General features: G+C 42.7%; 3 protein-coding genes across 10 annotated transcripts in view; 1 reads left to right on the forward strand and 2 right to left on the reverse strand.

Moving 5' to 3' along the window:
* Positions 1-23469: 23469 nt before the first annotated feature.
* Positions 23470-65186, forward strand: ZNF217 (zinc finger protein 217). Of its 7 annotated transcripts, none has more exons than XM_074317171.2 (8): positions 23470-23671; positions 28853-28942; positions 38737-38811; positions 52854-54600; positions 57310-57426; positions 58175-59719; positions 61218-61349; positions 62975-65186. In XM_074317171.2, the coding sequence occupies exons 4-7, from the start codon at positions 53214-53216 to the stop codon at positions 61325-61327; spliced, it is 3159 nt and encodes a 1052-aa protein (XP_074173272.2). In that variant the 5' UTR covers positions 23470-23671; positions 28853-28942; positions 38737-38811; positions 52854-53213; the 3' UTR covers positions 61328-61349; positions 62975-65186. The 7 variants fall into 7 exon arrangements, with proteins under 7 accessions (XP_074173272.2, XP_074173273.2, XP_019581624.3 ...); XM_088789071.1 differs by lacking the exon at positions 23470-23671 and adding an exon at positions 27444-27458; XM_074317172.2 differs by lacking the exon at positions 38737-38811.
* A 40467-nt stretch (positions 65187-105653) lies between these two features.
* The window catches only part of TSHZ2 (teashirt zinc finger homeobox 2), a 420481-nt gene continuing 381955 nt past the window's right edge, over positions 105654-144179 (reverse strand). For both annotated transcript variants that reach the window (XM_019726070.3, XM_019726068.3), the window contains exon 3: positions 105654-113429. In XM_019726070.3, coding sequence (XP_019581629.3) covers positions 113428-113429 — 2 coding nt within the window. In that variant the 3' untranslated portion in view covers positions 105654-113427. The remainder of the gene's footprint in view (positions 113430-144179) is intronic.
* On the reverse strand, positions 131421-131932 carry LOC141570816 (small ribosomal subunit protein eS25). Its single transcript, XM_088789479.1, has one exon. The coding sequence runs from the start codon at positions 131874-131876 to the stop codon at positions 131499-131501; it is 378 nt and encodes a 125-aa protein (XP_088645605.1). The 5' UTR covers positions 131877-131932; the 3' UTR covers positions 131421-131498.

Consider the following 144179-nt stretch of genomic DNA (forward strand, 5'->3'; position numbering starts at 1 on the left):
GTTCTTGGAAGGTGACCATAGTGATATTCAGCAACAAGGTATGTAGCACTTTTTCTAGGATGAGTTCGCGAACTGAATTGTCTGACCTTGTATATGGAGGCATTAGGGGGTGTGGGTGTGGTGGCCTCCCACGCAGAGGCCAGTATAAGAGAGCAGAGAAATGTCAGTGGGGCTGGTGCTGCAGGGAGGGGAGCACTTGTTCCCCATCCCTGAGGAGCCTCCATGGAGGAGGGCACCCGGAGCCTGACATCCTGGCCTCTCTCCACCCTCACATCTCCTGGCCCGGGCAGGAGGAGTGGTTTCATCTGATGGCTGAGTTTGCAAGGAGAGTCCGGCGGAGTTAGCTCAGCCCTTTATGCTTTTGACTGAGATGCTTCAAGTCAATATGCCGCCCTTGAGCTGATGTCCTGCACCGTCCTGGTCTACCTGTCACTGGCGGGAGGGGGGGGGGGGGGGCGTGAGACTGGCTCTCCCTGGAGTCAGTACCAAGAGCCTCACCACTTCACGAGCGCTGGCTTTCTTGGCCTCCGTTTGTTTGCACCCCTCTTTTTTAAATTCTTCTTCTATTTATTTGTCATTTGGGTCAAGACACAGGCAGAAAGTACTGTTCCTAGGTACTTCTGACCTCTCTGGGACACTGCATTCCCTGCCCATGTGACCTCACCCAGCGCCTTGGCTTTACTACCATCCACCTGCTGCTGACGCCTCTCCCATTTCCCCTGAGGCTCAGTCCTACCAGCCTGAATCTCAGTCTTGTTTATTCATCTACCCACGTAGACAAAACCATTCCCCTCACCAGTCTCTGCATCTCTTCAGTAATGTGTGTTAAATAACCATTTGCCTGATGGTTATTTGCTCACCCTCATGAGACTCTAAGTTACATGAAGGCAGAGAGTTAGTTCTATTCATTGTGTCCAGAACAGTGGAGGGACGCAGGGGAACGCCTCAAAAAATATCTGTTGAATGAATGAATGAGTGAATGAATGAATAGAACAAGCAAGCAGGCCAGATAGGGTGGTTCTGAACTAGAGTCCATACCCCATTCAAATGGCCCACCTCACCCTATGCTCCCCCTGATTGAGCTCAAAGGGAATCTAGGAACTTCCTGCAATTTTTCAAGTTAAGCCAAAAATCTGGGTTTTATAATGTAAACTCTCCAGGTTATTTTATTTTAATTAAAATAACCTTTTGTTATCTCAAGTGCAGTCTACGCGTACTTTGTAGAAAGTTAGAAAATACAGGTAAACTATAATGAAGAAGTAAAAGCATCAGACTACGACCGCTGTTAACACGTTATCCACCCGCATCTTTTTCTCTGTGCGTTACATAAATGTCCATGTATTTTTTCCAAAAGGAGATCATGCCTGATTTATTGAGTTAATGATCTCTACCTTTCCATTTCAAAAATGTTTTTTCTTATCTAGTACCACTCTGTATTCAAATTTCCCCACTGACCCCAAAAAATGTCTTTTACAGCTGGTTTATCCAAACCAAGACACAATTCAGGCCCAGGCATGGAATTGGGTTGTCTGTCACTCAAGTCTTTTCTAATCTAGCACAGTCCCTTTTTTCTTTCTCCCTGGTTAAACAGGCCAGGCCAGCGGTCCTACAGAATGTCCCTTTTTGGAGATCCGTGCGGCTATTTCCTCATTCGCCAGGATTTTAGATGCTAAAAAGTAATTTTTAAGAAATGAAGTCATTGTGCAAGACAAACTGCACTTGTCTGCAGGTCGACTCAGCCACCAGTGCCCAAGCTCTGATGTGACAACTGGTGGGGGACACGCCTTGTGGTGCTCTGTGGTCCTCAGGCCTAAAAGTCTGGTTCCCTCCAGCATGAACAAGAAACCAATGAGCGATTCCAAGAAGGTGATTGACAGGAATTGTGCTTTAGGAAAAGGACTCTTGTGGCAAGAAGGGGATGGGACCGATTGATTGGTGGGGATGAAGACACTGGGCAGGTGACGAATTAGGAGGCCAGTATAGAAGCCTGGCAAACCTGATGATATAGTGACACATAGCATGAATTCTGGCCCCAGAACGCCTGGGGTCAAATTCCCAAGTTGCCACTTAGCGCTGTGACAATGGGAGAGGTGCCAGGGCTGTGTGTGCCCCTCTGTGAGGTGGGGATAATAGTAGCACCTGCCTGTTAAAGTAGCTGTTGAGGACTGAGGGAGCTGATGGCTGTAAAGGACATAGAACCGTGTTCAGCACACAGTAGGTTCTTTATAGGTGTTTGCTATTGTTATCCCCCCCCCAGCTTAATTGAGGTATAATTGACAAAATTACAATGTATTTAAAGTATACAAAGTGACGATTTGATATTGCATACATTGTCAAATGATTACCATAATCAACTTTGTCGACACACCTATCACCTCACAGGTCCCTTATTTTGCGTCTATGAAAACGCTTAAAATCTACTCTCTTAGGAAATTTCAAGCACGTAATACACAGTATTATTAACCAGAGTCACCATGCTATACATTAGAACTTCAGAACTTACTCATCTTATAACTGAAAGGTTGTACCCTTTGACCGATATCTCCCCATTTCCCCCAGCCCCCAACTCCTGGCAACCACCATTTTACTTTCTGTTTCCATAAGTTCACTTTTAAAAAGAATAAGTCCTACATATAAGTGATACAGTATTTGTGTTTCTCTGTCTGGCTTATTTCACTTAGCATAATGTCCTCCACGTTCATTAGCCACGTTGTTGCCAATGGCAGGATTTCCTTCTTTTTTATGGCTGAATAATATTCCATTATATATATCACATCTATCTATCTATCTATCTATCTATCTATCTATCTATCTATCTATCTATCTATGTATTTCCATTATATATAGAGATGTCTATATCTATATCTATATCTGTATCTATATCTATACTCTTTATCCATTTATTCCTTGATGGCTCAGGTTGTTTCTATGTCTTGGCTATAATGCTGCAAGGAACCTGGGAATACAGATATCTCTTCGAGACAGTGATTTCATTTCATTTGGGTGTTATTGTTATTGTGATAGATGAACAACCTGCTCAGTTTCTCATGCCCAACAAACTATTCTAGAAGCCAGGCTTTCTAACTCCCATTTCAATCCTCTTTCCATTCAATGCTATGTATGGAAAATAAGATCACGCAAAGCAAATAAATAAATAACTTGAATAGTTGTATATCAACTTAACTCAGTGTCATCTATAATCTGGTATATCAAACTTTTGTCAGAAAATATCAGATTTATTCAGGTTTCACAGACATACTCACTCTAATTTTGAAATTTCATCCATCAACTTTAGAAAACAGCTGCATAGTGAGAAAATAACTCAAAAACTATATTCTTGCCAGGTTTATACCTAAATTTTACTGAAATATATTTATAAGTTTTTTGTGATAGTAAAAGTAAGATGTGATCATTACAGAAAAATTTTAAAATATGAAGCAGTGCGAAAAAGAAAATAAAAATCACCCGAAATTTACTCCCCTCCAGCTAATAAGTTTGGTGCATATCCTTTTAATCTTTTACATACACATGAATGTTTTTTCTGTTTTTGTACTGTTGTCTCTGTTTTCTATGTAGATTCTATTTGCTATGTACGTGGCAGACAGTGTCGGCTGCTTACACAACATAACAACCATTCAATTTTTCCTTGTCCACAGAAGCCTGACTCTTTTCAGATATTATACTGGACCCTCCCTTGTTAGAAATCAATTCTTTAACAGAAAAAAATCTGTATGTTCCATTCTCCTTGTCAGTGATTACTTTAGAACAGAATTTCTGAACCTCCGAACTTTTGCCATTTGGGGCCGGATTAATTCTTTGCTGGGGTGGGGGGATGTCCTATGCATTGTAGGATGTTTAACAGTATTTCTGGCTTCTACCCGCTACATGCCAGTAACAACATTCCCCCTTCCACCTTAGCTGTGAGAACCAAAAGATCTCCAAACATTGCCACATGTCCTGAGAGCAAAAATGCACCTGGTTTAGAAATAAGCAGGTAACACAATTCTGGCCAATGAGTCATGTTATTACATGTCTATGTTACCCTTCTTAATACTATTATACTTAATACTGCATATTCCATAGTGGAAATAGATCATCATTTCTATAACCAGTTCACTAATGAATATTAATTTCTTTTTCAATTTTCTCCAGTTACAATGTTACCATGAATATCTACACCTTTTTATATCTGCACACTTGTGGGAATAAATTTATAGGATAAATGCCTAGAAGTAAAATTTGGGAATTAAAGAATATGCACAGTTTACATTTTAATAGGTATCATCCAAATGCCTTCCAAAAATTTCCAAAAAGTCAATGTTAGTTTACTCACTAAATGTATGAGTAACTATCTCCACAGACCTTCAGTTACTCTAGGGAGAAAATCCATTTCAAAATACTTTTTGCATTTCAAACATAAAAAACGGTTATGCGTTTGTTGAAAACTCTGATTTTCTTAGTGATGGAATACTGTTCTATTGAATAGAAGTACCACAATTTATTTATATTCCCCTGATTTGAACACTCAGCTGATTTTTTACTTTGTATTGAAGTGTTTTTCTAAATGAGTACAAATATTTTTCATAACTGTGACAGTTTACTGACAGAATTTTTTAATATTAAAAAATTTCTGTCTTCCGTCATTAAGTTTTATGATTATTTAATCCGTGTTTCAGGGACATGACTTTCTCCCGGGCAGACCTCTCCATTAGACACAGTGGGCCCATGAAAAAGTTTTAATGTCTTTTAACATCAGAAGAAAAAAGTGATTAGGATGAAGAAAATGTTTTAATATTAATATATTCATTTTTATGCCAATGCAATTATAAAATATCATTTATTTTATTTTACGTTTTATGGAAGAAGGGACCCATTAAAGTCATATTGCAGCCCTGCCTAGTTTTAGCATATTTGTTCAAAACACATGGATCAAATCTGGTAGCTTCCATGCAGAATCAGTGGAATAAAATTAGCAACTTGAATCTCAATGTGTAAAATAATCATAATTTTCTATCAATAGTGATCAATTTTCACTGTTGCAATGTAACTAAATAAAGGAAGATGAAAAATATTTCACATAATTTTTCAAAAAGAATGACGAACCTCTGGGTATGTCTGTGATCTGCCTTCACCAAAACATTGAGAAGGAAATTAAAATACACATTTTTCATTTTTTAATGTCCCTGTTGGTTTGTGTTATTGTTTGACACCTTTTTATTAGTAAAAGGTGTGCCCAGTGTTCACCTCTCCCACTCATTGCTTTAGAGTACATTTTTTTTTTTGGTTTAAATTAAAATTAATTTTATCTTTTTTAAAAAGATATTTTATTTCGACAATTTTGGATCTATTCTGAACATTTTTGGTTTTATTCATTCATTAATCCAACAAATGAGAAGTGCAAAATTTTTTTAAGTGCAGAAAAATTCAAGTGCAAAATTAGAAGTGGCCCAGGAAGGACCGTTCGGAAGCAGACTGGATGATTAAAAACCACAAATTCACAGGATTCTGTTAAAAATTAAAGATGGAGGATGAGTTCCCAGCATCAATTATTTGTATTTGGACAAAGGAAACAGAACCAGAACAAAGCTGATGGTAGCAGGGTAAGTTGGGCATAGGGAACCTCTGAAGGTGAAGGCTAAGCTGAGGAGGTATCGAGGTTAATGACCTGCCTTGTCCCCTGGTGTTAGAACACTTTCGGTTACAGTATTGTGGTGAGTCATTTCCTTGCAAGGCTTAGGGTGATCTGATCTAGATTGTATCACACGGGCGCCTGATCTAGATTGTAACAACAAATGAGCAGAAAAGTTTCCTCGTTCCAGAAATGCAAAGCAAATTACAAAATTACATAAGAAATATGTTATTTGAAGAAATCTACATATAGGTGTAATGACGGGGAGGAAAAATGTGCACAGGAAAACAAATCTCAAAAAAAAAAAAAAAAAAGCTTGTCACAGAAAAGAGGAGGTTTCTCTTCCCTCGTCTAATTTATAACAGTGAAATTCCTTTCTGAAGGCAGGAACTAAGCTGGGGGGCTGGGTGTATTTGCCTTTTCTTTTCTAGCCTTGCAGGATTTCACTAGGGACAGAGTGAGTAAGGAATAGGGATGGTGTGGAAACACTGGCCCTTGTATATTACTACTACTTGCACCGCAGGAGTGGTTGGTTGCCAAATCAATACCTCGGTTGTCCTTGAAAAACCCTGTAGGTCTGTTTTTAATGGCTTGCTACACGGGTGAAATTACACTGATTACTTAGCAAAGCCTCACCTTTGATCTACTGATCTAGTTAGGGAAGAGAGAGAGAGAGGGAGAGAGAGAGAGAGCCTGTAGCCCAGGGATCATTAACAAATAAAAAGAAGAAGGAAGGGAAAACTACAAGTTACAGAAACACAGGAAGTCTGAGGTTTGTCAGTTGTTGAAACATTTGATATTGTCTTTTAAGAGCCACAGCTCTCTGAGAGCTGTCTGTGGATGACAAAATGCTCACATTTAAAAGCAACAACAACAACAAAAGCAAAGCCACACATTGTTCAAACTCAAGAACAATGGATCAATTCCAAATTAATGAATGGTGGCTGGCATTGTTTCCCACCATCAAGGGATACATATGCTTAAAAAATGTTTCTATTTCCCACTTCCACAATTCAGAAATGAAGGGTTGTCTTCACAAGGTTTACACTCATTAAAAAGCACGACTTTTAAGCTATTTTTTAAAAATTCATAGACTATATTTTAGAGTGGTTGTGGGTATATGGAAAACTTGAACACAGCACAGGAAGTTGCCATGTACCCTCCTCCCCCCACCCATAGAGTTTCCCTATTATTAGCATCTTTCATTATGTGGTATAGTTGATACAATTGATGAACCAATATTGATGCATTATTATTAACTAAAGACCGTTATTGTTCTTTATGTTGTACATTCCATGGGTTTTTTAAAAAATGCATAATATGTATCCACCATTACAGTATCATACAGAACAGTTTCACTGCCCTAAAAAAACCCCTTTTTGTCCCAGCAAGAACCATTCTAAATTTTGTACTTTCAACATAACCGCTGTTTTCCCCTCTTTTGTCTTTCAAGGGGCTTTTATTTTAGCCCCTTAGAGGAGAGCTGATTCCTCTTTTTGGCAGAGACCCACAGAAAGTCACTTTATTTGGCTGCAACTTGCAGGTCTCCTGGTGTTTGCATTCCTGCCCATGCAGAAAAATACCCAAAGTTGCTTGGCCAAACATCCAAGAGGAAGCCCCTGTCCCTGAAACGACAGAGCAAAGGAGGAACTGGAAAGGTTTCTGTATTTATTTGCCTCTCCTGACAAACCCTAGCGATCCCCTGCCCGCCCCTTGACCCACCTTGTTTGATAGTTGCATGTCCTTATCATCTTATTTAGCTGCTCAAACACGGGATTATTTCCTGCCCTCCTCTTGAAGACCCGACGTCTTGCTCAGACAGAGTCCCCTTCTTTACGCACGTCTGGTGTTCAGCTCTGCAGTTTACGATTGGGACCCACGACTTCTACACTGGTAGATTGCTAGGCTTTTGGCTAGAGAATGTGGACTATAAAAAGTAGAAAATCGTCATGCCTTATCCATCCTTTTATTAAATCGGTCAACAAATACTTGAGTGCCTACTATGTGTCAGGCTCTACTCAGGAATAGGACCAAGTCCTTGCCCTCAAAGAGCTTGCCGTCTCGAGGGAGAAGGCAAATACAGACAGAAAGAAAATAAAACAGGGTCTTGGGCTCGAGATGGTTTGGGGCTATTTGGGGGAGGTTCAGGAATGCAGAGCTGGTACTCAAACGGAAGTGAGCCCTCCAGCCATGCAGAAGTTGACAGATGGAGCGTTCCAGGCAGAAGCGGGAGCGCACGAAGGGCCTAGGACTCCATCCATGGTCGGGACCAGTTGGAAAAAAGGCAAGAGCAGTGCAATCAGAGCTGATAGGATGAAGAGACAGTTGGTAGGAGGCAAGGTCAGAAAGGGGTGACATGAGACAGGAATTTAGGATTTTATTATGAAAAAGATGGCGTCCACTGGAGAGGTCTGTGGGATGGAGAAGGGGAGCGTTTGGTGAGTTGTAGTTCATCCTTTCTGTCTTTACTCGTTGCTTCAGTGATCTCATCCAGGTCTCATGGGGCCATACAATGACACCTAAATATATATCTCAGACTTGAGCCGTTCCCCAGGCACCCTCCTCCCACACTCAGCTACTTACTCGACGTCTCCTCTTGGATGTCTAAAACCATCTCAAGTTTAGCATCACCCAGACTGAGCACCTCATCCTCCCCCATCCAACCGACTTCTCCCACTCTGCTAAAGAAAATTCTCCAGCTCTGCTGAAGAGCATCTCGGTCTTCTGTTGGCTCAGGCCCCAAACCGTAGACTCATCCCTGACAGCTCGTTTCACTCAGCTACCGTTTCTAAGCCAGAGCAAATCCTGTGACTCTGCCTTCAAAATGTATGAAGAATCCCACTGGAGAAATCCTAGCAATTCCCTCACTTCCCCGGTTCAACCCTGCATCACTGCTTGTGTAGATTATTAGAATGCTTTCATAGCTGGTTCCACGGTTTCCATCCTTGCCCCCAGCCCACCTTTAGTCTATTCTTAAAAAAGGAAAATATGTTCAAATGAGCCAGACCACATCAACCCTCCCCACAAAACTGCCATGACTCTCATCTCGTTCAGGCTAAAAGCCAAAGTCCTTACAATGGACTGGACATGATCTGGTCCCCTATGCTTTCTGAACTCACCCGCCCTGCTCCAGTCACAGTGAGTTTCTTGTTTGCCAAGAACATACTAGCTATGATCCTACCTCAGGGCCTTTGCATGTACTGTGGCATCTGTTTGGATCTTCCCTCCGATAAATGCATGACTTGCTCCCTCACTTATTTCAGGTCTTTGTCTTCAAATGACACTTAGGGTTCACATTGCCAAACTATTTCTGGAAAAGGCCAGGGAGTAAATATTTTTGCCATAGTGGGCCACGGGGTCTCTTTGGCCTGCCATTGTCATGCAAAAGCACCACAGACAATAAACAAATGAGCAGAGCTGTGTTCCAATAAAACTTTATCTATGGACACGGAAATGGAATTTCCTACCATTTTCATGTGTTACAAAGTGTTCTTCTGATTTTCAGTCCAACAAGTTAAAAATGGAAAAACCATTCCTTAGCTCAGTTGTACAAAAACAAGCAGTGGGCTGGGTTTGGCCCAGTCCCCAGTGTGTCCACCCCTGCATTACAGAGTACTTTCTTGGCCATCCTCTCAAAAATTATATGTACACACATACACCCTGTGGCACACACACACCAGCAAAACACTGATGTCCATATTCTTTCTCCATAGCTTATTAACATCTGGCTTTTTCTACATTGAACTTACTATCTTGTTTATTTATTTGCTTTTTTCTCCTCCCAAACCTCCAATTCTGAGGTCTACACAGCAGGAATTTTTGTTTGTTTTGGGGCACTAATGTGTCGTGGTGTCCCTAAGGTACCTGGCATCTGGTGCGAGCTTTGCACGAAGTGGTGAGAGAATGGCACCTGTGAGAAGACACTGCTGGGACAGACAGTCGGGGTGTGGTGACCCCCACACCAAGAAGCAGGGGGAGGGAGGGAGGCACATTTGTGGAGCACACATTCTGTGCAGGCATCCGGCTTGAGGCTTCGTATGTGTCAGACCGAGAATATTCTTCAGCTGAGAGTGGATTTGGCACAGTGAGATGAGATATTTGTGGAGGAAGGTGCAGTGTGCTGGGCAGAGATGGACTTCGGGTCCCAGACCCAGGTCTACCTCAGAATAACCTGAAAGTATTTTCCAGAAATTAAGTCTCTCAGACCACATGCCACACTTACCAAAATCAGAATCCCTTGAGAGTCAGGCAGTTGAGAGATTAAATCCAGACTTCATGAAATACTGACCATATGACCTTGGACAAGTTACTTAATTTTCCTGAGTGTTTACTGCAAAATAGAGATAATAATTACCTCATCGAAGGCCACGAGGATTCAATGAGCTAATGTAAATGAGTCTCCCAGCACAGCGCTTGGCACATTGTTTGCAATAAATACCAGCTATTATTTCATTAGAAAGGCATGCTTACTGTGGAGTAAGGAATGAAACATAGATCAACAAAAATAAGGCAAAAACTAAGGTCGTTCTGCTTCCCCCAAATAACTACTGATAATGTTCTGGGGTGCATCCCTCCAGATTTTGATCTCTCTGTGTGCTTTTTCACATAATACCAAGAACTGGGTTGCCTGTCATCTTAAATGGCACCAAGGAATCAACCCTGAATTTGATCAAGGCTATAGTCGAATCCTGTTTTTTTGTTTATTTGTTTTTTAATTTTTAAAAAATATTTTTCACTTACAATTGACAGTCAATATTAGTTTCAGGTGTGCATCAGAGTGGTCAGACCACTTTATATACCTTACAAAGCAATCCCCCCAATAGGTCTAGTACCCACCTGACGCCATATGTAGTTATTACCATATTATTGACTATAATCCCTGTGCTGTACTTTACATCCCCGTGACTATTTTGTTCTAATTCCCGGTTTATAGGAGTACAGAGAAAGGAGAAACATGCTAAATGACATGGGGGTTTGGAATCAGCAGAGTTTAAAATGTGGGCACCTTGACAGGACAAACACCCCAATTGTGTGGGTTTTTTTTTTAAAGAACTATTAGGTTGGTGCAAAAGTATTTGCAGTTGTTGCAATTATTATTAACCTTTTAAATCACAATTACTTTTGCACCAACCTAATCAATTACAAGGGGAAAAAAGGGTCTGGAGCATCCTCCAGAGAGCTGTTGTCCGCTAGGACTTCCTGCGATGATGAAAATGTTCTCTATTTGCTATACATGACTATGGAACACTTGAAATGTGGCTTGTGTGGCTCAAGGACTGACTTTTTCATTTAATAACTGTTCATTTATTTATATAGTTACATGCGGCGGGTGGCTACTGTGTTGCACTGTGCAGCTATAGATTAAAAGGGACTTAGAGATGTGTCAACTGACTGCACTGAAATGACCTTGTTTGGATTCTTAGTCAAACAAACTTTAAAAAAAAAAATCTATGAGACAGGGAAACGGAAACACTGGCAAAAACCTGGGATGACATTAAAGAACATATTAAGTAGAAAATTCCAGAAATAACCAATTTATGAGTTTTAAATGGCGCACCCTTCCGAGGAGCATGATGAAATCTCGCGTGTCCCCATCCGTCCCGCCCAGGACATGAGTCATCCGTCTGTCCAGGGTCTCCACGCTGTATGTGGTCCCCATCTGTTAGTCACTTAGTAGCCATCTCTGTTATCAGATTGACGGGTGGTGGCATTGAAATGCTTACGTTCACGTCACACTAATCGTAGCCAAACGCTACATCAGATGCCTACATCATTCATCTCACTTTGTCTCATCATGTAGGCATTGCATCATCTCACATCATCACAAGAAGAAGGGTGAGTACAGGACAATACAGTATTTTGAGAGAGAGAGAGAACACAGTCACGTAACTTTTATTACAGTATATTGTTATAATTTCTCTAATGTCAGTCATCATTGGTAGTCTCTTACTGTGCCTAATTTATAAATTAAGCTTTATCATGGGTGTGTATGTACACGAAAAGACACAATATACATGGGATTTGGTACTATCCGCAGTTTTGGGTATCCACTGGGTCTTGGAACATATCCAAGATGGGGGGGGGCTACTGTATATAAAATTATATGGCGTCTAGGTTTTGTATCAAAATAACACAGTGGAGCGAGTGGGGGCACAGACGGTACCAGAGGTTCGTGAGCTGACAGTAGTTGAAGCTGCATAATGGGTACATGGAGGTTCATTGTGCTCTTCTCTCTACTTTGGTGTTTGCTTGAAACTGTCCGTGTATAATAGAAACTTCTTAATCAACTGGTTTTATGGAGATGTCTTTCTTCCTGAGGGAGTTCCATTATAAGTGAACATCGACAATTGTAAATGAAAAGCCATCAATCCTAAAAGTATTATTAGAATTTTAAGTGGTAGATAAAGCAGTGCTTTTACCAAAATCTCAGCCAGGCCCATGTCAACGGCTTCCTTTATTAGGGCTGGAATCATTCCCTCTCTCTGTTGTCCTCCCATAGCAAACTCAACTGCCAGGAAGAGACCACTAGTTGCCCCAATGTCTGTCTCCCCTTCTCCTCCAGCAACAAAATCCCCAACTTTCAGTGGTACATGGCCACCCAGATAAAAGAGTATGTTTCTTAGCCTCCTTTGCCCCTGAGGGGAGGTAGTTATGTGACTACATTCTGACCAATGGTTTATAAGGGGAAGTGATATATAAATATGTGTGTGTGTGTGTGTGTGTGTGTGTGTGTATACATACATATATATATGACTTCCTGGATATATATATATATATATATATGACTTCCTGGAAGTGTCTTTAGAGAGGCATGTCTCCTTTTGTGACCTTCCCCCATTCTTCCTGCTTGCTGGAATGTGGTGTGATGGCTGGAGCTTGAGCAGCTATGTTGGATCATGTGGCTGCCACATGAAAGGATGGGGGGACAGTAAGATCAAAAGAGCCCAGTTCTTGACGTGATGGAGTGCCACACCGTCCTAAACTGGCTTCCTCCAAATCTATTTTTCATGAGGGAGAAATCAACTCTTATCTTGTTTTAGTTGTTGTTGTTCACAACTGATTCTTATTCTAAGTAATAGAGTGGCTAAAATTTATCTTTATCAATTCCCTAATATTTATTGAGTATTTACTCTGTAGTTGTTGCCATGGTAATTGCTGTGAGAGAAACCAAGACAAAAGTCATAGAATCAGCACCTATAAGATTATTTAAGTGCAATTGAGAGAAAGATACAAAAAATACAAGATGATCAATTAAGATACAATTTAATAATAATCACCAGCTAGCATGTATTGAGTACTTATTATGTGCCAGACCTTGTCTAGGCACTTTACACACAGTAACTAATTGGTTCTCATAAGATTAAGGGCAATTATTGTCATTTACAGGTGAGACAACAGAAACACAGAAAGGTCAAGTAACCTGTCCAAGGTCAGACAGCTTATCAGCTGTGGAGATAGGACGGATAGATGGTATTGATTAGGAAGATTTCGGAAGGAGAGAAACAGTGAGGGTCAGATGGCAAATCTTTGTACAAAAGGCAAGATCTTGGTTCATTCAACAAATATTTATTGAGTGCTTAGTGTGGGTCGGCCACTGTTCAGGCTGAGACTGAAACAAGCATGAGCGTAAATTCTAGCGGTAAGAATGAGAAGGTTGAGATGGGAAGGTGAGGTTTCCATGTTGCCCCGCTCCAAGGCACTGTGCTATGAGTGGCGCCCCCTGGAGTTGTAGAAAGCCACAGCAGTGACCCCAAACTTGAGGTTCACAGGCAGAAGGTTGTCACAGGTGCATTTTGGTTGGTCTGTGGTGTTTAGAAAGTTGAGAGACTTCACATAAAAACCCAGGTTTCTGGTTTCTTTTGAAAAAGTGGACTATTCATCAGTATTAGATCGGCATTTTCACACTTCAATATCTGGCTAACGCTAAATATAGCTGCCCATTCAGACTGCGTGTTTCCTCTGTTTGTCACCATTCCCAGCCCTTCCTAATGTGCTAAAGGGGTGTGGTTACAGGAGGCCCCTGTGTGACACGATGAGGCAATTTCGTGTGCCTTGTACTGCAAACGTGGAGTGTGATGATAAATGAAAATCATAGTCTTCACGGTTTCATTTCTCCCCTCCCCTCCCAGAACAGAATTAGTATTTTGCAACTAAAGTCTTCACAAATATTCTTACAATCAGACATAAAGCTTTTGAGATACTTCCAAACTGTGGCCCGAGTGATGACAACGCGATTATGTCACCTAACTATCAAATCTCCGTTTCAAAGAAACCAAGCAAACTTCTGGAAGACAAAGAAGTTTGTTCATGCTGAACTTTTTCTTCCTTCTTTTTTTAAAAGGTACCCCCAAACCCTAAGAAACAAAAATCTAGATGGTTAGTAGCATTAAAAAGATAACAACAGCAAAAGCTAAAAGTAGATGCTCATGCACACTTGGCAAATCAATGAGACAAAAATCAATATATCTGAAAGATTCATCCCGTCTTGGAAGCAAATAGGAATAAGGCAAAGGAGGGGAGAAAAAACAGACCCGTAGTTTTCATTGTCTGTAAGGCTGGCATTTACTGGCCCCTGCCCCAGTTCACACTATTCCTTCCCAGGCTGTGGTTTCTCTAACCTTATTGTTGTCTTTTAGTTCCCCACTTGGTCATGCTCTTTCCTACCCCAGGGACTTTGCATATCCTGCTCCCTCTACTTAGAAATCCCTTCCATTTTCTAACTTCTCCCTGCTTATTTCTTCCTTCCCTGACTTTAGCATAGTTGATTTCTATTCTCTCTGCAGGTCTTCTCAGTTCAACTGTCCCTTCTACCTGGAAGCCTTATCCAACTCTCACCACTTCCAGGGCCAGGTCCCTTATACATATGTATACGTTTCCCATAGCAGCAGGAGTATCGTGAGCCTAGGGTGTTTTCGCCTTCTTTTCGCCTTTGTGGGCCTCTCCCTCCACAAAAGGATATTCAAAATTACATTTTGCAATGGCCTGGGCCTAAAGACAAATAAAATCCAGGCTGGATTTATTATTATATACTCATTATTGTTACATTCATTTTTATCTTCTGGCTTTAAAAGACATTAAAATAAAAACATTTTTCTGGGCCCCTAAAAGCGTCATGGATGGGCCCTCTTGTTTCTCATGAAGGCGGCCCTCTCAGCGCTGGGTACATTTTCTACTGAGCACTGACTCCAATTGTCGTTAAGTACTTTCTGCAAGATGCAGGCTAAGAACACCTGCATCTAAATCCCCTGGGGTGACACTCAGAGGGTGAGAGACCTCTAGGCTTCCAGGAAGGCCCCACCAATATGCATTTTAATCAAGCCAGTTGTTAATTCTAGCTCTTACAGATAGATGGTTGAGATCCACTAGAATGAGCTGTCTGTTTACTTGGCTAAAACTCTGACTCCAGTGAGGGCAATGATTTTGTGTGTGTGTGCAATTCTGCATTTTTGCGCCAGCACAGGTTCTGGCACATAGTAGGTGCTCAATACATTTTCAGCGAATAAGCCAAAGAAAAGGAATGTGCCTAGTCATGTTTTGTAAGGCTCCAATCTCGTCATGGCTGCAGGAAAGTTAACTATATTTTCAAGGACCTTGTGAGTATATTATATATTATTACATTGACATTATATATTATATATAGCATATTGACATTACGTATCAATGTACCCCTGTCCCCTAAAATATTGCCTGGAAGAGCAGGTCTGCCATCGATGTATGTTGTTGAATGGTTCTCCATGGGTGTAAGATTCTCATGTATATTGCACTCTATCATGACTTTACTCAGATTGCAGATTAATCATTTCATAAATCTCTTCTTGTATCTATTTAAATCCAAGATTTGTAATGCTAAAGGCACGAGAAATCCAAGGGTTGTACATAGACGGTACATTTGGCTGCATTTAGTTACCATGTTTCCCTTTCATTAAGGTTTGGGTGAATGGAGACCTTAATGAAAGGAGGGTTGGGAAGGAGGTTGCTTCTCCTCCTTTGGCACTTGTGGTGTTTGGTTTTATCAATATAAATCTATTTTGCTTAATAAGAACTAAAATTCCATCGATCTCTTTCATACAATGAAATCATTTTGACTTTTTCTGAGGAGATTTATCCTGAGTTCACTTTAAGATGAGAACCTTCAGTTCAACTTTAAGATGAGAACAGAATGGAAAGCTTAATGAAATTATACTTGTCATAGCATTTGCATGCATTCTTTAGTGTCCAGCAACTTGAGATAAAGTTTTAATGACCCACATAAGTTCTTTTTTTTTTTTTTTTAAATTGGGGAATATTGGAGAACAGTGTGTTTTTCCAGGACCCATCAGCTCCAAGTCAAGTTGTTGTTTTCAATCTAGTTGTGGAGGGCGCAGCTCACTGGCCCATGTGGGAATCGAACTGGCAACGTTTGTTTGTGTTATGAGCACCGTGCTCTAACCACTGAGCCAACCGGCCGCCCTGACCCACATAAGTTCTGCACAGTTCAGTTGTGTCCCAGAGATAGCTTTACTTTCTCTTATTAAAATTGCACTGCAATATCCACACAGCATGTGCTGCATTTAAAAATGTATGTGTGTGTGTGTGTGTGTGTGTGTGTGTGTGTGTATAAAAACTGAGCCCTTTTATTTTTTCACTTCCCTTTAGAAGGAGGAAGAGATAAACCATGAGAACAGAACTGATATTAGGAATTCGGTCCAAAAAAAAAAAAAGAAGCTTCCAGGGAATGTTATGAAGTCCATGTAGGTGAAACTTAATGTTCTCTTCATCATAAAGGATTATTCATTTGGTTCACAATGAGAACACTGAAGAATTGTGAATTATCTGAGAAAAATGATACTTTTTTCTACTCTAGGTTTAGTTTATTGATATCTAACCTTGTTTCATAAAAGGTGACATGTTTACCATCCTGCACATGTTTAAAGATTGAAAAATATTTCTTGTACATTGAAAAATGTACAAGAAAGACTTACATAGACACATAAACACTTTAAAATACGCACTTACATATATAAAAGATGAAAGCAAACTTTTGTTCGTGGAAATCTGAGTAAGCAGAAAATATAATTAGGCAGAATATATGTTTTCTCAAGCGTTATGACTAAGTTTAATTTGTTGTGGGTTTGCTTGGTTGTGTTTGTTTTTTTCATTTTTCTCTTTTGTGTTTGTTTCTAGTTTGCTTGTTGCTTGCTGTTTTTTTAGATAGTAACTACGAGTCCTTCAGCTAGTGAATAAAATCCTCCAAGTTTTAACATTGTGTGATTAAAGTTTCATAAGCATTTAAAATGACCTGAATGTGCTTGTTCAAAGCTAAAGCATGTAGCACTTACTTTTAAGCATACGTCATATTTTCTAGTTGACCTGACCTAGCGAGGGTATCACTACGTGTTTGTGTCGCAACAACCCAGTTGGCTCAAAGATTTATAGGAAACATTAATGGGTAGAAGTAAAGTGTTGACCCAGACCAATGTCACACATCTTCTCTTTCTCCATGGCTTTCCTGCTCTCTATTCAATGCAAGTCTCCTTACAGACACTCTCCTACTTTCACCTACACTCCTGTGACATTCGGAAAAAAGGATGCCTCTGGGACAGAGGTCAGTGAGCTACCTTCGTGGAAAGTTTGCAGCCTGCATTAATGCCTGTAGGGAACAAAGAATAATAATGAGGCCCCTGAGTTGTATGATCTTGGGCAGGTTAGTTAACATTTCTGTGCCTCAGTTTACTCCTCTGTAAAATGGGACCTGCCCCATGGGGCAGTAGTAAGGATTCACTGAGCTAATGCATATAACATGTTTAGAATAGCACTTGTTACGTGGTGAGCAAGATAGAAAAATGTTTGCCATTATTGCAGTGTGAGTTGGGGACAACTACCCCTCCCCCAATGGTGACTGCTCAGCAAATAAGTCTTCAATGAGAGGGAAGGATCTGTAACCATTGGGGGTGGGAAATCATTCACTAAAAGAACAACGTTTTTCTTTTTCACATATTTTGAAAATGGAATTGTTTACAGAAGACAGCTCTTCTGTATAGTAAAAATGCCAGCGAGAGAGAGAAAATGCTTACTTCTCCTAGCCTGCAACACCAAGGAGAAGGGACTTTCGGTGCCAAAGGGACTTTTAGCTGAGTAATAAAGCAATATTCCTCATGAACACCACCCTCTGCCCTTCTCCCCGTGATTGTAAACGCTAACAGAATGTTCAAGCGTCTCCTAGGTATTTTACAAAAATCACTTGAGAAAGACTGCGCCGGAATCATCAATTTTTAACCAGTGCTCACTGGGTGTATTCTAAATAAGTGAGACCTGAATGACTGTCTAATGGTGTGTCATGAAACTCCGCAGTATTTCTTTCTAGTGGTGTTAGGGATAACAACCCATTGTGTGAATTACACAATGTGAGGTCCACAAAAATAAGATAGCTTTAAAAAATAACTTTTGTCCTAAATGACTGAGGAAAAAAAAAAAGATCACTGTAAAAAAAATGTGAAAAATATACACACAGGAAATTAATTAAAAATCACTGGGGACTATTAGTAACACCTCAGTGGATGAGACATGGTGTTTCTAAAAATGTCCCTCATATGTAGTACAGAATCTGGGATTTTTTTTATTTTTTTAGGTGTTGGGATAAAGTAATACCAAAATAAATTCAAGGAGAAAAAGAGGAAGTCATTCTACACTAATACCAGACCCTACTTCCTTCTCAAATAGGTACATCCCCCATTGTGAAAAAGGAGCAGGCTCTTCACGGTAGGGAGTGAAAACAAGACTTGAATGCTCCTTGGGAATTCTGGGAGTTGAGAAGCACTGGCTGCACGTAACAGCTGACTTAGGAGCTCACGGAGTCTGGATATAAGGTAGGGGACATACAGATCACAGGAAAGTACAGTGGGAGAACCAGTGAGTCCTCTTTCCCAGGAGTCCTGGAAGGAAGTTTGGGCTCTGCAAGTGATTAACTTTGTGACCTTGGAAAGCTGAGGGTCTCTCTGAGCCACCCCTTTCCTAATCTGTGAAACGGGACAGTATGCGGGTCCCCTCTCTACCTGGCAGAGTGACATTAAGATAACGTATCTGTAAATTCCTTTTAAGAGTACAATGCAAACGCAAGGCGTTTGTTAAGGAGGCACGATTCCAAGCTTTTCTGTATTGTTTGGATCAAAACATTGTTTCCTTGTCTACATTATTTGTCTACATGGATTTACAGTTATTTGTAAAGATGAAATAAGTTGCTTCCACTCGGCCCATTCAGAAACGTTGACGGTTTAACTCTTAGTGAATTTCTCCAAAGTCATGTTTGGAAAAATAGGTACCTAGAAATACTCTTCCTTGGCAAGGGACAGGGTGACGCTCTCTTGGGGTTAAAACCACCTCACTCACAAAGTTTATTCCTGACCCAAGCGTTTATTGACTGTCTCTGGACAAGGTTTAATGACACGAGCTTAAGCTCTCTCCATAAATGGACCAAGAAGTCGGTATTTCCTCGCCAAACGCATGCTCATCGGTACCCCACCTCCAGCCAAATTCTGTAGGGCTCTGCCATAAATATGTAATGCCTCCTGAAAACACGGGCCTGCCTATCTGTGGGCCCACGCCCATCTGCTGTTCCACATGAAACTTGGAGGCAGGCCAAGGGTAAGGCCAAATAATGGCTGTGCCAGAACTAGTTAATCGCCCCCCCACACCCCCCAGGGACTTCTGTCCCCTCCCCTCCGGACCCAGGCAGTGGTGGAGGCATCCTGCTGAGACAGTCTCCCTTTAGGACTTTAGGAATCTTGGTTAAATTACTCCAGTCTCAGGGCTAATTTGCTGCCGGCTCCCTGGATTTAGGCCATGGTTACTGGTTGGCTTTTCTGAGCCTGCTTTTGGCACAGGTAGGGAAGGAGGAGGGAAAAAAAAAATGGTGTAAGCAAGTTTCGAAATCTTAGATCATTTCATGAATGACTCAGTGTTTCCTTTTGGAAAAGTGCAATAATTGGCTTTCATTAATAACTTAACTTTGAAAAAAGGTTCTAAATATTGCGGAGCCTTTGTGCTATCTGAACATAGCCACCCTCCGATCTTCATTTTTAGAGCTTCCAGAGGAATTTCATTCACTTGATAACATGGACTTGTTGAAAAATAAACCGTCACATACTTCCTCCTTCAGGCTTCCTGTTCTTTCTGAGAAAAAGCATTGAGGTCGTTTCTCTCTCTTTTTTTCCCTTTTTTTCTTTACATTTAAAAACAATCAAAATATAATCAACACATTGTATATCTTCAACGTACACAATGTTACGAGTCAATTATATCTCACTAAAGCTATTAAAAATATTAAAAAATATAAAGCTGTTACTCCCCTTTAAGAGACTATAGTTAGATTCAGCACAAGAAGAGCATAGCCTGTCATTTACCCCTTTATAGAATGAGAAGGTCATATAGTATATTTCTTTAGTGTGTGAAATACATAACTAAATATATTTCAAATATTATCTTGAAGTCATTCAGGCACAGTTCAACTTCAGAATTAAACAAACAAAAAACAAACAAACAAACAAAAAAACCCTCTATCTCTGTCTCTCTCTGCACATAAAGAGTCCTGAGTTTTAATATAGAAGGCATCCATTCTTCTGGCGTTTGTACTGTTGAATCCAGCTGGGTTGAGAGCTGTAAACCCAGAACATGTCTCAAATGACTCATTACTGGAATAAATGTTGCTAATGTTAAAGGTATGCAAATAGAGCTTAAGCGGGCGAAGGAAGACTCTGCAATTCAATAAATAAAGTTGAGAATGTTACTGTGGTTACTGGGGACTCTATTTGCATACAGGCTTATCTTGTTTTTAAAGCAGGAGGGACAAAAAAGAGGAGGAAGAGAAAAATCCCAACTTTCACCGCCGGTTCTCAAAATACAATCTCAGAATAAGGCACAACCGTTCCAGCCGTGTTAACAAGCAAAAAGTGCTTGGTGTGGAAGAATCCAAAATGTCGTAAACACATTGTCTAGTATATAGAAAGCAAACACGGGACTAGCCTCAGGTCAGCTTACTGAGAAAATTGCACAATCAAACTTTTTGTCAGTCAAGTCTGGTGTGTTAGGTCAGGGCAGATTCTGTTACAAGGGTGGCCCTGCCTGGGTTGTTGGGCTAATTACTAGTGTGTCCCTGGCTCGTTCTCCAATGGCAATAGAATAAAGTCCCATTGAAATAGAATAAAGACAAAAAAAGAGAGGCGTCCCATAGTAGATTCTCATGCTGTATATCAAATTACAGATCTTGCGATGTTTAATACTGTGAATTATAGCCAGATTCACTCGTCGTTTTGGAAGGAAAACTCACATTGTCCATCTTTTTACATCTGTGTAAGCACAAATTATCCATTTTGTACTCCGGAAGAAACTGCTTCATTGCAATTGCTCATCCGTGTCAGGTGGAAATAGTTCAAGGAAATAAGATGAGCAAAGTCCATACTGACTCAGAAAGAGAATGGATTTAAACAGACGCTTCAGAAAATGAATTAATCACACCCGCAGGGGAGTGGGAGGGAGGGGAAGCCGGTCTGAGGCTGGTGCCCGGAAGCAGCCCTCACATGGCATCTCCCACTTTGGATTCCAAACCAGACACCAGTAAAACTTCCAGTCCCTGATTTACCATCTTCAGGTGGGACGAGTCAGGAGAATGCGTGAAAAAAAAAAAAAAAGTGAAAAAAACCCAAAAACACTTGGAATAGAAACCATACAAAATGCTGCCAAGATTCATTTTATAAATATCTTCAGGTGTTTCTATTTTATATGGGCAGATAAATTAGTTTTGGGGGCGTTGTCAAGGCTTTTCTGACAATTGACTCAGGGACAAAATGGAACAGGTGTCCTATTTTTAGTTGCAGTGCACCGCCCTCCCCAAATAAAGTTTGATTCTGAAATGGAAAGTGAGACAAGGGAGGCGTTCTAAGAACCTTCTGGACTAAGAGACAGAGAGAGACGGTTTGTTTCTTATTGAGTGAGCTTGGTCCCTTAAGATTGTAATACAGACACATATATTATTGTACTTAAAAATCTACATATGTATTTTTAAAAAGAAGTTAATACCTGCTTCTGATATCCAGTTCAAGAGGTACAAAGAGGGCACAGGGAAAAGCCAGTCCCCCTCCCACGGTGGTCCCCAGTCTCCCTGGTCCCCTCCCTAGAGGTCACTACTATGACCAGAGTGAAGATTTTTTAAAAGGAGATAATTACTCTGTCAACTTGGTTTTACTTTACAATGTGAATATCCCCTTTGTAGTCTTTATTCCTGGATAATTCACTCTGAAATATCTTAAGATACTAGGGGAGGGGAAAGAGAATTTCAGTGGTATCATAGTCTTTACTTATTAGGGTTTTGATTCAACTGTCAGTGAAATGAGTTTTTTGTTTGTTTGTTTGTTTCTGTTTCACTTTCACAGATATTCTGCACCATTCTGCTCGAACAAAGGGAGTTGTGGGGGAATGGTGGTGAGGGGAGGTGGGGGAGCTTGTACAGCATTTCTATTTTACACATTTTTACAAGAGAAAGAAAAGATGTGACTTAAGAAGCTAACATTTTTAATACTGAGGAAAATCATCATTGTAACAATCAGGTGAAGAAGGGCAGAATGTTACTAAGTACTGTTCCATTTTTAAAAAGCTGCAAGGATGTAACAGCTATATACATATCAGAGGGGTAGTCGATTGGGGAAGGGGGGTGACCACTTTGTGAGGGGTGTAATCGAACTATTACATTGTTTTTTGTACAGCTGAAAAAAAAAAAAAAGCTGCAAGGAAACATACCAGTATAGGACCCATGGTTGTTTCTGAGTGTTATATGTGTTGGATTTATGGGTGTTTTCTGCAATTTTCAAACTTTATGAGGAACAGTAAGCCTTTCTAATCATAAAAATCAAAAAATATTTTTTAAGGTGGTCCATTGCATACTAGAATATATCCTCTGGTTTTTTTGAAGGATATTGCAAAATTTGAGAATACTTGTATTTAAAATATGGCGGTTACATAGGCTTAATAACAGTCTTCTAGGTCATTGTGGAGTTACCACAAATAAGTGTGATTCGTCTACTGGGCCTCTATTATATTCTATTTGCATTAGTTCAACACACATTTATATATAGTTTAACCATAGAGGTCTCATTTCCATGCCTAGGTCCACAATTTGGAAGATAGTATTTTTTTGACATTATGCAGGAATTCTGTATCAGGTCAATACATATAAATTAAAATTGAATATTGAGGATCTGGTCAACTTTTCTTAAAGGATATATCTTGACACCTACAATAAGCTTGAGAATGGATTAGAAACTCCATCAATATGTTATAAAATTCCCTGGTAGTCTCTTCTTGGCTTGATCAGCTTAATGATTCATTTATACTTGTATTGTTAGTTTTCAGTTGTATGCCTGTGTGTGCTTAAAGTAAAAAGGACAAAAATAAGTTTGAGGGGGAAAAAAAAATTTTAATTGCTTTCAAATGTTCCAATAAACTCAAACCCATATACTCTTGCTCAAGAATTTTCCTTGCCAGATCATTACCTACTTGCTTGCCAAATCTCTCTAGCTTTCTCCTATTTTCTTAATCTTAGGAACTATAGAAGACATTCAGGGTTGCTGGCTGGTCAGAACACGTAAATGTTTTCAAAAGACTTAAACATTCAAAAGTCATACTAGGAAAGAAGAAGAATCATACTAAAAAAATCAGATCTCCACTCAAAAACAGCTACAAGTTTAAGAGTCAGAAAATAGCAAAATAATCTTAAACACCAGGAAAAATTTTTTTCTTTCATATTCATGTTTAAATAACCATTTTGTTATCTTCAACTGTAGTTCCTACGGAGAACGTCCCAATAAACGGCCGGTCTCTATGACTAAGGAAATACTCCAACTTACGATCCACTGATAAGTAAAGAAATATCAACAAGGCCAGGAGGCCTCTCAGATCACTCTATCTAGCACGGGGTTCACCAGAAGCAGGCCCAGCTATGTGACAAAGAAGCAGTGGTTGTGCGCAAACCATCACAGTCTGCTAAGATTACTTCAGTCCATCGACCGACTCCAGGTGGGCACCATTCACATGGATCTATATAAACAGAATAGAATAGAATATACTGCGGAGGGTGGGTGTCCTGTGTCCAAAGCAGAAGCTTTGAATTATTACAGGTTAAAGTTCCAGTGTTTCTCTGGTGGATTTAAATGTTGCACTGCCTGCTTGAAAACTCAGAAAGATAAAATCGTTAATAACTTGGAAAAGTAAAGAGAAGGGCAGAAATTGTTTTCTAATATACAGACACGGAAGGAGACCAGACTATAGAGTGAATTCAGGGATCATCTTTTTGCCACAAGAAAAACTCTCTTAGGTATGAATAATATCCCCAAAATATGAATAACAACAATTTTACTTCAGTCTTGATTTCTTCGAAGGGTGAGAGAAGACTCAGCTTCTTGGATTTCTGGTCCATGTCTTACAATGTACTGTTTTTATAAACATTATTTTCGAGGAAAAACAAAACAAAACTATGACATCTTAATGTTTCTTCACAAAGACAATACAATGGCCACAGGGTACTTTTCATTCACCCTCATAGTATCTTGTGATATAAGGAGGAAATAGGCAAACTGAGTCAGGGGTAATGTCAAACTGTTGTTTTTTTTTCTTTTTTCTTTTTTTTAAATTTATTGGGGTGACAATTCAAACTGTTGTTCTTATATAACCCAAGAACACCAGAAGCCCAAGTTCTATTTAATTTAAGCCACTGTCCATTAGCTCTGGACTCAACTGGACATAATTGTTATTTAAAGTAAATGAATTTTAAAATACACTTTTCATTGTAATGATCACGTTGTTATCGTGTAGTGTTAAGAAGTAATTATTTTCTGGCATCAGAAGGAAAGGTTTTCATTCATTTTTTTTTTTTTTTAATTTATTGGGGTGACAATTGTTAGTAAAATTACATAGATTTCAGGTGTACAATTCTGTATTACATCATCTATAAATCCCATTGTGTGTTCACCACCCAGAGGCAGTTCTCCTTCCATCACCATATATTTGGAAAAGGTTTTCATTCTTAAGAGATCCCATCAAGAGTTGGTCTACCCCACTAAACAGCTTCAGACATTTTCCAATGTCAGAAGACGTCATCAGAAGAAATAAAATTCCTAAGTACACCTTCTTAGCTCTGTCTTAGACACCTGAGAAGACAGGTTTGCCACTAAGACAAACACATGGCTTTCTCTTGGGGTTTAAGACTATGAGCTTTTCTTGTCTACCCTCATATTTACAGCTCAAGTACTTAATTAAAAAGTAAATATAAATTTATCAATCTGGTGGTCAAAGAGGAGAATTCTTTGATAAGACACAGTGTAAGGAAGACAGGATTAAAAGCGGAAAATAGAATAATACGTCATGTAGCACAGATATAGGTAGGGTCCCTCCATGTGCAAAAACAATGTTTTCCAGATAGTTTTTTTAAAGTGTCTGTCCATCACCTGCTTAGCATTATTTTACATTTCTTTAAAACCTCTGTAGTTCAAAGTGAATAACTGTTAATAAGGGTTAAATCCAATATTGACAAGGAGAATGTTTCCTGAGAATTTGACGTTTTGGTGAAGGCTGCAATACGGCTGGGGGCCCTTGTCTTTTCAAAAAGAATGAAATATATCACATTGGAAAACGGTGTAATCTTCCTTGGAAATCCTCCTCACGTTCTTGCACCCTGTATGACTTCTGCCAGAGAACTTTAATACAGATCAGGAGCTTCATTTAAGTAATTGGTGCTAAAAAAAACAAAAACAAAAACAAACTTTTGGCCCAGCACCTTACTTTGAATCTTTTGATTAATCATGAAGGGAACTGTATTTTCAGGTTGGTGAAGTGTTCATTCTGCTCTCAACTGTGATCTCAATAGAGACAGGGTGTCCATAAAGTCTAGAAACAAAGAAGAATATGCATAATGTCACCCTGGACATCTTCCATCTGCAAAAAATTAGAATACAATGGAATAGCATATAATGAATAAAACAAAAACAAAGTAAACTAATAAAACAAATTGCACAACACTGTCTCCCTTTCCAAAATTATGGAAATCTTCTCCATGACCTCGTGCGATGTGTTGGGCCAACTGAGTAGCTGGATGAAATGAGAAACTCCACTTGCAGGAAGGGGTGCTTTTCTGATACTGCTAATTAAGGAATGTGGAACCCTTGCTTCTGAGTCAGCTTGGTGGTATGTAGGATTCCACGCTGCTTGCCTGATCTTTGCATGAAACTTTAGAAATAAAACCAGAGTATCTTGCCACGTAACATTTAAGAGGCAGGACGTGGTGTGTGTTTTTAAATGGTCCCTAATCTTTAAAATGGCTCGTTGCAGCTGGCCTTTTTATCTGCCGATTATATTTACAGCATAGGCTCAGATGGCACAGTGCTATCCCACAGACAGGATTTGGACCATGTACGAGCTCACATTTTTCAGGTACACAGGCTTATCACAGCATTCTGAGAAGTCACGACTATTACACAGCAATAAAAACATCTCTGTGGGACTCTCAACTCTTATTTTTAATCTCTTTTTGGTAAAATCAATGTTAATTTGTTTTTGTCAAAGGTATATTATAGAAAATAATTCAAGAAAAATAGGAGGTAGCAAAAGGCCATGCCAATCCCATGATCAAAAAACAACCATTTAGGATTTTTAACAAAAAAAATTTATTAAACATTTTTTGAATAGCCATATATGGCTATTTAAAAAATACATATATATAAATTTTGAAATGTACACAGAAGTAGAGAATATTAAAATGAACCCCTCCCATCCAACACCCAGTTCTGCAGTTTCAATATGTTAACCACATTTGCTTCAGTTCTCCCATTTTTAAAAATGTGCTAAAACATATTATAAATTCCACCATAGGATTCTCCTCCTAAATGCTTAAGTATATGTCTCTAAAAAAATATGTCTACCTATTTTTTTCTAATAACCCATAATGCCATTATCACAGATAATGGATTAACAATAAATTCTTGGTATCACATAATGCCCTGTCCGTACTAAAATTTCCCTGATAAGAAAACCAATTAAAAATTTTTATGTATACCTATAGCCTCCCTTTTTGCTCACTAATAAAGAGCTTTATAGTTTGTTAAAAATATGATTTTGCATCTCGATTTTTCAGTTTGCTATTATAATAACTATTTCCCAATGGCATACTTTTCAAAACTTTCTAATTTCGAAATGGCTGTGTGCAAGAGTTGGGAGGGGGTAACTTGGATGATTAATCATTCCTCTATTTGTTTCCACGTATATGGAGAGAGAGGGTGTGTGTGTGTGTTTCTTCCCCTTATAGTAAACTTGTTGCCATGAATATCTTTGTTCATAACACTTTTCCCTTGATTGGGGCTATTTCCTTAGGATCCATTCCAGGAGTGTTATTGCTGCACCCAAATGTATGAACATTGTAAGGCCCTTGACTTGTGTCCCTGAGTTGTTTACAAAAGGACTGTACCAATTTACACTTCCACTTACAAAGGATGAGAGCGCTTCTATTAAAATGTTTAAAGGCAGTGCTTTTCAGAGCTCTTATAAATCATTGGCTAAGACTGGCTTATGTTTGTCATATGGTCATAGCCATCTCAAAATAAATAAATACACATTTTCTATAGCTATGAAAACATGGCATGTGCAGACTGCCAAACAACCACAAAGTAACTTTGATTAAAAGAGAAACCGGTCTATTTGAAAATGTGGTAATGAGATAGTTCCCACCCACCGGGAAGCCCAGTCCTGGAGGGGGAGGGGAGCCTGCATTTCTTCTTGCCTCTCTTCCCATCCTGAAGAAGGTAGAAATGAACAGGTCAGCGTTCTCTTCGTTTACTTTACGTTTTTGTTTTTTTTTAAGCTGGGTATTTTATTTGTTTCCATCTGGCTGAGTTGATGATACAAAAATACGGTTGAAAACTAGCAGAAAACTTCTGGTGGCAGGCGTTTCCTGTAAACGCAGCCCCACGGTACTGGGTAACAGAGGATTAAGGCAGAGCCATTTTAGCTTCGAGTCCAAATTCTACTTTGTTTCCTTGGGGACACGTTGTTCTTATTTGTTGACTTCAACTAAAACTGCTTCAGAAACTGTTTATTTCTGTATATAGCATGCTTATTTTCTTTAAAAGAATATAGCCTATCAGTTACAAATCCTTGTAGAAAATTCAATTGTATTGATTTGGAGAAATTTATGTGACAGATTTTATTTATTTATTTATTTATTTTGAGGCAAGGAGAAAGGAAAACTATCTCATTACTGTCGTGTTTATGGGGGAGAAAAAAAAAAAGAGGAACTTGAAAATACTTAGCAAGATGGTCTTTAAAAGCCCAGCATCTGAATCTTTATTTTTTGTTTCCTTTTTTTTTTTTTTTTTAAAGTTCAAGGATGGTCCTATTATCCTCATTTGCTTTTCACTGTTTTCATCCCACTCAACGACGCTGAAGTCGTTCCTCAAAACAAATGGAAACAAAACATAACCTCTTAAAATAATTTTAAGAGGACACGCAGGCTTGGTGTTTGTACAAATAATAATAATATGTGAACAAAATATGCTAACTACATTTTTAAAAACAAAGTTGTTAAAGGAACTAAAGGGATTTAGTTAATTGAAGGGCTGCTTTAGAACAAGGAGCCATCCAGAGAAAATAATGGCTAATACCATTTTGGCTGACATATTTTAAGTGCTCGCCATGGGCCAGGCATTTTTAAGGTTTCATTGACATTAGCTTATTTAATGCTCAAAAGCGCCCGTTGCGCTGGGCGACATTCTTCTTCCCATTTTACAGGTGAGGCTGAAAGGTTAGGTCTGAGGTCTCCCAGCCGCTGAGCAAGAGAGTCAGGGTTTGGATCCAGGCAGGCTCTGCAGGCTGTGTTTTATTCAGTTCTGGTTTTGGGGAAACCTTCTGTGTTCCCGTTGGGAGCTACTGAGCAAAACCCCATCAGCTCAAAGTGGTGAAGGAGCGTGGCTTTGGATCAAGTCCACCACTGACGTTTAGGGCAGTTGTCTGAGCTTGAGTCTAGACTCATGATTTTTTGGTCACTTCCATCAAGGGTGTGGCTCTGACCTTAATCTCTTCTCCAGCATTTCCCCCAAATCCTGGGACTCTGCTTGAGGGCGTGGTTTGAGGGCGCACCTTCCGGTCTGGAGACTTGGAGCTCATTAATTCCACATCCTTCCCTGCCTCCACTCACTCCTGACTCCTCCTCAGGTATCGCTTGACCTCCCGTTTGGAGAAGATCCCCAAGGAACACGGAAAGGGAAGACGTCTCCCAACTTCCTGAGGATCACCCAGATCCAGGTATCTTTCCTGTTATGTGCAGCGTGGTCTAGCGGATGACTGATTGCTACTCAGCTTCTGGAGCGGACAAATCCGGGTCCAAATCCGTCTGTCTCCCTCGCCTGCCATAAACATACTCGCTTCTCTTTCCCAGCCCAGGAGGAGTAAGGACCCTGGCTGGGCCCTGCAGTGGTTAAGAACAAAACTGGCTTTGCATGCCTGCGAGCTTTTGTGCCCTGGGCAATCGTCTTTATGATAATAGGTGCCTTAATTGAGTGCTTACTATGTGCCAAATTCTCCCTGAAGCATTTTACAAGTGAGGACTCATTTATTCCTCCCCAAAACACTTGTTAGTGAGTACTCTTACCTCCATCTATAAAATAGGGAAACAGGCAGAGGGAGCTCAAGTGTGGTGGCACAGCTGGTAGCCCAGGGTCTTAGGTTGAACCCAGAAAGCGGGATTCAAGAGCTCACTAGCCAGATCACTGCTCAGAGGCACAGCTTTCTAATCTGGGTGACGGGTGCTGACTCTGCCTGGGTGTCCAGAAATGGTGCACGTAATGTGCTTGGCCTATAATAAGTACTTAATCAATGATCGCTGTTATTCTCTATTTTCCTAAGGCCAAGGTTAACCACTTAGTACAAAAGAGAATGGCATGAGTCAGCATGGGCTATTAGATCGGGCTAGAATTCCACTTTATTCTTGTTGTAGGACCTCAAGTAAGTTAGAGAAGTTAGTAAGTCAGAAAGCGAGTTAACCGCAGATGGCTACAGTTTCATCTACCAAATGAATTAAATATACAGGGGTTATCAGGAGAACTAAACACCATGATTGAATAAATTGGATGTGTTCTTAAGACTGGCACATAGCAGGGGCTCAATAAATTGTAGTATTTTTTGCTTTTCTTATCCTTATTATCTCTTCTTACTGTTACTATTATTGTTATTGTTGTAAAAGTAACCTGACGTTGTGGACACACTTAAATATCTGAGTGGTTTCAGCAAAGGGGACTATTGTCCTTATTATTTTAGGAGTCTTCTTGGTTTTATCAGTCTGTTTAATAAGCCTCTTAATATCCGAGCCAGGTCATACTCCTCTGCTCAGACCATTCAGGGGTTCTCGGGTTCATTCAGAGTAAAATAAAAATCCAGTCTTTACAACGCTCCAACAACCCCAAGCAATCAATACGTACGTCCGCCATCTTTATTTTCTGACTTGTTTCCACTTCTTACTCCGAACCAACCACAGTGCATGCTGGCTTCCTTGAGGCACCGGGTACACTGCTTTGAGGGCTTTGCATGCCAGGTCCTTAGCATGGCCTGCTCTTTCCCCAGAACTTTGTGTGGCTCACACTGTCACCCCTTCAGATCTTCTCTCAGTTGTCTTCAGCTGTGCAGTCTTCCTGGACCAGCCTATTTAACATCACCCTTACCTACTCCCTCCACTCTCTGGCTCCTTTGCCCCCTCTTATTTTTTTTTTTTTCTGTAGCATTTATCACTTAATACACTATCATATTAAATGTTAAATCCACAAAGACAGGCATTTTGATAGGTTTGCTTTCCTGCTGCATCCCCAGCACCTAGTACAGTGGCTGGTAAAAAGTACGTGCTCAATAAATATTTATTGAGTGAGAAAGTGTATGAATGAGTGAATAAAATAATCTAGGGGGCATATTTACCTAATTAAATGGAACAGCTAAATACTGGGACACTTCCTGTCTGCCCTCCATGTTCCACGACAGGGAGGAAATTGACCCTTCCCTTTTGAGGGGCCTGCCATCTAGTCAGGTGGTAAGACAAACACACAGCAAATGTCATAATGGAGCCACTGAATAAAGGGTGACTGAACAAAGAGAGTGGTGGCATTTCGAGTGGACCTTGGGGGATGGGTGGGATGGATGCAGAGTAATTTTTGCATATACTTGGCACATGCTTTGGGAAGATTCAAAGTCAGGCTGGGTCAGACAGCAGACACACAGCAAGGAGATGGGTAAGCAGACCACGGTTTATCAAATGTTTATCAAAAAGCAGTATATGGAAATCCTAAACATTTTATTCCCCATGTTTTATTCCTCAGGGCATTGAACACAGTTTGGACTTCTTTGCTAATAGGCAACTCAGTTTTAGCTATACTGATGCAATATGAATATGTTTTAATATTTTTGAAAAGATCAAAATATTTAGCCACCACCAAACTGTCCTGGGTCCTTGCCCACACTTGAGAATTAACCACTTTTGGTATGGGCCTTCCTAACTTTCACGTATTTGCATATATATGTTTCTTTCTTATTTATTTATTTAGATATAATCAACATAGAACATTATATTAGATTCAGGTATTTGTATATATTGGGAAACGATCAGCATACATATTTCTTATGACCTATGTGTGTGTAAATCCAGACATAGGTATATATAACATGCATAATATATGTATATACACATACATACAGAAGATGCCAAAAAAAAATGTACACACATTTTAAGAAAGGAAAAATACTGTATTAAAATTTCACCGATAACAAAAGATGAATACAAGTCATGTGTATACATTTTCGTGGCATCCCTGGTATTTTACACATATACATAAATTTCCTTTAGAAAATATATCATAGTGTGAGTGTGTAAACAAAAACAGCATACCTTTTTGCAGCTTGATTCTTTTATTTTTTACTCCACAATGTGTTGGTGATTTAGCCACCCAAATATATGTGACACTACTTCATTCTTTCCAGCTGCTGCCTATATTCTTAAATTTGGATATAGCATAGTTTATGTGGCCATTTTCCTTCTGATGGACATGCAGGTTCTAATTTTTCACTATTATGGACAATGCTGCAGTGAATATCCTTGTGTGTGCTTCTTTATTTACCTGAGTATTACTGTAGGGTAGGCACTATATGTTTATCTATTTACTTATGTTTTAATTTGTTTAATGTCTGTGTCTCCTATTAACATGTAAGCTCCACGAGGGCAAAAATACAATTTGTTTTGTACCTCACTCTTTAATTACTACCTAGCCGAGTGCCTGGGACAAAGGAGTCATCCATAAATATTTATGGAATGAATCCGGCTAAAAGGTTGGCTGGGGCCATGGTGCGGTTTTGCATCCTTAGAGAAAGAACGATGACTTATTTTGGTAAAATCTGAGATTTTTGCACAGGGCAGTATAGCAGGATGGTTATTAGTGGGGTTTAGGAAAAAGTGTTCTGGGCTAGGAAGGGGCCAGTTTCAGGAGCAGAGGTTATGAGATCATTACACAGATCAGAAGGCAACAAGAAACAAGGACAGTGAGAATAGAAAGGAAAGGGTGTGTTTGAGAGATATTGGGATGATAGGATCTGTAAGATTTACTAACTGATTAGCTCTGAGGGGCCATGTAAAGGCAGGTATGACTTGGTCTTGGACATTTTCATTTTATAAACATTTATTGCTTCCCAGCTCCATGCAAAAAGCACTCTGGTAATTGCTGTTGGAACATGAATTTGCATGACCTTTCTTCCCTGCTTTCAAAGGAGAGTTGCAGTCTATTGGGGAAGATGGACAAGTACACAGGGACACCAGGAATGCAAGGGAATGACTGAGGTGGGAGGGGACTAGCCCTGGGGCAGCCAAGTGAACTCTTGCTATTCCAGAAATGGGGAGGAGGGGAGGAAGGTTAGGGTGAGGATGTTTCACCCTTGCCCTGAAGCCACACACAGCTGACTGGTGAATATTTAGGAAATAGGGTGTCTAGAAATGTGCATCAGTATAGATTTTTAGAAGTGAGGAAACAGGTTGGTGACAGAACTGAGGTTTGACCTCAGATTCAAATGGCCCATTGGCCTCAGTGTAGTCTGGAAGGTAGGGACAGGAAAGGGTTACCCCTGTGATCTCAGGCAGGCCACTTAACCATCCTGAGCCTTAGTTTCTTCTTTTTAAAGAAAAGGCAGTAACAACTAACTAACCGGGTGAAGACTGATAAGATTACAAAGGCAGGGCCAGCCCGGTGGCACAGGTGGTTGGAGCACCGTGCTCCTAATGCTGAGGTCGCTGGTTCGATTCCCACATGGACCAGCGAGCTGCACCCTCTACAGCTAAGATTGAGAAGAACAGCTCTCCCTGGAGCTGGGCTGCCGTGAGCGGTCATGAGCTGCTGAGTGCTGCCGTGGGCTACCGTGTGCCACCATGAGCAGCCAATGGCCAGTGTGAGCGGCCGGCAGCCAGCGTGAGCAGCTGTGGGGTGCTGTGTGCTGCCGTATGATGCCATGAGCGGCCGGCAGCCAGCGTGAGTGGCCGGCAGCCAGCGTGAGTGGCCGGCAGACAGTGTGAGTGGCCGGCAGCTGGCGAGAGCTGCTGTGAGTGGTTGACCTATGACTGGTGACCGACTGCCTCAGCCGGGGGGAGTACAAGGCTCATAATACCAGCGTGGGCCAGGGAGCTGTGTCCTGCACAACTAGACGGAGAAACAACGGCTAGAACCGGAGTGGGGTGGGAGGGAGGCGGAGGAAGGGGGAAAGAAAAAAAAAGAAAGATTACAAGGGCAACTTCAAGTCTGCCATGTCTTTGTTTAGCTGGGATGAGACCTTTGTGGAGATACTCTTGAAGTTCAATAGTTCTTTTGGTTTTACTTCCATTTCCTTTCAGTGGCTTCCCAGTGTCCTTGGAGTAAAATCCTTCGCTGGGTCCACCAGATCCTCCCAGCCATGTTATCAGAAATTCTGTTTTTATCCTACGAGACACTGGGAGTTTCAGGTAGGGCCATGATGTAATCAGATAGGACTTTTGAAAAGATCAATGTGACAGATATGTGATTGTCTGCATTTCTGCTGGCATGGTAGAGCTGTAAATATGGAATGCATGTTCCTTACAGTTATATCCCTGGCATGCGGGAAAAAATGTCGGTATACAACATAGTAGGTGTGTGTGCTAATGGTTGAATGTATACTTAATGTCTTCGCATTTAAAGCAAGACTAAAAATAGCCATTTGGTTGTGTTACTAGGAGAACGTAAAGAGATAATGGATGTAAAGTGCCTGGCACATAGTATCCATTTACTCATTTTTCATCTGGTGTGAATGAGCACCTACTATGTGCTAGACATGGTTCAAGGCCCTGGGGATGCACCAAGTGTGGGGGTGAGGTTGGCCAGTGTCTGCACCGGAAAGGAGCCCATTGTGCTGAGGATAGGGAGGGGAAAAGAGGGAGACAGGAGCTGAGGTTGGAGACCTAGGCAGGGGAATGGGCTCTGAGGGAGGCCGTATACCTGTGGAGAAGGCTATGGGCCCTAGAGGCAGGTGCTGGATTTAGTTTCCTAACTCAGCTGCTTATTACCAGCGGGCCTTGGGAAAGTCCCTTAATCTCTGCCAGGTTCTTCATCTGTAAAAATGGAAAACTATAGACCCTACCTCACGGGGTCGTTAAAAGGATTAAATGAGTTACAGAGTAAAAAGCATACACTGAGAATGCAATGAATGCTAGAGCTTATCAGCTAGCCTTTCAGGTTGCTGGTCCTGCTTTTGGTATAGAATTGTTTTGAAACATCAGTGCTACAGTCCACGCAACCCTTCCCAAGACAGAGCAATACAGCAGAAGGCACTGCAGGGTGTGAGTTTGGACAAGTTCCTGCTCTTGGTGGAGCTAACCAGTCTGATTCAGACCAGAACATAAAATTCTAAACCAACCAACTATACAGACAACAGGCCATTTATATCACCCAAAAGGGAGAGCCAGAAGGAAAAGGAGAAAAGTGAGGTCAGAGATTCTGAAAGTTCTTCCTAGCAAATGCGGTATCGCTGGGGTTCCAGGTCTAATGTAAATGTCATCGGAGAGCTGAGACAAGAGATCCAGGTATATTCAGAATGGGTCCTACACAGAGCCCTTTGTGGAATTGATAACTCAGTTCAGTTGACCCTCGAACAACCCAGGGCTTGGGTCACCCACTCCTGTGCAGTTGAAATTGTGCAGGTAACTATTGATTCTCCCAATACTTAACTACTAATCGCTTACTATTGACCAGGAGCCTTACTGATAACATGTACAGTTGATTAACATGTATTTTGTGAGTTATAAGTATAATATTATATACTATATACTTACAAAGCGAGAGAAAAATGTTATTAAGAAAATCATAAAATAGATTTTACAGTACTGTACATATTTGAAAAAAAATTCCTGTACAGATAGACATGTGCAGCACAAACCTGTGTTGTTCAAGGGTCAGCTGTATTCCCAGCAAGAGTCATCATAAAAACAACCCTTTGGGGTGGCCGCTTAGCTCAGTTGGTTAGAGCATGGTGCTGATAACACCAACGTTGCCTGTTCAATCCCCGCATGGGCTACTGTGAGCTGCGCCCTGCTTAAAAAATAAAAAATAAAAGACCGAGTAGAGGTTATAATCCCCATGAGGAAACTGAGCCAAGACCCCAGTGACGGGCCTTGAAGACCCACATTTCAATTCCCTTCCCACTGGAACGCACTGCGGCTGAGTTCTATGTATTATTATTCATTTCTGTATTCATTTGTTTTGAACACATTTATAGATCACTGCTCTAGGCAGATACCATGCTAAGACTTGGAGATACCACGGAGAAAAGACAGTGTCATCTATCTTTACGGAGTTGAGAGTCTAATAGGAGGAAGACAGGAGGAACAAATAATTATTACAGTATAATGTGTAGTGAGTATAACTGCATGGGTTTGAGCTCTAGGGGTACCTGGCAGAGGTGCATGATCTAATGTCAGTGGCTCACGCATCTCTCCACCCACTCTTTCTTCTTAATCAACATTCACTTCCTGTGTCGCGTACAATTCCATGATATTGCATATCCATTAGTGGTGAAGAATTGCAGGAGAAGGTCAGAGTGAAATCTAGAATTCGTTACTGGCTCTCTAAACAGAGATGAAGTAGACAGTTGGAAATACTCATATGTTTTGGGAGTCGAGGGGAAAGCTCTGGGTGAGAAATATATGAATTTAGGAGCCTTACAGATGGTGTTTTGAGCTACTGAATTGGATGAAATCTCCTAGGGAATAAATAAGAAACAGAAGGTACCAGCACTGGGCCCTGGGGCACTTTAAAGTCTGGAAATCAGGGAGAGGAGGACCAGCCAAGGGGACCAAGAAGGAGCAGCCAGTGAGGACTCAGGGAAATGAGCAGAACCTGATGTCCCAAATCAAGGGAAAAGGAAGAGGAAGGGATTGAGTTTTCAAGAGCTGTTGACGTGGTAAATAAAATGGGGACGGAGAACTGTCCATCTGACCTCCTCCTGCAATTAGAGTCAACCACCAGTTCTTGCACTGTCTTTCCAAGGTCTGGCCTTACTTCCCTGCGTTCCCGTCTTCACCTGCTGGGCCCCAGGTGCGATGGCCTCCTTGTACTTGTCGTGCTATCTCCAAGCCAGCCTCCCTTCAGCCCTGAGCCCTCCCACCTTCCTCCCCCAACCTGCCACCTGACTTCCTGGAGGTCACGGCACCTCAGGGATCCCCCATCTAAAACAGCAAGCACCTGCCCCTCCCAGTGATCTCATATTGCAAATATAACTATCTCTGTGTTGTCTGTCTCCCTCTAGAAGGTAAGTTCCAAAGAAGGCAAGGATTTCACCTGTTGCTTACTGTAAGCTCTATCGCCTGTATCAAGAACCCCCTCCCCAGCCTGACTCTGGGATGACAACTTTACACCTCATTTCATTCTCCAAAGGGTCTTACATGAAAACAAATATTATTTACATAATTGTGTATATTTCCTTTTCCAGTTTTATTGAGATGTCATTGACGTATGATGCTGTATCAAAGGTGTGCAACATAATTTGATGTATGTATACATTGCATACTGATCACAATAAGTTTAACACCCGCCATGTCATAGTTACAATTTTTTTCTGTATGATGAGAACTTTTAAGTAGTTCTTCTTCTTTCTCCCCCTCCTCTTTTTCATCATCATCATCATCATCATCATCACTCCAGTTTTGTGGATGAGGAAACAAATCCAGAGAGATTAAATCATATTCTAGAATTAACCTAGCTTTCAGGAGGTGGAACTGGAGTATTTGAGCCCAAGTGATTGGAGAGAAGACAGTCTGACACCTTGTCAGAGAGCACCCCCCCAACCCTGGGTACCCTCTCTACCCCCACCCCCCCAGAACACGGGGTTTAAACCATTTTCAGGAGAAACTGAATCTGATTTCCTGAAAGAATGGGAAGGGAGCGCTAGGCAAAGGGAACCCCAAGTCTGACGGCTCTGAGTCAGAGAGGTCTAATGGCTGAAGCTTAGAACCTTAAGAGAAGGAAGGGTTGGCCAAGACTTGAGGCTGGAGAGTTGGGCAGGGGCCAGATGTACAGGGCTGGTGAGGCAAGCTCGGGAGTTTTGTTCTTTTTTCCTGAGGCAATAGGAAGCCATTAAGCAGGGCGGTGACATGATCTGATTTACACTGTAAAAGACCTCTTGGGCTTCATGGGTGGAGAATGTATTAAGGCAAACCTAGAAAGAAAAGCTTGGAGAGACTTCACTTACACAAATATTTGGAGGAGACAGTGAGAGTTTGCGGTGCTGTGGAGTAGGCTTGTGTTAAAGATGAAGCGGATGAAGTCGAGATATATTAAGATAGAAATTATAGGGTTTGCTGATAGATTAAAGGTGCGTGTGGGGATGGAGATGAAATATAGTTTGGCTTCTGGGTTTTGGCTTGAGTAAGCGGGTGGGTGGAAAATGGTTCCATTTATTTATTTTTTATTTATTTTGTTCTTTAGACTCCACATATAAGTGAGATCATATGGTACTTGTCTTTCTCTGTCTGATTTATTTCACTTAGCATAATACCCTCTAGGTTCATCCACATTGTCACAAATGGTAAGACTTCATTAAAAAAAAAAATTATGGCTGGGAATTATTCCATTTTATATATATATGTACCACATCTTCATCCAATTGTCTATTGATCGTCTATTACTTCCGTATCTTGACTATTGTAAAAAGTGCGGTAGTGAACATAGGGGTACATATATCTTTTCGAATTAGTGTTTTGGGTTTCTTTGGATAAATACCCAGAAGTAATTGCTGGGTCATAAGGTAGTTCTATTTTTAATTTTTGGAGGAAACTCCAAACCGCTTTCCATCGTGGACGCACCAATTTGCAATCTCACCAATTGTGCACAAGGGTTCCCTTTTCTCCACATCCTCACCAACACTTGTTTTTTGATTTATTGATGATGGCCATTCTGACAGGTGTGAGGTGATATCTCATTGTAGTTTTAATTTGCATTTCTCTGATGATTAGTGCCGTTGACCATCTTTTCATATGTCTGTTGGCCATTTGTATGGCCTCCTTGGAGAAATGTCTGTTTAGGTCCTTTGCCCATTTTTTAATTGGATTTTTTTTTTTTTTATGTTGAGTTGTAGATGGTTCCATTTATTGAGGTGAGGCTAAGAATCAGATTTTAATAAATGTTATTGTCCTCTAACTCTATCTCCTCTTTCCCAAAATTCCCCATTTGGAATATCAGATGAATGCAAAAAGCTTCAAAGAGGTGCTCTGAAAGTTATATGACACATGTAATTTTTAAAGAAAGTTTACATTTACATTTTGAGCGAGGTCAACCTTGGAAAACTATCCAGAATATCAGAGGAAGACAAAAGTTGTGCTTGCAAAGGGGAAAGGCACTGATCAAACTTGCCAATGGGATGAATACAGTTAAAATAAACACTGTCCCCTGAACTTAATCAAGTTAATTTAATCAGGTCGGGATTGTATCTAAACTTCTATTTAAATTGAACCTTATTCTTGGCCCCTCCCTTTTTGGTTTGCTTGTAAAATCCAGCAATCACATCTCTTTCAGTATTGTTCCCAGCCAGGTGGACTGGCAAACTCAAACGCGTCCCCAGGTTCCGGACGCTGCCTCCACTTCTGAAAGGTAATTTCTACTATTTACTTTTATCATCTATTATTATGATGTTTAATAGAGGGTTTAAAAATTTGAGGTGACTTGAGTGAAATCAAGAAACTTAATAGAAAAGAGAAGTGTGGTGTTTCCTGCAAGTTGCTGGTGATCCCTACTTAACTGAGTGTATTGAGTCATGTTAAAAGGGCTGCCCCGGTTTCCTTCTCAAATGTCCTTTGTAGTTTGCAGAAGCTGGCAGGTTTGGCTAACTTTTCCATTCTCTTTTCCTGCTAACTCCTCACTGCAGTTTTTCAGGTTTTCCTGCTCTGAACACTGAATTCTTTTTAAGTCAAATATCTGTGTTGGCTCCATTTCAGCTCCAGTGTTTTCTACACAGTTTCCAAATCGTTTTTCTGTAATAGTTCCACAGTAAAATAAATACTTGCGAAAGAAGAAGATCAAACCGCATTCTGCTCTTCTAATTAAGGCTAAGTCTCAAAAGAAGATTTCAATAAATGTTAAATATAGCCAAGTTAGAAGGATTTTTTGTTTCGTTATTAGGTCTGAGATTGCTGTGGCAGGCAGGATCTGGAGAGAAAACCAGAAGTTAGCTAAAAGAAGAGGTCTCAGATCACTAGGATTAAATCAGAGATAATGGTGCGATTTTTAAAGCGTACACTGGGAAGCATATCTTAAGGAGGAGGGCTGCTCTGTTTGGATAATTGTGAAAAATGAGGTGCAGCTGATGTTTGTCGCATTTAAAAGAGGTGAAGTGGGGCTTTTTCTGCCCTTTCCCCCAAGTAACATGTGCAGAGCATCAGCTCCCATCTGAAGGGACATTTCTGGTTCCATTCTTTGTTTGTGTTGCCTGCCTGTTTGCAGCACCTGACTCCTTTAGAATTAGTCTAGCTAGGGGGGGTGATGGCAAAACAGGATTACTTGTGGGAGGAGCTAAGTATATGCAGACCAACGTTCGATTTTTAATTTTCATTTCATACAATAGTAATAGAATTATTAGCTTTTACTACAACACCAAATGTTCTGGTGTTCTCCTGTTAGTTTTGGAGTTTCCATTTTTAATTGTTTTAACTATACGTGCTTTCCAATACATCTTAGGTATGAGTCTCTACATTCTAAAGGGAGAATGATTCTCAGACAGCTAATTCAGATCATTCTATGTCCATTTAAAAACACGGTATGTGTTTGCAACCCAGCACTCAGTCACTGGCAGAATTTTGCAACGATTTCCCAGTTTTGTTGGCATGCTTCCAGGAATAAGGTTCTTTGTAATTCTTTGCTCCAACATAAGGATCACATATAAAGTCTTAGCAGATAGATCAGTTAATACAATTATCTTTCAATTTCAAAAGCTACAACATAATAAGGTTGTTTTTTTTTGGGGGGGAGGAAAGAAACAATAGCTAACAAATCTTATGATGCTATTATGCTAACAAAGTGGTAGCTTTGTGAGGGCATAGAGAAAAGCACAGCAGTTTTTGCTCAGAAAATCATTCATTAACAACAAGGTCTGAGAGCCAGGAGCTTCATTGTTCTAAGTGAAACGATTATTTGTCAAAACTTTTGATTGTTTCCCTATTCCTACTGAAGAAAAGTTTAGACTTTTCTTTTTGCTCAATTTTGATAGCAGGATTTTAAACTACTATCAGTGCTATTGTGTTTACAGCATTCAGGGTTTCAGAGTTCAAAGGTTATCCATTAACATGTAGAGTGAGGCTACAACTTATGTTAAGACTCAACCTGGTTGCACTAGTTCATGGTTTCTTTGTTTCTGAGCAGTGCTGGAAGTCATTTGTTTTGATAAGTTCAATGAAGCTTCTTGTTTATGAAGAGTATGTCTTTGGACTGTGTAGTAGGATGTCACTATTTACAAAGCTCTAAAAAATATTTTAAAGAAAGGTATTCACCTTCCGGGAGAAAAGGAACCCCACGACTACAAGTGATCAGTATCAGTGTACTTGAATGAAAAAAAAAAAGAGTTCTGGCCTCAGAATCTACTTCTGGCGCTGCTAATTAATTAAGTGTGAGTAAGTAATTGGTTCACTTCCTTTTTAAAAAAAGACTAACCAGACCATATGTGGGGTTAGTAGTTATATATAAAATGACAGCAAAAGCTCACACTTGGCAAGTTCTTCCCCCTTGCTAAGAAGCTGTTGTCTCTCAAATTCCATTTCCTATTTATGAAGGATTGGATTGCATACCCGCCGAGCATTTATGTAGTGTTTTTTTTGGTCCTGACTTATTAAGTATATACTTTGCCTTTCTTGATGTGTTTTTAAGTGTTTACATTTTGGGCACACGGAAGGCCAAAAAAAAAAAAAAAACTGCGCTAGTTTGTGGTGACTTGCTTAGCTCCGTTTATATTTGCGTTCGTTTGCATCTGGGGGCAGAAAACTTAGTGGATCTGATCGTAGCTTCTGTGGTTCCTCCCTGGAGTTTACTTAAAATGGGGGAAATCAGAGTCCTCGGAATCATAACTTCGTGTGTGTGTGTGTGTGTGTGTGTGTGTGAGCAAGGGAAAGAACAGGAGGGAAACGCTTTAAATGAGTTGAGCGTGGGGAGGAGAGGAAATGGCTAGTTTCTTTTTTTTTTTTTCTGGTCCCCGGGTTTAAGCCCGGTTTCATCCACGTGGATTTCTATCAAACCCAAGTGGTTCTTGGAACCCAGGCCCAATTTAGAAATCTCCAGTTATAATAGCGCAAGTCCAGCCTTTTAAGAAAAATAACAATTAAAGGATAGCTTTATGAAGGTACTAATTAAAAAAAAACATTTTAATCATCTTATCTCATAGACTTTCTTCACACTTGAAGAAAATCTGAAAAAATCGTTGTTTTGTCCGCAGCTGCCTTTTACCCTACCCACATGGGTGTTGTAAAGGCTTTTTGTTTGTTGGTAATTCTGGATGACCCAGGAGTTCGGGATACCAGCCCCTCCCCGCGCCTGGGCACACCTTACACGGGAGGGGGAGGCGGCGAGGCCGAGGCCTGGCTTTGCGCCTGCGCGCTGTCTCCGTGGCCCCCTCCCCGCGTACCTGTCACTGGAACCGCCGGGCGCGCGCGGGCCACGTTAAGGCGGACGGCGGGAGGCGGGGGACGCGGGGGCGGTGAAAGATGCGCGCGTGCGCGGAAATCTCCCGGGCGAGAACAGGGGGTGCGCGCGCTCGTCTGCTCGCTCGCGTCCCAGAGGCGGAGTCCACGGCGGTGGGAGGGGCAGGGGCGCGCCTGCGCGAGTCACGTGGGCGCGGGGCGGGGCCTCGGGCGGGGCCGCGCGGCCGGTGAAGGCAGGAGGCGGGGCGTTTCCGAGCGGCGGGGCCGAGGGAGGGCGCAACAGCTGCTCTCTGAGCACTTTCTGACCCAACAGTCCCCGTGCGCCGGACGCGCCGCGCCCCGGCGGCTCTAGGGACCCCCCGCGCCTGCACTGTCCCCGCGCGGACGAGTAGGGGGCGCCCGCGCCTTTGCCCCTCGTGCGCACCCCCACCCCGCTCACCTTAGCCCCGCGCCCGAGGTGAGCCCGGCCCCCAAATCCTCGGGGTGGGGGTGGGGGCACTCCTTTTGGGGGGTCTTCAAGGTGCGAGGCTCAGAGGAGCTGTGGGGGATGGCTCGCCCCTCGCCCAGTGGCGCCCCGTCTCTTTTGGGGGGCCGGTGCGGGCGCGGAATCCGGGAGGTGTCCGCACAAAAGGCCGAGAGAAACTCCCCGTCGCCTCCCCTCCCTCCTGCCTTCCCCGCCCCCTCCCCTCCTCGCCCGCTCCCTCCTCATTCAAACCTCGGCTCGCTCGTGTGGTGTCAGTTCAGTCCCGGCCGCCGCCGAGCGAGGAAATGGCCGAGGAGCCGGAGCCGCAGGTAAAGGGGGCGCGCCCCCCGCCCGCGCCGGGCCCCGCGGGGCGCCCCGCTTCGCCCCTCCGGCGTACCCCCGAGCCCGACCTCGAGTCTCCAGTGCTCGTTATCTCGCCTCCCTCCCCGGATGATCGCCCCGCCCGCCCCCCCATTCCTACTCTATTCCGCTCCTCTAGGGCGCCCCCTCCCCACCCGGCGAGAAGGTGTCGGGCGAGCCCCCGGTGTATACAGACAGTGTTTTACCATCACACTCACTCTTAAAAATAGTCGAGATGGCTTGGGGGCGGGGGTGTCCCCCTTCTCCGGATCAGGAGCCAAGGGCCGGCCGGAGGGAGCTTGGGGGTTGCGAGCGTGGGTGCGTGGGGGGCTGTTCTTGAAAAGTTGGGAGGCTCCGCGGGGCAGATCTACCGGTTTGCCGACTCGGTGGTGAGGGGCGGGGGCCGGCGCGGGGTCCCCAGCGATGGCCCGGGAGGGGCCGGGGCAAGTTGGAAACAGCCAAAACAATGCGTCCTAACAGGCGTCCCCCGCAAACAATGGCCGGGACCGTCCACACGGGCCGGGCGGAGGGCGCGTCTCCAGGGCCGGGGGAGGGGCTTGGCCTGGCTGCGGACCTCGTCGCGCACCCCGGCGAGCCCCCCGGGCGCCCCCAAATTCGTCCCCCAGAGTCCCGGTCTTCTGCCCATCTCTGAGCAGGCGGTGCACCAGGCTACATTTCCTAGATGTGTGATTTTTTTTTTAAAATCTCCCCCTTTAATTTTAAAGATTTAAGAAACTTGTAAAATAACCCTTAAACGCTTAAAGAATATCTTTATAACTCAATTCTAGTGGGAGACCCAAAGCCCCAGCTGGAAGCAGAACTAGGAACTCTAAAGGGCAGGAGGGATTGAAATGTTAGCCTAAAAGTGTTTCTTTTTTTTCTAAAAGGGAAGTTTCTGCCGGTAGGCGCTGAGTGGCGAAACCACGCAGTTTCAGATGTAGAGCCCTCTTCACTCTTGATTTGGCCCCAAAATGCGGGACGGGGAAGGGGAGGGCGCTGCTGGAGGCCCGGAAGGCTGGATTTGGGGCGGCCTGGGCGGTCCTGCCTCCGAGCGGGCTAGATCTGGCCTGCGAGGTGCTCAGGCCGGTACCTGCGCGCCGGGGAATTTGAGGTCCCGGGTTGGAATCCACATTTTAGGATTCGGGGTAGGGCCACCGAGGACGGGAAGCTGCTTTCTTGGGCGGGTGGGGTGGGCCGGCGGGGAGTTTCCTCGCAAGGTTTAGTTTCAGGGGCAGGAAGGAGCCACCAGTGGCCACTTCTGGGACCCGAGTAGTAGCCTGTTCACACTTGGAGCAGTAGAAACTACCCACCCCCCCGGAAAAGGATACTCCAACTTCAGAGTTTAAGGCCTTGGTGTGTTCCCCTTTGAAATTCTTTGAGCCTCAGTTTATCTTTCTGAATCAGCCTATAGGGTGTGAAGCGTTGAACATTCCTAAACGTGTATTAAATAAATGGCGGTTGTAGTGGTCCTTTGGCCCGTTTGGGGTCGTGTATTATTGACCACCGTGCATACCACAGCCTAGCTGGTTTCCTGGTTTTCTAGATCGTTTGCAACCATTAAGCTGTATGTTTTAAGAAGCCTAGGTCTGATTTAGTTCAGGTTGATTCAATTATGTCTTCATCGCTTTTGAGTTGGTTGAATGAGTTGACATGAGATTAAGCTCAACAAAAGAAAGGCAGGGTAACAACAGCTGCCGGCCAGGCCTGGTGACTAGGTAGGGGTCTGAGCAGGCCTTTATCTTCTCTTTTCTATATGTCAAGAAGTTCATTTAAAAAGGTTTTTTTTTTTTTTTTTTACTGTACTTTCTTTCTCCCGTGGAATGGATGGACTGCCTTGATATCAAGTAAGACTTAAAATACTACATTTTATAACATTTTGAGAATGAGTAATAGATCTAGAGTTTTGAAAAGCCTTCAGTCTCTGTAGTGACAAGTGCAGAGTAATAACCTAATTGCTTTTTGTCTGAAAAATATAACAGTCAAACCACTAGTTTGTGCTTGCTTCGTTAATATGTGCTAAGAACTTTTAAGGCGTGTCCTTAATGGTAGATGACTTTTTCTGAGAAGTCATGTTTATTTTAGATACTATTTTGTTCAGTATTCCAAAGACTGTAGTGGTGTGTGTGTTTTTAATCCCGGTGTTTTAGTCACCCCCCGCCCATTGCTGCCATTTTTAATCAGTTACATAAGTATTAAATTCTAGAAGCAGTGCCTTATTTAAAAATCTAGAAGTCAAGAGCTACAAGACAAATTTATAATGTGGTTGGCTTGTTTGTTAGAATAGGGTTAATCTGATTGTTTGGAATTTTAATTATTTGGTATGAAGGCTGCTGGGTTAGCTCTGTACGTTGATTTGCATGCTGGAGGAGGAAGTAGGGGAAAAGATTGACTTTCGTAGGTGAAGGACACAGAACTTCTTCAGTGTCCAGCTTCTTTCAATCCTTTTATCTTCACAACACCTAACACTTTGCAGTTTGACCTTTGCTGTTTTTTTTTTTTTTTTTTTTTAAGTAACTGCGAGATTGAAGTTTAGCAGTTGTCTTGGGTTCATATTATTCCCTTTCACTTCTTAATTTAAAAAAGGAACTAATACATTACTTAGATAAAATTTGTAGAAAATATTTTCCCCCTTCACCCTGAAGAATCTTATTTAGATAACAGCTTGATCCCCCCGCCCCCCTCAGGTATTAGGGGAGGAAGAAGGAGGTGGGAGGGTTTTGACTTTGCCTTTACTTTAAGGTTTCAGGTGGGTGGAGGGTAGATTTGCATACTCTTTGTAAGCCTCCATTTTTGGCAGTGGCACTTGGAGGAATGGCAGCCCCACTTTTCCCTTGCAGTGGTCCTTTTAAAGAGGAAATCTGGAAATAAGGCTTAATCATCAAGTCACTTACAAACGGATGAAATAATTAAGGATATAATGGCCTACCCAGGACAGTCCCTCTCCTTATTTCAGATAAATGCTAATCACTTTTCTCTCTCTTAACAGTGTTTCTGATGAAATGGCATGTTTTTGCCACAGCAGGGTTGCCTTTTTCCAACTCCCGAGCACTCTTAATTCTGAAACGTTTGATGAGAGCCTCAGGGGTCCCAAAAGATGTGCTGTTTTCCCACTTTATAAAATTAAATTCTTTTCTCACAGTTGTCACAAACATGATATTGGCTGATAAGAACTTCTGAGTAGTTTTAATGACTCTTGACTGCCTACAATCTGCTACTTAAAAAAAAAAGATACACTTTTATCTGATTCTTAGGACTGGAAGTGATTGGACCTGTTTCATATTTTACATGAAGTTTTGTTTCCATTTGCTTAAAAAATTTTTTCAGTTCACATTGTTCCATCTCATGGATGCCAGTATGGCCTGTATGCTGTGGTTTTTGAGGTTGCTGGGTATGACTTGTTTTAAATGGTTTATTCCTAATTCCCTATTTCAGTTTAATCCCGTGGCAGTATGGTTAATAAGTGAAATGGAAAGGTGAAGCCAACGTTCTGAACAATGGCTGGGTATTTTTAAGCCTTAAAGTTATACAGTAGGAATCAGACATGAGACAGTTCTATACACTGATGAATGAGTGTTCCAAGAGAATAAAATAAGTGTAATGTGATTTTCAACTAAATGACTACAATTGGAATATATAGAAGAGTTTTTAAATTACTGAGGTATAACAATAAAAACCTGGAAGGTATTTACAGAACAGGGATTAAAGGAATCCCAGCCATAATGAAGTATTCCAGATAGTAAAGGGTTTAGTTCCAGCATGTAAATTAGACCTGGGACAGTGGGAACAGTCTGGATTTGTACACCCCATCCCCACATTTTGCCGGGAGGGGTGTTGACTGATTTAAATGCATGTGGAAGAAAGAATGACACAGACAACAGGAAATTTCTTAAATTTGGGTGAGGGGAGCTTGGTCATTTATAACTCTAGGGCCTCATTTTGGGTGCAGCACACAAACTGGATGAAATGCTGCTGCCTGTAGGAATAAGTGACTTGGATTGTTTATCTCCAGCCAATAATACAGTTAGGCCAATTTGCAGTGGTATGTGGGGCAAAGGATTTTGAAGGGAGACTGAGGGCAGGAAGAGGACAGGGACCATTCTTTGCTAAAATCTGCGGCTCGTGATGAGCAAGCTCAGTTCTTGTATAAATCTGTCTTCCAAATAAACGAGTGGCAGCCCCTGGCAGCCGGCTGCCACTACCATTTTATGCCTAACGTTGGAATGCTCATTAAAAAGCTTTACATTTGAACATTTGTTGACTGACTGTTCTTAACATCCCCATTACTTCCTGCCCAGGGTAGCAACATAACTGAGTTACTGGAAGTTTGGGGCCAGTTTGGTAATTTTATGATAAAGTTGAGAAATAAAATTACTAAACCTGAAAAGACAGCTGAGTAAGTTGTATGAGAAAATTAGTTTTATTCCTTAGCCTTTGTCCTTAAGCTTTAGCAAAGTTGTTTTCTGTGTCTTCCACATAGAAAAGCTACCCAAGGGGCAGATGCTGCTTTTTTAACAGGTTCCTGTAGTGTTTTGTGTATTGGTGCTCATTATTTTCTAGTGTCAGAAAATCTTTTGAATTTAAAATACAGTTATATGGCCTGGAGATTGAGAGTCTAGGTATGTTTTGTTCTTGAATCTGTATTAGGAGAAATAGTTGTTTTTATTTTTCCTACGTGTATCAACTCTGGATAACTTCAAAACAGTTCAGCTATACCAGAAGAGTTTCTTTTTTTTAATCAGGGGATACGTTTGTTGTTGTTCAGCATATATATCTACTGAACAGTGACTGTATGTGTTAATTGAAAGGAGGCTTTCTTCCTTCATTTTGAAAGCAAACTGATAATTTGAAAGGGCCAGACATACAAATTTAGTATTTGCTGAACATAGATAGGGAGGGGAATATTTAAATGTTGCTAAAGAAAGCTCTCATGCTTTGACAGGCATTGCCATGTATGTAGTTAGTCTGAAGTTAAGTTGGGTACAGTTAAGAACACTCACCATTTGGCCTTGTGGAAAAGAGGTGTAGGTGTGGAGGGTGGTGCTATAATATAATGGTTACAGTTATTTGTATATCTATCTATATATGTCTCTCTATATACAAGTTATTTGTGTGTACTCTACACATTCACTGTTTTCTCTGTAGAGAGTTAACACAGGTAAAGAGAGAACAGTTTATTTTTTTAGTTCTCCGAAATCACTCCCTCTCTTTGCAGTTAGTCTAAAACCTTTTCAAAATATTTAAAGTAGTACTGGGAAGGTCATAATAATAGAAACTCACTGATAGTAGTGCTTGACCTTGCTTCATTAAAAATCTTTTTTTAAAATTCATTTCCCTTATAGTTCTCTTTCAGGTCAAGATGGAATTTTTAAAAGCCGGTTTACAGACCACAGTATCTGTAATACTGATAATATTGAAACTAAAACTAATATATGGTGCTTTTTAATTTCATATTAAGGTCCTTTAACTGACCTTAAGTGATTTGGAATGATCAGGCATAGTTTTTAATCATGACATTCAAATGTGCTAATATGATTATATTTTTATTACACTACTTTGGTCTCTAATTCTATTTAGAAGTGAACACTTATATATACAGTTTCAAGAAAATGACACTGTGTCCTTCCTACAATAGGACCTTCCCAAACTTTGCCTTGGAGCAGTCATCTGCTTTTAAATAGTTTAGGCTGTGATGTTGAATATCAGCTTTGAGTATTTGTATCTTTCTCTTCCACTTAACTTTTAAACATGTTTCCACAGCTATATTAGGAAAGTTGGGTTGACTGACCATTTAGCTCATGGGTGTGACCTTGGTGATTTCCTTGAAATAGTGTTGAAGGCTTTAAAGTTACAGGTTTTGATTGCTACTGTAGATTACTAGGTAGAGTTCTCTACTTGTCAGATTCAGAAAAAGTATGTGTAAAATACACAAGGGAAACTTAGAGAAAAACTGTAAGTTTCCTAACTAGATCTTGGAGATAAGTTTACAGTTTCAAGGGTACAAATGAATTGGTCAACAAGTAGCAGTTTGTTTAGGTTAAATGTTTTAATGATTGTTCAGTTGGGCACTTAGGTGGGGGGGTTGCTAGTAGATTTGCTGGATATAAATAGAATTTTGTGTGTTCTTGACAGTTTTTGATGACTTTGAATGCCTTATTGCGCCTACTATGGTGATGAGTATTCCTTCCATATGAAGAAATGTTAGAGATAACCTGTTCAGCTCTAGTAGAGCTTTGCTGTCTCTAAAGGTTTATAGTCTGAGCACAAAAAAGAACAATATTGAAAAGTTAACAGCAGCTGTCAGCATGGCGGCATTTACCTCTAATTCGTTGTCCTTAAGCACTGTCTAATGTGTGACATTTACTAATTTGCAGATCTGGTAGTGGCAGAATTTGCAGTAGCTTTACTCACAAATGAATTTCTGCTTTAAACAAAAACAAAACAAAAACAAGAAATGACCTAAAGAACCATCAGACTTATATTTCAGGCAATTATAGCAATATAGTTCCTACATTTTTCCAAAGAGTATGTTGTGGTTAATGTTTTAAAAATGTAAGTAATCACAATATAAACTAAATACTGGTATTCTCTCATTATGTAAGGTTATACTGAATAAGCTCTTGCCTTAGGTGCCTTGGGGTATATGGCTGAAGGTTAATTGCTGTTATTTACCTGTGTAAAGGTTCAGAAAAAAACTTTTTGAACATTGAAAAATATTTTTGCAAAGTGTCTTTCAATAAGCTTAGTGGGTTCAGAGTGCTCCCCTTTGCTGTAAACTAAAAGCATTTAGCCTGTAGGTGCTGGGTTAGTGCCCTCCTTCCCCCCCTCCAGTGCTTTGTCGGGACAGTTGACTTGACCAGCAGTGTCATGGGTGTCATTGCTTCCGTGTGCTCCACGTGGGGAAACGAGGCTCTCGGAAGGATGTGCGCATGCGCTGTACACACGCTTCACCCCCCGCCCCCCATTGGAAACGGCGATTTGTGGACAGTAATTGGGCTGGAATGTCTGGTTTTCCTAAGTTCTGTGATTATTAAAGTCTTTATTAGTATAATCACCCTAAAGGTTTTTGTTTAGCAGGTTGGTTTTAAGTGGTGTAGATACTGATTTATAGTTTAAGGAAGTGTTTTGTTTATGTATAGTTTCTCAGGCAAGGGTTGAAGACGTTTGCCGTCAGAGGTTTCCGTAGCACGCCCCCCACTTTTGTTCTGGTGCGTCGATAAGGAGAGTGCCTATATAAACTCAAGGGATGCAGTTTTGCTTGTGTGCTGGCCATGGTACGATTAAGTGATTCTTTTTTTTTTTATTACTCTTGAAATTGTGGAGCATGATAATTAGATGGCAGCCATAGATAGCCATGTGGAAGTTTTGATGAACATTCCAGTTAATTTCAATGTCAGATCAGTTATGGTGGGTGGTGACCCGCCAGAGATGTATGTGCACACTGATTTCTCCACCTGTGCTGATTATGTAGCGTTTGTTCATTTCTTCACCAGGTGTTTGTCCCCAGCCCTGTGCCAGGGACCCCTTCTAGGCCCTGGGGGCAGCGGTGAACAAGGTGGATAGGGTCTGCCCCTAGGATCTTACTTTACAGGGATGGCCCAAGGTTTTCATCCCTTCTGGGTGAGTAGGACAGATCACTGTGACCCAAGGTGATGTGCGTGGGACAGTTGGGCAAAGTGAGTGACTCTCAGATTCTGTCTCAGAAGCTTTCCTGGAGGAAGACGTTCTTCAGTTTTCTCAGGAAGGTCTTCCTCATTTGATCGCAGGAGCGGTCTCCCTGGCGTAGGCTTCCCCCCCATCTTCAGGCCTCCCCCTGTTCACCCCCTTCCCCCCAAACTGAAGCTCTTCTTTCTCCTAAGATTTCCCCCCCTATTGTGCCTCCTGTGTCAGTCCCTCAGGTCTTGTGTTAGAAGCTGATGACAACGTACTCAACCCAGATATTTGAACATTTCAGAGATAAAAATTGAAACTTAAACCTCTTCCTAAGATAGGCATTTCCAGTCTATGCTGTTACCTCAGGTGGGAAATAACAGGATGTACTCACGTCATCTTTCTAATCCAGAGATCGAGTTTAGGGTTGGGGTCTTTTTGGGAAAGGTTATTTATAGAAAAGTGGAATTCCCCAAAACTTAAAAATGTCACAAACTAGTCCAATTTCTTGGGGAAAAAAAAAAAAGGTAGCATTGAGGTTAGACCTGGGGGACTAACTTTGATTTTGCTAAATTACGACATCTGAAAAAAAACCCAAAACCCTCTACTATTTGCCACTGCCATTCTTTCATTTTTTAAAAAAGGGTATTTTGGCACCGAAAAGTAGAAAAGACCTCAAAGGCCAGTCTTTATTTAAATTGAAATTAATCTGAACTCACTGCGCTGTTCTCTGTTTCTCATTTAGCTATTGGCCAGTGAAGACAGTTGTCAGAGTTTGGGAACTTCTTTTCCAGAATATGTGCTGTTAATTTCTTTAGTTAAAATATTACTTGGGACACTGGCATTCAGCAAATATTTGTTGAATGAGTAAATGCCTACATAGAAACCTAAATGATCAGTCACATATCCAAACATCGTTTAATACCTTGATTAGCATCATTAAATATTCTTTTGAAGATATCTGTCCATAAATACAGATCTACCCCGCAGAAGCATAGAATTCTGGAACTCTGAGGTGATCCTAGAATTTAACCATCTGCATTAAATAGGGGCAGATGAGGTAGGTGGCGGTGACAAGTGTCAGGTTGTGGCTCAGTCAGGACTAGAACTCAGGTCTCTGGTGTGTCCTTTTTATCCCACCAAGCTGGTAGTCAGCCCACGTGTTTATCCTCCATTGTGATTGCAACAAAAGACTAAGAAGTTAAGATAAAACACTTTTCAGTACATACTTTCTTTACCCTAATCTTTGATTTGAAGTCTTATTTAGAAAAGCTTAATGTTAAAAATCTAGTTTATTCAAAACTAAAGATAACAGGGAATATGAGAATTTTTTTTTATGAGTGTAAAGAAGGGGAAGAAATGTTTCCTGGTCTTCTGAGCCTACAGGCCCTCTCTTTGAGGAAGTGGAGAGAAGGAAAGTTTTTTTTTTTTAACGATGCCTGTGGTGGGAGTAGTTTGCATGTCTTTTGTTTTCTTGGGTGGAATTAACTGACTTCAGTTAAAGTAGTTGGCACTGTTTGAAAACAATTCCTATGCTTGCCATAAAGATGGAGGGTATTATTGGCTTTAGAGGTTATTTCTTCTCCAAGAGTGAAAATTAGCTTCTAAATCAGAGCCTGCAGAGCTAAATAAAGTTATCCATTTTTCACCTGGCCAGTGCAGAATGTGAAAGATGGATAAAATAACGAGAGGATCCATTTTCTGATTAAAGAGTAAGCCATTTGAAAGCAGCTCCAATCCATGGTGACGATTGTTATTTTAAATGTGTACATTTACAGAGTAGCTTTGTGTGTGTGTGTGTGTGTGTGTGTTTCCTTATTTATTGTTTGGACAAGGAAGCCCTACCCTGACGCTTGTTGAAGGCAGAGTTGTCCAAAGAAAACTGGGATTTGGGCAGTGGGTTGAGGTTTGGAATATCCAGTGAACTAAAATTTATCCAGGTTCCCCTTGGCCAGGATGGCACCCATTCTGAGGTGTTCTGTATGTCCTGAATGGGGGTTTTAGGAAAGGTTCCTGTGTTTCTGTGCTGCCACTGTTGACCTGTGTGTGTGTAATGTTCCAGTGTGCTTTTAGGCATTTCTGTATCCCGCATGTTTGTATATAAAACAGTTTGAAGCTCTGGCTTTTAAATTTTTACCTAAAGTGCTTTCTTTCATTGTCATCTTATAATAAGTCTCTAGACTTGTAGAGGCTGTTTATAAGGATAGGATACACACCTGCATTTTAGTAGTATTTTAAACTTATTCAGCTGCATTTAACAATTTCTGTCCTGGAACTTCACGCTTTAGACTTAAAGCCATTAAACCTTTTAAGTTACAAGTGTCTTAACTGGATGAAAATCTAGGGATTGAATAGAGGCACTGATTGGATAAAATGCTAATGATGTAATTAACAAGCATGTTTAAAGGATGGCACTGTATTAGTTAAAAGTAAAGCGATTGAGTTAGGTATCTTCTCTCCCACAGTGGAAAAGACCACTGTGTATCACAAATGCCAGCCTTCTCTTTAACGAGCTCACCGGTCCTATTTTTTTTCTCTAGGTTTCGGAAGTCCCTTGTCTCCAGGTTGCTGGAATTGACTTGCTCCACTGAATCACTCAGTGGAGACAAAGAGAACTAATGCTTTGTGCTGACTCATATTTGAACCAAAGCATTGGGGAGTCCGTCTGCCTTTTTGTGGAAAGGACCAGTGATACTGTCTATCACTGAGCTTCCTAAGACTTCTGAAGATAGGACGTTAGAGGAATATACACTTTCTTTTGAGCTTTTATAACAGAGATTTGCTCTAGTTTTGAAGCCCAGGGCTGCTTGGGGTGTGAGTAACAAGTCTTATAAGTGGCCTTATTCCAACTCCAGGAATTCCTCAGTCGGATTCTGACTTTAGATAAAGTGACAGGAAACATGCCAACTCAATCCCTCTTAGTCTATATGGATGGACCGGAAGTTATTGGCAATCCTCTTGGCACCCAAATGGAGCTAGATGATGCCATGTCCCTGAAAGGCACCACTGCTGTCCCTTTCAGAGCCACCCAGGAGAAAAGTACAATCCAGATAGAAGGACACACGCCCTTGGACTGCATGTTCTGTAGTCAGACCTTCACACACTCAGAAGACCTTAATAAACATGTCTTAATGCAGCACCGGCCCATCCTTTGTGAGCCCGCAGTTTTGCGTGTGGAAGCAGAGTACCTTAGTCCTCTTGATAAAAGCCAAGTGAGAACAGAGCCTCCCAAGGACAAGAATGGCAAAGAAAGTGAAGAATTGAGCTGTGAAGTGTGTGGGCAGACGTTCAGAGTCGCTTTCGACGTCGAGATCCACATGAAGAAACACAAGGACTCCTTCACGTACGGGTGTAATGTGTGTGGACGGCGGTTCAAGGAGCCCTGGTTTCTGAAGAACCACATGCGGACACACAACGGCAAGTCTGGGGCCAAGGGCAAGCTGCAGCCGGGCTCCGAGAGCCCGGTCACAATCAACGAGGTGGTCCAGGAGCACGCAGCTGAGAGCATCTCCTCTCCTTACAAAATCTGCATGGTTTGTGGCTTCCTATTTCCAAATAAAGAAAGTCTAATAGATCACAGGAAGATGCACACCAAAGAAACAGCTTCCGGTAGCAGCAGCACCCAAACAGACTCTGAGCAGGAGGGGATGCCGGCCCCGGGAGAGGAGTTCCTGCAGTTCTTAAACTTGAGACCAAAAGTGCCCCCTGAAAGCGGGAGGCAGCCCGCCAGATGGATACCTCAGCTCGATCCGTTCACCACCTACCAGGCCTGGCAGCTGGCCACCAAGGGCAAGGTCGCTGTCTGCCGAGAAGTGAAGGAGCAACCGGGGCAGGAAGGAAGCACCGACAACGACGATTCGGACAAAGAAGAGCTTGGAGAGATTTGGAACGTGAGTAAAAGCCATTCTGAGGGTTCTGGAAAGTCCAAAACCAGTAAGAGCGGTTGTCCGGGCCTCTCCCAGGATAAGGAGAAGCCCAGACATGCCAATGGTGAAGTGCCTTCCGGGGATGCGGACCCCAAGCTGTCGAGTAACAAGGAGAAGCCCACGCACTGCTCTGAGTGTGGCAAAGCTTTCCGGACCTACCATCAGCTGGTCCTGCACTCGCGTGTCCACAAGAAGGACAGGAGGGTGGACGCCGAGTCACCAACCATGTCAGTCGATGGCAGGCAGCCGAGGACAGGGTCTCCGGACCTGACCACCACCATGGACGAGAACGGGGCCATCGATCGCGAAGGTGGTTCTGAAGATGGATCTGAGGATGGGCTTCCCGAAGGGTTCCATTTGGGTAAGCTGCTGCGCTGCGTGCTGTCCTCTCTTTACACTCGGGGAGCACTGTCAGGTTAGGGGGTTTGGGGGCTGGCTCTGAGCCCAGGCTCTTTTGGTAAGTCACCCAACCCTTCTGGGTTGAGTTAAAAGTCCTTTCAGGGTCACTTCCTGTTCTGAAAATTCAGTGATTTTTTTTATTTTGTTGAATGGACACGCACACATTGTTGTAACTTGTGGATCAACCGAAAGCTGTGCTGCTTTAAAGTGTGCTTAACTGGGGTGATTTTGCCCCCACAAGACAGCTGGCATCGTCAAGAGACATTTTTGGTTGTCACGCCTGGGGGTGGGGGTGTGTGTGTGCTGCTGGCACACAGTGGGTGGAGGTCAGAGATGCCACCATAAACATCTTGTCATGCATAGGACAGCCCCACAAGGTATCATCTGGCCCCAAATGTCAGTAGTGCCAGGGTCGAGAGGCCAGACAATATATGGGACTCTTCATCTCCTCTTAAGCCCGTGCCCGGTTCTTTTTTTGATCATGTGATGGATGTGAGAGCAGTTTTCATATCATTCAGGATGTGTTAAGTTTCCTGGAACACAGGAAACCTAGCACTTAGAGAACTAGTTTTCAGAAATCTAGAAAACATCTTGTAGTTGCTTAGTACATCATAAAAAGCTTTAAACCCAGACCTCCAGTCTTCTAAGTGATTTTTGTCACCCTCAGGACTGTTGAGGAGCATGCAGTAATGGGGAAATAATTAGGCCCAGGAGATGCCCGGTGCCCTGAAAGAAATCAAATGTCCAGTCATGCTCTGCCAGTAGGTGGTGTAGGCGGGCAGAAGAATCGGGTGGAAAACTTGGACTCAGTCGTCAGGCGGCTGGATTACCTGTAATAGCTGGGAGTACCAAGGCTTGGGCTTAGTCTGGTTCTACCACTGCATTGTTTTGGGACCGATTATGTGTTGCTTCACCTTTCTTTGTCCTGATTTCCCTGTTTGCAAAATTGGCTCATTGACCCTTGTTTTCAGCCCTCCAAGGAATTTCAACAGCCTTATTTATAAAGCGTTTACAGTCCTTTAAAGAACAGCACTGTAAAACCAAACAAAGGTGATGCTTAAAGGACAGGAAGCAGGTAGATGTGGACATTTCATGTCCTTTCTGTTAAAGCAAAGGCATTTCATCACGTTTTGGATGTGATGCAACGTACCCTAAGTTGTGAACACACAGTTGGAAGTAGGAAATTGCAATAAGGTTCAACCCCAGCTGCAAACCCAGCTCGTTGGGTGTGATTGTAAGAAAGCAAGCCGGGCATCCTGTACTTAGGGAATTGATTTTCCTAGATTTGTATTCTGATGTGGTCTAGTCTCCATTTATAATATCTTACTGTAATTTACCATCATACTGGCTTTTTTTAAGGTTTACTTTTAATTTTTAAGAAGATTAAAAAGCAAAGTAGATTATTTAAAAATAATTTTCAACTTTTATAAATGGCTTTAATAGTTGTTCATGCGATGATTTATTTTTTAAAGTCTTCATGACGCCTTTTCAGATCGAGGATTGTCCCTGTTGTTTTAGAGTGTTTAGAGGTGAATACGGTTTCCTCAGGGGAGTTTAGGGGTGACAGAGATTGTACAGTTCTGTCTTTACTGTATCTGGAGGCTCACCGAGGTTTGCTTGTAGGCTGCTTTTTTAAATCAGTAAGCTATAAATAACCTGGAATGTAAAATGTGGAAGGAGCAGGAGAGAGGCCTTTCCGTTGGAAATAACAGTTTTTCAAGACAAAACTACCAGTGAAGAGACAGCCCAACTTCATAAGTTGTCATATTGTAATGTCTGTACTATGAGCTACAATAAGAGGACATTTCGTTGATGTAAAACTTAAACACGCTGTTTTGGGGGCATGGGTATTTTAACTGCCTCCCATCTAATTACCTTTGGAGGGCTGGTGTTGGCGTGAAGTACAGCCATCTTTTAATTAGTGTCCCCAGTGGACACTTTCCCCTTTGCACGTAACACACTGTCCTGATCCTCCTGCCTAGAGTGAAGTTGAAAGTTAAACGCGTTGTCCTTTGAGGACAGACTTTGGTTTGTCAGCTGTATCGTGGCCATGTGAGTGCTTGTGGATGATACAGTCTGCTTTCCAAAAGGTTGCTAAATTTTGACCAACTTTCCTAGGTGTTTGCCCGTTCCATACCTTTTCTGTGCAGATGAAGTTGTGCTTGCTACCCTCTAGTGGTAACTTGGCCCAATCTTAACATAGAAAACTTGTTTTTGCCCCTGGTGGTTGGGAAAATTGGTGATTTCTATTGGCTCAGTTTTCCAAATGACTTATCCTGAAGAAGCTGGTTGTTCCAGCCCCCTGTGTGTCAGTGCGGCTCCAGCTGGCCAGTTCCTGCCCAGTTCAGCCATGTCGAGAGAAAGAAAGCTGCCCCTGCATCTGTCTATTCAACAATCTTACCTGTGATTAAGGCAAATGGAAAACCGAATCGTTGACAGTGAACTGTGCTAGACTCAGACAGAAATCCAAAAAACAAAAAACCACATGCGTCTTATACGACTTCAAAACTTCAGACAAGCTCAAAACATTTGGTGTGTGTTTAGCCTTTTTGGTTTACCCAACACTAATAAAAATGCTTTCCAAAAATGTTTCTATCAAGAACATTTATGTCACCGCCCTTACTCATGTACTTGCGCTGTCTTCTTACATATTTTTTGTTTCTGCTTTAAGATAAAAGTGATGATGGAGGCAAAATAAAACATCTTACATCCTCAAGAGAATGTAGTTATTGTGGAAAGTTTTTCCGTTCAAATTATTACCTCAATATTCATCTCAGAACGCATACAGGTAAGGAGCTTCTAGATTTTTTTTCAAAAGAATGTATTAGTGAAAATAATTAGGACATAGCTCTGTGTCTGATTTTTCCCCCCCAAATATTTTGCTAGACACCCAGAGTAGCTTAAGAATAAATGTGGAGTGTGCAGATTGCAGCTGTCATTTTAATTCTTTTAGTGTCATTGTAATCTGAACTGCTATTCTTGTTTTGAAGTTAATTTCTTGTTTAGTTTCTGACTACGGTAGCCTGACTCATTTTCAAACCTTTTAAATGTCTTTTAATGCCATAGCTTCTTTGTATTTTTATAGTTTAGAAGGAAATGTGAATATATTTAGTACCCTTTTCTTTAGATTGCAGAAGCAGCTGTAACAGTGGTTTAGGAGGCTGCATGCATCATCTCTTCCAGTCACTAGCTGTGCAACTGTGGGCAAGTTATTTAACCTTTCTGAGCCCCCGTTTTCTTAGCTGTAAAAGTGGGATAACAAATATTTACTTCCATAGGGCTTTTATGAAGTTTAAAGAAGTTGCAAGTGTTATTTTGTTGTTTTAATTAAAGACATGTATTCACATATTAAGAGATTCAGTATAGTAAGCGTGATAAAGCAAACACTTCATGAGGAATCCCGGATATGAAGATTAGTAGATACAGAAGGGAAAAGGAAAGAACCCTATATTCTGTATTAGATTCTTCTGGTTTCCAAAGATCTATTTTGATGCCTCTCATCAACTTCTGTAATATAGCAGTATTTCTTGTTTTAGGTGAAAAACCGTACAAATGTGAATTCTGTGACTATGCTGCAGCCCAGAAGACTTCTCTGCGGTATCACTTGGAAAGACATCACAAAGACAAGCAGGTTGACGTTGCCGCCGAAGTGAAGAGCGATGGGAAAAACCTGGAGACGGAAGATGTACTACTAACCGCCGACAGTGCGCAAACCAAAAATTTGAAAAGATTTTTTGATGGTGCCAAAGATGTTAAAGGCAGCCCACCTGCAAAGCAACTTAAGGGGGTGGCCCCTGCTTTCCAGAATGTTCTGGGCAGCGCTGTCCTTTCACACGTACACAAAGATACTCAGGAGTTCAATAAAAATGCAACTGAAGACAGTGCTGATAGAATGAGCAGGAATCCTGCCCCTGCCTATTTGGACACATTGAAGAAGAGAGCGGCAGTTGAACCTCAGGCCAATAACCTCATCTGTAGGACAGAAGTGGATGTCATTGCTCACCCGGGTGGCAGTACCACCGCCCCTAATGCTGAAGTCGGCCACAAGGAGAAGAGGGAGGTGGCAGTGGACTGCAAATTCAAGCCCAGCGTGGACTGTCAAGAAAAACCTTTAAATTTATCCGTTGGGGCGCTTCATAGTTGCCCAGCAATTTCTTTGAGTAAAAGTTTAATCCCAAGTATCACCTGTCCATTTTGTACCTTCAAGACGTTTTATCCAGAAGTTTTAATGATGCACCAGAGACTGGAGCATAAGTACAACCCTGACATTCACAAGAACTGTAGAAGCAAGTCTTGGCTGAGAAGTCGACGGACTGGATGCCCGCCAGCTTTACTGGGAAAAGACGTGCCTCCCTTACCCGGTGTGCCCAAGCCCAAGTCCAAGCCGGCCTTCGCAGCCCCGTCCAAGTGCCTGCAGTCGGACAAGGGGAAGCCGGGGCCCCCAGGGCCAGGCAAAGCCTCTCTGACTTCGGGGACTGACTCGAGCACTTTAGCCCCCAGTAACCTGAAGTCGCACAGGCCACAGCAGAGCACTGGGGCGCAGGGGGCCCCGGCCGCCAGGCAGCCGCCGCCGGAGATGTTTCCTAAAAGCGGTGCTTGTCCTGCCCCGGAGAAAACAAAGAGGCCGGAGGCCAAGCTCAGAGCCCCGGCGCCCACTGCGGGCAGCAGCTCCATCAACGGCGCTGCCGACTTCCCGGCCAAGCACGACGGCCCGTGGGCGCCCCCGGGACGAGACTATTTCTGTAGCCGGGGTGCGGGCAGCGCCGGCCCGGACTTCGGAGAGCCGCTTCCCAAAAGGCCGAAACCCGGGCCGCTGGCCCTGGACGCTGAGCCGCCCGGGCCCAACTACAGAAGAAGCTTCGACCTGCCCAAGTACCACGTGGTCCGAGGGATCACGTCGCTGCTGCCGCAGGAGTACGCGTGCCCGCCGCCGGCCGTGCTGCCCCCCAAGCCCCGCTTCCTGGCTTCCGGTGAGATCGATTCTGCCAACGTGCTGACTGTGCACAAGCCCTACGGCGGGGCCGGGCAGCTCTACGCGTGCGGGCCTGCGGGCGGCGCTGCTGCGGGCGCGGCGCTGGAAGGTACGCGCTCCCCGGGGGCCGAGCCCGCTGACGCCTGAGCTCCCTCTGCAGTCGGGGCACTCGGGGCACTCGGGGTGCCGCAGGGCACAGACCGTTCAGGCGGGGGTGGGCGGCGAGATGGTCTCAGATTTGGCAACGGTTTATGGCCCCCAAAGCCCAACCTTACAGGACAAAGTCTTAATCCGGAGTGTTTACCTTCTTGCTCCTTTTTCTCCCTTGTGTGGGTGGGGTGATAATAAAAAAGATAATTAGGTGGAGAAGCTACTGGTCTGGCCCTGGGTGTCATTTAGGCCCCGCTCACCTCCCGCCATCAAGCGGCCTTTGCACACTTAATGGTGTGCCCACCCTACGGCGCATAGGGGAACTTCTGTCCACGTCTTGCCACCCCTACTGGGCTGTGAACTCCTTCACAGCAGAAAACGCATCTTCCAGAGCTTTGCATGGCGTGCAGCCCTGTCACATGCCCCACCCCCCCAGGGGGGTGCGAGGGCTGGGGGTACACAGGACCCTTGACCTGACAGCGTAGGACGGATAAGAACTGCTGGTGAAACAATCTTTTGAGCAGTTTTGACGCTCGGACCTCTAGAATTACACTGCCTGTTTAGCCCGTGGGAAGTACTAAGTGAATTTTAAAAGTGACATTACTTCCCCGTATTTGTAAATAGTTACACTTGTAGATTACCCTGGAGTTCTCTCTCTTTGGAAATGTTTTTGAAGCCCCTGCTTCCTCACGGCAGCCCTTCCCAGAGGTGGCTGGCACGTATCTGTGCGTAAAAGGGTAGCTCAGAGTGGCCTGCACACCTGGCCCCCCGCAAACCTGATTAAACCACCACGCCTTCCTTGGTGGGACCCCACCTCCGCTGGTTTGTGCTGCTCCAAAGAGAAGAAGCCATTTGAAACCTCTCAGTTTGTATTTATTTCAGATTAAGGATTCTGTTTGATGACAGTACTCCATCAAGGAGAGCTTGAGGCCAGTTGATCCAGTACGGATGGCAAATTTTAAAAAAATTGCTTTCAGCACTCCAGTGACTTACAAACACTGGAATGAAATACTAATTTTTGCTGCCTTTTGATTAAAAGTGTCCATTTTCTCCCCTCAGCATTTCAAATGGACATGAGTCTAAACTTTGTCTTTACTTGATGAGAAAAGGCCGTGAGCAAGTAAAGTCCTTTTTTAAATGGGTGTTTTTTCTCTTCCTCTTCCACCCACACAGCTTTGGTTCATGATGGATATCGGATTAAAATATGTTCTGCTGCCATTTTCTTTTGGCTTTTTAATTCTTTCTAATGACAACCTAGTACTTAGATAATTTGGATGTCTTCGTGGTACTTAAAAACATGGCAGCTATAACTTGACAACATGTGTGTGACTAGTATATTCTGACTACATTATCAAAGTTAGGAATTTTGAAAATTGACCTCTAACAACCTACTCACAGCTTACCTAATTGCTTGAACTTAATTCTAAATGCCCTTTTGCACTTTTGTTTTCAATCAGGAAAAAGGCCTGTGTCGTATCAACACTTATCTAGCAACATGCTACAAAAGAGAAACTATGAGAATTTTATTGGGCATGCACATTATCGACCAAATGACAAAAAAACTTGATTTCCTATTTTGGGGAAGACAGGTGAGCATATATAATGTATTGATTTTATTTAGTTGAAACTAAACCATTTAGTTTATCCAGTATAATATCAAGTAGAATTGCTTTTAATTTTCATTTTGATTTTTTTTTTAAGGTGTTTTAAAACTCAGAGTGCTCAGGATAGAAACAGTAAAATAGCAGCTGGAAGTCACCAACCATTTATTTTGTGCCAGGCGTAGAATTGTTTATGAACATGGCCTCATTTAGTCCTTCTTCCAGGGGGTAGGGATAGGTGCGGCATTAGCAAACTGTTTGTTTTCTGCTTGTTTTTGTCAGTCAAGTTTTATTGGCACCTGGCCATGTCCGTTCGTTCCCCTTTGAATATGGCTGCTTCTGTGCTACCACTGCAGAGTTGGGTAGTTCTGATAGGGACCCCGTGGCCTGTGAAGCTGAGCATACTTACTGTTTGGCCCTTTTGCAGAAAAGGTTTTCTGACCCCAGGTGGGGATGCCCAGTACACACTTCACAGATTAGGAGGCCGAGACTTGGGTTACGTCACCTGCCCAACGCCCCGCTCTGCTTGGTTTTTGTCCAAAGTCTGCAGGTCCCAAGCCTGTGCCCCAGTCATCCATTGAGAGCTTGTTCAAAGCCTTTGTCAAGCCTTGTCTGTCGGGGAAGGGGATTAGGACAGTGGCAAGTACTGGGTTTGTTTTGACCTTTTGCGTCACGCGGCGCATGGATCTAACTGGAGAGTAACCCCGAAAGAATCTCGGTTCTCAGAGCTATACGCAGGTTAGTTTAGCTCATCCCAGGTTTGGGCAGAGGGTGTGATGTGCCTGTAAGAGTTCCCGTAGGACTCCCGTAGCAGTACGTTACTCAGGAGCAGACGTTCGTATCAGATCGTTGTACTGTACGTTATAACCAGTCAGTAATAGCAGATGCTCTCTGTCCTGTTTGTCCAGCCCTGGCCTCTTTCTGCAACCCGGGGGCTTCCCTGCCTGCATGTCCCTCTGCCCGGAACACCCCTCTGCACCCTCTGTCAAACACCCTTTCTGATACTTCACGACCAGCTCGTGTATCTTTTCTGCAGATGTTTGCCGCAAGCTAGGGGCCCCCCTTTGTGTTCCCTGCGCACGTGCTGTTCATCCCCATTTCCGCCTGTCTCCCCTGTGTGTCCCGCTCCCACCACTAGCTGAGCTTGGAGGAGGTTCCTTTATTCAATGCTCAGCCCATTGCCGGGAATGCTGCTGAGACCTTGATAGATGTTGGCCAAACACAGAATGTTATAAACGTTTCGTGCTCCCTCCTCGTGGAGGGAGGTTGTTCTACGTCATTTGTTAACTTCTCCTGGTCCATGCCGTGCCGTACCTATCCCTTCAGAAGGTACAGACTTTCGGGAGTTGCTTGTAGGTGGCGGTGGCTTTGCCAGACTTAGTGTAACTGATATCCTTTCTGATTCTTGGTTAAATCATCTTTGTTAAATCGTGGTTATTACCATCCAGGTAGTTGCAACATTATCTATTTACTTAGTCTCCTGATACTTTCATTGCAGAATGCAAGCTTACATATAACCCTTTCTAAATTTCTTTAGTTTTATTTATTATACTTCTTAAAATTAAACTACATCACTACATCTTAATCATTTTTTAAACCCTTTTCCTCCGTAGGTCTTGATGGATGTGTGTACTCTCCATGACATTGTTAAGTTCATCCTTTGAGAAAGCAAACGGTGAAAGCTACTGAAATAAGCTGTGATTGTACTGTGTATACAACATACAAGGAACACTACAGTTTTGTAAAGTTGTTCTGGTAACTTTTGTACCAAATAGCAATAAAAAACTAGAGTTGGAACAGTTGGGTTATACACAAATAGAGACTGCAAATCTCTATTTTGTCCCTGAATAATATTTTTTTTTAGAATTGACCAAATAAGAAATGGAGTCTTTTGCATACTTGAGCGCTGCTGAAAAGAAATCATTTGGGTTGGGGGGTGGGGTGGGGAGAAAGTATATACTGCTTGCACCTCAGGTAAAAATCTGTAAATATATAAGTTGTAAACCTGCTCGTTGAAATACCATGTGTACTCTTTTTCTCTAATGTAGCTCATCACTTTGAGCTGTTTCTGCTTTTTTGTGCTCTCATTTAAAACGTATGTTTTTTTAAAAAAAATTTGCAATGATTTGTATCATGTTAAATCGTCCACAGTCTCTTGTCTTAAAATCGTAATGGAAGTAGTAACCCTCTGTACTTGCTGCATATATTGGGGTCAGCCATTCGGAATTAGGTGCCCCTTTTGTTGGAAATCTCAGCATGTCAGCTGAGGAAGGGTCCAGAGCCATCATCCTGTGCTGCGGGAGGGGGGTCGTTCATGGGATTTTTAAGTGCATGTGTCTGCAGGGAAGCATTTCCTCAGTAGAGCAGCCAGCTAGCCAGTAAACATACCAAATTGTATGTGGAGTTACTTAAGTTAGTTTCCTATCAAATTAATCATTTTTGTTGGAAAATTCAATGTTTGGGCATTTGCCTAAATGAGTAGATTAAAAAAAATAAACTCTCAATGATACATGTGAGTTGCATATGTTGGAAGCAATTTTAAAGGAAAATGCAAGTTTTGGGGTCAATTTTTAGGTTGTATTTGGAGTCTTGGTGTGTCTGCATTTGAGTTAACCGTGGACATGTTCAAGTGACTTGCAGACACATTGGTTCTGAGTAAGGAACTGCTGGCTGAGCCTTCTGGGAATAGGGGAAGAGGTAATCTGTGTCTAGACCTCAGTTGTCTTCTCATTTGGGGCTGTTTTGAAGCATTTTCTCAGTACATATGCAATTTGGGTTTTAAAGAGAGGAGAGCCCCCAGTGGGTTTAGTGGGTGTTTTAAACTTTTGTTCCTTCAATTTGCTGTAATCGCTGAGTGTCTTCAACAGTCCCTGCGTTTAGTAACCACAAAATATTTTACTAAGAAAACTTGCAAAAATAAATTTGCACTGTTAATTTTTCTTGTCTTGCCCTTCTCCATTAGAGCAAGGGTGAAGTCCTAAAAGAATCCGAATATTTTTTTCCTGTTGTTCTGTTTTCATTATGCAACATGAAGCGTACTTGATAGACAGTCTTAACTCCCGCCTGGCAGGGAGAGCGAATCTGAGGGCCGTCTGCTGGCATTGCAATGAAGTGCTTTGTATCAGGAAAGTGTACACTATTAACCTGTTTTCCTGTTCACAAGCTGAGCCATATGTACATAACCTAGATTTTTGTTTTCATAGTTTTGCACTTTTATAGCGTATTTTTGAAGATTAACACATTCGCAAGATGATTGACTTGATCGTTGCCTAATGCAATGAGTGTTACAGAAAGCTTGCTCCTGACTATAAATGTAAATCTTAAAAGGGGATATGTGATAATAGAGGACTGAGATTTAAACCTGTATTTAAAAAAAAAAAAAAAAAATCAAAAAAAAAAATCACCAAATCTATTTGAAAACAAGTCAGTTCATGTTATGCTGAAATTTGGGGGGGAGGGGGCTTTCATAGTTTTACTTTCTTACCACATTTCTGAATGCATAAAAATACCAGTTTTTTTCCACAGCCCTTGTACTCTAAAAGACATTTTTTGTTTTTTGTTTTTTTTTTGTCCATCAGTATTAACTATTGGGATACTACTGGTTTTGTATGTTTTTTTTTTTTCTTTGAGAACAACAGTACATATAATAGAGGTACAATCTGTTGGATTTTTTGTTTATGTATTTATTTCATTCCAGTTTGATTTATTTTAATTGTTGATACTTATGTTGTCAAACAGTAGACATTACTTGTTTTATTTATGATATATTTCAGCTTAAAGTTATGTTATTATATGTGGATGTAAATATAGATTTGGTGTTTTGCATTCTTGGGTTTGGCTCTTTATTGTGTTCTTGGTTTCTGATTTTGTTTTAACTTTTCATAAATGTAATTTTAAACATACAGGACAGTAGAGAGATGAGTATAATGACCACCCTTAGTCTCGTCAGCAGCATTTTGCGTCCTTTTGCGACTCCCCCGAGTATTTTTAAAGCAAATCTCAGACATGGTTTAATTTCATCCCTGAAATACTTGAGTGTGTACCTCTGGCCGGTAAGGGCTTTTTGCGATCACACCTAGCTAAATGCACAGTGACTTCTCATAACCAGCCTCCATGTCGACATTTCCCAGTTGTCTCAAAAATGTCTTCTTACAGTTGGTAAGTTGCAATCAGGACCCAAACAAGATCCCCTTATGTTCAGATTTCTTAAGGTTTCTTAAGCCTGTTTTAATCTAACTCCCCTGCCCCCCACACACACTTTGAGACATTTTATTTATTGAAGAAACTGGGTCATTTGTCCTATAGAAGTTCTCACAGTCTTATTTGGGTTTCTTGAATATCTGTGGTTTCATCTAACCTGTTTCTGCAACCTCTGTATGTCCCTTAAACTGGTAAATTACATCTCGACGTTTAAAGTAGATTTGAGCTCAGTTACGGGAGGAGGTGGCTGTGAACTTCTTACGGCATCACCACTGGGCACGTACAATGTTTGGCTTGCTCACCTGTGATGATGTTAGGTTTCATTAGTGCGTTCAGATGTCACACGAACCAGCCACTGTCAAGTTCCCCATCAACCTCTCTCTTCTGGATTTTAGCAGCCAGTGCTAAACAGGAATGTTACGAAGGTGATTTTTTTTTTTTTTTATTAAATTTATTGGGGTGACAATTGTTAGTAAAATTACACAGATTTCAGGCGCACAACTCTGTATCACACCATCCATAAATCCCACTGTGTGCTCACCACCCAGAGTCAGCCCTCCCGCCACCACCATACATTCGATCCCCCCCACCCCCATCTTTTTTTTTTTTTTTTTTTAATTCTTCCTTCTGTATTTACTAGTTAGAATTCTATGAAGGACACCTCACTTGCTATTATTTAGTTATCCTGAAGTACAGCTTAAACAAAAAGGGATAAACCTTGATTTTCCTCGATGAACCAGCTTTGGGAGTAATGAGTTGGTGCCCAGCATCTTCCAGACACGACTGGTGAACGAACGTTTCCATTCTTTGGTATGAACTCATGGTACATGCGATGTGCTCTGAGCAATTGCGGGCATCAGTTTCCTGTCTGACCAATGGGGGCTCTAAGCTAACTCTGAAATGACATTCTGAAGGCTTCTGGGCTTTTTGCCGTGACGACATTTTCTCAGCTCATGTCGAGCATTTCTTGACCCAGACCTGGAGCATTTGCTTGTATTTCCCTGAAAAGACCCAGCTGGACAATCAGCTCTAATGTGTCTTTTGGAGCAAAAATTAATATAAGACCCGGTATTATATTTGTTATGTTTATTATATATTTATTATAGATTATTATATATATTACATTTTATTATATAAGACCCGGTCTTATAGTAAAATAAGACCGGATCTTAATTATTGCTCCAAAAGATAACATTAGAGCTGATTGTCCGGCTGGGTCTTACTTTTGGGGAAACACGGTCTCTCTCCAAGGATCCTGGGTTCCTGTTATGGGATATGGTGATTTGTGGGTAAGAGGTGATGGTTACAACTGGGTTCCTTCAGCTGGGCCTTTTTGATGAAGGGAACAAGGAAATACATTTACATATACAAAATATATATAAAATACCTGGATGAATTAGACTGTTTCGAATTCAGATTTAAAATGTTTTTACTTCTTTGATATTTCATATTTCTGAAAACCTGGGTTCCTGATGATATTCACATAGTAACTTACCTGCTTTGTCCTACTGTATGTAACAAATCATGTCAATATTATTTACAACATGATTACTAAGCGAAGCTTTCAAACAAAAATTTTTTGTATGTAGTTTTATTTGTTTACAGCAGTGGTTCTTAACTTGTGGTCCCAGAGTAGCGAAGCCATCACCACTGGGCAATGGTTAGAAATGCACGTTATCAGGTTCACCCCAGACTTGCTGAATCAGGAACTTTGGGGGTGAGGCCAGCGTTATCAAGTCTGGCTGTGTTTACTGGCCTCTGGAACACAGTCATGTATTATGGGGGAGTCTGCAGTTACTTATCTGGGTGGTATGGCGACCACTTCATATACTGTTAGATCCAGTGCTTTCCATCTTTAGACACTGCTGGGTTTTTTTTTTCCTTTTTAATATAATTTTGTTATGTAAGACATACTTTCACAGTCAAAACTATAAAGCCAGGTATATTCAGAGCCCTTTAGCTTTTCATCCCTTTCACCCTGTTCCCTCGTATAAAGTACCATTTTTAAGAATTAGTTTTTGATTTATATCCTTCCATTGTTTCTTTTTGAAAGGATAGGTATACATGCAGGTAATTCATGTCCCCTTCTATAAAAGGAGCATACAATACCTACTGCAGGCAGATTTTAGGGCTGTTTCATTTTCTTAAGAATGAAAGGACACTTTTTTTCTGAAAATCAAATGACTCAAAGGGAAAAAAATCTCATTTGGAGAGGTGAAAGTAGGTGACTGCTGCCTGATTTTCTTTATTCAGCACATAGTTATTGAACTCAGTGCTGAGTGCTTAGTGCTAGGTGCCAGGTGCCAGGTGCTGCCTCTCATGAGCCCTAGTTCCAGTTCCTGTCCTCATGGAGCTTACGTTCTCTGTGGGCTGCTGAAGATGGGCTGAGAACTGGCCCCCAGACCCAGCTGACACGTTGCAACAGGAGGAGGAAACCCACAGGAGACAATAATGGGGAGAGTCACAGGCTGGGTGGTCAGGCCCAGTTCTAAGCAGAGACCTAAAGGCTTCCTCTATCCCTCTTTATTATGGCAGCTGCAGGGGACTTGGTTTTCCTTCTGGAAACTTCTAGGCACCTTTCTCTTTCAGCAGTGGTCCCTTGGCTGTTTCAAAGCTTGTAACACTCAGATAATGCGCATTTGGGGTCTCATGTCACCTTCCTCCAAAGCCTTTCCAGCCCTCAGTATCTCTGCTTTTGGCATTAATTTTCTTCCTAGCACTCAGCACTACCTGCCATTATAGTGTGCATTTATTTGTCAGTCTCTTGAAGGTGAGCCCCCTGAGGGCAGAAATTTATTTTATCTATGTTATCTCCTGGGCTTAGTGCAGGGCTTGGCACTCTTACCATTTGTTGTTAGGATGGATGGATGAATATACGTGGTTTATAATGACAAGTGGTCTAGAATGATCTCAGAATAACTGCATTCCTTTGAGATTATTTACTAAATTAATCCATGGAAGCATTTCCATCTATCCATAGCAGTGAATGGAATGCACACTCAGCGCGTGTTAGTTTGTTATTCCTTACACATCACTATACCAAATGAAAGGAGTTTTACAGAAGGGACAATGCGTGGGTGTGGCAGGTATTTCAGAAGAATCAAAGGTAGCCAGTAAGACAGTTTTGCTCTGGAGTATTTGAATGGTTGGTATTTTTTTCTGGGTGTGTGTGGGTGGGGGTGAGAGGTGGAGATGGCTGGAGGGTAGAGTTTGATAATCAGATTATAGAAGATGAGAGACAGGTCCACCTCATTTTATTGCACTTCACCACTACTACGTGGTTGTTTTTTTTGGTTTTTTTTTTACAAATGGAAAGATGGTGGCAACCCTGCGTCGATAAGTCAATTGGTGACGTTTTTCCAACAGGCACAGATGATGGTTAGCATTTTTTAGCGATCAAGTATTTTTAAATTAAGGTAGTACAGTTTTTTTGGACATTCTATTGCACACCTCACAGACTACAGTATAGTGTAAACGTAACTTTTCTGTGCACTGGGAAACCCAAATATTTGTGTGACTTACTTTATTGTGACACTTTATTGTGGTGTGGAACCCACAATATCTCCGGGGTCTGCCTGTAGTGCCTAGAAATGGGTGTTACTCACATCCGAGAAGAGTAGACCTTCTCAAGTCACCTATATATATAGAAAAAGCTTTCCCTGGTTCATGCCAATCCAAGCACCATTCATCATAGGAAAGGTTAACATAATATGGCCATTCTTAAAACTTTTGGCTTCAGAATCCCTTTACACTCTTAAAAATTATCCACTTTGTTCATGTGGATTTTGCCTATTGACATCTACCATATTAGAATTTAAAACAGAATTAAAACATTAATTCACGAGGAACAACCATACACCCACTGCTTACTAATATAAATGACGTTTCATGGTAAATAAAATTTTCAAAGCAAAATCTTTTGATGAGAAGAGTGGTACTGTTTCCCCTTTTTGTAATTGTCACTAGTGTCGTAATAAAAGCGGATGGTCTCTGTCCTGCCTCAGTCTTTTGTGACATCACACATCGTGTGGCCTCTGGAAAACTCCACTCACGAGAGAATGAGAGTGTGACAGTCAACTAACTTCATAAGATTAGATTGTTTTCACCCAGTGGCCCCCGGGAGGGGTCTTGGGACCTTCAGCGGTCCCTGGAACACACACATAGAACTTGGTAATAGTATGAGGACGGAGGACTTCCCGGGGGACAGAGTTATTTGACTCCTATTTGCTCCATTAAAAAACCCACAAAAGGACCAATATTGTATGATTCCACTTAAATGAGGTACCTAGACCAGTCCAGTCCATAGAGACAGAGAGCAGAATGCAGGTTGCCAGGAGTCAGAGGGGGGGAGTTAGTGTTTCGTGGGGACAGTGTCAGTTTGGCAGGACGGAAAAGGTGCTGGAGATGGCTGGTGGTGATGGTGGCACAGCAATGAATGCCGAATGCCATCTGTGGACGCTTGAAAATGGTTACAATGGTAAATTTTATGTTATGTGTATTTTACCCCCGTACAACCCCCCCGAATTTAAAACTTACAAGCATAATATATATAAAAGTATTGTGATTTAAAAGGTTAAAAATAATTGCAAAAACCGCAATTACTTTGCACCAACCTAACATATATGTCTTTATAAAAAAGCAAGCCTCATGTAAGTCTGCAGTGTGGATGGTGAAATTTCACTCCTAAAGATAATTACCTTTACTAGTTCAGAATCTGTGTCTTCTGTTTTCTCTCTGCCCATGTTACTATTTATTTATGTGTTGTGATGACCAGAGAGGAGATTATTCTATAGCCTTTTGAAAACTGCTCTTCCCCCGCCCCCGACTTAAGCATCGAGCATTTACTATGTGCCAGAGACAGCATAGGGCATTATCGTAAGGTGGCAGATTTATTTTACAGAAGAGGAAACGAAGTCCCAGAGACGTTTTAACACTGAGGAGGATTAAATAAAGTGCGCCACAAGGCGGCGCTGTTGTAAACAAACCTCTTTTCCCAGTCAGTTTTGATAATCATCTATTTGGGACCAATTTTCAAAGATAGAGTATTTTTGCTATTTCCAATGCTGCAGGAAATCTGAGACTATTCATATGAATTTACTGAAATATTTAACATTTTTATAGTTCAACATTCCATGAGCTAGCCTTTATGTTCATGACATAGTTTAGTCTTTGCACTTACTGGTGATTCTAACAGTAAAGCAGAATGACACCACATCTATTTTGGTATTTCTTTCCAGTAATGCCCAAAACCCAGTTTAATTCTTTCTTTTAAAAAAAGAAACTCTGGTCGCTATTGTCTTCTCCACGTTGCCCTCCGATGTTGGCTTCTGAGAGTGAGCCAGGGGCAGGACGGACGGGCCTGTGCCTTCTGGCTCGCAGGAAAGGTGTAGGGCAGAAAGGTCCAGGTTCGAATCCATTATCCTGGAAGGGAGGGCTGAGTCCTTACAGGAAAGGAAATCGAGTCCTGGGGGAAGGGTATCTCGGGCTGCAGGTAGGGCAGATGCGTGGAGCCTGTCATCTCCTTCCCTCTTTCTTCCTCTTGTCCACCGCACCCTCTTCCTGCTGGTGGTGTCCGTCCACTTTGCTTCCTTCCACTCCCCCTCCCGCTCTGACTCCATCAAGACCTTAGTGTGGATCTTGGGACCCAAAGCAAACTAACCAGGTGAATGCTCAAACTCACCCAGTCACCCCCAAAGGGGGATTAAGACAACTTGATGACAGTGATCACGAGACTTCTTGCACTTCTGTTCAGATACGAGTTTAATGCAACAAATATCCCTTTTGTGCCACATGATATAAATAATTCTGACGTCAGATTTTTTTTTTTTAATTTAGAAATGCTGGTATACCAGAACAATAATACTGATGTGTCAGTCCCTTAAAACAGTGTAGGTGCAAATAAATGCCTACCAAGAACAGAACAGACAAGGGCATTGTGGGATTTCCTTCCAGTAGAATACTACACCGCAGTGAGAATGAATGAACGATCTGCCATTACACAGAGTAGCAAGGATGAACCTCATAGAAGGTGCCAGGCCATAAGGAGAATACTCTGTAGGATTCCACTTATGTAAAGGACAAAAACAGGCAAAAGTCACCTATGCTGTGAGAAGTCGGGGGGGGGGGGGAGGTGTGGTGGTGCTGGGGTGACCGCAGAGAGGTAGGTACAGGGGGCTTTCGGAGATGTTGGAAATGCTTCACTTCTAGATCTGGGTGCTGGTTCATTTTGTGAAAATTCATTGATGTCTATAGTATAGTTTGGGTACTTTTGTGTGTGTGTGTGTGTGTGTGTGTGTGTGTGTGTGTGTATATAGGACACTTCTATTTTAAAAATGGGGGGAAAAAAAAGCACCATAAGGCATTTGGGAATGCCGGAATATAAAAACCAGAGCAATATTGAGGTTTCCACTCACAATGTGCTTTTATGATCAGCATGATTTAATGTCATTTTCTAAATAGGTAAACTGAGGCTCAGCTTGGCACCGTGAGTCTGGATGGAGGTAGGGCTGGGCCGCGTGGGGCTCGGGTCCTGGGTGTGGCTGCCTGTAGAGCCTTGGGTGTCTCCGGCACAGTGGGCCCCTCTCTTGGATGTACGATTATTGTTACACCATCACAAAACGAGATGTCCTTTTGTGTGAAGTCGGCCAGGGGCCAACTGCCTCTTGCAAGACTGAGCTCCATGAGGCAGGCTCCATTCATTTGTTCATTCATTCATTCACTCACTCATTATTTGAGGGTCCATCACGTGAAAAGAGAAACACCTTTGGCCTTATGTAGCAATAAATAAGTACATAGGATGGCAGAGCTCATGGTAGAACTATGCAAAAAATAAACTGGTAAGAAAAAACCAGGAGCTCGGGGTTGGGGTGGGGTGGGGGTGCAATTTCAAATATGATGTTCAGAAAAATCCTCACCGGAAAAATGACATTTGGACAAAGACTGGAAGGAGGTGAGATAGTGAACCATGTGGTGATTTAGACAGAAACATTCCAGACAAAGGAAATCGCAGTTTCAAAGGCCCTGGATTACTTAATGGTGAGGAGACACAGATGGCTTGTGGTTCAGGTGGGTGAGGAGCGGAGAGGAGATGGGGCCTTGCTGGGCCATTGGAAGGATCTTGGCTTTTGCTCTGAGTGTGGTGGCGAGCCACTGGGGGCTCTGAGCACAGGATTAATATGATTGCCCGTAGTCCCAGTTGTATCCCCAGCTCCCAGTATGGTGTCTGACCATTGTCACTGAATTGCTGATGTTACTGCCTCCAAATGGGGTTGAACATACATGCAACAGAGACACTGACAGGGCTGCTCAACCCACCATGTGGAACTTGATTTCCACTTCGGGAAGATGCCACCTGTTGGTGCATCTGACTCCCATGAGGAAGGCCCGGAGGGCTTCCTGGAAGAAGTGTCATCTAATCTGAGACTTGCTAGGAGCCAGGAGAGCTTGCAGCTGGGAGGATGAAAGCAGCACAAGGGCTCATCAGCAGGTGGGGACCATTTGAGTAGAGTTTCCTGCCAGGGAGGGATCTGAAGAGGCTGTAGAGGTGCTGGTAGCTGGTAAGGGAGTTCACATCATATTGTCGCCAGTAGAAACAATGCAGGGTGCAAAGTGGCAGCACGATGAGATCCATGGTTTTATCGATCAGAAGCAGAAAGGCAATGTCAGATATCAATGGCAAGACTTGAACTTTTGGTTGAACTTGTATTGTCTCCCTCATTATTACTGGTTCGACTTTGAAGGTGAGCAGGCAAGTGTAGCGAAATGGAAAATGGAATCCTCTAATGACTCTTTTTATTGCTTTTTGCTGATCCTTAATATAAAACAAATAATCACAAATCACAGCCAGCTCGATGGCCTCCTTTCATCCACAGCACAAGCGACGCCTGGAGTTGACAAACTTAAAGATTTTCAAAAGCGGCATCAGCCTGACTGGACCCCAGCTGACACAGGGAGGTCTTATTGCACATAAATTTGAATGAGGCAAATCTAAAATTGTGGCTTAGCGACATGTTGAGTTCCATTGTATGCACCAAATTTGCAGTGGTGAGAATCCCACGAAGTAAATTCCCGGAGAACTTTATTTCAGGTGAACTGAAGATTGTAAACATCACTGCCACATGGGGGCGCCCGTCATCAGGTAAAGAGAAATTTGGGCAATCCTTTGTTGAGAATTGGCTTGAATGACGTGGCTTCGAATGATGTTGGGGCTTTGGGTTTTCTTCCCTGGAAAGACACACAGATGCTTGTAGTTCCAAGCTGGATATGCCTTTGAAACCAAAGGCCATTTGGCAAAAGAAACCACTTAAAAATTCAAATGAAAGATTGTAGCTAATCCCTTAATTGAGTAGTGATCGCGTTCCTTTATGGCACAGCTCTTTCCGGACCATTGAAATTGTTATTTAAACAAACGTGAAGAAAATGAGATTTGCAGCTGGTTAAAACAATCAAATAGTATTTATAATGAAAAACGAGGGTCTTGCACTGGCTCTCCCCATCCCATCCCTGCTCTTAAGATGCAAGGCTCCCATCTGGCCAAACTTCTACTGGTACCTCCAGGCACACTGTTAACGCTTTCTTCTCACAGCCTCTTCATGTCTCTGGCCGGGACTTTCAGCGGACACATCGTAGGGTTGCCCCTTGCAGGCACTGTTGGCATTGTGGGTGGGACATTTTGTTGCGTGGGACTGTCCGCCACTGAAAGATGGACTGTGAGTATTCCTGTCCCCACCCCCACCCAAAGTGGAGGAACTGCCCGTGACGTGAGGAAAGTGTGTCTGAACGTCCTTTTGGGTGGGTGGTGCCTCCCTTCAGTTGAGAGCCTCTGCCTGTTGCTTACACTTGTGTAACTCTAGTAGTGCCATCTCGCCTCCGTTTCCTCCACACTTAGTGTGTCTTGCCCCCACACTGTGAACTGTGCTGCTATGGACACACGTGTACAGGTTTTAGTTTGAGTCTGTTTTCAGTTTTTTTGGGTGTATACCCAGGAGTGGAATTATTGGGTGAGATGAGTGATAAAAAAAAATCACACATTTTTTTTCTCTTATTTTAAAATATGGGAACTCATTTTTAGTGTCATACTTTTCCCCAGACTTTTAGTCTAAATGTTAGCAATTGCCCTTTTTTACTATTGAATCTCTAAGGCCTGGAACAGTAACTGATAAACAGGAGACGCTAAATAAATATATTATGGTAAATGAATGAATGATATCGTTGCAACCCTTAATGACAAAAAAACAAAACACCAAAAAAGAAGAGTGAAAATGTTCTCCCCAGGCTGAGTGGTGCCCTTTCGTTGGCGACTTTTATTGTGCTTGTCAATGATTTTGTACCTTATTTGTTACAACAGCTGAAAATTTGTTATATTTAATATGGGCATGTCATTGAGTCTCTACAAAAACTGAATTATAGTGAATGTTTAATGAACTTTTATTTACACCAACAAACATAGGCCGTGTTGTGTTTTTAATTTTTCTGTCTGAATCTCACATCTAGTGTGGGTTCCAATTGGGTGATTTTCTCTCTCCGGAGAACTCTGGAACACTCAGAACCCAGACACTGGTAGAGAGGGCACTTTCACTTTATTTTAAAAAGCCCATCAGAGCGACTTCCTTAAATGGTGGTGGACCGGAGCGAAGGTTTTTCCTCCCAGGCCATGGTAATGCAGCCTCTATCCACAGGGGGGCAGTATTAGCTAAGAGTAGCAATTGTTGGAACAAAGGCGCTGTCACCCACAGAGAAGGTGGCTACTAGATTTCTAGGGCAACTTTAGGAAATTAATCAGCAACTGTAGAACTCGGGGTAAACAAGTATAAAACAGACCAGGCATCCGCTCAGAAAATCACAGCGAGGATTCTCACCTAAGTAACGGGCGGGAAAGGGCCTGTTTACCGGACAATTGCACGCAGAGCTGCCCCGACGCGACCAAGGGGTTTACTCCCCTTGAGTGCTTATATTGTCACAGACAGATGATGACGCCAGCGAAAGGGCACCACTCAGCCCGGGGAGAACGTTCGCACTCTCCTTTTTCGGAGAGGGCAGGCCGATTTCACAGGCTTATTACAAAAGCAGATGAAAGCCAAACGTCCAGGACGACCTTTCATTGTGGTGGGGGGACAGCGGCGCTCAGAATTTTTGGAATTCATTAACCAATACCGTTGAAAAACCTGGTGTCATCGTAGGGAGGGATACCAAGTTTTGATCTTGTCAGTTAAGGGTATTAAAAAACACACCACAGTTGGCATTTAGTGTCACCATCATTTCATAAAAGCCAGGGCAAGACCGTCGCAAAAATATATTGAAGAATAAAGAGCAGTCCTTTCAATTGACCAAAACCAAAAAACAAACAACCGCCCCCTCAAAAACAAAAAGCACAAAAAGCAACCCTCTCTCATGGAAAGCAAATCACTGAAAACTTCATTAAGACTTGCTCGAAGACCCCCGCTGGGAGGCATCATTCTAAAGGTAATTCCTTCGGTTTGAGAGAAACTTAAGGACATCAAGATAACAAAGGACCAGAAAGTCCTCTGAATTCCCCAAACACGTGGCCCATTTCCACCAGGCCAGAGAAGAGTTCCTCTTTACTGAGCACATGCAATGGGCCGTGTACTTTCCAAGCGATGTCTCATTTAATTCTCACAGCTCCCCTTTGAAATAGGCGCTTTTTATCATTCCCATTTTACAGGGAAGGAAGCCAGACCTTGCAAAGTTTATGTAAACTGCACACAGCTACTAGTGAGGGTGCTGAGATACGAATCCAGGCTGGGGCAAGAGCAAAGCCCATCTAACCACTGGGCATCGTGCCTTCCTGTTCTCTGGTTGCTCTAGGATGAAAAAAAAAAAAGCAGTGGGTTTCTTGATAAATTAAGAAACAACCACCTCAGTTGACCACCAGAAAAGAAAATCACCCATAATCTCCCAGTTTTGAGGTAGCTAATGTGTGAGTGCGGTTCTTTTCATTACTAAAGAAAAGGCGTTTTTTTTTCTTTTTTTGAAGTTGACTTTTATAAGCAAAAGTGCATGCTCCTTGGCTTACTTAACAGTATAAGATATGCTTTCATTTCCCCTAGTTATTAACATTCTTTGCAGCCATAATTTTGAAGGTCGTAACGTCTTCCACTGATGAATGACGTGTATTTTGACACTACCACCCTATGCTCAGTTTCTGAGTCCGTTCTGGCTCCTGCCGTATAACAGGATACCACCGACTGGATGCCTTACAAACAACAGAAATCTATTCTCAGAGTTTTGGAGGCTGGAAGTTCAGGATCAAGGTGCAGCTGGGGCCTGTCCTGGGTTGCAGACTTCTTGCTGTGCGGTAGGAAGGGGAGGGGAATGCTGTGGGGTCTTTTTTAGAAGGCATGCTCCCATTCGTGACCTAATCACCCTGCAAAGGCACCACCTCCTAATACCCTTCCATTGGGCATTAAGATTGCAACACACGAATTGTAGCATACGAATTGTATGGGGACACAAACATACAGACCACAGCACTTACTTTATTTATTTTTTAATTTTTTAAAGATTTTTTTTTTATTGGGGAAGGGGAATAGGACTTTATTGGGGAACATTGTGTATTTCCAGGACTTTTTATTGGGGAACAGTTGTATGTTTTTCCCAGGACTCATCAGCTCCATCCAAGTCAAGTTGTTGTCCTTTCAATCTTAGCTGTGGAGGGCACAGCTCAGCTCCACTTGCCTTTGTTAGTTGTGGGGGACGCAGCCCACCATCCTGTGTGGGAGTCGAACAAGCAACCTTGTGGTTGAGAGCCCGCGCTCTAACCAACTGAGCCAGCCACCCTTCGGCCCCAGCACTTACTTTAAATTGCATCCAAATAACTATTCATTGTTTATTAAAAAATACTGTGCTGGACATTTTTGTGCTTTTAGCTCTTTTTCGCATTTCAGATTTTCTCCTGGTTAGACTTTTTCAGAAGTGGAATTACTGGGACAAAGGCTACACTGTCTTAGAATTTCTCAGACAGGGTGCACAAGGAACACACATTGTATCAGAGGCCAAGTAGAAATAGCACTAGTTGCTGATTACACCGTAGGCAGTTAGTACCAATTGTTTTAAGATAGTTCCCCGGGACTGGATTTGTTCAAATCCAGTCAAAAGATCACTTTTTCACAGTTTCCACTTTAAAAAAAAAAGGCTGCTCACGTTTGTCACGTTCACCTAGACTCTTGAGCAGTGATTCTGAAATGGGGGTGATTTTGCCTCCCAGGAGCCATCAGGTACTATCTGGAGACTTCAGGTTGTCACAACTGAGGGGGAGGTCCCCATATTATAGGTGGAGGCCAGGGAGGCTACTTAACATCCTGCAGTGTCCAGGACGGCCCCGCAGCAAGGGAGTATCTGGCCCAAAATGTGAGGACTGCCAAGGTGGATAAACCCTGCGCTACAATCTAGAGTCGTAATTCCAAAACAGTGTTCCTGGGCACTTTATTATTCCAGAATACGTTATTAGCCATGATTCTTAACTCAAGAGTTCTTAACTCTGCTGAAGAAGAAATGTGTAAATCCCTGGAAAATGTTAACCTTGGTCCCTAGCACAGGTCACCCTAGAATGAGATCCGTTATTCTTGCGATTAACAAGGCAGGTAGGAACCACTGGACGATAGTCACGTGACTCGTGGATTTACTGAGAACGTTAGCCCAGCAAGGGCTCAGAGGGGTTCTCTAGTACAGAAACTCGTTAAACCTAGAGTTGATGCAAATTTATTTGACAGTGGAGCTCCCCCCACCCTTTATCTTTATTTTTGAGAGACATCTGTTATCATCTCAAGGAAGGACTCTTTCTCAAGGAACGCTGGAAAACGTTTTAGTGCAGGGTTTGGCACATTATGGCCCAGGAACCAGGTCCCACCTGCTGCTCATTTTAGTAGGGCCAGCAAGATAAGAATGGTTTTTACATTTCTAAATGGTAAAAAAAAAAAAAAAAATCAAAAGGAGAGTAATATCCCATGACACATGAAAATGATATGATCAAATCTCAGTGTCCATAAGTAAAGTTTTATGAGTGCACAGAAGTCTCACTTGCTTACAGTTTGTCTGCGGCTGCTTTTGTGTTGCAGAGTTGAGTGGTGGCCACGAGGATCGTGTAACCCACGAAGCCTAATATACTCACTATCTGGCCCTTCGCAGAAACGTTCACTGACCCCTGATCTAGCATCTGCCCTTTAGATGCCTATGTGTTCCCAAGAAAATATAATTCTCCCAGAAACTTTTTGACTGTTACAGTAACAAAGCATAGTTTCAGTTAAATAGTCATTTCCATATAAGATTTCCAAATTTCTGTTTTGAGTCCTTGGTGAAATGAGGCAGAACATAAATTTTAAAATGTCATAATAAAAGGCCATGTGATTTAATCTAATATACATAGAAATATCATCTATGAATTTTCTTATGTGAAAAGAGAAACGATCTCTTTCTGGTTAGTCATTTCTGGAGCCCAAGTCTACTCAGAAACATCTTTTAAAAATTATGTTTTTTTGGGGAATAAAATCTGAATGTAGAGAGAAGAGGGATGGCTTATTTCTTAAGGTCCCAGCATTCCAAGACAAAGCTTGCCTTAGTCTGTTCAGTCTGCTGTCACAAATACACCATAGATTGGGTGGCTCGAACCATACATTTGTTTCTCACAGTTCTGGAGGATGGAAGTCCAGGGTCAAGGTGACACCAGGTCTGGTGTCTGGTGAACGCCCTGTTCCTGTTTTACAGATGGCTGTTTTGTCATTTCATCCTCATGTGGCAGACAGCAGAGAGAGGAAGCAAGCCCTCATGTCTCTTCTTAAAAGGGCACGCATCATGAGGGCCCCGGTCTCGGGACCTACTCGCCTCCCTCCAAAAATCCTATTGGGATTAGGGTTTCAACACATGAGTTGGGGGGAGGGGGGCACAGTCCTTAACAGGGATCACTGCGGTAGTCTTCTAGTTTTTTTCTTTAATGAGTTTACTTTTTCCATAACGTAGATCACTCTGAATATACAATTTTGAGTCTTCCCTCTTCGTTTCCCTCTCTTTCACATCAGAAGCATTTTCATAATGAACGTGTAATGAGCTCTCCCAGTGGGCTGAGCAAGGCTCAGAACATCCAATGGAAGGGGGAAAGGGGGGAAGAGAGTGAAGAGAGGAGAAGAGACAGGTAAGAAGGCACCTGAGAGTACAGGGCGGGGAGGAAATGCCCAGGGGGCTGACTTGTGGCCTTTTGGTTTTCTCTTCAGCTTCCTTTACTATTTTTTTCCCAGCTTTCTTGAGATATAGGTGACGTGTGACATTGTGTAAGTTTAAGGTGTACAATGTGTTGATCTGATACACTTCTGTGTTGCAAAACGGTTACCATCACAGCCTTAGCTAACACCGCCATCCTGTCACATAGTTACCATTTCTTTGTTGTGGCGCTGCAAACACTTAAGATCTAGTCTCTTACAACTTTCAAGTATCTAATACAGGATTATTAGTTATAATCACCAGGTACGTACATTAGGTCTCCAGAACTTATTTGTCTTCGAGGAGCCTGAGGTATTTTTTTTTTTTTTTAAATGATCTTTACTCTTTATTTTTTATTTTTACTTTTTAAAAGATTTTATTGGGGAAGGAGAACAGGACTTTATTGGGGAACAGTGTGTACTTCTAGGACTTTTCCAAGTCAAGTTGCTGTCCTTTCAATCTTAGCTGTGGAGGGCGTAGCTCAGCTCCAGGTCTAGTTGCAGTTGTTAGTTGCAGGGGGCACAGCCCACCATCCCTTGTGGGAGTCGAACTGGCAACCTAGTGGTTGAGAGGATGCGCTCCAAATAACTGAGCCATCTGGCCACCCGGGAGCTGAGCTGTAGCTCATTAACTTCATTCTAGTTGAGGAGGGCACAGCTCACTGGTCCATGTGGGAATCGAACTGGCAGCCCTGTTGCCCAGAGCTCGCGCTCTAACCAACTGAGCCATCCATCCGCCTGAGCCTGAGGTCTTGACCTCGACTCTCTCTGTTCCTCCATGAGACCCGCTGTATATTAGGTTGGTGCAAAAGTAATTGCGGTTTTTGCAATTATTTTTAACCCTTTAAGCTGCAATTACTTTTGCATCAACCTAATAATTTGCAATTCCCTTGACTACCGGTTCACCCTCCACCCTACCTCTAGACTGGAAACTGTAGGAGGGGTAGCAGTCAATGTCCAGGGTTCTAGGTGCTGGGCACATGCTGTGCGTCCATCTTTATTGAAAGAACACATAAATATCTCTAGGCTTCCCTTTCTCACTGATGCTTAAATTATAGCGGCTCCTAGCCCATAATTGGGGAGTGTGGGGCCTCTCTGCCTCCCACAAGCCTCCTGGGGAGTCCTGGGGTACTCCTCACGTGAGCACTGGAACAAAGCTGACATGTCCTTCTCATTGTAGCATCTGACCCCTGCCTTGTTGCAACAGACGGCTGTTAAGAGGCAGGTTCTGCCTCTGAAAAATTCCAGTGGCTGCCCATTGATACAGATTCCCCACAGAAGAGTCAAGAAGGCTTCTCTCTCCAGCTCATTGCCACATGTTGTCTCTGAACCCTTGACCCTGGCTGGATTTGAAATTTTGGTTTTTTTTTTCATCATAGCTTTTTGGGCATTAATTTTGATTTTTAAAAGACATGGCATTAAAATACTTACCTTGATTACTCAGTTTTGGGGCGAGTCCTTAAATGTGCCCAAAGTGGGTACCTCACTTCTTTCTTTCCAGTCTCAGCTCGGCCCAGGCCACACTGCTTCTACTTAGCGTCTCCCAGATGTTTCTCATCAATCAGCCCCTTTGGTTTGTTTCGCCTCCTTCAAACTGGTTCCGAGGGTGAGAGCCATGACACCCTCCTAAGCTGCCCCCTTCCTTCCCTCTCACTTCCTGGGGGTGCTCTTCCAGGCAAGGCAAACACATTAAACACACACCCACGTGCAAAGTTCACACATGTGCACGTACACGCCCACACACCCGCATGCACACACACACCCCCACTAACAAAATGCCACAGCCTCCTCCCTCACCCAAACCAAAGGCCCCCAGGCCCATCCACATGTGCAAAGTGACTTCTCCAGAGGCCACTGGACTACGAGTTAGCAAGCAGCTGAGCTCTGAATCAATTTGGGCTTGCCAAGCTCCTCCTGCTAAAAGGGGAGCATTTAAAAAAAATAATTTTTATTGGGGAATATTGGGGAACACTGTGTTTCTCCAGGGGCCATCAGCTCCAAGTCAAGTTGTTGTCCTTCAATCTAGTTGTGGAGGGCGCAGCTCCGCTCCAAGTCCACTCGCCATTTTTAATCTTAGTTTCAGGGGGCGCAGCCCCACCATCCCATGTGGGAATCGAACCGGCAACCCTGTTGTTCAGAGCTTGTGCTCTAACCAACTAAGCCATCCGGCCGCCCAGACTCTTCTTTTTTAAAGAGAAGACAGTTCAACTTGGAAACATCACTACACTACAGAGAAAACGAATCTTTCAAGGACAGCTAACATCTCTACCAAGACACCCATTCACACAGAGGGTTGAACACTTTATAACAACTGAAGGTATCCCCCAAATTTGTTAGCAGAAATCAAAACTCCCAGCTAAATAAAAGAATGACTTGGATAGCATTTTAGGCATCTAATAGTATTGAGTTTCACGCATCTTTGTGTCCCTAGGCCTACATTGAGGCTGTTAGGTCCTCGATTTTGGGTTGTTGAAAGAACAAAGAAGAAATGGAAGAGAGATTACGGAAGTAAGTGATAAGTAGGTTCCTGGCTCTGTCTACCTGACTGTAGTCAAAATCTCACTGTAGTGTGTGTAGTGGCAATGGAAGCTGGGTTCAGATTCCAACACTGCCCCTTCCTGGCTGTGTTGCCTTGATTGTGTTACTTAACCTCTCTGAGCCTCAGTCTCCTCATCTGTGAGATGGGGATATTGATAATACCAATCTCATATTATTAAGAGGATTTCATGAGTTAATTAATTCCAGTTGTGAGAAGCCTGGCACATAGTAAATTCTCAACAAAGGCAACCAGTGAATACTTAAAATTTATTGTAATTCACCAAGGTGGAAAAGCATTAGGGGTCGTCTCTTGCTTCTCCAGATGGTTCTCCGAGTTTTTAATCAGGTATCTGTCCTCTCTGAATTAATTATATCCTTTCTGGGAGTTTCTGGAAACATGTATTGCTTTTCCCAGCTCCCATTTCCTCTGTTCATTTCCTGCTATTTCCTGTCAGCTTCTACCCTTGATGGAGGAGCATCAGGAATTTGCAGACATGTTTTAAACCGACTCAGTGCCCGTCTGTGTGTCACTGTCCTGATCTTAGTCCCACAGCTGGTCATCTCCTCGTCTGCCTCCCTCTAATGGGGACTCTTAGTCTGGGCACCTAGACGTCAGCAGGTTCATGAACTTGTGCAGGGGAGCGCCACGCAGTGGCCGAAGCACCTGTGTGGCTTTGCCACCCATAGAAGCCATGGATATTTCTCTATCTGTCACAGTAGTCCTGGGTGTCTGGAAATAGTCTCTCATCGTAGCTTTGGAATTATGTTAGCTATTCAGCTCTGCTCCGGATTTCCTTACTTAATGCATCCATAAAGAAGCACATGTGTTACAGTATCTCAAATTTGTTTTTATAATTTACATTTTAATAACTTTATTTAAAAATAATTGATTTTGGGCTGGCCCGGTGGCTCAGGAGGTTAGAGCTCCATGCTCCTAACTCTGAAGGCTGCTGGTTCAATTCCCACATGGGCCAGTGGGCTCTTAACCACAAGGTTGCCAGTTCAACTCCTCGAGTCCCACAAGGGATGGTGGGCTCTGCCCCCTGCAACTAAGATTGAACACGGCACCTTGAGCTGAGCTGCTGCTGAGCTCCCGGATGGCTCAGTTGGTTGGAGCGCGTCCTCTCGACCACAAGGTTGTCGGTTCGACTCCCGCAAGGGATGGTGGGCTATGCCCCCTGTAACTAGAAAATGGCAACTGGACCTGGAACTGAGCTGCGCCCTCCACAACTAAGACTGAAAGGACAACATACTTGAAGCTGAACGGCACCCTCCACAACTAAGATTGAAAGGACAACAACTTGACTTGGAAAAAAGAAAAAAAAAGGCCTGCAAGTACACACTGTTCCCCAATAAAGTCCTGTACCCCTTCCCCAATAAAAAATCTTTAAAAAAACCTGATTTTGCTTGTCAGCCTGTGGATTTCATTTTATGTGGCTTTAAACATTCTTCTAGCAGGGTTTTGCGGGCTTCACCAGACTGCCCCGCAGGAGTCTCTGGCACAAAAAAGTTCAAGAACCCCTGCTTTGGACCAGCTCCCATCATTTGGAAATGGCCAGCCTGAAAGTGAAACCAGAAGAGGAAGCTCACGTTTTCTTCTCATTTCTATCATCTTGAAGCATCAAGCAGGGTCATCCCATATTTATCAATATCTCAGTGACAATAAGGAAGCTGGAAGCCAAGAGGCCTGGGGTCCAGCCCCAGGTCCACTGCAACCTGTTGTGTGACTTTGGGGGGCCCACACAACCTATCTGAGTATAAAGGGGTTGGACTAGAGCAGAGGTAGCAAACTCCAATGCCTTCGGGGCACGTGGACCACAGTGGCGCAGGTGTGTGAGTGGATATATGCACCTGTAATTGGGGAGGGGACCTGGAGACCTCAGCCTATTGAAAAGGAGCAGTGCCCACTTAGCTATAGCTGATGGGTGCCAGGTGGGAAAGCAAGTCCAACGGTACTGAGGCTTCAGGTTTTTATTTTTGTTTTTGTTATAAAGAAGCCAGAAACCTGAATTTTTATGTGAAATCTCCCCTCATAAAAAAATATTGCTTCAAAATTTAAAAGACACAGATAATAGGACAGATGAGACACCTTTGCAAGCTTCCAATTTTTGTGTTCTGGTCTATGCACCTCAGATAATAATGATGATGATAATGGTGATGATGACGATAGACATGCTTATAGAGCACTCACTGTGTGCCAGGCCTACGTTAATTCACTCAATTACAACAATCCTCTGGCGTAAGTACGACTATTATCCCTATTTTTCAGATGCGGAAACTGCACAGAGAGGTTAAGTAAGCTACCCAAAATTGCACAGCTGGAAGTGCCCAAGTGGGGATTTGAACCTAAGTTACCTGCCCTCAAATGCAGACCTGAAAGATTCCTGCCTCCCTGGGCTGCTGCAGGTGTCTCTGTGGCTGTGTACATCACTGTCCTTGGGGAATGGTGCCCCCTGAAGGTGGGCGATGAGGTAGCCCTGTAACCATGGCCCTTGCATGGTGATTCTGGAGGTCCTTTGCAGATGGAAACAAAGGCAGCTTCACTGTTTTCCTGGGTCAGCTGAGGATCAGATTCTCCCACCCTCACGCCACCTCCCTGCCTGACGCCCAGGACTGTGCTGCAAACTCCGGGAGAGGCAGGAGCCCCAGAAGGGCTGACGTGACATATTCTATGGGCCCAGCGGTCGGAGGATCAAAGTCTGAAATTAGAAGATGTTTGGGTTGAATCGTGGCCCCTCGAAAGATATGCCCACCTGGAACCTCAGAATGGGACCTCATTTGAAATAAGAAGAGCCTTTGCAGATGTCATTCAGGTAAAGACCTTACGATGAGGTCCTCCTGGATTAGGATGGGTCCAAAGGCCCATGAGCTAGAAAGGAGAAGACAAACAGTGACAGGGGAGGAGGCAGAGGGTGGGGTGACGTGGCCACAGGCCAAGGAACACCCAGAGCCCCCCAAGAGGGAAGAGGAAGGAAGGCTCCTCCCGGGAGGCCTGGCGGGAGCGTGGCCCCGCTGACACCTCGCTGTCAGACTTCCGGCCTCCAGGATGGGGAGGGAATCCACTCCTGTTCTTTGAAGCCACTCCATTTGTGGTCATTTGCTGCAGAAGCCCTGGAGAACTCACACAGAGGGACTCCTAAACATTTTTTAAAAGGAAGAAAAACAAAGCTGCTGTTTCTTACGTCCTCGTCTGTGGACTGACAGTCAGGGCCGCTGGGCTGTTGGTGGGGTGAGCAGGCAGAGCTTCCCCCGCGTGTGAAAGCGGCTGTGCCTGAATTCTAAGCATCTTTGATACAGGCGCTCGCGCGTGCGCAGACACACACACACACACACACTGTGACAAGCAGATGTGTCCCCTCACCATGATCCATGGCCTTGCTTTCGCTCTTCTTTCACGCGTCAGGGGGCCCGAGCAGGCTGGGAACCCTGGCCTCCGCACTGACAAGGGGTGATGTGAGTGGCCTCTGTTTGCCCGAGTGCAGGGCGAGGGCCACGCTTTTCTGTTGAAGGAAGGAGGTTCAGGGTTTGATAAATGACTGTTTAATGCTGGCGGCAGGGCCAGCTAATCACTGGGCAACAACAATCATCATAATTAGAGATGGACGAGACGCGGGAGGTCCCAGCCGGGCTGTCCTTCTCTGCCTCAGAGACATGACTCTTCTTCCACTGGGCCTCGGCTTCAGGAGGAAGCAAGAAAATCAGCTGGAAGGAAGACTGTTCTGCAAAGCTGGGCTGGGCCTTCTGAGGAGCAGAAAATCCAGGTGGGCCATGGGGCTCTGGAGGAGTCTTCCCAGATCTTCCAAAAGAGTCCAAAAATTCAGGTTACTTCTTTTATTGTGATAAAATACACAGAATTGACCACTTTGCCTATTTTTAAGTGTCCAATTCTGTGACATGACGTCCATTCACATTGTTCTGCAACCATCGCTGTCCTGCATCTGTAGAGCTTCTCATCTTCCCACTGAAACTCCATACCTGTCACACACTGACTCCCCCTCCCTCCACCCCAGCCCGTGGCAACCACCCATCTGTTTGAGCAGGTTGTTTTTTTAGGGTGAAATTTTCTCCTTCAAAATGTGGGCTCATTTTCCATGGGTCACCAGAATGCATCTGTGGGTTTCCAAGGTAAGTCACCAAGTGAACACACTCCACATGACACTCTCCACCTTCAAACCACATCTTGCTCCAACCTTGACCTCTATACTCTCTTACCCAAAATGCAACGGTCAGCCAACCCTGTCCATCGACCTTCCACGTACACCTTGAGCCTGATCACTCTTACCACCTCCACACCTTCAGTCCCAGTTAGTGCAAAACATGTTCAACTGGATCTGCGCCTCCTCAAGGGTCTCCCATGTCTCCTTGGGGCCCCACAGCTCTGGTGGCTTTGGAACCTGGCGGCTTGGGTTCAAATTCTGACTTTGTGATTTTTGGATGCATCTTTTAACGTTCATGTGCCTCAGTTTCCTCATCTGTTGAATGGAAATAATAACAGGACCCACCTTGGGATTGTTGTGAGGATGAAATGAGTCTGTCCATATAAAGCCAATTAATGCAAAGGATTTTATTATTATCCTTATAAAACAATTGTGGTTACTCTGTATGATTTCAAGATACATTGTAATTATTTCTTTGCATGTCTATCCATCAGAGACCATGACTCTCTGGACAGTAGAGACCATGTCTAACTGATCTGTGCTTCTCCAGAGTCTTGCCCATGCTTTATATTCATTTAGTAGGTGCCCAATTAATGTTTGGGAGAGGGAGGAGAAAGGAAAGAAATAAGGAAGGAAGGGAAAGAAAGGAAGACGGGAGAGAGGGAGGGAAGGAGCGAGGGAGGAAGAGAGGAAGGAAGGTAGTTTTTCCAATGGAAGGTTAGGACACCTTCCTAAGATATTAGGTCTGAAGCCAGGACCTCTCCCAGGGTCCCTGGATGGGTGGGGCCCCATCTTCACTCCCTGATCACAGGAGTTCAGTTATTGTTAAGTAACAATGGCTCCAAAACTTAGTGGCTTAAGACCCCAGCCAGTGTGATACATCCCTTGATTTTGTGGGTCAGGAATTTGGGCAGGTTCCCCTGGGCGGCTTTTCTGTCCCTCGTGGTGTGGGCTGACATCACTTGAAGGCTGGTGGACGGGCTGGCCTGGAAGGTACAAGGCAGCTTCATGAAATGTCTGGTGCCTCCGCAAAGGTGGCTGCACTGCTGGGCCCCGCTGGGACTGTCTCCTGCATGGGGTCTCTGCAGCATGGCGATGTCAGGGAGTCAACGTCCCCAGATGGAGGCTGGATTCCCCCAGAGTGAGTGTCCCAAGGGGCCCAGGGAGAGCTGCAAGCAAGATTTCCCACAGGCAGCCCTGCAAGTCCTGGAGCACCACTCTGTGGGGCAAGCAGATCACTAAGGCGGGTTCAGACTCCAGGGACGTGGGTTCCATCTCACCTCTCGTGGTACTAGGAGCAGCAGAGAAGTCGCCATACGGTTAGTTAACCCACCACGCTCTGCCTCTCTCTCGCATTGTGCTTTAAACCAGGGGTCCCACGGACAGTTTTTAGCAAATCTGTGAATCCCCTGAATGAGTTTCATACAGATGTGCAAAGTGTGCATTTCTTTCCTTTTTTTCCCCTTCTTTTCAGTGAGATGAGCTGTCAGGAAGATTATGAATCACTGCCTGGTGGTCTTCCTTTTTACTGGGCCTTATCTCATCCCACTCCTCTGCCAAAAGTTCCCAAGGAAACATAAACAGAGTCTTGTAAGCTATTCCAACAATGCAGAAAAACCAGTCCCCCTCTAATCCCCTGCCCTCCCCCCTCCTCAGAGATAATCTCGCTATCAGTTCGATGTGTGTCTTTCATGATGTTTTCCCATGCGTTAGATAGATGTGCAGTGTTTCAAAAAATGCAAATAGCCTCATTCTCTTCAAATTTCCCCCCCTGTAATTTGCTTATTTTTCACTTTTAACATCATGTGTAGGAGACTGGGTCATGTCAGCACATCTAGACTGATTCCGTGTTTAAAAAACGGCCTTGTGGAAGCCAGTCAGTGGGTGTGGCCGAGTTCGTGTTTCTTCTGGTGATGTACAGGGAGGTTGTTTCTAGTTTCCCCACTGGCACACACACTGCTGCTGCACACAGCCTCGCTCTGCCCACTTGTGCTCACGTGATAGTATTTCTCTTGGGCCCTGTGAGGAAGGCACTAGGATGTGACCCATTTGACAGATGAGGAAACTGAGGAACAGAAAGGCTGAGTAACTGTCCTGAGGTCACATCTCCAGGAATTTGGCAGAACTGGGAACTGAACTGTCGGTCAGGCCCAGGGCTCGTGTTCTTCACCACTCGTTTCTAGAATTTTCTAGATTAACGATACTGCAGGTGTGGGTGACTTGACAGTGAGGTGTGAGAGATTTGGAAGACTGGTTCCCTAAAGAGATGCCTGCTGAATGCTCTACCTTTCAAGGAGACAGGGCACCTGTTGGTTTTGTAAGTGAGGAAACTGTGTGAAAACACAGGCTTACACAAGTGGGCGAGGAGTCAGCTGCAGGAATGTCTGTGTTGCCAAACACTGGAAACAAGCAAAAGGTTCGACTGAATCAGTAAACTGTGTTGGGCTTGTAGATCAGCAGCCGTGCCGCAGTAGAAAGGCAGGGGCTGGGGCCGTGCCAATCGGTGAGGATGTATTAGGTTGGTGCAAAAGTAATTGCAATTATTTTTAACCTTTTAATCCGTAATTACTTTTGCACCCACTTAATTGTTCAAACGCTAACACTTGGAAAAGCAAATTGTAGGAGGCTCAGTGCAGAGCGATACCTTCGGTATGAGGTTGAAAAAACACGCAAAACAACGCTCTATATTATATAAGGATAAAAATACAAAACAAATAGAAAGATATGCATGGGAATGAAAAGCATCAAATTAAGGACAGTGGTTATTTTAAGGAAGAAGGGCGGTGAATACAATCACAGAGAGTTCACAGGGGTCTACTATAAAAAAATTTTGGATGCAATTATTCATTCATTAAAGAAAAACAGCTGCTTAAAAACATAGTCTCTTATGAGCACATAAGACACGGCCACTGTAACTTTAACATGTCTTCTATTGCTCTACAGTTTTATTTTTTAATAACTTGTTTTTATTTTTTTATGTTTATCACAGCCCTGCATGCCCGTGGTTTAAAGACTCAAATTATTCTACGAGGGTTTGTTAACTAAAATAAAGCTTTATTATTTTTTTAAAGCTGGGTGGTAAGTGTTTGCTTTATTTTTGTCTAACACCTTTTTATACATCTTTTATAAGCGTTTTATAACATTTTATTAAAAATACTCAGAAACTCACAAAATCATTATAAAAAATGAATATACCTCCTTCAGATTAGCTCTATGTCTACAAATTTAATGACCTTGAACTCTTCTAAAACTGGAACTCATCCATCTCACATCTCACCGGCTTGTTTGTTGTTTTCAAGTCCTACTCACCCTCACTTTTCCCTCCCATTTCCCTTCAGTGGATCCAAGTATGATGATTTGGAAGTTTTGAGGGTCATAACTCAGGTGAATTTCCCTACCTCTGTTGGGTGTGGTGGTGGACATGGTTTGAAAACTATAATCAGTATTATAATCACAGCGCGGAGGACAGCTAGAGAACTCCCTGCCCCTTGATAGCTAGGTAAAAATGCCTTGAAGTCCCCATTCTCTGAGCCTGTGCAATTCCAGAGCTTTCCCAAAGATCTTTGCTAATTCCTGTGGGGATTTAGGGAATTTAGACTATTCTCTCTCTCAGGCTCTGGTTTCTGAATGTGTTTCTTTCTTCTCCCTGCAATTCTGCTTCTCCTTCTCTTTAAACTGCAAATCTACTCAGACCAGTCATTTAGTAGGCACCAAGGACTGTACTCACTATTTCTTAGGACACACAGAGAAGGGTCTTACAAACCCACATGCAAACACATTTCACAAGGACGCGTTGGCATTGCTCTACTTACAATGCCTGTAGGGGCCTTTGTTGGTTTTGCTTGTGTAGTTTCCGTCCTCTGTATACTGGTACCACAACTGCATTTCCTTTGGGGAACCAGCCTATCTCACTTTCAGGGTTTTGGGTGGACCAAAGCTCCATTGGGATAAGACTAGGTAGGTATTATTATCCCTATTTTATAAAGAGTGAGACTGCAAGAGGTTTGCATATGTTGATCATGGTCAAATAGCTAGTGAGTGCATAATTTGGAATTTGAATACCAAAGCCTGTGCTCATAACCAGTGTGGTATAAGAATATAATTACGACAATAACCATATTCCATCACCTCCCAGGCACATCTCCATTCCAGACCTCTCCACCGACCTCCAGATTTGTATAAGCAACTGCATATATAATATCTCTACTCGCATGTCTAACAGGCATCTGTGGCAGTTTAAAAAGTTCACGAATTCATTGACACAACATCCTTCAAGGAGTGGAGCTTAGTTTCGCTCTCCTTGAGTGTGGGTTGAATTAATGACTTTCTTCTAATAGAATATTATGGAAGTGACAGTCTATGATTTCCATGCCTAGGTCACGAAAGGCATTGTGACTTCTGCCTTGCTCTCCTGAATCACTCACTCTGGGGGAAGTCAGTGCTATGATGTGAGGACACTCAACAAGTCTTATGGAGAGACCATGTGGCGAGAAACTGAGGGCTTCTGCCAACAGCCATCTGAGGGAGCCATCTTGAAAGTGGATCTTCCAGCCCCAGTCAAGCCTTCAGCTGAGACTGCAGCACCAGCAGACATGTTGATAGTCACCTCATGCAACCCTCAGCCAGACCCACCCAGCTGAGCTGCTCCTGAGTTCCTGACTCACAGCAACTGTAACAAAATAAATATTTGTTGTTTTAAGATGCTAAGTTTTGAGTACATTTCTTATGCAGCAATTGATAATTAATGCAGCATCGCAAACATGACAGGTCAAAAGCTGAACTCCTAATCTTTGTGCTGCAAACATAATTTTTTCTCTGTCTTCTCGATTCAGAAAACAATATCATGGTTCTTGTTCCTCGTATTAAAACCTTGGAGACATCCTCAAAGCCTGTGTTAATTTCACAACCAAAATCTGATGTAACAGCAATGCTCATTGTTCTAAGTTTAAAATGTATCTAAAATCCAACTATGCCTTCCCATGTCTTCAGTTATCACCTCGGTGTGCCTCTGTCACCTCTCACTAGGTTGGTTGCAGTTGCCATCTACTTGATCTCCCTTTGTCCTTGGTACTTGGAGACTCAATTCTAAATACAGCAGCCAGAAGAATCCTTCAAAAATATAAGCCAGATTACCGATTCTCCAAACTCCTCATGGTTACTCTTCTCCTAAATCTATGAATGGCTCCCTCCTTTCACTTCCTTCAGCTCTTTGTTCAAATATCACCTTCTTAGTGGAGACTTTTCTGATTCCTGAACATTCTCCACAGTGTATATTTTATTATTTTCTCTCTCCCTTCTAGAATGATAGCTCCTTAAAGAAAGGGGCGTTGTTGTCTAGTTTATTTACTGCTGTAAATAATTCTTGCACATAGTAGGTGATCTATAAATATTTACTGAATAAACACATTGCTGTTCCTTAAGAACTACTGTCCTTGGTGTATATCAACTACCAGAGAAGCCAGTTTGGGTGCTCAGGGCACACAACGCAATCATAGGCACTCAGATTCTGATGAAAACTAGGTGATTTCAAGATGCATCCCTGGGAACCTCTATTACATTTGTCTCCTAATCTTTCAGCAAAATTTGTTATTTCTGCTTTAACAGAGGCAAGGAAAATAGTAAAATATATTGAAATTGGTTTGTATTAAAAAAACTCCTTTGTAGTTAGGGCAGTAAATTATAGACATAGGATTCAATATAGGCCATAAATTGAATATTTTAGTGTGAGTCGAGTTGTATCGAGTGTTCCTTTGGGGATTAGAGTTTATTTCCTAAGCTTTTGTTCACTGCATCATGAGTCTTTTCAATAAAACGATCTCATTGCCTGACAGCCAGACAAGCTTTTCAATGATGCAGGAGGATTTTATCGGGTGTGGTTAACTCAGAAAATGGTTCTCTGAAGATATTTTATTACCAAATATTTACTAATGTCCCTTAGCAGCTCTGGTTAATTTCCGAATAACTAAGAAAGCCAATAAATGTGAACAAACTAGGACACACACACTTACATATACATATCCACTGTTGCTACTCTGCTTTAAGTAGATAAAAACCAAGACATGTAACTGAAATAGGAAGCTTGATGTTATCATGACCCTGATATTAAAAGTTCTTGGGCAGATGAAAGGAATTAGGGCTCATGGGCCTGTCACATAGAGATTCAAATCCATCCATCATCCATCCATCCATCCATCCATCATCCATCCATCATCCATCCATCCATCCATCCATCCATCCATCCATCCATCCATCCATCCATCATCCATCCATCCATCCATCCATCCATCCATCATCCATCCATCCATCCATTTGAACAGGTGGGCATTTGCTTTATAATACTTGAATTCAAGGCTTATAATTATTTTTCCAAATGAGACATATTTGTCCTACCCTGTATCAGTCAGAGTTTGATGGACGTAAGAAACAAAATTGATTCTTCAGTTTTGAAATGGTACAGGGTAGCTGACAAACTACCAGCTGAAGGACTGCGCTTGGGGAGGGCAGCAAACAGAGTAGCTCTGGGGTTCGAGGGAGTAGAAATGAATCGAGTCTCTCCTGGATGAGAAAAAGTACGATAGTCTTGCATACCTACCCACCCCTTGATACAGTCTGGGAGAGTGTGAGATGCAGCTTCTGAGAAGGCCCCACTGATCTCCACTTCCTGATGTTCACGCCTTGGTGTGACCCCCTCCCCTTGAGTGTGGTTGGGCCTAATGGCTTGCCTCTAATGAAGAGAATGAGGGGGCAACATTCTCATGTCTCATTGTGCTCACTCGCTGTAATGAAGCAGCTGCCTTTCTGATTCCTGAACATGTGTGAGCCACTCTAAAGAGAATCCCATGTGGCAATGAACTGACTGAGGCCTCCAGCCAACAGCCAGTGAGGAGCTGACGTCCTCAGGCCTGCAGCTCACCAGGAACTAATCCTGCCCATGGCCACTGATTTTACCTGGAAGTGGATCCTGCCCCACTTGACCCTTGAAGTGAGACCACAGCCCCGGATGACACCTTGATTGCAGCCTGTGAGAGACCCTACAGCGGAGGCACTCAACTAAACCATGCCTGGATTCCTGGCCCCCAGAAACCATGACATCATACATGTTTGTGGTTTTAAGTTGCTAAATTTGGGGACAACTTGTTATGTGGTATATTAGTTTGCTAGGGCTGCTTTAACAAAGTACCACAAACTGGGTGGTTTAGAACAAGAGAAATTTATTTTCTCACGGTGCTGGAGGCCAGAAGTCCAAAAATCAAGATGTCAGCAGGTCTGTGCTCTCTCTGAAGATACCAGGGAAGGATCTGTTGCTGGCCTCTCTCCTAGCTTTTGGTGGCCTCACGCATTCCTTGGCTTGTAAATGGCCATCTTCTCACTGTGTCTCTTCACATAATTTTCCCTTTGTGCTTGTCTGTGTCTAGGTCCAAATTTCCTTTTTTTAAATAAGGGTACCAGTCATGTCAGATTAGGGCCCACCCTAATGACCTCATCGTAAATTGATTTCATCTGCCAAGACTGTATTTCCAAATAAGATCGCATTCGCAAGCACTAGGTTTGGACTTTGATGTCTTTCTCCCTTTTTTTTTTTTGTGTGTGTGTATGGAGGGACCTAATTCAACCCATAACTACCCGCAATAGATAACTAATAGAGCAGGTAAATCACCAAAAGAAATGTGGGCATAATTATTAGAAGAAAGAGGAAAATGGAGACAACACCATCAAAAAAAAAATAAAAAAAAAAATCCACAAGTATAGTTCACATTCCCTCCCAGTAGAACTGACTGAAACACTAGTCACCAGTCACGTGTGGCTACTGGACACTTGAAATGTGGCTGATCCAAACTGATATGTGCTGTGAGTGTAAAATACACACCAGCTTTTGAAGATGCAGAATTTAAAAAATGGAAAGTACTTATCAATATTTTTTATATGATTCCATGTTGAATTAATATTTTGAATCTATTGGGTTAAATGAACTGTGTTATTAAATTTAATCCCACCTGTTTCTTTTCACATATTTTCTAAATGTGGCTACTAGAAAATTTAACCTTGGGCATATGTGACTTGTGTTGTATTTCCGTTGGATGATGTTGTTCTAGAGGTTGGGATAGTCCTTCTTTGTCCTGTTAAGGGGAAATTCCTGCCTCTCCCTAGAGTTCAGTAAAGTTTCAGGGCTCTAGGAAACCGTGAAAATGTGCCTCTGGTCTTGATTGTGTTGTGATAAAAACTGAGATACTTACTGTCCAAAGCATCTTTACTCCTTCAAAGCCAAGTGGCTCACCATTTCAAGTTTGAACACAAGGTCCTTTTGCTAGAGTCTCCAAGCCATGGTATCTGCCGTCCAGGAAACAACAGGTTTCCATGGCAGCCCCTCTACTGGATGGTCAGCTCGCTCTGGGAATGTTGGATCACTGTGGTTCCTGTCTGCCCTCCATCCCTGGGTCCCTAGGGCTGAGCCACTGATGTGTCACTCCTCTCCCCAATACATAGACGTTCTCTTTCCTTGGACTATCCAGATCTTTCTATCTCCTTCCATTTGGAAACAAAGGCATATTTATTCTCTCCTGGGGAATAGAGACACTGAGGTCCAGGTTGATTTCACAGCATGGGGGGTGATGGAAATATCTTCTGCTATTTCTATATCTCAAGATGAACAAGACAAATTAATATTTCAATAAATAATCCTTCCACAAATTCATTTGTTCAACAGATACATTTATTGCCATATTTCAAAACTTGTTTCCCTAGATTATCTTCATTTATTCAACAAATGTAGGGAGTGGTTATCTGCCAGGCACTTTGGGGATTAATTGGTGAACAGGCGAGCAAAGCTCTCTTCTCATGGGATTTATAGTTGAGTGGGGGAGTCAGCATGGAGCAGACAACCAAACAAATTATTATCACCTTCTGGATCAGCGCTACCAGGGGAAAGACAAGCGCTGCAGTGGTGTGTCCAGGAGAAACTCACCTAGTGTGTGTGAGCATGTGTGTGTGTGTGTGTGTGTGTGTGTGTGTGTGTGTGTGTATGGGGGGGAATCAAAGAAGGCTCATATAATCTGAGATCTGAAGGATGGATAGGAGTTGGGGGTGAGGAGGTGAGGGACGAGTAATATATTTTCTGAGCTCTCAAATTGAGCCACTGTTCATTGGTCCAATCCATTCAGCATCCATCCATCCGTCCGTCCGTCCGTCCGTCCGTCCATCCATCCATCCATCATCCATCCGTCCGTCCATCCATCCATCCATCCATCCATCCATCCATCCATCCATCCAATACTTTCTGAACATCTGCTATATGGCAGACTCTCTTCCTAACTGCATGGCAAACATCAATGTGTAAACCACGGTTGTCAACCTCAGCACTGCTGACATTTTGAGGCTGGTCACTTTGTGTCTTGGGCACTACCCTGTGCACTGTAGGGTGTTTCACAGCATCCCTGGCCTCTACCCATCAGATGCCAGCAGCTACACTCCCCAGTCCGGACAGTCAAAGCTGTCTCCAGACAGTTTCCGATGTCCCCTGGAGAGTGGGGGCAGAATTGCCTAGCTGTAGACCATTGGTGTAAACAAATAACTATATAATATCACGTCTGGTGGTGATGTGTCCTACGAGGAGAACTTTAAAGTGAGTTAAGGGGCGAGAGAGGGAGGCCTCATTGACAGGGCGGCGCTTCGGCAGAGATGTAAGGGAAATGTGGGAACAAGCCATGCGCGAGCGAAGAGCGTTCCGGGCTTGGGATTTGACTGGGAGCGAGGTGGGGTCCTCTGGAGGGTATTAAGCAGGTGTTGGTGTAATCACACCAGCTGCTTGTCATGAATGAATATAAGATGGTGGGAGGAGAAATGGAGCAACCAGTCAGGGGTCGGAGGTTCGGACCTGGTTCTCCAAGTGCGGTCCTCAGAACAGGACCTGGGAGCTGGGTAGACAGGCAAATTCTCAGGCCCCGCCCCCAAACTACGGAGGGGGGGGCAGGACCAGCCCCCAGTGTTTTGTCAAGCCCTGTAGGCGGTTCCGATGTGTGCTTGGGTTTGCGAACCCTGGTTGATGAGGGAGCATAGCGCCCTCTGCACTAAAGCCCTCTCTGCCACCTTCGTCAGCGACTTCATTGAAAAGCCAGCCTCAAGCCGCCTCATCCCACAAAGGTAGGTCTTATGCAACCCCGGAACCCCCCCCCCTTCCCAGGGCCTGCCTTCGGAACCCTCTCCCTGCGCGCCCCAGCCTGGCAGGTGTGCCTAGTTCAGCTGAGATGACAGGTGGCTTCTGTTGAGAAAGCTGACAGGACCCTCTCATCCAGGCGTGATTGACAGCACCCTAATCTGCAGGAAGAGAATGGCGTGCCTCGACAGTGATGTTTGCTCCGTAAATATTTGACATTATCTACCCTGAAAACCTGAAAGAGAACTTCACTTTTCTTTCTTTCTCCGGGAATACACCAAGTCACAGAACACCCTTACGTATAATTAGTCTGACAAGGGAGTTTCCCACCGGCTGGGAAGCTCAGGGGAGGGAACCAGGTTAGGTGACTTTGAGTCTTTGCTGTTCAAGGTGTGTGACGGTCCCTCACCTGTGCCCATGGGAATCCAGCCTCCTCAGCACACAGATGGGCAGACCGCTCTCTGGGAGTGTTGTGCATTCTCACTCCCCAGGTCTGGGGCATGGCCTGAGGCTGCATTTCTAAGGAGCTCCCAGGTGAGTCAGCACTTCTGCAGTTTAAGGACCCCACTTTGAGTGGTGAGATTTGTAGGACCTGCCTACTGCTGACTTAACCTAATCGCCAGAGATGGCTTTCAGAAATCATTCCGGGCCTGGCTTTTGGTCTTAGACTTTGACTTGAATTTTTGATGTACAAGTGACTCGCTGTGTGACTTTGGGCAGGTTAGCTCACCTCTCTGAGCCTGCAACATGAGGTTAATGACAATGCTTATGTTTTAGGGCAATGTAATTAATCTTCAAAAATAAAATGCCGGCTGGCCCGGTGGCTCAGGCAGTTAGAGCTCCATGCTCCTAACTCCGAAGGCTGCTGGTGCGGTTCCCACATGGGCCAGTGGGCTCTCAACTGCAAGGTTGCCAGTTCAGTTCCTCAAGTCCAGCCAAGGGATGGTGGGCTGTGCCCCCTACAACTAGCAACGGCAACTGGACCTGGAGCTGAGCTGCGCCTTCCACAACTAAGACTGAAAAGACAACAACTTGACTTGGAAAAAAGTCCTAGAAGTACACACTGTTCCCCAATAAAGTCCTGTTCCCCTTCCCCAATAAAATCTTTAAAAAAACCCAACCAAACAAAAACAAAAAAGCCAAATGCCCCTCGAGGAACTTTTAAAGACATTCTCTGCCCTAATTGTCTCCCTCCCCGTGAAATTTTAATGCCACAGATATATAGTATATTTGTTTACACACTTTGGAGGACCACAAAGCATTGTAATTGCTAAGATTTTCACCCCCCCAAGAACCTGCTTAGGAGCGAGAGATCACCTTGTTGAGAATGTGTATTGCAGGGCAATTGTAAAATGAAGAAAGAGGGTAATTTCTATCAAGAACCTGATACAGGGGCGGCCGGTTGCTCATTGGTTAGAGCGCAGAGCTCATAACACCAAGGTTGCCGGTTTGATTCCCACATGGGCCAGTGAGCTGCGCCCTCCACAACTAGAGTGAAAACAACGGCTTGAGTTGGAGCTGATCGGTCCTGGAAAAACACACTGTTCCCCAATATAAATAAAAAGCAACAACAAAACCCCCCCCCCCAAAACCTGATACAGAGTAAGTGCTCAGTAAGAATTAAGTATTAATGAGTATTATATAAGCCATGTGAAAGATAATAAAGTATTATTAATACAGCATCTACTAATTATATTATACCATATAGCATATCATATATCTTAACATATCATCAACCATCGTATTCTCTCAGTCTGATACCTGCATACTGGTGATGAGTGGAGAGCAAAGGTGCAGAAGACGGCAAAGAAATGTGATCCAGTCAGGTGACCGTGTGCAGTAATACATAGTTCAGGGTCTGAAGTCATGTGTGGGGCTCAGGTTCGTTTCGCAGGGCAATGTGCCTCGGAGGGGCTCTTGATCCCTTCTGCATCCCGGTGTCTTCCTCGCTGTCCTGGGCACGACACACTTTTCCTTTCTGTAGTGCAGTGACGAGCCAATCCCAGAACACATGGAGGGAGACCGTGGCAGGACCTTTGTTATTTGTGACAAACACACCTTGACTGAGTGCCCAGCATGCCATGGCCAGGGGTCATGGCACTGGGGATACGGCCGGGGAAAGACGGCCTGCCGGGTCCTGCCCTCTGTGTGTGTAGTAGGCAGGCAGGTAGCACAAGTCACCATAACTGTGACCGGAGGGCAGGGGACGTCCCCTAGACTGAAGGCAGAGAAGGCAGGACCACAGCCCTTGCAAAGGTGAGTGCTTAGGATGGAGAGGACTCTGGTTTGTCTGGAGTGTGGAACGTGCTAGAGGAAGTGAGTGTCCTGGAATGGCAGGAGCCAGACCAGGCAGGGTCTCAGGCGGGCTGAGGCTGTTGGACAGATTCCCGGGGTCACAGACAGCCACTAAAAGTAATCAGTCAAGGGGTGAGAGCAGGCAGGAGTGGCTGGGGTGCAGGAAACTGGCTCTTACATTGGAGAACATTGTGTGTTTTCCCAAATTCTCTCCATTTCCCTTGGGACAGGAGGAGCTTAGTTCTGGAGCCTGGGAATCAGACCAAGGGGGGACTGGATAACCTACGGGGAAAATGAGACACCAATTCACATTCCAAAGATCTCCTCCTGTCACAGTCTCTTCCGCTGCAGTGTGTCCCCTCTGTTACTCCTCCTGCAGCTCTCCAGGCGCACACCATGTCCTCGGAAGTCCTGGGACATTCCTGGGACACTTTCTGCTTATATGACAGAACTTAGGCCCAGTGATCTTTATATGGTGAATAACCTATCACTTTTAAAGGGCTTATGATTTGTTAAGCCCCATGCTATGGGCTTATAAAAGTGTGGCTTTCCTACATTACAAACTTTGGGCTGAATTCTATGTCCACCATGTCGTATGGGAGAAGGAGCAAGTCGATCTTCTCAACTGTAAAACGGGGTGTCAGTAGGCACCACCTGGGGTCGTGCTGTGTGAACATTGGGACATTTTAGCATCATGTCTTACTCATTGGGTGAGCAGCAACACATATTAGCTAGGACTCATTCACGCTTTCACTGAGTCTTTCAACAAATAGTATCTTGAGCGTCTGTGATATGTGACACATGATAAGGTGTCCTAAAGGTTGGGGATACAGTGATGAACCAAACAGGATTTGGTCTCTGCCCTCATGGAGTCTACAATCTAGTGGAAATGTAACAAAGTTTGGCAAATGATGTTGGTGAAAGACCAGATAGTAAATATTTTTGGTTTTGTTGGGGGAGGGGGGACAAGAGACAAAAGTGAATTACACGCATGTCATTGTGTCTTGTAGGGTGCCTGCAGCAGCATGGGACATGCGAGCACCACATAGGGTCTCTGTCGCAAGTCCTTGACATGGCCGTTTTAGCATGGACGCAGCCATAGGTGATAAGTAAATGAATGGGTGTGGCTGTGTTCCAATAAAACTTTATTAAAAAAAAAACGATGGGAAGGGGGGGCTAGACTTGGCCCAGGAGCTGCAGTCTGTTGACTCCTGGTAGAGAAAAGGCCAAGAACATAGATGTTGGAGCCATGTTGCCTGGCTGAATCCCAGCCCTACCACTTACTAGCTGGATGACCTTGAACAACTTACCTACCCGCTCTGTTCCTCAGTTCCCTCATCTTTAAAATGGGGGTGAAAATTGTACTTACCTCAGAGGCCTGTTTGTGAGGAGTCAATGAAATAAAATATGCAAAATGCTTAGTATGGTTTGGCATGTAGGACATAGCATGTAAATGCTACCTATTAGTTCTCATATGAGTGAGGAGTTAGGTGTTAATCAATTATGATCAGGCAAATGAGTAAAATTACAACTATTGTAATTTTGTAAGTTGTAAGTTGTAATTATTGTAAGTGTTGCTTGACAAGGTCCTAGAAGGACTTTGGCTGATTTAGGGGCAATCGCTGAGAAGTTGCCTAAGAACTTTCCTTCACTCCCCCGTGAACTGAACTGTGGCTACTTCATTTTAATACATTTTAATCATTTTTTGGGGGGGTTCTTAAACAATGTGGTCATGCTACATTGAGATGGTTCTTTAAAAATTAAAAAAAAGTCAGCTCGTAAAAGTGAGGTCATAAAGTGTTTATCTTTCTGTGTCTGACTTATTTTGCCGAGCATAACGTCCTCCAGGTCCATCCATGTTGTCACCAACGGCAAAATTTCCTTCTTTTTAAAGACTGAACAATATTTCATTGTGTATATAAGTGCCACATTTTCTTTATCCATTCATCAGTTGATAGACACTTAGGTTGTTTCCATATCTTGGCTATTGTGAAAAATGCTTCAGTGAACAAGGGAGTGCAGCGGTCTCTTTGAGATAGTGATTTTATTGCCTTTGGATAAATACCCAGAAGTGGAATTACTGGATCATATGGTAGTTCTAGTTTTAATTTTTTGAAGAACCTCCATGGCTTGATTGCTCATTTCTTTTTAGTGCTGAGTAATACTCCATTATCTGCATGGACCACAGTTTCCATTCACCTACTGAAGGACATTTGGTTATTTCCAAGTTTTGGCGATGAAGAACAAAGCTGCTACAAACATCCATGTCGAGGTGTTAGTGTGGACAACAGTTTTCAACTCCTTTGGGTAAAAACCAAGAAGTGTAATTGCTGGATCACATGGTATGTTCAGTTTTGTAAGAAACTGCCGAACTGTATTCCAAAATGGCTGTACCATTTTGAGTTCCCACCAGCCATGAATGAGAGTTTCTGTTGCCCCAATTCTTTGCTGGCATTTGTATATGGATGTCCAGTTGACTCAGCACCATTTGTTGAAGAGACTGTCTTTGCTCATTGTATTGCCTTTGATCCTTTATCAAAGATCAATTGACCGTATTGATGGGGGTCTATTTCTGAACTCTCTGTCCTGTTCCATTGATCTATGTGTCTATCTTCACCATATAGGTGTACCATAATTTATTTAATCAATTGCCTATTTTGGAACAGTTAGGTTCTTTCCCATTTTTCACAATTATAACTAGTGTTATGATTGGACATTCTAATCAAATAAATCTCAGAGCACATCTTCAATTATTTTTGGAGGAAAACTCTCTAGAAGAGTCATTAATCAAAAGGCATGCACATTTTAGAGAAACTGATAAATACTGCTTAATCATTTTCCGGAAAGTTCCTATCCATTTTCACTCGCAGAGCAATGTGTGGCTGTCTCTTCCCGGAGCTCTCTCTCATAATGAAAACATTGTGTTTTATTTTTGTCAATTTGATAAGTGAAAATGATTTCTTCTTGTTTTAATACATGTCTCTTTAGTTATTACCGTCACTTGATATTGTCTTGAATGTTCATTAAGCATTTGTAGTTATTTGCACGGTGTCAGTTCATAAATTTTGCCAAAATTTTTCAGTTTGGATATTATTCATTTTTCATAGAGGTATAGAAACACTCTTTATATCATGAATTATGCCAGTCACCATGAATCATATATTAATACAAATAATTTCCCCCCAATTTGTGACTTTTCATTGTATTGTTTTTTTTGACTCCTAGAATTTTAGTTCCTATGATTTCTTCCTTAGTATTTGTTCCTGGAAACAACTTCCCTGCCTGATATCAGGTGAAACTATTTACTTATATTTTCCTTAGTGTTTTATGATTTTGTTTCTAGATTTAATTCTTTAACTCATCTGAAGTTTAGTTTAATACATAGCACAAAATAGATATTTAGCTTACTTTTTTTCCTGAAACATTTACCAATTGTCTGAGAACTATTTTATTGGTTATTAATGTACCTTTTCTCTACAAATTTAAAGTTCTATTTTTATAATGTGCTAAATTTTTTAAACATTTAACATATTCCTGGGCATTATTTTGTTTTGCATGGAATTGTTTGCTCACTCTTGTGCCAGTCCAGCATTTAGAATTTTACACCTGAAACAAATGTAACTTTACTAATAATTGTCACCCCTATAAACTTTAATTTAAAAAAAATTGAAAATTATTATAACTTTCTAGTATATATATTTTATACCTAACAGGGACATTTCTTCATCATATTTGTTTTTGTGGCTTTATTGACCCACTCTTTTTATTTGTTCTTTAATTTTTAGAAAAGGCAATACATGCATTTAGTAAAGAAGTCGATACAACTGTAATGTTTTTAAAAGCTCAATTTGTTGAATACAGGTTCCGATCGGCTATGTGCAAGATGTGTGATGAATTGGATACACTTGGGGCTCATTGAAAGACCTCAGTTCGTCCATTCTGACCCCTTTTACATGGGAAGCTGCGTCTTGGCTTCCCCAGGGCCTGTGTCTGCCTTCTGCTCTCGGACTTCTGAGACTGCGCCTTGAGTCCCTGGCTTTAGAGCAAAGACACCCCTAGATCCAAGCTCGGGCGAGCTGCTGGGTGCAGGACCTCACACCCTGACTTCTTCCTCTCTTAGCTACTCCCCGAGACCACACTTGATAACTCAGATGGATCTCATGGAGGTTCCTGGTCGTCCAGAAAGTTAGGGTGGCTCAATAGTATGTTCCTAGATCCAGTCAGTCGTGGTCTTTCATCCCAAGAAGTCCTTAAGAAACACATCACTGCGTTGGGGGTATGACAGAGGAAGTGAATGTTGGACGATTCTGGCAGTGGGTGGGGAGGAGTAAGGTAGGGGACAGTTCAGAGCAAGTGACTGGGGTGTTCCAGGACTCCAGGAAAGTGGCATTCATTTATTGAACAGATATTTGCTGGACGCCCATTCCATGCCAGATGCTATGCTCCAGACTGGGCATGTGCGAACGAGACACAGGTTAGTGTCTGCCTTCCCATGGGGCCTCTGGGGGTCACTGACAATGCAGAAATGATCGCGACAACAACAGCTCGTGATCAGGGCGCTGGGGGAAAGCAGGGTGCTCTAGATGGGGCATCAGGGCGCACCGTTCAGAGGAGGTGACCTCAAAGCTGAGATACTGGCGATGTGAAGCACACAAGATGACACCCTCGCATCAGAGGAAACAGTGTGGTGTCTTCTAGGGACTGTGAAAGGCAGTGTAGCTGGAGCTCAGTGTGCAAGTAGGAAACGGGAAATAGGCAGGGAAACGACCAGACAAGCGTGGGGGCGAGTTTGGACTTTACCTACGAGATGGGGTGCGATTGGAGCCTTACGTATGTCCCACAGCATTAGCCCTTGGCCTGCCTGTCCTGCCCCTCTATTTCCAGCTCCAAGCATCTGTGACGGGGCCTCAGGGTCTTCTCTGGCCACTGACACCTACCTGTCGAAGGCTTTGGGCAGATTGGAAGCACAGGAGCTAGGCCCCACCTTACCCTGCAGCAGCCCTCCACTAATAACTGAGCAGAGGTGCGTATAAACACCCCAGCTCTCTCACCCTTAGGCAGGACACCTGAGGCATGTTCTGCCCTGTCTCCCAGAGTTCCCAGTGGGACTGGGCCCCATTGCCCATGGTGGTTGTTGTTCTTAAAGCCCATTTATTTGCTTCCTTCCCTTCTCTATCCCACTGCCTATGTTTCTTGGCTTCCCCTCCGATAGAAACTACATCCTCATCTCCAGGCCCACAGGAAATCAGTCTAAGACAAATAGAAACCCAGGTGTTGGAAATCGTGAGCCTTGGGCTACATGCAGCTTGCTGCCTGCTTTTGTAAATAAAGTTTTATTGGAACATAGCTACACCCCTTTGTTTACTGCTGTCCACGGCTGCTTTTCAGTCCAATGGCAGAGTGGAGATGTTGGCCCAGAGATCGGATCGCCCACAAAGCTAACCATATTGACTCTCTGACCCGTCAAAGAAAATGTATGCCTACCTTTGGTCTTTAGGAGCAAAATAGCATGAAATGATTTATGGTATTAAAAGACCACTCCAGCTGCTGTACGGAGAGTGGATTTGGGATGGACGGTTTACAGACCAGGTAGAAGACCAGGTAGATATTCAGTGAACAGCTGGACTTGGATGTTGACGTGAGAAGCAGCAGGGCTTGTGGATGTGGTGGGGAAGGAAGCGGTTACGGGTCTTGGATACTTTTGGTCCTTCTAATGCTCCCTTGAGAAGTGATCTTCAACATCGCTTCCTTCAGGAATCCTCTGTGATGTCTCAGGTTGGTTGCGGGCCACCTCCATGCTGCTATAGTCCCTATCCCCGTCCCCTCATGATGTTCTGTTCTTCCTTGACTCTTGCCTTAGATGACAGAGATAACACAGGACAGAGCCCGGATTTTAACACGTAAGTTTGACTCTAGATCCAGTTCTCACAACTGTCGTCACATTGCTTTATCAGTGTCAGCCTCAGACCCAGCATAGAATAGCAGCTCAATAAAAAGTCACTAGGTGAATGAAGACCAAGAACTCTGGTTGGGTCCACACTGCTTATTCCAACACTCTACCTTTGCGCCTCCCCTTTCCTCACCTGTCTGGTTTTCTCTAGCCTGGCTGCTCATATTTTATGGCCTGGAGACGGGCCAGGTCCATGAAGTGGTGCTCACAGGTGATACCGTAGCCATTGCAGTGTCACGAGTGTGGGTCTCTGGCAGCCTTGCAACACGGACACTGTAAGCTGGCTCTGCAGATGACAGATCATATCTGGTGGGGCATCCACATGTGCTTGGGCAGCTTGTGTGTGAAACATGGTCCGATTCTCCCGGCACATCCGAGGACATGCAGGGGGGACACAGGGAAACCGAGGGTCGAGCAGGCCCATTGCTCTGAGGTGGAGAAGGCCTGGCTGTCTCAATCATGTCTGCCCTCTCTGCCTTGCATCCTTGAATTTGTGAGACAGCTGCCCACAGCCTCTGCTGAGATTACATCATAAATTACAAGCTGACCAGATTTGAGAGCATGCAAAGGCAGCCCAGAAACCAAGCAAGGGGTGCTGGCGTTTATAAAAAAAAAAATCCACTGGAGATGGTTCCGCAGGTCCCAGCAACAGAGAGGCCCACCCAATATCTCCTTGCTTGCTCCCTCTCCCCTGCCGGGGGTGGGGGGGTCAGTGCTATTCCTCCACTCCCTCTTTCCCCTCTCCCTTGCCTCCCTTCTCTCTTGCTGTCTTTAAAAAACACACATAGGCAGAAATCAATCCATCAAATGTCATTACAGATTTATTAAGCCTGATGTAGAAAGACATTTAACAGTAACATCTTCAGAAAGAATAAAAAGAGCACTTCTATTCAGTCTTGTGCTTTGAAAATCTAAATATATTTTTATCATATAAATAATTCTTTTCATGTTTTAAGTGCATCTGTGTTTTTTTTTTTTTCTTCTTCTTCTCTCCTTTAATTTTCATTTTTTCAATTGGCCAAAGCGGAAGTCGGCGTTGACTGAAATGAAGCCATTTGCAAAGCTAATGGTGTTGAGAGGCATGTCTGCGCTCTACAGTATGAGCTAGGTTTCAGAAAGGTGGTTCAATATCTGCAGCATTAAAATGAGGGACAGCCTCCAGCAAAATCATAATTGAACACACCCAGGTCCTTAATGTCGGCAGTTGGGTTTCCTGATGCAAATTACGATAAGGTTTCAGATGGGAACAGTCTATTTCCAATAACTGCTGAGTGGGAAGAAAAAAAAAGACTTTTTTTTGTGTCACAAAGGAAAGAGTTATCATGTTGGAAAATGTAAATAATACACTTATAGAAACCTTTTTGATGGAAATGAGGGGCTCCATATAACCTTGGCAAGTGTGTTGTTAGTATTTTTTCACAATAGCTAAAAGAAGTAGCATCTATTATTTAGGGCTTTAATTACAGTTCTCAAAGTAGAATGATTTTCTGTAAAAAAAAACACACAGCTCTTTAGATGTAAAAAATAATGGCTTCAGTGATATAATTTAAGGGTTTTCTTAATCTCCACCATCAGAATCTATTTCTAGTGGTAAGATTATATTTTTAAAAAAACCTCCTCTTTTAGAGGTAATTTCAATGCTGCAGCATCGTACACAGGCATATACCTTGAATGCACCCAAACCAAGTCATTTTTACTCTACAAAGGACTCATCCAAATGTTTCTTTCAACCTGATTTAAGTGATATGGGATATCAAGACCAGATTGTTTATAATTAGGAGGGATGACAGGATGGTGGCACCAAGGGACAAAAGCAGGAGCACCTTTTCTGAAAATCCCTGTGTTTTTTTTAAGCTGGAAAGCCGTCATTTCCAGCTGGGTTGTTTGTTTTTTGCGCAGTGACGACTCAGCCAAACCTTTGGAAATTTGCAAATAGTGACTGCATTTGGGCACTAGCGCGTTCGGGTTGATGGGGAATAAAAGTAAGTGTGGCCAGCCAAAGGAAGAATTTTCCAGATCCCAGAAAAGTGGGCACAGATGCCTATCTGTGATGAATCTGTTTGGCCACAGGGTGGTATAATTTTCCTAGCAGAAAACTTTTTTTTTTTCAATTGCAAGGACAATTTATAATCATCAAAAACAAGTGAAACATGGTTTTGATTAAAACAGCCTGTTGGCTCAATAATCTCTATAATTTTAAAAACATCCTTAATGCAGAAGAAGAACACGCCGATGTCAGGAATGGCCTGCGGCCCCATTACAACAGCAACCGAATAAATAAGGAGAAGAATTGCGAGGTCATAAAAACAAAATTAAGCTAATGTTTCAAATTTTGACAATTATGAATTCTTCCTCTAAGAAGACATTAAAAAAAATTTCAGGCACTATTAGATAAAATACAAAGAGGACCATTGTACATGGATGTGTGTGAGGTTTTCCCAAGGGGTAAAGCATGCCTTTAAAGGAAAACTCTGAATTAGGTCGTTGGTTCCTCCCTAGGTCCAGTAATTGGATGGGACTCATGCAGACAGACAAACTTGGGTCTTAGAGTTTCTTTGTAAACTCAGATCTCATTTCTTTCATAAGCTATTTGAAAGAGAATGATCTGGAAAAAATTACAAGCATATTTTTTTTTTCTATACAAAAGAATCTCCATTGTGGGCCAGTTTGGTAGGAAACAGAAACAAGCAAATATAACAAAATCTGTGTTCATACATGGTGATATAGTTAGTATATACAAACATGTACAGTATAAAAATGTACGGAAGGCTTACGTTCCCAGCCATCCAAGCTGCATTGTACACAAGGAAAGCAGCCTGGGTTTTCCTCCGAGTATACAGGCAGATGTACTATATACAGCATGCAGGCAATAGAAAATTAGTACGCTTGCACAGAAATATTCTACAGGTATAGTTGTTGTCATTTTCCTTTGAAAATGACTAATCTGCTTTCCTAATATAAAAACGTGTTTGCCTTTCTTTGCTGGCAAATAAACACTTTCCATCAGAGCAAGGATGAATGTAATTCTCCCAACTCACTCCGCCCTACCTCCCCCACTGCCTTTTTTTCAACAGAAAAAAAAAAATCTGGAATTAACTCAAGGGGGCAAATACATAATGTAAACGTGGTTCATGCCAAAATTTCTAAAAAGCTACAAGTACTCTGCAGAGCAAAAACTGGTTGACCATTAGAGAGACTGTACGGTCAGCTACCCTTCTTGATTTTGAAGGGATGTGGGAGTTTATGATTCATGCTGACAGTACTGGGCTGTTAGGAATCAAAGTTGGAAAAGATTAGAAAGATCCCAGCATATCAGAGACCAAAATGTAATATTGTATCCCGAGATATTATGACATTTAGGAACCCTGAGCCAGATGAGAATTGTTTTATATGTAAGCTTTTTTTTGACTTGTATGGCGGCACATTCTAGCATCTGATGTGTCATAAGCCAAAATATTGTATTGTAAAACTGGAATGTTTCCGTAGTATTTATCTCAACGCAGGACAGGAAGAGTTTGTACGTCTTCTCTGCAGACTGGTTGAATTCTGTGTGTTTTAAAAATATACATACACATTTACAATTCCTGGGTGTTATATGGGTCATTTAGAAAGTGAAAATATTACTGTACAAAGTCTTCACGTTTGAGATATAATTGTATGATTGTTCAAGTTCTGTAAATATAAGCCTTTGCCTGGGGACAGATATCCAGATGTAGGTTTCAGGTTCAAGATAATTCAGTTGAACACACTGAAATTCATTTTCTGGAGGGGCTGAAGGGAGTGGTAGATTTTTTTTTTTTTTTTTTTAAGTAATGCATTTGTTCAAGTTTTGCAACTTCTCTTGGGGGTTCTCACAAAAGGGTTATTATTTGCAGTTCCAAAAGTGGTTTTAAGCAGATAAACATCGTACAAAGGGCTATGAGTGTTTAATCTGTCTTCCTGAAACAGATTGTTTTGTTTTTTTAAAGGCCTTCATGATAATCATTTGGCTATTGGTAAAATCATTTGTGTGCTGAAAGGTGTCAGATCGTGGTGCCATCAATTGGAAGAGCCCTTTTACTTGCAATGTATTTTTCCAAAGGAAATGCACAGTCCTGTTGCAGACATAGCGTTCCACCTGGTACTAGCATTTTAAAACAGCCTTTTTCTAATCCATAAAACATTTCTAGTTTTCCCTGAAGCTTTGGGTTGCCTTGCGCATGAATAATTTTTGGAGAAACACCCATGCCTGTTAGCCCATTGTTCATAACTATTGGAAGAAGATTAACTAGAGCCTGGAAATTGTATATCTGCATATGCCTCTGAAGCTGTCACAGGAAACCAAAGGAGATAAGTGGCTTTGACTTTGGATGAAGAGGTAAAATCCCCCTGTAGAAATTCTAAAGGTGGTTCACAAGTTCCGAAATGTTTCATGCTTCTGTACAATAAAAACATGTCTCTCTGGCTGGGGGGATGGAAATTTGTATCTTTGTCTCCTGATCATTCTTTGCCTAAAAGTATTTCATGGATATTTTGAGAAAGTACCACATATAGGAAAGGAGAAAATGAAATTAGCATTTTAACATCTCACAGGGGAAAAAAAAATAAACTGAAAGTTCAGTTGTAATTTTTTTTTTTTGCCTAATGCAGGTTCAAAATAGATACTACTTTTATTGCTCTTTAGAAGTACAATGTATATGTGTGTGTGTGTAAAGCCTTCAATATATTTCCTTATTATTACTATTATTTCAGCATTCATTAACACACTTCTATTCTTGTTTCAGAGAATAGAAGATAATGTGAAAATGACATTTTAATGTGCTTTTTTTTTTTTTTAAAGAAAAACATTTAACAAGCTTAAAAAATGAAACCCAATGAAAAAGTTTCGAACACAAATAACCTGGGAAGTGACAGATGGAAGAGCAGCAGAATGCAAGCACATCTGAAGGCCTTGTAATCTTTGGGTTTACTGTGAACAATTTCAGAAAATCATAGACTCTTACTGTGGCACTGTCCATGGACCCTGGAAAATGACAGTGAAATTCATATCTGTGTATGAATACACACACACGCACACACACTCACACACATCTCCTCACTGCTTAACCAGAGTCCCCTAAATGCTTTCCAAACATGTCATTTCATTTGTTTGTTTTCTGCTTTTCAACTACGTTCCATGGCTTGTGCCTGCGACATTAATTATACAAGACTCAAACAACCAAGCAGGCACATTTTGGGGGTGAGTTTTAAGAAATCTGTTTGTGACCTTAAAGAAATTCTGTGGGGACTGTCTGGGCTATCCAATTTATTCCATGATTATATTCTGCTCTTAGGCCTTGACCTATTTTTAAGCTATTTCCTCCTTGTATGCTTTTCAGAAGGAGAACTCCCTATACTGAAATATTATTTTGAAAAACAGAAATAAAACGCAAATGACATGAGGGGAGTTGGACCTTACGTGAGCTCTTCCCCCGAGTGTGTCGTATCAGCTATTTTTATAACAACTGGAGGACCAAGATGTCGTGTGAATTCTTCGTGGTTGTATCTCATGGCACCTAGAGAGTGTGGTGCACACAGTAGGTACACACTAGTATTTGTTGGGTACATTGGGGATGGGGAAGGAAGGGCCATCCCTCACCCTCACTGATACCAAGGGTTGGTGGCCTGAATGGAGATACTCAAGTGTAATTTGTATGTCTTCTTCCTTTCTATTTGTAAAGTTTCCATTGACCAGAACTGCATTTATTAACAGAGAGGAAAAGGATGATATGAAAGCAGGGAAAAAAATTCTCCTGAATCCATATTAGTTTTTCCCTCTAGAAAGAAGTTTCTAGAAGCCTCACAGGACTTGCCAAATGAAGACAGGTTTGGTCTCTAGGAATATACTCAGAATTGTGTGTATTTCACAGCGGGAGCCCAGATTTTGTTTCCTAAGAACATTAGCAGCTGTCCCTCAGTGGTGACATTTATGGTTACCAAGCGACAATTCATGAGTCTCACCAACTTTATCAATGTTTTTGTTTCTCGCCTCCCACCCCAGCCCTCCATAGAAAGTGCACTAACAAAACCATGTAGATTATAAGTTGAAGCAGATGATTTATTTTTTTTCTTTCTTAGAAGGGAAACTATTTCCATGGAGTTGAGAACTGTAGTGTTCCCTGCCCCCCTCCCCAGTTCAAGCCAGAGCTTTTGAACGGTTGTGGCAGAATCTGAATTGTGAAACTTTGTCTAATAACCCTGGGTTGGAGCAGGCAATTTTTAACAGCTTTAAGAACCCCAATGCTAATGCATTGATTTTCCTTTAATAGAATTTCGTTGTCGAAGGACCGTGCTCAGTAGAGTCCACCCTTCAATCTTAACCCATCCGAAGACTGTTCCTTTCCAGTTGAGCTCCATTCATTTCTGGTTGAATAGGTTAAGCAAAGACAGACCTCGCTGTTCTCAATTCACTTTATGATCCTCCCATCATAAAAAATAATATCAGCACCTTGCTTTTCATGTCAGAACTACATTTGAGCTGCTATTCCCTATGCCCATGAGTAAATCCCATAAAAGCCGCCCCGTTGTACTGTTGCTATTTTTCCTTGTGGGTGATTGATTGATGGATGAGTGCTGACACTTCAATGAAGCTATTTCGACTGCCATCTCAATCCGATGATGTGAGGGGTATATTTTCTGTCCATGCCTCATTACTTCAGAATGACATTCCTGGAACTTCATTTACTTTTTCCCTCCTTCCCCGAAGCGCCATATTTTTTCCCATCTAGGTTATGCATGCCATAAAAAAAGCAATTTGCTATTATATGTGGCATAAGGGCAACACTTTCCCTAGGAGGTAAATAAGAAGATTTTTTTTTTTTTTAAATCCCAATGTTGAATTTAGGGATCATGTCAAAATTTCCAAAACAATTCCAACAGGCACCCTCCATGAGAAATGGTGAAGAGGATATATTTGGCTTCACTTTGTTGGTTTTGACATTGTGTGTGTGTGTGTGTGTGTGTGTGTGTGTGATAACCTTGCTAATTAAAGCAACAACAAAAAATATTTCTTTTGTTTCAAAGTCATCTAGTTCCTAGTGTTGTGCCTAGAATAGTTTAACTATTTCACCTATAGCTGAGTAGCAGTTTACAACACAGTCCAGACTTATTTGTTCTTTGAGAATATGGAAATTCATTATTTAAATGCAATGATGGATTTATCTATTATAAGTTTGCTTTCAGTTGTATAGAAAATGCTCAACTAGAGTAAACAGATCTACTCCTGCATTTCCAAAGTGTGCACTAGATATGCAAGACTTTTAATATTAAAACATGCTCTTAGCTTTTCCAAGTTGACTTAGGACCTGATTTTAATCCGTGTAATACAGTATTCCTGTTAATAATAATGTATAATTAAGACATCCGTTAAAAATCCATAACGTTAATTTAATGGAGAAAATCTAATACAGTTCTATTGGAATTTTTACGTTAAATTAACTTTAACGGGCTTTTAATGGATGTCTTAATTAGATCTCATTATTAACGGGAATATTCCACAAATTAAAATTGGGCCCTCAAAGTTTTAATGAAAAAAGTTGCAGAAACACATTTAAAATGGACACCCTATTTCATGCTTTCTGTTGCCTCTAAAGCTAAGCTGTGTTTTAGAGCCTATAAACAACGGGGAGACATTACCAGAAAAGGCTGCTGCTGAACTTTCCACCCTGCAATGATCTCATCATCGAGCTTTCACTGCGATTCCGCATCTTACCTACTTCCCCAATTCTCCCAATTTGCAGGTCTCATATGACAGTGGTGCATGCTTACAACTATTTTTTTTTTAAACCAATTAGGCTCATGATGATAATAAAGATGCCCACCACTGCATGGGAAAAAAGTCTTTGGCAGCAACATGGTTAAGCCTAACTATCTGAACAACTTTCACAGAAGATGAACATTGTTCAGAGGTTTTCTTGGCTCAAACTCTGGTTTAACTTAATAATTCTTCCACTTTGCGGTGATTAATGGCTCCCTAGTGCAGGGGCAGGACTGGGCAATCCAGGTGCAACCGTAATTGTTGCACTGAACAGAAACATTTCCTTTAGACAAACGTTCCCAGAGGGGTTATAAATAGGAAATGGACATTACCATGAAAAGTAAGCTTCCAAGAGTCTACATCTAGTGCAGCCCACTTGGACATTAAACTATGGAGACTTATACTCCCCCCACCCTTTCCTGTCAAGTGTTACAAACTGACAAAATAAGTACATCAATGTTCTCAGTCATTATTTTTCTTCAGTGGCACTTTGTTTTCTCGTGACAGTGAAAAGGGGACCGTGGAGACGAGACAGCCCCATTGCAGTTTATCAATGAAAATCTATCGTCCATAAGCAGAGAAGTGGAAATCAATACTTCATTACCAAATTGTTAGCGAGGATGAAGAGAAATGGCTGGGGTGATTCCTTTTTTTTTTTTTTTTCTTTTTTTTTTTTTGGCAGTCTTCTCAGAGCAGGGTGTCAGGAGGAGTTCAATGTCAGAAGCAGGGTGGTGCAATGAAGAAAAACTCAGTGTGAGGGGCATCCAGGCTGGAAAGTTGAAACTAAGGCATTTGTCCTGTAATGGGAATCAGAACAACAAAAAAAGATGCATTATTTTCTGAGGAATAACCCGAGTGGTTATTTCTCCCACGTCGTCAAATTGCCCATCTATACTATTTCATTGGTATTAATGTTCTGCATAGACTCCGGGTTACGTCTAGTTTAGGGTGTGATATAACCTGTTAATGGGACATAAAAAGGAAGAGCCAATTTAGGAAAATAAAACAAAACCCTTCAAAATGTAATGTATGGAAGAGATATTTGTACACCCACATTCACAGCAGCGTTATTCACCACAGCCAAAAAGTGGAGGGAATCCAACTGGTCATCAATGGATGAGTGGGTGGATAAACAAAATGTGGCATATTCATACAATGAAATATTACTCAGCTTTAAAAAGGAAGGAAGCTCTGACGTTCCACAGCATGGATGAACCTTGAGAACATTATGTTAAGTGAAAATGAGGCAGTCATAAGATGACAACGACGATATGCTTTTACTTATATGAGGTCCCTAAAGTAGTCAAACTCATAGAAACGCAACGAAGAATGTTGGCTGCCAGGAGCTGTGGGGAATGGGGGATGGAGACTTGTTTAATGGGGACAGAGTTTCAGTTTTGCAAGATGCAAAAGTTCTGGAGATGGATGGTGGTGATGGTTGCACAACAATATACAGTTACAAATGATAAAGATGGTAAATTTTATATTATGTGCATTTCACCACAATATATAAATAAAAATATAATGTATGATTTTTCTATTATAAAGCATTTTGAAAAACAAAAAAATTTAACCAATGGCCCCACTATCCAGAGAGAACTCCTATTCACATTCTGCTGTATTTCCTTCTAGTGTTTTCTTTGTCCATGCATTTTTGTTAGGTTTACATAGTTGTAAGTGATGTAATATTTCTGTCTGTATTTTTTCACTTGCAAGCGCCATTATAAATAGCTCTGTGTGTTTTATCACGTACATCATCAGAGTTTATTAAACCATTCTCTGATGTTGGACATTTAATTTGCTTCCAGTTTTATTCAGCGATATGTAACACTGTGCTGAACAGCTTTGTGTCTAACGTCTTTCAATAGGTTATAGTCTCTTGAGCTTACATTCCCAAGGGCGCAATTCCTGAGTCAGAAGAAAGGACCATTTTCTCCATAGGTACTAGACTTATCAGAGTGATTACTTCATAAATGATATAAAACTCTAATCACTGTGCTGTACATGTGAAGCTAATACAATATTGTATGTCAATGGTAATTGACAAAAAAAAAACTTAAAAAAAAGACAGGACCATTTTTGTGGTGGGGAAGTGCTACTTAAAGTATGCTTTGCTATGGGAGATTAGTTAGGTGAGTATTTTTTTTCACATGTGTGCCATTTGGATTACTGTTAAAATGCATATAATTTCCATCAGCCCAATTTGGGTGGCATTCCTGGATTCTATCTTATTATTTAATGGTAGTGCTCATTTTAGTGAGAAAAAAACACACACACCTTGGACCTAACATATAATTAGTCTTTTGGAAAAGGAAAATTTCCAAGTTTCTAGTAGAAGAATAAAAACAAATTGAAGATTCTATGACTTTTGATGTGTGTAGAAAAATAATGTGCAAAATTACCATAAGAGGCAATAGAAATGATTCCTTAGTAAGAAATAGTATGATTATAATACTCGCAATTTGGTAGGCTACTATATACCTACCAAATTCCACGTACTTTACACATGTTACAACTAACCCTTGAAACAATCTCAGTCTAAAAATAAGAGGAAAAAAGTCTCAGAGAGGTCAGTGACTTGCCCAAGGTCACACAGCTAATAAAAAGCAGAGGATGGCTTTAAATTTTGGCCTTCCCTTTTGAAAGCCCCCACACCCTCCTCAGGCCACTCGATGTAGATTACAGATGGGCACCATCAGCGGAAGGCACCGTTTCCCTTCCACATGAGGTTTGCATTTCAGAGACAAAAGCTAGTAGTCTTTCCTCTGACTGCGTTGGAACCCATTGGCATGTCTAGAAACTTGAAGGAGAATGACCATATCATTGGAAGAAGAGAGATGGGTCAAAGAAATAGAAAGAAAGTGGAGACCAGAAAATGCAACGGCAGCAGAAGGTAAGGGGAGGGAAGGAAAGGAAAGAGAGGAAGAGAAAAGAGAGACAAAGTCTATCTTCCCTTCCGTTGTAAAGCAGGATGAAGTCCTGGGTGAGGGGTGTGTTTTCAAACAACGTCTCTTTGAGGCCCTTGTTTTCTCCAGCCATGATATTAATATGATATCGGTGATACAGAACCTTGTTTCATTGTTTACCCTTGAACCCATTCCAGATTTGGTCAACACCCAAACTTCTCTGTCTGGATTTCTCTTAGGGCAAAGCTTGCTCTGGGAAGGGGAGCAAGGAGAAAGAAAATAATAATCTTGTTATATTATAGTCCTCTTCTTGGAAATTCACAATACTCATTAGCATATTAAAGACTCTGAGAAGTCCTGCAATTAACCCAACCCAACCAAACACAATATATCTTTATTTAACTCACTGCTTCCCAGATTTGTTTGTTAACTCCTTTCTTCCCTACAAAACACTCACAAACATACTGAAGTATCATCTTCTGGAAAACACATTCATGACAGACTCTTGTGCAAAAACAAAGGAAGTTGATCAGCTCCTAAAATCTCAGTCTGGGATTCTTGACTCAGGTTACTTGGCTTTTTTTGAGTCTCAGCATGAAAGGATCCTGCTGTAGTGATAACGACATTTTCTGAGTTTATTTCATGCTATCCATGCGAAGTCCATGCCTCACCTCCCATCAATGTCACAATGTCACAGGAGGTCATAGCGTCTGCACTTTCCAGCCTAGGAAATGGAGATTTAGAGAGGGGGAGCCATTTGGCCTGTAGTCACCTGGCTGGTAAGTGGGAGGTAGGGTATTCAGATCCCATTCTTCTGGTCTTTTAAGTTACTGCTTTTTATATTACCTGTGATGGTTTGGTATAGTAATGTGTTAAACACTAGCATTATTAATAATCTAGAGTCATTTCCCCAAGAGTATAGTACAGTTACTCAGTTAAATTCCAGATACAAGTGTCTTCAATGAAAACCTGGCTATGATACTATTTTCCATCCGAGAGAGCTCCTCATATCCCACTATGGTTGATAGAAGTGGTAGATTCTTCTGGAAGGTCAGTGTTCCTGTACCGGAAGAGAATGGTCAACAGGAGACCTGAATCTTGGAGCACTTTGGGACAGTATACCCTTTCTTATTATTCTTTATTTTAAAAGAAGAAGAAAAACCTTCTTTTTCTCTGTTTCTAAAGATGAAACCCTGGCAGAAAATTAAAACTAGAAAATGCAGGGATGAAGAATGAGAACTGGTGTTATTATTTCTCACCTGTCAGAATGAACTGTGGAGAATGAACGAAGAGAAACAGAAAGCAAAGACTCTTGGTTGCCTCTCCAATGGGAGTTGAGGTCAAGCTTTGCTGCTGCATGGGTATTTTTCCCCCCGTCTAATATGTTGAGCTACTACTATAAAACTAAAACAGAGACAAATAAAAGTTTTAATTGTGTATCTACAAAGTCATTGGCAATGTTCATTAAGGAGAGTCTGTGAGGGAAAGCCAGGCGAAAAGAGGTAATTATTTTGTATTAATGGCAGAGCCACTATAAGATGCACAGGATTATATATACTTTCATTTGGCCCTGCTACGATGTTTAGTCCCTCTGGCAAATCCTTTTGGTTGACTCTTCTGCTCTCCTAGCCCTTGCTCGCTGGGTCCTGCCTGCCCTCTTCTCTCCCGGCTCTCCACCGCTCTTCTCAGACCTGCGATACTGTCCCCAGGGCATGTTTTGTGACTGCTATGCACCTCTAGCATCTGATGGCTAGCAGCTGGGGAGGTTAGGTACCATACAATGTGTGGGACAGTTTCTTACACAGTGGTATTGCCCCTCATCCTGCACTGTTTTTGAAAACCTCTCTGTAGGTCGGGGGTTTTCAACCTTGGCTCTATTGACATTTTGGGCCATCAATTCCTTGTTGGGGGAGACTGTCCTGTGCACTGTAGGATTTTCAGCAGCATTCCCGGCCTCTACCCACCAGTATCATCCCCCTCCCCTCGAGCGTGACAATCCAGAAGCTCTCTGGACATTGCCAAGTGTCCCTTGGGGGAGGCAGCAAAACGATCGCTGGTTCAGAACTGTTGACGCAGGTGAAAAAGGTTTTGCAGTTACTGTGAGCCTAGAACCTTACTCTAGTTTACATATAAACACATAGTTTTTCGTGCAGTTTCTTACACATCACTTTTCCAGACATAAAGCTGTCTTGGAAACAAAGAGAAACTATGAGTGACTTGGAATTTTAAGGGGAGTTAGTTGCTGTCTTAGAAAGTCAAGTCACCTCTGGCAAAACTGCTGATTTCTGAGATGCCCCCTCGACAGCCCCAAACGGATCTGTAGTTATTGAACCTAACACATAGGAGCCCACGCTGCACTGCCTCGTGATTCCTCTGAGGACCTCGCGTCTCTCAATGTGGCCGGAAAAAGCAGCGGCACCGCCACCACCGGTTAGAAACACCGAGTGTCGAGTGTCGGGTCCACCCCAACCCTGCTGCTTCGCCATCTGCATTGCAGCAGGATACCCAGGTGATTCCCGGGCATGGTCACGTGGGAGAAGGCCTGTTCTAGTGAATTCTTGTGCCCGAATGCTTTCCTTCTCTTTCTTACTGTGCAGTCACAGCATAAGATGATTTCTCTTTGAAATTATGTGTGTAGGCTGGTCATTTGCTGTACGAATTTTACTGCAGAATAGTAAAGAGGAAATTATAAAATGTTTCTTCAGAAATGTCCGCACGTGTCTGCAAAGGGTTAGACCCCCCCTCCCTCTGCCCTACACAGGCCCTTTCTAGGCTGCAGCAGCCAGTTCTGTTAACGTTAAATATCATCTGTATACCGATGCCAGTGAGTTCCAGGTCCATACACCCAACTGGCTTCTTGATGTCTCTATGGGAGTATCTCACAAGTACCTCGAAGGTGACTTTTGCAAAAACACGGTGCTTGAATCGCCCTGCCCCCAGTCTGTCCCCCCTCCAACATTTCTATTCACAAGAAATGCAAGCTCAGACTGCTCAATAGCTCCAGCCAGCAAGTTGGGTCATCCTTGACACCTAGGCATAACATTCCTTGCCAAACTCGCCTTCCCTCTCCATCCCCCCAGTTCAAGCCTGTGCGTATTGCACCCCCTTCCCCGCCCGCCTATGGCTGTCCTAACCTCCCCTTGTTCTCTTTTATTCCACTCTGTCCAGTCGATCGTTTTCCATATAGCAAACAAAGTGACCTTCTGAAAACTTAAAATAGATTGAAGTGGTCACTCCCCATTTCCTCCCAGCTTATCCTTCAGTGACCTCTTCTGCACTTAGAAAGGAACGCCTTATTTTTCTAAAACTTTCCTCCCGATCTGGACTTGCTACTCCTCTGACCTTGCCTGGGTCTCTGTCCCTCCCTGGTATGTCCCAAGAACACTGGCCTGACTGCTCCTGAAACTTGCCTCAGGGTCTTTGCAGGTGCTGTTCCTTCCGCCTAGAATGCTATTCCTCTTGTTCTTTGCTTGGCTAGCCCCTTCTCATCCTTAAAGTCTCCGTTTAAGTGTCACTTCTTCAGAGAAGTCTTCTCTTACCCATTGGACTTGACTAAGTTCCTTTTTTATAACATCGCACATTCATGTTGTCTTATGGGACTCTTTGCAGTTCCTAAACATAGTCATATATGTGATTTTTGGTTTGGTGTCTGCCTCCTGCACTGGCTTGTAAGCCCTGGGAAGGTGGGGACTGTCTGCATTTTGATCACCGTGGTATCCCAAGCACACATGCCAATGTCTGGCACACAGTAGGTACTTGACAAATATTTGTTGAGTGAGTGAAGCCCTAAAGACAATAAGTTGAAAGTCTATCTATTCATATATGGAAAAGAAAATTTCAAGAATTTATTACTAAAATGACACAAAGTGAAAAATAGATTTACCTGGAATCCTTACTTCTCTAATTCTATCAAAGAGACAATTTACAACATGTAAAGAAAAAACGAAGAGACTAGAAAAATTAGTCCAAAGAAACATACATGGATACCAAGAAGCTTTACCATATGTTTAGTCCTTTCAACGTCAAAGAATAATTTGTTTTTCCATTTTGAAGCAATTTACATTTTTTCAAAGCACATTCATATATATTGTCTTCTGAAATATATTGGATAAGTATTACCGTGTTTCCCCCAAAATAAGACCTAGCTGGACCATCAGCTCTAATGCGTCTTTTGGAGCAAACATTCATATAAGACCTGGTCTTATTTTAATATAATATAGGATCGGGTCTCATATAATATAATATAATATAATATAATATAATATAATATAATATAATATAATATAATATAATATAATATAACCAGGTCTTATATTAATATTTGCTGCAAAAGACGCATTAGAGCTGATGGTCTGGCTAAGTCTTCTTTTCGGGGAAACACGGTAGTTGCCCGAAGATGAAAAGGTTGAGACTGAGGGAATTTACATAATTTGCTTCCATGAGATTAAGTTAGGGGTCAGGATTTAAATGGTGTCAGGACCCCTGACTCCTAATTCAGGACTTCTGAAAACTGACAAAAATAAGAGTGAAATATAAATGCTGAACATATATAAAATGTATCATTAAAAAACAGTCTGACAGGAAGCCAAAAGGAAACGGAGATGAGTGATTTGTAACCACGCAATCCCGGGAGAAACCTGCAGTTAATATTTTTGAAATTGATTTTACAATTTGAAAATCCAAATCGGCTTACCTACACCGCTGAATTTCATCCTTAGTGCTTCACCTAATTTTTTCTAAGAGAAATCTCTGTGTGCAGAAAGCCTTAAACTTTGGTGGACCAATTGCAATCCTTAGAATGAATAAAATCATTGCTGAAATGTATTGCATACGTTTTATATGCTAGACACAGCTTCATGCGAGTAGGTGGATAATCTTTTAAAATGTTACCTGATGTATTTTTGCCTTTTCTTAATTCCCTTCTTCCATGCAGTTTTCCCGTCACTGAAAATAGACTAATTGTTCTTAGAGAAGGAGGTCACAAAATAAATCAGATAGAACAAAGTGGCTGAGTTTATGAATGTTGAGAGGGACTTTTTTTTTTTTAAATTATATCAAAGCTTGAAGAGGTTGAGTCAATGATAATTTAAAGGTTGTATATTAGTAGCATCTGGGTCATGACTGTTAATTTTTGACCTACAACTTACACATTATTTCCGTTAATCATCTCAACAACCCAAAGTGGTATCCAGTATCACAGGGGAAAAAACCTGAAGTTTAGATAATTGAAGTGACTTATCCAAGGTGACATGACAGTAAGTGGAACGGAATATTCCAATATTTAATTGGAATATATATTTTCTAGATTTCAGAGACTTTACTCTTAACCACTAAACTAATTTTTCCTGACATCAGATTTGTACCCACAAGACCACAAATTCTTTGTGAAAGGTTGTGCTTGATTAGACCCTTGAAGACTGGGAGGCAATACTGTTATTGATCTTGATGGTCTTCTCCTTGGAACATTTAAATAGAGATGGCACGCAGGTCATAATCAACACACTGGAAAATCTCAACTTTTGAACTTCCTCTTTTAAAGCGTAACTTGTGATAAATCAACCATGAGTCTCAAATGTATGATATATGCTTCATGACACAAACCAGACAGTCACCTGCCTACAGCTCTAAAGCTGTAGGAGAGTTTCCGATGGGTTTTTCTTATCATTGCCAGAGCAACTATCTTTTAAGCGGACCTCTACCTTGTATCACCAACTTTGAGTGTCTATCAGAGAGGGCAAAATGGAAATAATTAAAAAAATAAGTTTCCCAAGACAAACAAAGAAACAGGGCCAGCCCAGTGGCTCAGGCGGTTAGAGCTCCGTGCTCCTAACTCCGAAGGCTGCCGGTTCGATTCCCACATGGGCCAGTGGGCTCTCAACCACAAGGTTGCCGGTTCAACTCCTCGAGTCCCGCAAGGGATGGTGGGCTCTGCCCCCTGCAACTAAGATTGAATACGGCACCTTGAGCTGAGCTGCCTCCCGGATGGCTCAGTTGGTTGGAGCGTGGGCTCTCAACCACAAGGTTGCCAGTTCAATTCCTCGACTCCCACAAGCGATGGTGGGCAGCGCCCCCCGCAACTAGCAACAGCAACGGCAACTGGACCTGGAGCTGAGCTGCGCCCTCCACAACTAAGACTGAAAGGACAACTTGAAGCTGAACAGCACCCTCCACAACTAAGATTGAAAGGACAACAACTTGACTTTGAAAAAAAAAAAGTCCTGGAAGTACACACTGTTCCCCAATAAAGTCCTGTTCCCCTTCCCCAATAAAATATTAAAAAAAAAAAAAAAAAAAAAAAAAAGAGAAACAAAAACACATAGACACAGACAATAGTTTAGTGGTTACCAGAGGGTAAGGGGGGTGGGGGGTGGTAGATGAGGGTAAACAGGATCAACTATATGGTGATAGAAGGAGAACTGACTCTGGGTGGTGAACACACAATGTGATATAAAAATGACGTATTACAGAATTGTACACCTGAAATCTAAGTAACTTTACTAACCGTTGTCACCCCAATAAACTTTAATTGAAAATAAAAAAGAAAAAACTGCAAAAAAAAAGTTCCCTTTTTGTCTACTTAATAGGCAACCCTTGAAATGGTTTAAAATCTCTTCATCATGGTGCAAAATGGCTGGTGAATGAAACTGGCAGAAACAGGCTGACATTTTGGAGAACAACAACAACAAAAATGTCAGGAAGATGTGGGGCCTCCTGAGAGTGGTGCAAATGCTGTCACTAGGTGTCATTTGTGTCCGTACTTGTGTGTCAGCTTAGAAGATTTCAATGGCAGCAGAAAATCTTTTCCTTAAAGCATACTCTTCAACTTCAGGCTACTCAAGTAGTTAAGAAACAGAAATGAAGGCGATGGCATGAGGGTTTGCCCTATAAAAATCTCTTGACAACTAATGATGGGATTATGAAGTCTTAACTGCTGTACAGTTATCTCTAATTATAACCAAAGGTACATCAATCTAAATAAAAATGATAAGGCCCAGAGAGGCATTTTCCTCTCCCTCCCTTCAACTAGCTTTTAACATGAATCTCTTCTCAGTATGATGCTTTGACAAAGCTTGGATTGAATAATTACTAAAAAGAGATGGAGGCCAGTGTTAAGTGAAACGCATTTTTGCAGAAAGGAATGGTTAAATTTTTTTTTTTTTTTTTTTTGCAGAAAGACATGATTCCCATTTTAAATATTTGGTTGTACCATGGGAACCTCCTATTGTTTTTATTGCACTGTATCAGAAAAGCTTTGCAAGAAATTACTGCCAGACATTAAGTATCAGGAAAGCTTCGTGCATTCTTTAACCCTGGTGTATATTTTCCTCACGAAAGAGGTCAAGCTTAGGATGAATCATGTGTCCATTTTTGCTTTCGTTACTTGGAAGCTCGGAGGCAAATTGGTGGCTCAGCGCTAGCAACTGCGTGACCTCTTAAGGCTACATGCTGTACCCATCAATTTCTCTTCATATTCTCTCTCCATTTTCCTTTGGCCTATCTGTTAATAGTTTGGCTCTGCCATTTACTAGCTGCATGACACTGGAGGAAATGACTTACCCTTTCTGAACCTAAGTTTCCAAACCTTCAAAAGACAGGAGGATAATAGTACCTTCCACAAATGGTGACTGGCACACAATTAGCACTCAATAAAATGTAGATTTTAAAAATGATTTCCTTTTCTTTTATGATTTTATTGCATTGCATACAATATCATACCTTAAAAGGGCTGTGGAATTAGATATAGAATAAAAAAACACATACATAAAATTCTGCTTATGTGTTAGAAAAAAGTAATCATCAGGTCTTGGAAAATGGATTACTCTTTCCTTCTGGAAATTTAAAAAAAATAAGTAGAAGAAAGGTTCTTTAGTTCATGCATTAAACAAATGTTGAAAAGAAATCAGTTGTCAATTCAGATGTGAAGCTAAAAAAAAGTTTTCTCCTTTTATAAAAAAAAAGGATAAAATAGCATTTCAAAACATTTGATGTGGATATTAAGAAGAAGAAAGTAGAAAGCAGCCATAATACCTACCATTCTATTAAGTGCTCATTATAAGCTCTGTGCTTCACGGTAATACCTGACAGCAGACCTCATTGTTCCTATTTACTGATGAGAACACAGAGGGCTTGAAGTGGTTAAGCAATTTAATGGAGGTCAGAGAGTTGGCAAGTAGTAGGGCCAGCATTTGGACTGAGGTCTGTCTGACTTCAAAGCCTGTTCTCCAGCCAGTGTTTATTGCTGTCAATGGAACTAACTAGAAGCTTCTAAAGGCACGTTGCTCAGTAAAGCTATATAATGAAACGTGATAAGGACGGAAAACCTGTCCAGCTGTTGTCGTCCTTTTAAGAAGTAAATTAAAAGGGTGGCAGAGACCAGGACAATAGCCTGAAAATGGAAGAGAACACTCTCCATGTGGTTTCATTATCATCTCATGTTTGGCAATTATGTAGTTACCATTTGACAGGTCTCCTATATGGTTGTTTTTGGTGCATGGCCATAGAGGAAAGAAAGGAAGCAATTTCCCTGGGCCCATTTTTTATTGGGCCACATTCGTATACTCCAAAAGGGTACCTAAATTGTTTGAAAGAGGTCTAGATGCTGGCAAACACCACCATAAACAACCCGGACAGCTGAAAATCCAAATCGCCAGTGCCTAGATGCACAGTGGAACCCATCTTCTCTAAGTGGAGTGCAGAGCCACCTGTGATTTATTACAACTAACTTACCACAGAACAAGATTCACTGTGTGGACGCGGCTAGGGGGCTTTACTGCTGCCTAAACGGGACTTGCTGGCTTTGAGGAAGAATGGCATGCCTTCCTAGTGTGGAAAATAAACAGGCCGTTTTTTATTTTATTATTATTTTTTTTACCACTGTGATTATGTGTCTAAGCCCATGGCAGCACTGTTTGTGATGTGTCTACACTGCAAAAGGCGGTTCGTGAGAGGAACACATGTTTAGGTAATCCAGGCAAACCCTCCCACTTTCCAAGAAGAGTCTGCCTTCATTTTAATGATAGGTGTTTCATTCACTGGGAACCTGCTCTTTGTGTGAAGCTGGACCGCGGTTGTTTTCCTGAATTCTGATAATCATCCCCAAAGATAACTCTTACGAAGTCCTTTTTTCGATGGTCGGACACTGACACACAGAGCTGTAAATAAAGGGACCAAGATCACATGGCCTGGAATGTGATGGAACTGGGATTTGAACCCCAATTTCTCTGTCACCAAGGCACCATACTGCTTCATAATAATAATTATTACCCGTTACCAATCTGACTGCTGCTAACAATTACCAATCCTCTCACTAGATTGGGAAAACATGAGTTAGTATTTCCTCTTTACAAATAAAGAACCAGAGGTTCAGGAGGTCACATGGTCCCCACCGCCCACACAGCTATTTCCTAGAGAAGCTGGAATGAAACCAAGATTTGTCTGGATCTCAAACCTAGTCTCCTCTGATTCTACCAGTGTTTCCCAAAGCACATTATGGAGAGTCCAAGTCCCTTGAGATGCTCTAAGAGCAAAAGATGTTCTTTTATTCACTTGTTTATGCTTTAAACAGAAGCAGCTCTTCCAAAATGTCAAGCTCCTCGCCCGCTCACAGCCTTCACACCTGCTGAACCCCTCCCCTGGCGTGCCCTTCCCATGACTCTGCCTGGATAATTCCTGCTCCCGGTCATTCTCTGGCTAAAATACCACGGGCTCAGAAAGACCGTTCCTTATCCCAGAATCTAGACTAGATTTCCAGATTTCCTCTCTCTTACCCCACTTGTCATGAATAATATATTGCTTTGTGTGAACACTGGTTTACTGCTTGTCCCTCCCACTAGTCTTCATGAAGGGAGGGGTCGGGGGGGTGGGGACTGCTGTGGTCAACAAGTCTCCAAAGTGCCAGCCCATGGCCTGGCCCCTGGCTGTCACTCAGTGAAGAAATACGAGCTTTCCTTCATACGTTGCCCTGGCTGTACCTTTGTCGAATCACAGAAATGAAAATGAATGATGCCTCCACCCCCACCATTTTGCAGGTGGTGGTCATGAAGGCCCAGACTTCACGTCCATTGGATGACAATGAGAATAGTAACAAGAAACCCTTGTTCTTTATCAACTTGGTATTTTCTTGACCTGGAGCCCAAAGGTTTAACCAATTATGTCTGATCTAATCCTTAAGACAGACGAGGAAACGGAGGCCCAGGGGTGTTAGGCAGCTCGCCCGAGGTCACAGCTCGTCAGTGGCACAGAGTTATCTGACCGTGCCTCCTGCCTCTGAGCGGGTCTCCACATGGGCCCCACTCCACACGGGAGTTGCCTAGGACCTTTACAACACTGATGCCACTCCTGGAGATTCTGCCTTAATTGGTCCAGGGTACGGCCTGGTCACTGGGTTTTTAAAGGTTTCCTAGGGGATTCTAATGTGCTACCACTCTAATGCATGATTGACTGATGGATTGATTACTGCCATTTAATCAATTAACCGCTCTTGCAGCGACAGGGTAGATAGAGTACGTGACTTGTGCAATTCCATGATGATAGCCTTCCTTGCTTCCTTCTCTCTGTCTCTGTCTTTGTGTCTGTGTCTCTCTCACTTCTCTCCACTCCTAAATCTGTATTTCCAGGTGGATTCAGTTCCTGTACAACACACACACAAATATTAAAAAACAAACAAACGTAATGCACTCCTGCTTACAAAGACAGGGGACCCTGATTTACAAGTCTCAGGCACAACTGTCGAGTTCCGTTTCAAATCAGAAAGTGAGCAGCCAAATTTCCCTCGCATCGTACACGACCTTGAAGTCCCTAGGGTTGGTTCGTTTGTTTGCACTTCAGTTAGAACAACAATCGCTGTTTTCAGATAATGAGGATTTGTGCCAGAAGCTGTGTGAGGCTGGTGGGAGACAGAAAGACCCTCACAGCAAAACCCATGTGGATACTGACAGCAGGATCTTTGTACAATGGGTCAACTGGATCACGGGAACATGAAGTAATGGTCATCATAGCTGGTAAGAGGTGCAGCCTGGATTTGAACCTTCTCTGCTTACCCCTCCCTGCCCCACCTGCTCCCTTACCATCCGACCACACTGCCTCCCAGAGGCCTCTTCAGACCCTACCCTGTGATCCTGAAAAAGCACTGAACCAGGCTTTCTTTCTGGAAGGAATTCAAGGCTTTCCTCCACCCCCAAGTCAGCTGTTGAGAAGCAATGATGTGTATGAGTATTTTAAATGCCCCACTTATAAAATTTACTAGAAGACATTCAATCCTTCCTAGCATAGCTCTAAACGAAGCATCTCTTGTGTGAAGGAACTTAATGGAAAGCCTGTAGGCAGGGCTGCCATCGCCACCAGCTGCTCCCTCTGAGGCTGGGCAGGGCTGGGAGGTGGTCCTGAGGATCTACCACAGACGGTCAAGTAATGATGACCAAAGCTTTGTTGACAAGCAACGTGGAAGAAGCCAGTGTTATGGACTGAGTTGTGTCCCCCACAAATTCCTATGATGATGCCCTAACCCCCATACCGCAGTATATGTCTAGATTTGGGGATGGAGCCTTTAAAGAGATATTAAGTTAAGACGAGGCCATTGGGGTGGCCCCTAATTCAATCTGACTGGGGTCCTTATAAGAAGAGATCAGGACACTTGAGGTGAGACACCAGGGACATGCACACACACAGAGAAAGACCCCAGAGAAAGAGGCAGCAAGAAGGTGGTCGTCTGCAAACGAAGGGAAGAGGCCTCAGAGGAACCCAACCCCCCTGGCACCTTGGACTTCAAGCCTTCAGAGCTGTGAGAACATAAATTTCTGATGTTTAAGCTGCCTAGTCTGTGGTATTTTGTTAGGGCAACTTGAGCAAACTAACAAGCAGAAGGAAGCCCAAGAGTGCAAAGCCTGAACCTGATCAGACTGGCCAGGAGGCCACCAACTCTTCCACATTCTGGAAAGTGTATTCCACTCTGTTTCTTCCCACAACCCTCCAACCTGTGGTGTGAGGCGCAAAGGGCTGGCGTTATTAAGGCCATTTAAAAAATGAACTCAATTGAAGCCCAGCACATTTCCACAAAATCACAAAGCCATTGGACGGCCAATGTGGCACCATGGCTTTCTTAGAATTTAATTGTGAGCGGGGTTATAAATGCTTTTGGGAAAGGAAATCCTCTGGATGGTTCAAGAGGAGTTTCTTAGAAGCGATTGACTCCATAATTCCTTAGCTTACAAGGAAAGGACAGAAGGAGCTTCCCAGTAACCTTGGACTAAATAGGGAAGAGTTGCCTCAGATATTAGTTCTAGGACAGGGACTTTCAAAGAGCTTCTCAGAAGGGAAGAAGATATGGAAATTTCCAGAAGGGGCCACGAGGGGTGTGTGCCTGAGAGAGTCCTGTGGGGGACTTCCTACCCTCATTTCAAACAAATCAACTTCATTATACCTGTTTTGTGTATCAGGCTCTGTGTAAGATTATGTTTCGAACACGTATGTCACTACTTCCCAAAATTATTACAAGTTGATATAATGATGATGACAAAATGATAATAAAGCCGGATGCCTCCTGGACCAGGTGAGGTGGCACAACTTTGGCTGTGCAGTTTTCAGCTCTAGCCTCCCCAGTGCACACAACGAATTCTTCCAACCAGTATTGGGGAAGACTTTGCATGGGGCCAGATACCGGGCAGTGCATTAATACAGAGGTCACAGCAGGGGACACAACAGAGAAGGCCTCCACCTTACAGGAGTTGGCTTTGTAGAGGGAGAGACGACAACGTGCAGTGTAAGACCAGGGCAAGAGGGCATGGGCTGCGAAGACAAGAAAGCAGTCCTCAGACAAGTGAGTGGTTGTCGGTGTGAATGTCAACGTGGCTACTCTGAGAGGGGCCCAGGGAAGGACATTTGAGTTAAGACCTGAAAGATGAGAAAGGGCCAGCCAGCCGTGGGGGGACCTGGAGGAGTAGAGTCCGAGTGGAGCCTCTGCAGGTGCAAATCTCTAAACGTGGGACAGGGCTTGGGTCATGGCAGGAAACATAATCCAAGCCAGCATAGAGGGACGCTCAGTCCAGACTGGCAAAAACCACCCCCCCACTGACCGAGAGTAAGACCAGAGTTGTACCCGCCATTCCACGGCTTTCAGGTCAAGTGCCGCCTGCCACCTAGTTTCCTATGGCCTATGAGCCCTTTTTAAAAGGCTGAAAAAATTCAAAAGAAAAATCACATTTTAGGACATGCCAAAATTACATGAAATTCTAATGTCAGAGTTCATTGATAAAATTTTATTGGCACACAGACATGCACATGTGTTTCCATATTATGTATGGCTGCCCTCAAGCTACAATGGCAGAGCTGAGTAGCTGTCCCAGAGATCGTATAGTCTCAAAATCTAGAAAGTTTACTCTCTGGCCCTTTACAGAAAAAGTTTCATATCCTCTGCTTTTTTTTGGAAACAGCTCTTTTCGAATATCTGTGGAATGCCTGTGGAAGTGACTTCTTTCTGGTTAATAGTGGGTCCGCTTGTCTCAAAAAGTCTCCAGCAGAGGCACCCATGGAATGCTGGCCTGTGGGATTAGACATTTTGGGAAGTTCTACCTTACTCATGGCTAATTGATTGTTGCTACTTCATTAAATGATACGCGTTGAGAGATTTTCCTGTGCCCGGCACTGGGCTGGTTGCTGGACATCCAGCCTGGAACAAGATGGCTTTTGTCTTTCCCTTCTGGGTGATTAGGTTCTAGTTAAACAGGTTTTCAACACACAGGCCTTTTCCCTTCCGCTCTTATTTGCCTCTGGACCGTAGGCGTGGTGGATGTTTGATTGACATCCAGCTTCAGAGTCAAGCCAATCAAATGTTGGCCACATTTACATCAATGCTGTTTCATTAAATAATAACGAGAAAATAACATGAGGTGAGGCAGGCTTGAGGGCAAAGTGAGAGGGGAGGCAAACTATGCAGAAGGTCATTTCCACACCATGAGGAATCCTTCACCTCATATCCATGCTTAGAGTTCAGGGGACCCATGAGCTTGGGTGGGAAAAAAAATGACACCTTCAATTTCACTAACTTCCAACTAAAATTCAGCATTTCCTTCATTTATGAATATAGGTACCAAACTGTAACAGTAGTAGCAGCATTATGATTTTTATCACCGATATTTTCACGAAAATGTCACATTACAGTGGTTGCAAATATCTTGGGATATCATGTACACTCATCATTACTTTGGAATTATAGTGGTTCCTAGCCTTAGTGCTGGGTATGATATTTACGGTATATAAAGAAATTCACCTATTACTATATCACAAATTGATGTCTTTAACATTTGATAACTGTGTGTCCGTGATTTTTTAACCCTATGTATTGTATTTTATGTCTTTAAAAGCATTAGTTTTGAGAAGGGCTCCAGGGGCCTCCCCGGGTGGCCAAAGGAGCCTACAGCCTGAAGCAATCAAGAACTTTGTGTGACCTAAGGAAACCAAGGTCCTCTTCAGTCAAGCAATTCTTAACCTTGGACGAGCATTACAGGAAAGATGGTGAAGCCTGGAATTTTGAACAGCAATTATGACTCAAGTTGTTCAAGTTTACTGCAGGATAAGAGATGGATGACACTATAAGCAAAATTTTACATTTCTGTATATGTGTAAACACACACTTGTTTATTGTTTCTGGGGAGACATCCATAGCTCTCACCAGATTTTCAAAAAGTTCTTGACCCAAATAGGAGTCCAGAACCCCCTTTCTAGAAGGAGGCGTCTTAGCATGGGGACTCCTTCTGAACAAGGCTGTGACTCAGGAAACGTCCCGAATATCCAATCTGGCTACTGTCCAGACAGACCCATTTCTCCAAGCACCTCTCCCCTCACCTGGTCTATTTCGTCCAATCCAAAGCTTCAAGTTTGTTCAAAACCAAGAAAATTTCATACGAGGGGCTACATAAGTGGCTACAAAAGTCTTTGTGTGAAGGATTCCTTCAATATGTGCTTTTATGTGAGGAGGGAGCACCAGTGGTTCCCTAAGTTAATCTTCATTATCACGTAAGTGGCTTTTCCCCTCCTGGTTCTAAATTAAGATACCCTGGACACTCTTCTTTCTTTCCTCTGCTCCACACGCACAATCAGCCAGCATTTTAATTAGACCTCCTCTATTATTAGAGAACGAGAAAAAAAAAAATTCATGGCTGGTCTGAAGGACCCCAAGCTAGGAAAGAGAAAGGTAATCATTTAATTTGTTGTTGTTTCCATAAATCAGGACCCAGTCATCAATTTCACCACATATTTGAGAGCACATGTTATTGACAATGTGTTCTTGGAGAAAAATGGAGTTTGCTGGCAAAGTTGTTCCATTTTCTAAAGATTAAATTGTTCATTGTACAGGCCGCCATCTGCCCTCCCGGGAAGAGATTTAGTTGTTGGCAGAGGCATTCAAAGTCTAGAAGATAAAAGTTAAATTTCTTTTTCTTTATTGCTATACATAACCAAAGGCAAATTCATTCATTCATTCTTCATTCATTCATTCATCCATCCATTCAATATTTATCAAGTGTTTCTTTTGTGACATCAGGTAGGTTCCAACAAATGGATTCCTGTCACTGATTGATAATCTCTTGGTCTTCATTCACATAGAGCCTCCCAATGGCTGGAATTTCTGTCCCCTGACCCAACCCGCATGTTACCAACCTGTGTCCAACAGAATTATGGTGAGAAAGACAAGTTTCCACCTTCCAAGACCCTTCTAGTCTATGAAGGCTAGATAAGGCAGACACATCTAACAGCAATACAACACAATACAGGCCAGCAATACAACATAACCGAAAGGAAAGGCAGAGCTCATTTCTGAGTAGAAACTTCTTGGAAGAACTGAGTAGAAGAGCTTGGAAGAACGTGACAAGTACCTTCTCATACATAATATTCTTTTTTTTTTTTTTTTTTTGATCAGATTTAATAAAGTTTTATTTTTCAAAACGTACAGTTGGTAGGACCTGTTTTTCATGCATCTTCACCAGCAGCTGGGGCATCCCCACCCTTGGTGTTTCTAGTGTAAATTACTTGAGCGCGGTGCTTTGAAACTAATTTAATAAGTCCTTTACTAAGGAGCTCCTGAAGGGCTGCCCTGGCCAAGGAACCACGGATCTTCAGTCTCTCAGAGACAACAGCTGGGGTTATAAGCTTATAGTTGGGAACTTCCTTACAGAGTTTGTCATATGTCGCTTTGTCAAACAAGACTAAGTTATTGAGCTTGTCCCGAACTTTGCCTTTGGACCACTTCTTCTTTTTGGCCTTGCCTCCAGATTTGTTCACTGGGTCTTTGTCTTTCTTGGCCGACTTTCCAGCATCTTTCTTCTTCTTGTCGTCTTTGGGCGGCATGGCAAAGTGCGGACAGCACACAGTACGACTGCAGCTTCGCTAAGATGTCGGACAAAAAGCCATAATATTCTTTTATACGTGCGCTATCTTGCTGTAGAATGAGGCATTCCTATCCTCCTTTTGCTGATGAAGTTATTGAGGCCGAGAGATGAAGTAATTGGCTTATTATGTGCTCTGCACTGTGCTTGGAGCTTTTACTTATTTCTTAATTTAATCCTCACAACAACCCTGAATTAGGTCCTTTGGAAAGGAGGACATTGAGGTGGAAAAACTTTAAGCAACTGGCCCAAAGGATCCCAGCTAGGATTTGCATCAAGAGCTCTCTGGCTCTGGGATCACGTGTTTAACTGCCATGTGGTCCTGCCTTCCCATATGGCCAGTGCCTAGGAGTGGTTACTACTGTGTTTCCCCGAAAATAGGACCTAGCCGTACCATCAGCTCGAATGCGTCTTTTGGAGCAAAAATTAACATAAGACCCGGCCTTATATTATATTATTATGTTATGTTATGTTATGTTATATTATATTATGTTAGACCGGGTCTTATATTATAGTAAAATAAGACTGGGTCTTATATTAATGTTTGCTCCAAAAGATGCATTTAGAGCTGATTGTCCGGCGAGGTCTTATTTTCAGGGAAACACAGTAATATCAACGAGTCAGTCGGGGGTGACCACTAAGCACTTCACGTTTCAAAGGAAGTTGCCAGGTGCCACCTTAACCAGGGGACCAAAGTTAACATCACCAGTGATGGCACATCTTCATGAAACCCCTGATGTGATGGGCACGTCATTTCTATGGTCTTCTCACCCTCACCCAAATGCATCCTCTCAATCTAATTGTGAGAAGCCATCAGACAAACCCAAATAGGGAGACGCTCTACAACATAACTGACCAGGACATGTCCAAAGAGTTAAAGTCATCAAAGACAAGGAAAGATTGAGGGGTTTTCACAGATGGGAGGCGATGGAGACACAACCGCTAAATCCAATGTGAGATTCTAAATTAGATCTTGGAGCAGCAACAAGAAATTTAGGGAATATTCGAACAAGGTTGATAGTTTAGTGAATGGTGTTGAGCCAAGGTTCATTTCCTGGTTTTGATAATTGCACGGTGGTTAGGTAAGACGCTAACACAACAGGAAGCTGGGTGAAGCTTCTCTCTACTATTTTTTTCCACTTTAATCTAAAATCATTTCAAAATAAAAAGTAAAAACCAGGGGTGGGGGAGGGCTGTTAGACACATCCCCCTGGGATTTATTAAGTGGCAGAAGAATCACCATTTTTCCCAGCTGCCAACAGCCTACCTAGGAAAAGACTAGAGGAATTCATTGAAAAACTGTTGAGGGGGCTGCAGAAGCCAGGTGAGTGACCCTGCAAGAAACACTTGAGGGGTTGAAGGGACTGGGTCCCAGTGAGAAGGAGAGACAGGCATCTAACTTCTCGTTGGGCTATGCTTATACAGCAGATTCTCTGGTCTATCTCTGTGACTATTGAGAAGGAGCAAAGACGACAGAGCAGAAGAGGGACAAGAAATTTCCTTACACGCTCACTGTTTTGGCAAGAAAGAAAAGATGTGTAAGTTTTCAGTAGGTCAAGAGCTGTCTCGCTGCTTACTGGTACCCAGCCCTAGAGGGGAGAGAGGCCATTAGTGGCAAAAGGATGAAGCGTAAACCATGAGTGAGCAGATGTTTAGCGAGTCAGAAGTCGTCCTGAATGGAGCACATCTCCCATATTAGGAGGATCTGGGACTTTTATAGACCCCTCTCCTGTCCGCACTAGAGAGTCAGTCCCTGGATGCCTGCCCCACAGGGGCAATGGATGATAAGACAGGATTGCAATAGCTCTTTATTAGTATAAGAGGTTGTCCCCCTTTCCACCAACCTTTCTTTTAAGATCCAACACATCCAAGAGCAAAGGAGCCTAGAAAAAGAAGGGAGAGGAAGTAGAGAAAGAGTGAAAGAAGTGACCTCCTGCTCTCTTTCTTTAGCAAGGCTGGGACAACCACAGTGACGCAGCTCTTTTTCATCCTCCAGGAGGCCAGTGTGGGCATGTTCTGGTAGCACTGACTGAGGTGTGAGCGTAAGCAAGTCCAATCGTGCAAGCTCTTTTCAAGCCACTGCTGGCATGATATCTGCCAACATCCAATGGGTCCCATAGCAAGTCATATAACTGAGTTTAGAATCAGAATGAGAGGATACTGCAAACTGACCTGGGTACGGGGAAGGGTAAAGACCTGGGGCCATTTGTGCAATCTACTACACCAGTGATGGTGGGAAATGGAAGAGCTGGGGCTGAACCCAGGTCCAATCTGGCTCTGAAGCCTGTGATCTTTCTCTAGGTTCAGCTGGCTCCCGTGTGCCATTGGGTAAGTCTTAAATGATAAAGGCATGAGTTCCAAGGAGGATGGCATGTCGTGTGGATAGCACAAGGCCCAAACTCATCAAAGTTGCTCTTCGGGTTCCTTCTCCCTGTGTGGGTTTCACTTCCTGAGTGCATTAGCATTCTTGCTGCTTGGCAGACAGTCGAGACAATTCTTGGGATCATACTTCTGGAGGCTGGCCAATTTGCACAGTTCCAGTGTTGCTAGCCAGCCCTGGCACCAGCTGGGCCAGGGCTGTAGTGTTAGGCACCAGACTTCCCTGGACATCCTCTCCTTGGCCAATTTCCACCGCCCGTGAGTACAGGACTCAGAAAACTCAGTTAAATTAGCCTTGGTAAGGGGACACTGCATCTTTGAGTAATGAGGTTGGGAAACAGGGAAAGCATTTTCCACTAGCTCATGTCTCACTGTATGGCATTCCGATTTCATGACACTTCATAATAAATCACTGCTTATCACTCACATGGGAACGGGACATAGCTCCAGTTAAGATTCGTTAGTGATTGTAAAGAAGAAACATGAATTGCTGTATATCAGGGCTGCTTGATCGTCTTCCTGTCCACTGCAGGCACTTTTTTTTATTGTTATATTTACTGTAACTGTTGTTTAAAGCATAAATAAGTGGAAGGAGAGAGCACCAAATATGAATAATGAAGATAAATTTATCTTATTTATGTGTTTATGCAAGCATTTGACAATTATTCTGCACAGCAGTTTGCATCCAGCGTTGCTAGCTGCTATGTTCAGAGAAGTTCCTTACACTTCAAGTTTCTCCTTTTTCTTTCCTTCCCCTTCATGTTTTGTAACAGGAAATGCTAGCACATTCATAGTCAAGGATGGAGGCCCTGGAATGAGTGTTCTTCCAGTTTGAGGCCTTAGCTTAGAACCCTGTCAGCCTCCATGCTCACGAGAGAGGCAGACACATTCGTTACAGCTGTTCGTTCAAATCCAAGGGAGTAAGGGATAGTGATTAAAAAGAGAAAACGAGCTCGGGCTTGCAAAATAAACGTTTTCGTGTAAAGATGGCCCACCTGGTTTGTCATTTGGGATGAATGAAGACTTTCGTGAGAAAGTCCTGGCTGCCGAGCCGGACCACCCTGGGAGGCTTGTGACAAAAGCACCAAAGGTTACAGGGCTTGTGGGCCCTTCGACACAGCCGAGACACTTCCTCGGCTAGGACGTCCACAGAGGGAAGATTCGGGGGGTTTGCGCCGTCCAGGGGGCTCCCACTGTTTCCCTGTGGACGGACAGGAAAGCGCCAGCCCCTGCTCAGTAGGCTGCCCAGGCTCCCTGATTAACTCCTGCCCAGCGGACTTCTGTGCAGTTCCCTCCCCGTCACGTTAACCTCTCTCAATTTCATCCTGCTGGTTCTCACTTGAACACTGCAATGCTGGCACCGATGGGCTCCCCCTCGCCTCTTCCTGTCTTCTTTCCAGACACAACGAACGGAGCCGCGTTTTGTAAGAGGGGCAGCCATAATAACAGCTCGGTCACTGGTACCTATAGGACTTTCGGGATGAGTTGAGGTGAAGACGCCTGTTTCGGGACAGCATTGCCCAGCAGCCATTTCTGTTTCTGGAGAGTATCTGGAACATTCCAGATTGTTCTAGAGAGAAACACCACCAATCCACAGAGTTAGAAATGAAAGAGAAGGTTTTTGAGAACCCAAGGCTTTAGTACACCATGGCTGGGGTTGAGGCTTGGAAGAGGAGTTGTTTTTTTTTTTTTAACTTAGGGTGACCTACTCATCCCAGTTGGCCAGGGCTGGACTGGTTTTAGTGCCGGTCAGTCCCAGGCAAACTGGAATGGTGGTTGCCTCCCAGGATCCAATCCTTCCCTTGGTTCTCGTACGGCTGGGATCATTGCTTGAATGCTTCCCTAACAACTGTAAAAGCCAATGTGAAAGTCAAGTTTGGAGACTGCAGAGGCAGGCAAATCAATGGTGACCATCTCCTAAATGCTGATGGTGCCTGATGGTTGCTCCACTCACTCCATGACTGTTTACTGAGTGCCCCTGGATGCCAGGCATAGCCCTCCATGGGAACGAGCCACCACTGGTGGGGGAGCTGCTGGGTTTCAAGCTCATCCTGGGTACTATCAACTCATTGTCTCTGCTCTTCAGCCCTGCCCTATGACGTTTGTATTATCTGGCCCATTTCACAGATGTGGAAAGTGTGGCTCAAAAGGGGTTAAATGATTTGTCCAAGTTCTCTCAGCCAGTGAGTGGCACAGCGACTTAGGTCTGAGCGCAGAGCCTTTTCCATGTAATGTACGTTCACATCTATTCATTTGCTTTAAGCCTCAGATCTATAGTTGAGCGCTGGTGACACAGAAGAGACACCTGCAGTTCAGAGAGGCCTGGTATTTAACCAAGGCCACACAGAGCTAGTGAGTGGAAGAACTGAGACGAAAGATCTCTACATCCATGTTTGGCCTTTGCACCTAAGTCTCTGTCTTCCTCCAGCGGGAAAAATGGAAACCAGAGCTTCTTAAATTTCTCTCCTTTTAGAATTGATGAAGATGCAGTCTGAACGGTAACTATTTCATATTTGAATACTTTTAAAGTGTGTTGATTATAGATTAAAATGGTATTCCCATGTTTTCTAAATATTTAACAGATCCCTCTTAAACAGCACGACAGAAACATTAAGCTCACTTACCAGATTTATAAGGCCTTTAAAAAAAATTCATGGCATTTCAGACAATTCATCTCTCAGTTTGGTTGGGGGAGACAAAAGGGTAGCCACTTGCATACAGGAAAAAATACTGGTAAGAAAACATGGCAACTGCTTCCAGTAAAGGTGCCCATTTGGAATTAAATGGTGATGGATGTTTAGAAACTGGTCTCAATGCAAAACCGTAATTTTTGCAAATGGTTGTGTCTCAGGCTGGCATTAACGCACTCGATGTGCTCTTCAGAACCGAGGACGTGCTATTAAAAAGCATCCTGCTCCAGCACACGGACTGAAGTTTTATCTTTAGCTGGATGAGAAATTGCTGTAAATTGGTTTTTACTTCAAAAACGGTTTACTAACAATCGAGCCGAGAGCTCCAGTCCGCACAATGCATGTAGCTTAATTTCATCACGAGCCTCTGCCTCCTTAAAAACAGATATTGAAACAGGGGAATACATATTTGACAATGCTGTTAAGGCAACTTTGCTAACGATTTTTGAACAACCTCCAACAGGCCTAAATGCCGACAATATCCATAAACAACTCTATACTGCCCAATTAGGGAGACAGAGATACAGCGTCCTGTCAGGGCGATCTGCATGGCTAAGAGTCTGAGATCAGAGTGCGATGAGGGATGGCTCCTAGTGACGGGGGACGCACAGACGGATGACTATCATTACGATATTACGGGGACTCACACCTTCCCAATTACTGGCAGGATTCATTAATTACCACCGCATTTCCCTAATAGAATCCGTGCTCTGCCTTATCAGCGCCTTCCCTCTGTCTACCTAAACCCCCACTCAGCAGTCGATCACCTATGAAAAATTAGACAGAGAAGCTTCGAGTGGCCTATTTAAAAGGCAAAGAAAAATGAACATGAGAAGAGGAGGGGGAAAGTGCAGGAATGGAGAAGTCGAAAGCAACAGACGCAGCATTCTGTCCACATGGGCTTTGTTTTTTTTATTCCCGGAACTGCCATGGAATGAGATTAGTGGCAGTTGCAGTAAGATATACTATGGTGAGTATGGGATCGTGTGTCTCCTTTACACACACACACACACACACACACAGACACACAGACACACACACAGACACACACACACACACACACACACACACACACACACACACACACACTTTCATTCCCTACTTAAAATCTGCCAATGACTTTCATCGTAGGTAAAATAAAATCCAGATTCCTGCCCATGTCTCTAGCCCCATCGTCTCCTCCTCCTGACCCACTCGGCCTCACCTACTCCGGCCTCCTTTCTGGTCCTCTAATACATTCAACTCATACCTGCCTCACGGGCTTTGTACTTGCCGGTCCCTTTTTTCTAGAACACGGTTTGAGTGGGCGAAATTTGGCCGGCAGCTTGTTTTTGTACAGCCCTTGAGCTAAGAAAGCTTTTACATTTTCAAAGGGTTAAAAATGAAAATCAATAAACAACTCAAAGACGAAGAAGAAAAAGTTTTGCTGATGCCTGGGTTAGAGCAACATACTCCCCGATTTTCTCAGGGTGGGCCTCTTTTCACACTCAGTTCTCCTGCCAGGTCAGTGCCCAGAGAATCTAACCCTGAACACTCACTCTAGAGCAGCCCCCAGTCCCTTTCTACACGGCTTTCCTTCATTTTTATTGCAGCCCACCTCACCAATCCACGCTAATTTATTAATTGTATTTATTAGTTGACCATAATGCTTCTCAATTCTGGTTGCGTGTAGACTCACCCAGAGAGAGCTATTAAAAATACTGGTGCCCAGGCCTGACCCCCAGAGAATTTGGTTCAATTAATTAGGACTGGAGCCCAGTTCTTGACATACCTCTATTTTTAAGGCTTCCCCTGTGATTCTATTAATAACCAAGCTTGAGGACCCCTGGCTACGGTCTGTCTCTTCCCACTTGGAATGTTGACTCCATGAGGTCAAGAACGAAGCCTGTCTTGTCCACTGCTGTGACCCTGGCACTGAGACCAGGGCCTGAGAACAGAGGCAGTGCTGGGTCCATGTTCGACAAATGAATTAAAGGATATTTATCACACACACGTACGAAACACCGAGGACGACAGCAATGTGACAATGACGTAGGGTCTCCCGAGCTGAAGTTATGCATCAAAAATGGGTGACAATTCCAGGAACTCCGTGCGGTTGCAGGCGACTCAGCCCCCATTAAGGATAATGGGATGTGTCTCTCCCAGGCTGTCATCTTATTACTATCAACAACAGCATTATTAGTGATCAGCTGCTTTCACAATTCTGTGCCATGAGTCTCCTTGCACAAAGAGTCAGCAACCACCAAACCCGCTTCCTCTTTTAAATTAAATATACTGAAAAGAGCAGAGATTTCAATCCTTCATCTGTTCACAGACGAGAAAACATTTCCAAATCGTCAGCGATCACATTTTTTTTTTTTTTTAATTCTAAGGACGGCCAACTGTTCCCAGTGATTTCGATTACATTTCCTACCTATTATTTCATGTAATGGCATCCCTTAAATTTTAAATTAGCTTTGAAGAATAAAAATAATTGAATTCCTGCTGTTTTGTGTACATAGAGGGTGACAGGAGCTAATGTGATAATTTAAACTGTAAATGAGTCTTCACTTTGTGTTCATTAATTACAGCTAATTACTGAATTACAAACCTCCTTGGTTAGGCACTGTTATGTATTCATGTAGCACGTTGAATCTCCAGCTGGTATAAAACTGTTTTATAGACTTACAAGCTGACACACCAAGCTACTACTGAAACAATTCAGTTTGAAAACAAGGGGGGTGGGAACACGTAACTGCAAATGCTTCTTGGAATTAAAAGAACAGACACAGTGCTTCCAATTCATATCTTTGGGGATAGAGGATCTTGCACGTATAATTAGAACAATTTATGCCACAGGGAAGAAGAGAACGCTAGGCTGTCCTCCACTCTGGGTGAAAATCTATACTATAGCATGTAATTTGTGAGACTCAAGTGTTCCTGCCCTTATCTCCTTGTTCCAGAGAAACTGAGCATCAGAATTATTTATTAACTGATCCTGCTTTTAATAACAAAGAAGCATGGAGGATGCCAGAAGTCTTGCCCATTCTGTATGACCAGAGATGGCTAGAAAGAAAAGGTTCAGGTTCAAGCAGATAGGTCAAGGACTGGATCGCGGTGAAGACTCTCTTACTGAGTTAAAAAAGGAAACATAACATTTTTTCATAGCAAGCGAGGCACGCTGGATTATTAAACGTTCGTATCTTCTGCATCATATTGGACACCAGGTGAAAGGCTCTGTGATATCTGGTTTACTAAGAGTTTGTCTAAAAGAGTAAGTTGGAGAAATACTCAAATGGATGTGTGATCTCTGCTTGGCCAGGTAACTGTGTCAGAAGAGGAAATAAGCAAAGCCCATCATAGGTAAGTTCTTTAGTTTCATCACTTCCTTCAGTTTTTCACGCATTAGATAATTTTATTGAGCATTTACTTCATGAGGAATCACATGCTAGGTGCCCTGACGGACTGAAAGACAAATTAGCCAGGATTTTCTACTTGCCATAGAAGATGGTTGTTTCCTCTGGGTACAACCCTGACCTGCCCGTGGAGACCACCTTTCTCTCACTCTCAGGCCAGGGCCTTGAGTTCGGTTGCCCCCACCTCCCAGCGACCAGGTGGGCACTCCAGTCCGACCAATCAGTGTGCTCTATTCTCCTGCTGCAGTGATGGGTCCAGGGATGGACACACGACCCAAGCCAGTCCAAGGAAAGATTTTTGCTGGAACCCTTTTCTTTGGAGAGGCTTAGCCTGGAGCTTTTAGGGGTTTCTGAGCCACCGCAAGTTGGAAAACCTGCCTGAGAATTACGTCACTACAGAGGAATCGAGGTCTGAGAGGCTGAGGAAGCCAGATTTTGCAAGGACAATATTTAAGCTTTGCCTGAGTTTAGTTACACCTTCGACCTTCACAGGGGCCAATCCATTCCCTCTGTGCGTAAGCTGGTTTGAGTGGATTTTCTGTCATGGGCAATCCACAGTCCTTACTAATGCACACACGATTGTTAACCAAGATACAGACTGACACAGGTCACACGAGCTTTCTGCAGGTGTCCAGAGGACGGGAGGATCGTTTCTAGCCTGGGACAAAAAGGAAGATACCAGCAGGCTCTCTAGAGGAGATGGTGTTTCAGCAAGGCTTTGAAATAAGGAAGGCTTTCTAAGGGAGGAGGCGAGGAGAAGAAAGGGATCAAGAAGATGGAATTCCAAGGAAAGTCTCGGGCTTGTAGCAGGATCATGCAGAGTTTCTGGGCCAAGGATACATGAAGAGAAGGGGAGACCTAATTGAAATAAACCATGGGGCCAGACCTTTCACATCTTTAATCTAAGTATGTCATTCATAATATCAGGTGTAGAAGCATAGATAGCATGTGTTCTATCCAGGGCAGTCTCGAAGCTTCTGGCTATGGTTCTGTGAATTTTACCTTCATAATGACTTTGGGCAGGATGAAGGTGACTAAGGTAGTTTCTTGGAGGTAGTTTATTAAGGTAGTTTATTAAAAAAGAAAAGAAGGCACATTTCCCTCCATCATTAATCACGGGTAGGGGTTCCATAGGATCCATTTCCCAGAGTTTTTCCCATGCATCCACATCGGGGCTCTGGAAGCATCATAGCTGTGCTCATTGGGTTGTTATATTTCACCAGACATTGTCTTAAACACTTTAACAGCAGCAGCAACAAAAACAACCACAGCAAACCATAAATGAGGGCTCACTGTATTCCAGACAGCAGTGCACCACGCTCAGTGATGGTAACAATACATTTTCAGCATTGTTGTTATTGAAAACAAAAATAAATGGTGAGCTTCCTATGTGCCAGGCACTGTGCTAAGTGCTTTTTTTTTTCTTTCTTCCCTTTTTTTGCATTATCTCATTTCGTTTTCACAGCAGCTCAATGAGGTAGGGAGTATTATCATGCCTATCTTACAGATGAGTAAACTGAGTCTGAGAAAGATAAAATAACACACCCAAAGTCACACACTTAGCAAGTACGGGAGCTGGGCCTAGATCTTAGGAAAATCTGATTCTCAAAGAAATGCACTTTGCTACCTTGCTATAATGCCTTCCCCTATTTTGATTTTTCACATGGATCGGTTTTTCACTTTGGCTTGAAGTTCTTTCTGCATGAAGTGCTTATTACTCTGGAAAAAAAGAACTAGATAAGAAAACAACCATCGGAGTGGCACTCCATGTCACCCTCTGGTTCTGTCTCAGTGAGGTGTCTGTTGCTTCTTTTGCCCTAAGTGCCCCTCTTGGTCTTACTTGTGTCTGTGTCCGCCAGCATCTGGCATTCGAATCTCACACAGAGGCTGGCACGCAGTAAGTGTTCAGAAGTTGTTGGTTGAGCTGAGCTGCACTGAATTAATATTCTTTACCTAAGTTGTTTAAGAGCCAGTATGGTCCCCAAACCACCAGGGAAATCCCTTACGAAAGGGCTGGATGGCTGATTTAAAGTGCTTCCTGTCTTTTTTGTGGTTGGGGAATATCATGTATCCTGGACATTTGTGCTTTTGTTTTCTTTCTTTTTCATTCATGGGCATTCAGAAATACTATGTGAAAAGAAAGCACATGGTCTCCTATTTCAGCTTGGAGGAATTCTGGACGGGGTTTAGGCAAACCAGCCTGAATAAACACGCTCAAGGAGCAGAGGTGGGCCCCTCAGCCCACCCTCCGCAGCTGTCTCCAGATCTGCCTGCTCTCAGCTTAGCTAAGGCACTGTCAACAACTGAAGTCCTTGGTGCCAGGCAGATGGTCACAGGATTGTCAGTGGACCCAGAGAAACCTCAAAAATGCCCATAAACTCCAAATAGATCTGTGCTGAGCGTGACGGTTTCTGCTTGCTTTGTGGCTGTCCAGATTTCTGAAGTGTTGTTTGTGTCTGTGTGTTTGTTGTAGCTGGGAGCCAAGCATTGACCTTCATAACTACTGCACATAGAAATCAAGTCAAATAACTCTTAAAGGACAGCTCGGTGTCTTTCTTGACTACATCTGGCCTCATGAAATCTGTCTTCCTTGTTATTCTTCCAAAACGTATTTCCTGGACCACATAGCTGAGCACTCACGAGTATTTTGTCTTGTATTGCTGGTAAACTACTTCCCATGACAGTTAATTTTGCCACAACAACGCTTGACACCTTGACGGGGAAGACGGTGGGCTTTGGGGTTCCTCAGGCTTGAGTTCAAGCCCAGAGCTGCCACTTCCCAACCGAGTGGCCTTAAATGAACCACTTTGCCTTTCACCAACTTAATTTCCTCTTCTGCGAAAGGTCAGTGACGGTAACCTTATGAGGTCATTGTGTTGATTACATGAGATAGTGTACATGAAAAACATACACTGTCAGGTAAGTGCTCAAGCAGCCATTTTGTTGTGGTGGTGGTGATGGTGATGACGGTGATGGTGAGGGTGGTGGAGATCGTGGCATCTAATACTGTTTATATAGCCCACTGCACTCAGGACATATTTGGGCAACAATATTTCCCTAGTCCACATCTGGTGATTGACTCATGCTAATTCAGAATGGAAAACAGATCTGCAACCAATGCTGGCTGCCGGAGGAGCAGGCACTGAGGACGAAAGGAGAAGGGGACCGACAGTGCATTCTTGCTACTGGGATAGTCCTTGGGATGGATGCTCTTGATTGCCTACCCAATACTCGCTTCCCTCTTCTTTTCTGCTGATAAAATTCTGGCATTGTTTTCTGTGGCAACGTGCCCAACTAAATGCTCACATCACCGGATCTTGCAGCTATCACTGACAAAATTATACAGTTCTGGCTGAGGAGGTTTAATTTTAAGTGAAATTCTGCTGGGTTTCTGGGAAAGATTTGCCCCTTTTCCCCGAGAAGAGGGACAAAGGTGGCTAGGACAGTTTCTTCACTCCTTTTTCTTCCTTGAATGTGGACATCAAGTCTAGGGGCAGCAGCCATTTTATGACTGAGACAACACTCAAGAGACTTCATTTCACAAAGACAACTTGTAACATCATTAATCCACTGACCCAACACCATAACTGTCTACGTCTGAACGTCATGATGGGGAGAAAAGAAAACGCCCATTTTATTCAAATCCCTGTTAAGTAAAGTTTTCTTTTACTTGCAACCTAAAGCATGACTAACGCATAACTTCCTGCTTTTCTTTGACAGGAAAGAAAACTCTGGAAGCCCAACTGAGAAAACAAATTCTTCAGTTTGGCATGGCTCATATGCATAAATGGCAGAAGCAGG

Source organism: Rhinolophus sinicus, chromosome 13, assembly GCF_057876585.1.
Source record: "Rhinolophus sinicus isolate RSI-liver-muscle chromosome 13, RSI-T2T, whole genome shotgun sequence".
In the NCBI taxonomy this organism is placed as follows: domain Eukaryota; kingdom Metazoa; phylum Chordata; class Mammalia; order Chiroptera; family Rhinolophidae; genus Rhinolophus; species Rhinolophus sinicus.

Bases quoted from the DNA above. Each gene is read 5' to 3' on its own strand.
- LOC141570816 (XM_088789479.1), bottom strand. From the start codon at position 131,876: ATGCCGCCCAAAGACGACAAGAAGAAGAAAGATGCTGGAAAGTCGGCC.
- ZNF217 (XM_074317171.2), top strand. From the start codon at position 53,214: ATGCCAACTCAATCCCTCTTAGTCTATATGGATGGACCGGAAGTTATT. The intron at 54,601-57,309 runs GTAAGCTGCTGC...TTCTGCTTTAAG, and splicing joins TCCCGAAGGGTTCCATTTGG to ATAAAAGTGATGATGGAGGC. The intron at 57,427-58,174 runs GTAAGGAGCTTC...TTCTTGTTTTAG, and splicing joins TCATCTCAGAACGCATACAG to GTGAAAAACCGTACAAATGT.